The sequence below is a fragment of the Cajanus cajan genome, chromosome 4 (genome assembly GCF_000230855.2).
Source record: "Cajanus cajan strain Asha chromosome 4, NIPB_CcT2T_4, whole genome shotgun sequence".
NCBI lineage: Eukaryota > Viridiplantae > Streptophyta > Magnoliopsida > Fabales > Fabaceae > Cajanus > Cajanus cajan.
This window is the reverse complement of record NC_138520.1, coordinates 1,822,575-1,966,753: the sequence shown is the minus strand read 5'-3', so window position 1 is coordinate 1,966,753 and position 144,179 is coordinate 1,822,575. Positions and strand designations below refer to the sequence as shown.

Here is a 144,179-nt window from a genome sequence, read left to right as displayed (position 1 = left end):
GGTGTGCCAGCGAGGGCGCTGGACTCCCTTGAGGGGGGGTGGATATAGTCCCACATCGGTTAGGAAGGAGAACGAAGCATGCCATATATATGGGTGTGGACACCTTCCTTGTGTAGACGCGTTTAGGGATGCCATGAGGGCATTGCCTAGAACAAAACCCATTGTGGGACAATATCTGGCCATGTGGGGTCGCTGCGCTACTCTGATGGGGTTGGCAGGACTTGCCTTGGTAGACGCGTTTAGGGATGCCATGAGGGCATTGCCTAGAACAAAACCCATTGTGGGACAATATCTGGCCATGTGGGGTCGCTGCGCTACTCTGATGGGGTTGGCAGGACTTGCCTTGGTAGACGCGTTTTGGGGTGGCATGCGTGCCATTGCCAGAAACAAATCCGTGAGGGCTGCGGCCAAAGCGGACAATATCTACATGCGGGTTCTTGGGCTGTTACAGATATAGTCCCACATCGGTTAGGAAGGAGAACGAAGCATGCCATATATATGGGTGTGGATACCTTCCTTGTGAGGAGGCCTTTTGGGGTGGCATGCGTGCCATTGCCAGAAGCAAAACCGTGAGGCCGTGGGCCAAAGCGGACAATATCCACATGCGGGTTGCTTGGGCTGTTCCATTGGTATCAGAGCCGGGGCCCGGATCGGTGTGCCAGCGAGGGCGCTGGACTCCCTTGAGGGGGGGTGGATATAGTCCCACATCGGTTAGGAAGGAGAACGAAGCATGCCATATATATGAGTGTGGATACCTTCCTTGTGAGGAGGCCTTTTGGGGTGGCATGCGTGCCATTGCCAGAAGCAAAACCGTGAGGCCGTGGGCCAAAGCGGACAATATCCACATGCGGGTTGCTTGGGCTGTTCCAAAATGAATCATGGACCTTTTCAAGTCACTGATTGACCATATAAAAATAAAATAAAATTAGTCTATTGGCCTTTTATATTGGAGGCCAGAGAGACTACGCATTCTCCATAATTTTAAACGTTTGTAAAATTGTAATGCACCAATTATTTAGAGATACCAATGTCCCACTATAACGTTAGATATAAAGAGAGACCTAAGAAAGAACAAATAAATTAATTTTTAACTCATTGAATGTTTTGGTGATATAACTCTATCTATTAAAATAACTAAAAAAATATATTATTATCTGTCATTTTAATCTTTAAAAAGAGTAATTTTTGAAACTACATAACTTGAATATAATTTCTAATTAGATATTTTAGCATTATTTTTTAATTAAAATTAAAGTTTTATTTCATTAGTTGGCCTAATAAATATTTGCATTAATGGTTAGTATAGTGTTTTCTTTTCAAATTAAACTCCAATCTTGATTTATAAACATTGTCAAAATACCTAAGAAATTATCGTAACTAATTAATAAGTTTCACCCTTTTAAAAAAAAAAACTGTTTTCAAAACTAATATTTCTTGTTTAATTTTTAAAACTTAAAAATTAGAACATCTTTAATTTATTTTGGGTTTTCTTCTCTCGTAATTTTTTTCTTGGATTTTTATAAGCTTTTTTAAAATGTTTTACTATTAAAAAATTAAAGAAAAATATAATCGAACACTCATCAATATTGTAATTCATTTTTAATAATATTAACCCTTATATATTGAATATCAATATTTATTTATGTGAGAGTTTTTTTATGAGTTTTTTTTTTACGAGAGGATTTTTAGAATATTTTACTTCTTATCTAAAATAACTTTTATTTATCATAATTATTTGTTAATTAAATTTTAATATTTTTTAAATAAATTATCAACAAATAAAAAATAATATTATATTATATAATAAATTATTTATCATAAATCTAAAATATAATTTATATATTTTAAAATATTTATTATTTAATTTTTTAATATAATTTATATAATTAATATAATATTTATTTTTATGCATAATTTATTATAAATTTAATTATATAATAATAAACATGTTTATGTATTGTACAAATTAAAATACTAATATAAATTAAATATAGTATACTTTAAATATTAAAGTGCGGTAATCGCGGGTGAGAAATTTATTGAAGCAAAATGTGATACGTGTTCTTCAATCATGATGTATGTAGAATTGTAGATACTGTAATTTTATATTGTCCTAAACCCTTCATATTTTTCACAACTATCATTATATGTGCTCAGTAATCTTTTGGATTAAAAAAAATGTTTTTTTTTTTTGTGCTTGAATATGGTAGAACGGGAAGGCAAAAAAATGCACTATTTTTGAATATTTAAATTTACTAATATTATAAATTATACTGAATTTTAAATACTATTGCCTATCAATAAATATATTATGCACTCTTGACTTATTCATTTTGAAGAATCAATGTTTCCCATTTAGACATTGTCGTCGTGGGGTTACTAGAAGTAGAAAAAGAACAACATGAAAAATCTTAAACCCTTTGAATTAATAATTACTATCATGCACTATGATCAAGTTTATTAATTAACTGTTGAATACATATAATTATATATCCTATTATCTTATAATTGTTTTTTGAATTATATTAAAATTAAATAATTATAAATATATAATTGTATCATTTTTGTAGATAATATTGTTAATGTCACAAGAGCCACGTACACATTACCTTCGTAATTTAATTACATGAAGGTCCACTTTGATCCGATTATTTTCCCGAATCTTGATTCCAAACATGTGTTTGTTCTTTTTGATCAGTGTATTCAACCTTTTTTGATCGGTGTGTTTGTCCTGTGCGATTCTGATAATAATAAATTATTTTATTCTACTATACATTGAAGACATATAGGCAACTGCTTAAAGCTTGATTGTGTTGTTTTAAATTATATTAGAATTGAATCATACATACGTAGATTTAAATATATTTTTATAATGTATTCATTTTATAAATCCTTTTTTAAAAAATTATCATTTTTAGTCTTTATTATAAGATTTATTTATTTTCTTAATAATGTTTTTTTAGTGCTCATAAATTCATAATAAAGTTTTTGTATAACTCACCATATGTTAAAAGATTTAATCTCTTTTATTAAAAAAATTATTTATTGACTTATACATGGACTAATTAAAACTAAAAATATACAAATTTTATAAAAATTAAATCCGACAAAAGTAATTCTGTATGGACTAAAACCATAATAATAAGTTTATTATAATGTGTTTGACAAGATATTTTATAAAGTTTTAAGCTCGTTCAACTAAATTTATAAGTTAATTTCATGAAAATAATTTTGTTTGGTATAAGATTTTTTTAGCTTATTTTATGACCTAATTGAAATAATTTTTAGTTTATAAGTTTTTAAATTTTTCTTTTTTTTATCTTTATTAATTTTCTTGAAATTTATTTTTGCCCTTTTTAACTATTTTATTTATCTTGTCATCTCTCACTTTTATTATAAAAATTATTTTATGCTAATTTACATTTATCAGTTAGTTTATTAGATAATGTTATCAAATATTTTTAATTCAATTAGCTAACTAACTTATATATAACGATTTGTCATGGCGCCTACATTAACAACACAACTATTAATACCGAATAAATATTAAGAACTTAGAGTTATATGTCTACTAATAACTGAATATGTATTATATGTCATTCATGTAAAAGTGAAACAACTATACAAATATATGCAACATAAATATAGTAATTCAATAAAAGTAAATTGTATAACCTAAGTTGTCTATCAAGCAATTCCTACTACCAACTAACTACTCAAGGTAGCACAAAATATCAACATCGTCGGTCTCTAATTGGACTCCAAAACAGCTATCCCAAAAACCTGTCTTTATTCTTCTCTCATATCAAGTATGGTCATCACAATCCATCTACATGGAAATATACAAGGGTAAGTTAGAATGAAAAAAAAAACAATATATATACACCACAAAACATCAACAATACTAATATATATTAACACATCTTCATTGCACCTTCAACATTATCAACATATGACATCACAACACAACCATATATATATATATATATATATATATATATATATATATATATATATATCAACATGAACAACTTAGGCTATCATAGCATAGTATCAACTTGAACATCTCTACATCAACAACTCAAATTTTTCATAACAACGACATGACATAACAACACAATACTACATGCGTCGTACATTTCAACTAAGAGATCTCCTACAACATAAGGTGAACAGTTTAAATGGTTTGACCTTGTCAAACCAACAACATAAAGTGATCTTTTTTGGATTTGTTAGGTCAATAACAAATTGGATATCAAATCCATAGCACAATTAATAATTTGATTTCTCAAATACCACTACTTAAACAAAGAAGTATAATACTATTGTTAGAGTAGAACTGCTGGGTATACACCTACTATGACATTAGCTAGCTTAATTAAGTCTCTTATGGGATTAGTCCACCAATTATTCCAAATATTACACCCTTCTAGTCCTCAATTAGGAACTAAATTTTTGACTTCGTACTTTACTCAGATGGTCATTTGTAATCATTATAGGTCGACCTTACCCCTATACTGTAGTCATTTTATACTCATATGCCTTGATTTTGCTCACACATGAAGTCCACTAAGGTCCTAAAGGAGACTCAACTGTCATTTTCAAGGGTTAACTTTCCAATAAAGGTTTCAATAAATTAGACTCTTAAAGCACCACAACATACATCTCAACTACATTTTCAATTCTCAACCATCATTCATCTCCATTTATCATCATGTAATGAAATAACAATGTTTAGCAACTTAAACAAGTAACACTATACATATCCATCTCATACTCAATAATGCATCAACCTAATAACACAATTTCATTTAGAAATTAGCGCTCGTTGTCACATGACTAGCACTCAACACCATCTAGGCAAAGAACTTTCTGCCTCACCCACGCCTAATGTTACACAACTCGTGCTCGACCTGGATAAGGTGGAGGCCCTTGGGACCTCACTCCTAGCATGGAGAAGTCCCACGCCTAACCTCATTCCAAACAAGGGGTTTCTATCGGACTGCCCAACGTTACTATACTAGCGTCCGACATCGTCTAGGTAAAGAGTCATGGCTTGGCCATGCTAAGTGCCATTCCATTAAGGTTCGATGTCACAAAGTTAGAGACCTCCTAGTGCTCTCACGTCTGATGTCATTCAAACCACGTCCAACGCTATTCCAACCTAAGACAAGTCTTTCTCTTTACACTCAATGCCACCAATCCTATATTTGGCGTGACAAGATAGAGAGCCTCATGTTGAAACATCACCCAATGTCTCAAAAGCACACTCGATGCAACACAAGTTTTGCACTTTGCAGATCATGAATTTGGCTCATCCCACCTGAAACTTATCAACTTCCAAACATCTAACACTAAAAACCAACTATTTACATCACAACCAACATAAAAATATACTCAAATCCAACATGCAACAATAGGAAATCAATTCACCATTTTCATTTCAACATGCTTCAAAACCCACAACCCCAACTTAGGTCATTCCACTTAAAATCATGCAACTTAATAACAACTTGAATTAAAATCAACCACAACAATGTAACAGCTTCACTATGCCAAAAAATTTCAGCTTCCCTTACCTTGGGCTTCAAACTAGTCGAGGAAGAAGAAGAGAAACTCAAAACTCCACACCTCACCCAATTGACTCAACCACAAAATTCTAGTCACTACTAACCTGAATCCAAAACAACATAACACTAGCAAATAATAATATAAAAAAAAAGGTAAGAAGGTTTTGAGTTGAAGGAAACTCATAAACCTAAATCCTTTTTTTTATAATACTTCTCTCTAAGTTATGAGAATTTGAGTTTATGAGCCTCTATTTTAAATAGACATCATATATACTCCTTTCCTTGGAATTAAATTAAATCTCTGCCTAGAGAAACTTCTTCAACTACTAAAACTTATAAGAAGTCCTTAGATCCTAGAGTTCTCAACACAAAACTACATCTTAACACATAAATCAACATATAAATAATACAATCACTACTCTTTAACACTTATAGTGTTACATTATACAGTTATGAATGTGTTTAATAAATTATTTGATGAGCTTATAATAAGCTATTTGGAATAGTTTATAAATTAATTTGACAAATAAATTTATTTGATACAAAAATTTATACAAGTTTATTTTACAAGCTTATATTTTATTTTCATTAACTAATTAAAGTAAATTATAGCTTATAAACTCTTATTTTTCTTCTTTTTTATCCTCATTAACTTGGAGTCTTTTTTACCATTTTTAATTTAGAAACTATTTTACATATCTTATCATTCACTCACTATCTTTATAAAAAAATATTTTATATCATTTTATATTTATTAACTAATTTTATTAAATACTTTCAATTTAACCAACTAACTTATAAGTTTATATCTTTTCAGCTTCGAGCTTATAGCCTATAATAATGTTTCGATTAACTTATAAGCTTCTAATAAACTTATACACTACTCGTATCAAACACACCTTATAGTTTTTCAGTTCTTAAATTTATAACTTAAAGTTTTAACTAGTTTATAAGTTAACTATATCAAACACTTTCTACGTAGGAACTTTATATATATATATATATATATATATATATAATAAAAATTAATAAAGATAATTAATATATCACCGTGTTACTTTATTTCAGCGTACTATTTAATATATAAGTAAAAATGTCCATAATATCAAAGAATCATGTAAAATTTATTGTACATAATTGAAAAACAATATTAATGATTCCATAATTGAATTGCTTAATTAATTAAAAATTTTACAAAAAGCAACATTAATTAAATGATTTCATAATTGAATTGCTTAATTAATTAAAAATTTTACGAAAAGTTATTAATCAATAAAAATATATAAGTTTAAAACCTAATGTCACTAAATATTTGTCTTATACATATACACGTGTAAGAGAGACAACAAATATTATTTTTCTTTTTAATAGAGGGAAAACGGTGTTTAGTTCTTTCAAAAGCAACTCGATAAAGCTTTTTCTCATTATAAATAACTCTTTGAGTATATTAAATTTACCAATTCATTCGATTTTTGCTATCATGTACTAAATTTTAGACAAATAAGATTTGCAGTTATGTAATTTTTTTCTCTGATATGATGCATTCAGTGTTTCAAAATTAATAATCAATAACTAAATTATATTTGTAAAACATGATTTTCTCTAACCAAATATTGTATATTATAAAATTAACTTATGTAATCTAATAATTAACATTACTTATGTTTTAAAAAATATTATAGTTTATTTAATAAAATATCAAATAATTTTAAAACTTTATTAAAAAAATTGTAAACTTAAAATTTTAACTTGATATTTAAATTAGTAAAATTTAATATATATAAATATATATATATATATATATATAAGATAATTTACCAAGAATTACTAATATATATTTGCGTGTATTTTATATGTAATCGAGTAAAGAAAATTATTAGTGATAAAAAAAATCAGAAAATAATGAAGTTGAAGAAGCGAGCACAAGAAATGGGGATGTATACTGTATGTTCTGCCTCCAAAAATGCTATGCGGATGTGGCTTATTATTATTTTTTCCTTTCTCTCTCAAAAAAAGAATTATGAGGGGAATCTAAACTTATAAAATTAATTTATAAAATGAGAATTTTAATTTTATCATTATTTGATATTATTGGATCTCCAACAATCTTTCATGTTGAGGACTGTTCAAACTTGAAATTTATATGACAAAGTCCAATAACAAGTGATTAAATAAAGTTAACAATCAATAATCGTTAAAATAATTTGATACCATCTTAAACAAATAAATTATAAATCTAACTTAACATCACAATATTATAAATTTATGAAAATTAATTTTTATTTATATATATTATTTTAATTCCATCATCACCTATCAATCTCAATATGATATCTCCAATAATTTCTTCGTCATAAAATGTTTAAACAATGAAATAATAACTTGTTTTTTGCAATTATAATCCACTTTAGAATTGTTTTGTACCCAAAATTCTACTTCACATCACATGCGATCGATTGTATCGGATTAGATCTTTATGCGATTGTATCTCACCAATATATCTTCATATTGGTGAAATATTATCCGCTTTGAAACTAAGTCCTCATGAATTTGTTTTTGAACGTTACTCAAAAAATATCTCAATCAATAAAGACAAGTGTGTATATATAAACCCATAACTATCCTCTTATTTGAACGATGTGAGACTTTGTTTGCATCCCAATATTACTCGTAGTATTTTCTAACTTAGGAAAGTGGAAATTATTACACGTGGCTACATTAATTTTCCCAAACACTGCACATGAATAGACACATAGACTAATTCGCTATCTTTTTCTTGTAGACAACGTTGGGTATCTCTATCTATAAATAGGGATAAGTTATGGAGTTATCCATCAAAGACCAGAGTCAGAAATTAAGAGACCCTTTCATTTCATTCTAAAAATGAGACCTCTTGCTGCTTTGCTTCCTCTTATCTTCCTCATCCTGGTATGTTTCCATACATCCTATTCATCATTTCACCTACTAATACATTATCATTAATTAGGAACAAAACTTAGATACAAAACGATAGTTATTATTAGTGCTGTTTTTCTTAAACCAGAAATACAATTTAAACACGATAATATTTAACGAAATTATTTATTATAAAAATCAAGTGAAACTGAAATTCTAATCGAAAGTTAACATCAATAATATTTATAATACTTTATCTATGTTTTAGTGTTTTATTTTAGCCATCCTAAAAACACTTTGCAAAGAATTTAAATGAATTGAATTTGATAGGTGTCGACATATGCAAATAAGATAAAGATAAAATTTAAACATGAAAAGTTATTTTTTTTTTTTTTGTCTATTATCTGATACACTAATTTAATTTCATGTTGTTAGCGCAAGTGGTTGGGTTGCTTTTCTAATGAAAGGTTGGGTTTCATCGTTATTTTCAACATAAAAGTGTTACTATAGTTTTAACATGGATCAATTCAACAGGAAGGAATTATACTATATACAGATAGAAATGAATGATTTATTTATTTTAAAAATAAGTTTAATTAGATTTATTTCACTCAATAACTTATATTTTATATTAAATTTTAACAATTTAATAGTTAAATTAAAAATTTTAATACATAAATCAAATCTAAATTTTTTTAAAAATTTTGAAAATTATTTTATACTTTATTATATAAATTCTAATTAACATGTAAAATATTTTTATAATTATTTATTAATTTAAATTAAGAAAACAAAGTACTTAATAGTTTTCAAAATTTTTAAAAATTTGTAGACTTAATTGATACATTAAGAACTCTTAATTTATATAAATTCAAATTAACATATAAAATATTTTTTTTTATAATTATCTGTCAATTTGAGTCAATAAAATAGGATACCTCATGAGAAGGGATCCACTTATTACTCTATTTAATAACTCTTATTCTTCATCAAATTTTAATAATTCAACTATTGAATTAAAAAATTTTAATATATAGATCAAATTTGTAAATTTTTTAAAAGATTTTAAAAGTTATTTGATACTTCGTCTCGTTAATTTAAATTAATAGATAATCATAAAAAATATTTTATATGTTAATTTAAATTTATATAATAAAGTATCATATAATTTTTTAATTTTTTAAAAATTTATAGATTTAATCTATACATTAAAAACTTTTAATTTAATGAATCATTAAGGTTTAATTAATACAAGTTAAATTGGATTACCCCTATATATACACACGCATTGAAATTTTACTTGTAGATTCCGATTCTAAAAAATGTCTTAGAATATATATAAATCATAAAATAAAAAAAGGTTAAATTACATTTTTGTCCTCTATTTTTGTCGATTCATAATTTCGATTATACTATTTTAAAATAAAGACATTTAATCCTTTTAATTTTAAAAATATGAAATTTTAATCCCTTGTCAAATTGATATTTATTGATGGTTAAGTTTTAACGATTATTTGAACTTAAATGGTGGTAAATATAATATAACATTTGGTGATAAAAAAATACTATAAAAAAATGTAAATAAAATTTATAAACAAAATAAATAACTATTAGTCATCAAAATAGGTACAAATGAATTTTTTTGTATGTTATTTTTTAATTTTTAATCTCATATGTCACGTATTTAAATATCACACATTACTTAAGTAGTGACAAGTTATCAAAAAATGTCAAAACTTAATGATTAACGAATACCAAATTGATGGTAAGACCAAAATTTCACATTTTAAAAAATAGAGAGATCCAATGTTTGTTTTTATTTTAAAATAAAGAAACTAAAATTGTATATTGATAAAAATAGAAGAACTAAAAGTGTAATTTAGCAAAAAATAATTAGACTAAAAATTGACATTTCTTCTAATCATCGTTATGTATAAAAGAAATTTTGTGCTTCTGAAAATTATTTTTAAAAATAATAAATAATAAAATTTATATAAAAGTGGATAGTTATTTAAAATATAAATGGTTATAAAGGTGAAATTAAAAAAAATATAAATAAATAAAAAATAAATAAAAGGTTCGTAATTTATAAAAGAGTAATTACAAGGATAAAATTATAAAAAATTGTATAGATTAAAAAGTCTAATTCTCTTTATTATAATTATAATTTTTTTTATATAACTAAAAGGTTAAATTAACATAGATTATACTTTATGTAAAGCTAAAGTCAATCACCAACTTCTTAAATATATCTCATCCCACTTTTTAATAAATCCATCTATGATATGATTATTAAAATAAAATTATTATTATTATTACATATAATTAACAAAATCAAAGGGATATATATATAAGGAGGATTCAAATAACACCGGTGTAACTTTTACTAAGTGTTACACCGCTCAATAACTTTATATTAAATGTGAATTTTGAAAATCCAACCGTTAGATTGAAAGTTCATATCTCTTAGATCATATATATCAAATTTTATATTAATCTAAGATGATTTAATACTTTATTCTTATAAAACAAAATTGACGTAATATATACATTTCAAAATATACTAAAATATGAACACTTTGATTACCTTCAAGTTGTTGTTCAACTTTAACAAAGTTTGACATATATGATCTAAGAGATATGAACTTTCAATCTAACGGTTGGATTTACAAAATTCGCATTTAATATAAAGTTATTGAGCGGTGTAACACTTAGTAAAATAGTAATTAAAGTGTTTCAAATTCTTAAAAAATAAGAATAACATGACATGTGTGTAACTATAAAATAATATTATTTAAAATAAGAATAATATGAGGAGGGTTCAAACGACTCGGTGTAACTTTTACTAAGTGTTACACCGCTCAATAACTTTATATTAAATGTAAATTTTGAAAATCCAACCGTTAAATTGAAAATTCATATCACTTAGATCATATTTACAAAATTTTATATTAATCCAAGATGATTTGATACTTCATTCTTATAAAATAAAATTGACGTAATATATTCGTTTCAAAATATACTAAAATATGAATACTTTGATCACCTTTAAATTGTTGTTCAATCTTAACAAAAATTGATATACACATATAAAGTGATATGAATTTTTAATTTAACGGTTAAATTTACAAAATTCACAATTAATATAAAGTTATTGAGTGGTGTAATACTTAGTAAACAGTAAAAAGTGCTTCAAATTCTTAAAAAATAAGAATAACATGACATGTGTGTAACTATAAAATAATATTATTTAAAAAATAATTAGCAACTTACTTAAATTAAATTCTGAAAAAGTCTTTATAAACAATGCATGATGTTGTGAAATAAAATAAAAAAAATATAAAGTTATTGAAAATAATTTCATTGACTATCACATATACAAATTTCCAAACCTCTATGAGTAGTAGTCGAAATTGTGATATACAATTATTAAAAAAAGATAAATTTTAACATGTTTAAAAACTGTTATTGACGTTTATTTATTGTTGTTGCAAATTAAACAAATACAGAAAGTTATCTTATCAAATAAAATTAATGACACACGTACGGTTACATTAATTTTTTTTTCTTAAATATATTATTAATCATGTCAAAATTAGCATAAATTTATTTTTGGTCCCTAAAATTTAAAAATATTTTTACTAGTCTTGTAACTAAAAAAATATATATTTTAGTCGTTATACGCAAATTTTGTTAAAAAATATGTAAAATATTATCATATAAAATATACATATTAGTATTACTATTAGTAAAAACATCACATTAAACTCGACTAATATTATATAACTATCTCAATCTGTCACTTTCAGATATGTTATTGGTGAGTTGAGAAACTAAAATAATATTTTTTAAAATTATAAGAATTAAAAATAATAATTTTAAATTTCAGGGACAAAAACAAGTTTATTCTAAATTTGAGGAAATAATTTTTTTTTTCTTTTGCATTACTTCATGCATAATTTATATCAATCAAGTTTGAAATTTCAAAACTCATTAATTATTTAATTTTATTATGTTCCATAATTTTGAAAGAAATTCAAATTAAAATTAAATAAAATGAAGATAAAGAAGCAACTATAAAAATGACAAAAACATAATATTAATATTAATAATTAACATCTCGTGAGTCATGATAATAACAATAAATAAATAAATCACATAATTAATATTAGCACATGATATAAAAATATTAGCACATGACATACAAATTTTAGAATAATAACTCAGATAAAAAAAATTGCATGTAAATCTGTACAACTATACAAATATATATATAAAAAAATATTAGAGGGACCAAGACACTTCATATCTCTAATAGTTATATACAGATAGAATATTAGAAGATTGTGTATAATTATTCAGAGAGAATATAAGATTATTTTTTTTTTACATTCAAGGAGTATAATGATCCACTAAAAAATGTAATTATATACCCTTAATATCTCTTTTATAATAGGTATAAATATTTAGTCTCTACATTTATTTGATTATTTTACTCTTTAATTAATAAAAAAATAAAAAAAAATGGAATTTTTAATAATTTTCATTCTCTTTTAATAATAACCTCTCTATTGTTTTTTATTTTATTTTTAAATAAATATGAAAAGGCATTAAATGTTTTTTTTTTTGTTTTAATAGTGGATAATAAAAGTGAAGATTTTTTTAATAAAAAAAGTGGAAACACTATAGCACAAAAATACTATACTCAAACAAAATAATAATTATTATAATTTAATTATAAAAGAGATTTAATTATCACATAATTTTTTAAACATTTATCTCGCATCTATTTTATCTTATAAATTATATTGTATATTAGTCTTTTTTCCATATTTTGACTATATTAAATCTATTCCTCCGGGTCTCAACATCAATTTTTTTTATTAAATCTAAAATTTAAATTTGAGATTTTGAGACTTGACAAAATTGACAAATGTTCGTATAGACATTTTTATTATAATGATATAATTAAAATTTATAATTAATTATATATATAAATATGATATTTAAATATATAAATTATATTTAAAAATAAGTATACATAAATATTATTAAATATATAAATTATATTTTAAATTTATGATAAATAATTTATAATAAAAATTAATTTTTATTTATTGATAATTTATTTTATTATATTAATATTTAATAAAAAAATGATTATGATAAATAAAAATTAAATTAAAAAATAGATTAAAATTTTTTCTACAAACTCCTTTGTTGAAAAGAAAAACTCTTAAAAACACTTTTACATAAAATAGAGGCTCATATTTAATATATAGAGATTGATATGAAATAAAATTTTTATTTTTAAAAAATATTATTTTAACTTTTTGATATTGTGATTAATTTCTAATTTATTTTACATATTAGCTTATTTTTTTAATTTTGAATAATTTTTATATAATTTTTTAGCAATTACAATAATATTTAACTATTTCCCCCTTAATTTTTAGTGTCTTTAAATTTTGTTGTTATGCTAATATTGATAATTTATTTTATATTTTATAACATTTATAATATTAATTTTATATTAATTTAATCTTACTTATTATTAATATTTCATTTTAGATATTTTATTATATAATATTACCCTGTTATAATATCATATAATTTATTTTTATGTCTGATCTTGATGTTTTATAATATAATATTTAACAAATATTCTACGTAAAAAAAAATACTCTATTATTATCATTATTATTCAGTATTTTAATTTATTGTTTCACTATTATATAATAATAATATTTTAACATAGTCCTTTTTATTTCACCGTTATATAAGTTAGTCTTCGTATACATTTGATATATATATATATATATATATATATATATATATAATTTTGTATATATGATTTAAGTGATATGAATTTTTAATGTAACAGTTAGATTTACAAAATTCGTATTTAATATAAAGTTATTGAGTGGTGTAACACTTAGTAAAATTTACACCAGTGTCATTTGAACCCTTCTCATATATATATATATATATATATATATATATAAGTAATTATGTAATTATTTATTATACTTTATAAATAATATTATACTAAAATAAATTCTTAAATAATTTTATTGTCCCGTACGTCAAAGGCACTCTTTCTATTATTTATCTAAACCATGATTTAGACTTTGCTAACAAAATTCGAACACGCTAATAATTCTTTTTTTACCTCTATTTATTGATACTGTGATCTAAATTTGTAATATATTGGTTTGAGTTTTGAAATCGTCATGTTATCCGCATCCTTGAATTGAAATTTAAATAATATGTATAGAGTAAAGATAATAGAATGTTTTTATTTATTTATTTTAAGATAATAACACAATAAAATTGCATTTTCACTTAATTTTTTTTTTTTTGGTAAAAAAGTTTGTGGCAACTGCGGAATCAAGAAAAGATGCAGGAGAATATTGGAAAATGGCAACTGAGGAACTGACTGTTGAAGGTTCTAAGCATAAATGTGAAGAATCTCTTATTAGAAACACAAAAGTCACCATGGCAGAAGATTTTAAATCGAAACCAAGTATTTCGAGTTACAAAAATGGTGACATTTATGCTAAGGAAAATAAGAAAGTTGTAAGAGATTTTGGATCGAGACCTAGCGCTTCAGCTTATGGTCATGATGACACCACTACTAAAGCAAAAAATAAATTTATGTTAGACTTTGAACCAAGACCAAGTGCTACAGCTTATGGTGGAGATGACAATATTGATGCTAAAGAACACAATGAGAAATTTACAGAAGACTTTGAACCAAGACCCAATGTTTCAGCTTATGGCCATGATGACACCAATGCTAAAACAAAGAAAAAATTCATGGTGGATTTTGAGCCAAGACCAAGTGCTACAGCTTATGGTGGAGATGACAATGTTGATGCTAATGAGAACAATGAGAAATTTGCAAAAGAGTTTGAACCAAGACCCAATGTTTCAGCTTATGGTGATAATGATGTTGATGTTATGCAAAAAAAGAAATCTGTGCAAGATTTTGAACCAAGACCTAATATTTCAGCTTATGGTGACAATGACATTGATGCAAGGGGAAAAAAGAAAGTTGTGAATGATTTTGAACCAAGACCCAATGTTTCAGCTTACGGTGATAATGAAGTTGATGCAAAGGAAAAGAAGAAAGTTCATGAAGATTTTGAACCAAGACCTAATGTTTCAGCTTATGCTAACAATGACATTGATGCAAGGGGACAAAAGGAAGTTGTGAATGATTTTGAACCAAGACCCAATATTTCAGCTTACGGTGATAATGAAGTTGATGCAAAGGAAAAGAATGAAGTTCATGAAGATTTTGAACCAAGACCTAATGTTTCAGCTTATGGTGACAATGACATTGATGCAAGGGGAAAAAAGAAAGTTGTGAATGATTTTGAACCAAGACCCAATGTTTCAGCTTATGGTGATAATGAAGTTGATGCAAAGGAAAAGAAGAAAGTTCATGAAGATTTTGAACCAAGACCTAATGTTTCAGCTTATGGTGACAATGATATTGATGCAAGGGGACAAAAGAAAGTTGTGAATGATTTTGAACCAAGACCCAATGTTTCAGCTTACGATGATAATGAAGTTGATGCAAATGAAAAAAAGAAAGTTCATGAAGATTTTGAACCAAGACCTAATGTTTCGGCTTATGGTAATGATGACGTTGATGTTAAGGGAAAAAGGGATTTTGAGCCTAGGCCAAATGTCTCTATTTATGATGAATAAATGAGGTGAAGTGCAACTTTAATCAATGATGTAACTTATTAATAAAGTTTGTGTGAAATGTATCCTATAAATAATGAATAATATTATGATATGGTATATTATGCTCTTTTAGAATTATGTATATGACTAGTTGGATTACTCATACTTATTTAGAAAATTTATAAAAAAAATAAAAATAAAATAAGATTTTCAAGTAATAAAATAGAAAAGATAGATGAAAATAATTTAATAATGAAAATAAATGAAAGGTGGAAGGAAAATAAATTAAAATAATTAAAGATCGTTGGAGTAATGACAAAACATTTTTATTTGCATTATAAATATTATATACAGATAAAACTTGTTATGAATTTTAAATGGATAATTAAATAAATACTCGCTTAATAATGAGATGGATATTAATAGTATGGTACTTGTACTTACAAGTATCTGCGCTTTAAAAATATTAAAAATACTCTTTATTATATATAAAGTAATTTGGTTCAATTTATTTTTTCACTAAATATACGCATCATAATTTTTAATTTTAATACAAATATATCATAAAAATATTTTTTAATATAAATATATTTTTAAATTATTTTTCATTTTTATATTATTTTTTGTACCGCCCGGCTTGGATAGATCGAGTCAAACTCATAATAAGTTCAACCTAGCCAAGCAACCTTGTTAGCTTGCCATGGCAAAAACAAAAAAACAACTTAGACAACAATCAAAGAACAATTCTCACATCATATCTTCAAAATCCCAAAATGCATTAAAGAACATGACAAGAATATGCTCCAAGACGTCATACATATCATATCTTCCAAAATCAAGAATCATATTATCAAGAACAATATCTCCACTTATCAATAAGAATATCTCCTTAAATCAAACAACATTATCTTAAGCCCAAGAGATAAGGTCAATCACTTATATATATGTGAAGCATGAAGTACCACTTTAACCTCAATTTCATTTTTAACCTAAACTTTCTTCTAATTTGAGTATCAAAATGTCTTTATAGGTGCTCTCATCGTTACGAATATTGAAGAAACTAGGATGACATCTTGACCATAGGAGCACTTGCAAATTTTCATAAGAACGTTTCTTTCCTTTTTTATTTAAAGTTTTACATTTTATCAAATATCCACGAATATTTGTGAATATTCATAGATATATAAAAAATTCATGAATACTTATTAAATGAATATCCGCACTAAATAGGGTGGGAAATATCTATACCGCTCGCCAGTTGTGAAGTTAAGTTAGGAAGAGTTTTATACAATATTGATCGTACAAATAATAGATATGTTATGATGATTTCGTCAAAATGTCTTTATAGGTGCTCTCATCATTACGAATATTGAAGAAACTAGGATGACATCTTGACCATAGGAGCACTTGCAAATTTTCATAAGAATGTTTCTTGCATTTTTATTTAAAGTTTTACATTTTATCAAATATCCACAAATATTTGTGAATATTCATATATATATATATATATATAATTCATGAATACTTATTAAATGAATATCTGCACTAAATAGGGTGGGAAATATCTATCTGGCTCGCCAGTTATGAAGTTAAGTTAGTAAGAATTTTATATAATATTGATCGTACAAATAATAGATATGTATATGTTATGATGATTCTTTAATAAGTTTTTTAATCATACTGTAATTCTTTTTTAATCCCTTATTGGATGTGACTCTTAACAAAGTGGCGTATAATTGAACATCAGTGAAAATAGGTCATGATAAATACAAATTGATATACGATATATCCATGAAACTTATTAAGTAGCGTGATAATTACAACAATTGTATTTGTTGAAATTAAATAGGAATTGTTTGAGAAAATGAAATATCATCCTTGACATAACAACATTTTCCTCAAATTTACTTTTTAATAAGAGTTTTTCATTCAATAACATGATTTTCTAATCTTCTAATTTGCAATCAAGTTTTATTACACATCATATAATCAATCAATATTCTTATCAACAGGATTTTAACTGAGTTTTAGATTTTGTTCAAATAAACCTTTTCAAAATATACTATAAGAAGAAAAAAAATGGTAAAATAAATTAGCTGTTTTTTATAAGTTAATATTAATTTAAGTAGATAAGTTTTTATTTTAAAAAAAGATAAATGAAAAAATAATTGATAAAAGTTAAAATATATAAGTTGATTTTAAGTCTAGCTAGATCCCCGTCTTCAAAACCTCAGCGTTCAATGTCCGTTTTGTGAGAGTCAAACTGAGAACACTTGGCACTTCTCCATCGGATAACGGTCAAAAATGGTAATGTCCACTGCAAAAGGTATAAGGGACTTGATCTTGGAAATGCTGAACACATGCTCCCTCCAAGAACTAGTAAGTAATATTGACGCTGTTTTTTCCCCCTACAAATGGTAATTCCAGCATTGACTCTATTGGATCCTTCATCCATGCAAGAACACGCAGACTCCAACCACATGGATGCCAGGCGCTCACTTCACTGGACTAAACATCAGGATCTCCCCTCGATATTTGGGTCTAATTGTTATATTTTATTTTTCACAAATGTTTTCTTATTTCAACTCTTGACAAATGAGATTCTTTACGATATTTGTTGAAAATATAAATAAGTTATTTTAACATTTCCATTCCTCAATATTAGTAATTTTATTGGTCACATAAATATATATATATATATATATATATATATATATATATATATATATATATATGAAAAGAGAAGAGAGATTCATTTACTTTACTTTAAGAATATATTTATTTAAACTTATTTCACTTAAAAATTTATGATTTATATCAAATTTCAATGATTCAAATATTGAATGAATTTAAAATTTTTAATATATAAATTAAGTTCGCAAATTTTTTAAAAATTTAAAAATTATTTAATACTTTGTTTCATTAATTTAAATTGACAGATAATTATAAAAATATTTTATACATTAGTTTGAATAATTAATGAAACAAAGTAACAAATAGTTTTCAAATTTTTTTAAAATTTGCAGACTTGACTTATGCATTAAAATCTATTAAATTAACAGTTTAAATAAGTCTATTAACACTTATTCTTGAAATAAGTGGGTACTTCCACACACACACACATATATAGGAAACGTATAAGGTGAGTGAGTATTTTATTGTGAGAAATGAAAAAGGTTAAAATATAACCCTTAGATTAATTTAACGAATCATATTAAAACTTCCTAAAAACCTGTCACATGCCCTTCATCCTTCCCCTCTGTCCAGGTTTTTCCAAATCTAAGTCACATTGATTCACCATCTCAAAGCCCCAACCATCGAACAAAAAGCTCCTACCTGTCATGAGAAAGATGATTCGCATCGTCATTCAGTCGCAACTTGCCGCCGTCATGGAAACTATCTATCATCGTTCAGTCACGGCTCGCCATTGTTGCAGATAGAAGATGGAGAATGAGACATAAGCTTACCTTGCAGGCTTGTGCCAATGATTGATGTTGACTAGAAAGGAGGATATGAGAGAATAAAAAGGAGGAGGCGATGGAGAAAAAAAAAAAGAGTAATAGAGAAAGGAGCATAGAAGTATTGAGTGATTAGGGATTTAATTATTTAATTTAATCTGATTCGTTAAATTAATCTAAGAGTTATATTTTTATCATCTCATCCCTCACAATAAAATACTCTTTCACTTGATACACTCCCATATATATATATATATGAGGAGGGATCTGTTTACTCTACGAGTAAGTTTATCAAGACTTATTCCATTTAATAACTCATATTCTATATCAAATTTTAACAATTTAACTATTAAATTTAAAGTTCTTAATACATAGATCAAATTTGTAATTTTTTTAAAAAAAATGAAAACCATTTGATACTTCGTTTTATTAATTCAAATCAATGTATAAAATGATTTTATAATTATCTATCAATTTGAATTAATAAAATGAAATATCAAATGATTTTCAAATTTTTAAAAAATTTACAGACTTGATCTATGCATTAAGAATTTTAATTTCGACGGTTGGATCGTTAAAATTTGATGTAAAACATGAGTTATTGAACGAAATAAGAGTAGGTAAACTTATTCTTAGAATAAACGGATCCCTCCTCAATAAATATATATATATATATATATATATATATATATATATATATATTAATCTAGTATATTTTATATTCAAAATTAAGATTAAAGTATAAACAATTTAGTTAAAAAAGACATGTATGATTGTTATTTATGTCTCTTAAATTACTTTTGATAGTTGTCAAGTCACATAAAAACACTTACATATTTAGTAAACAATCAACATTAATGATAACTTATTTGGTAATACATGAAGAGTGAGTTTTGCGATCATATGGAGAGTTGGATTATTGATTTATCTAGCCCATGTAAAAATTAAACTAGCATCAATGTTGAATTATTTATTCACTTTCATACTAATGACAAAGTTTTGAAATAAGATTACTATATTATTTTGTATGATACGATTTATCATAGTTATAAAATTAGTTCATTATAGTAATGATCACTTCTTAAAACATGTTGATTTGCAAAATATAGTGACAATCATGATGTTTTCTTTCAGTATTCTATTGTGCACATCAACTAACTTCTTTGTTGAGGCAGTTCTTACTCATAAAAAAAATATACTTTTGAAAGAAATTGATGCAGAGTAATAATTATCTCCTGTGTGCAAGGACATAAATAGCCAGACTGAGTCAACCAATGAGGAAGAAGGGTGCAGCTTAATACGATACACCAGTGCCACACTTTGCACAAAACACTGTTAGTATTATTTTCCTTTCCGTTAACCACTACACTACCCAGAGCGATGAAGCACGAAAAGCGCGACTAAGATATTAGATATGGCGTCTCTGCAAGTCGTTGCAATTGGCGATGAATTAAGGTGACGTGTTTCCGCGGAAACGAAGCGCGTTTGCACTGAGCCATGGAGGAGAAGCGCGTTTTCCCGCCGTCCAACGCCGCCGATTCGCCGGCACCGGAACCGGCTTCCTCGAGGCGCCGCGCCGCAACTCAGAAGCGGAAAGCCAACGCTCTCAGCGCCTCGAATTCTTCGTCCACACCTTCCAAACGCATTTCTCGTGACAAGGCTTTGCCTCCGCACACTCCTCCTTTCCACAACGGTCCCTTGACTAGGGCTCGTCAAATCCCTGCCGCCACCGCGTCCGGTGGCGCTCCCGCTTCTGCCCCCGCCGCTGCGAAACAATCCGACCGCGCGCTGGATTCCGCGGCACTGACCGAGCAACTCAAGAAGCAGAGCGAGTGGGAGGCTCTTGTGGCTGCGGCTGAAGCTCAATTTGAAGCTGTTAGATCTCGTGATTCCAATGCTCACGTGGTTCCCACTCATTGCGGTGAGATTATGTGCCTATTCCGGAACCCTAATTTATTGGTACATGTGCAAATATACACGAGTTAATTGTTTTATTTTCTTATTTTTGTGTGCTATTTGTTCATTTGGTATTCTGCAAAGGTGTGTTTCCGCTGAACTTGTCTGAACTGGTGAATGATGCAGTTTTTTAAATTATGCTCCCTCTAGTAATTTAGAGTAGTATTTGCTAAAGAAAAAGGTTGATGTAGAGAATTCTGTGTTGTCGTTCTTAATTCTAAAATTTGCGGTACAATTGTTGATAATGTAACACCTTGCTGTAGATTTTAGGTTTCGTGATGAATTTCTTTTTTTCATATTGTTTTTCCAGCCTTAATAAAAATACCTGAAAGAACTTTGTGATTACAGACATAGTATTTGTATTTTTATTTGTTTTACCAGAACATTCTTAGCATTAAAAAGAGGACACCACAGTAATCATCATCCTTCAATAAAGTAGGGAATAGTAGGCGTACCAATTGTATTTGCTTTTGGGTTTTAGTTGTAATTTGTTGCAAGTACAGTGCTTCCATTGTCCAACATGTTAAGAATGCCAATATGAAAATGTTTGCAACTTAAGTGTCGAGTTGGATCTCTCTTAAATCTTGAAAGATGATTAAAAATTTGAAGTTGTTGGTTTACCAACTATACAATATTTAATTGTAGTAAGAAGATATGAATTTTAATCTCAAGGTCAATAAAATTATTCTTAAATTAACCATTTTGTATCTGCAATTAATTTCAGGTTGGTTTTCATGGACTAATATCCATCCAGTTGAGAAGCATTCATTGCCTTCTTTCTTTAATGGCAAAACTGTAAATCGGACTCCTGATAAATACATGGAGATAAGGAATTATATTATGAAGAGGTTTCATGCAAATCCGAATGTATTGATTGAATTGAAAGACTTGTCAGAGCTTAATGCTGGAGACTTGGATGCCAGGCAAGAGGTAATGGAGTTTCTGGATTACTGGGGTTTAATTAATTTCCACCCATTCCCTTCTATGGGTTCTGCTGCGGCCAGCACTAATGATGATGGAGTAGCAGAAAAGAATTCCTTGCTGGATAAATTGTATCACTTTGAAAGTCAGCCATTCCCACCTATTGTTCAGAACACTGGCCTAATGACTCCCGCAATGACCTCTGGCTTGTTACCAGACACCACAGTTGTTGGAGAGTTAGTGAAACAGGAGGGACCAGCAGTTGAGTACCACTGCAACTCTTGTTCTGGTGACTGTTCTCGCAAACGATACCATTGCCAGAAACAGGTTCTTGCCTATAATTTGGATGGTTTGTTGAATTGCATAGTCTTGTAGTATGTTGAAGACATCTAAGCTGGCTTAATAGTCAAGTGTTTATTTTTAAGTTTTGATTTAAAGTCTACAACTCAAAATTTGTTTCCCAATCCTGATAATCTTGTAAAAGTTGTAGATTATTTACATCTGTTGGTGTAGTTGTAGGTCCTTCATCATCAAGGGATTGAATTATTATTATATTTTGCTTTCAGGATTTTTATTCAGTAACTTCTGTACTTTTATAATTTCTCCATAATAGATGAACAAGAAACTGAATCAGTTTACAATAATATTTTCTGTATTGAATTAAATCTTACTAGTTTGTAGCATATGCAGAAGTTAGTTTTTTAAAGACTCCATCAATTTTGATAACTCAGAAAATCCACTGGCCTTTCCAAATACCACTTGACTTTCAAAAATAATGCATTAATCAAGAGAGGGTATTTGTCTGGTCATTGAATCTGTTGATTGATTTTGTTGGTTCAGTGGCTGTTTGTTTGTGTTGATTGATTTTGCTGTCTGTGTGTCATTTAGTTGGCAACAAACTGGTCATATATTTAACCATTTGTTAAAATATTGGCCATTGGTCATGTTTTGTTGGAAGGCTAGGGTTGTAATTATTTAATTTTCTACTCAGTTGTATGATGTGTCTGACAGGCAGACTTTGATCTATGTACCAATTGCTTCAGTAATAGAAAATTTGGCTCTAGCATGTCCTCTTTGGATTTTATACTCATGGAGCCAGCAGAAGTTCCAGGGATTAGTGGTGGAAAGTGGACTGATCAGGAGACCCTCTTGCTCCTTGAAGCCCTAGAACTTTATAAAGAAAACTGGAATGAAATTGCAGAACACGTTGCAACAAAATCAAAAGCTCAATGCATATTACACTTTGTTCAAATGCCAATTGAGGATGCCTTTGTTGATTGTGGTGATGATGTTGATGCAAGTTTCAAAGAAAATATAGATCCAGCTACTTCTAACAATGATTCATCTGTCCACAAAGATGCTTTACAATTTTATGAGAATAAGATTAGTGATAGCATTGAAGACCAAGTGCCAACTCTACAAAATGACTCTGCTAATGCCGATAATGTGAATAAAATGAAAGTTAATCATGAGACTACTCCAAAGCCAGGCAATGTTAATGATGTGAAAACTTGTGAACAAACTTCTAAATCAGAAGATGATGCTAAATTAAAATTTGGTCAGGAAGCAGGCAGTGACTCTGCTCTAAATGCTCTTGAGGAAGCATTTACATCTATCGGTTATTCTCCTGGCCCCAAAGGACCATCATCATTTTCTGAAGTGGGTAATCCTGTCATGGCACTGGTAAGTCTACGTGGGTTCTCTACCATCAGTACTTCTATATCTTTTTTTTATTTTTAAACACTCTTGGAGCATGACAACAAGTGTCTAAAGTTTATTTTTGAGTTTTATTTTTTTAAGAAAAATGGATGGTTTGAAATCTATGAAGCTCAAATACTTCAAAAATGCAAAAGTATTGGTGTTTAACTTATATCCAATACTGATACCCTTCCAATGCATCCTAATATGTATACAAAAAAGTATCCATTATTTTTTTAAAAAGAATTGTTTGATATGTCTCCAATACTCCATGGATACAGGTTAAGACACAGTTCTGTAATTAATGAACTTATTAATTGTTAAAAGGAACCTGATAGTGTATATTCTTAAAAAAGGTCATCTCGCTTTCAAATGATGAGTTAGGGCTTGTCATTGTCAGATTCTATCTCCCAAACAACAATGTTGATATTAGGATAGGACTGATAATGTATTTTGTGACATTCTGACTTGGGCAGGAAGATTTCAAATTGTATTCTTTGTGACATGTTTATGTTGGAATGCTGTCTTAATTAGTCACCCCCGCATTAATTGCCACGCTCCAAGTCTACAACCGTAGACATGAGAGGGGGGGGGGGTGTTGGATAGCCACCTTAATTGTGGCCTCTTTGGGCTTTTTACATTTTAGTTTAAGGGGTGTGTTTAGTACAACATCACCCAAAGATATGACCTTAAGTAGTGCTTTAATTATTGATATGTTTATGCATTCATGAGCAATTAGTAATGTGAATGTCTCTACAAATATTGTGCATTTATGGGTTGTTTGTGTGTCGTATTGCGCATTTCTATTGTGTTAATGTATCGTAGCCGAAACTACTCACAAGAGACTGGGGGCAACTGCCCCCACTGACTTCTTATCAATACATACTTATAATTACAATTATTCTTATAATTTAAAATGCCATAATTAATTTAATTATAAATATTGCTCCTGCTAATTTATTTTAGTTCCATTATTTTCATTCTCTCAAATAGATATTCTTGGGTTAGCCTAGTGGTTGGGTGGGAAGGGATTGGGGTAGTTAGAAACATGAGGACTTAGGTTCAATCCTCATTGCGACCATCTTTGTAATCTTTCCTATCTTTACCAAAAAAAAAAAATAGATATTCTTAATATTATAGTTCTCTCTCTCTCTCTCTCTCTTTTTTAATGTGAATTTTACACATTATTTTTGCAACTAAATAAAAAAAATTCTCTCAATTATGTCAAGTTATATTATTTTTATCTTTATGTGTATAAATGAATTTTTTAATTGTCTAGCCTTTCAGTATGCTATATTTTATCTCTATTTTTTAATTTAATTTTAATAGTTTTATTTAAGAAATTATCAATAATTAAAAATAATTTTATATCAAATCTTAAATTATTAATTATAAATTCAAATTTTAGTTTATATATTTAAATATATTTATTTATTATGAATTTTGATTATAATATCATTTAAAAATAAAAAATGTTTTTAAAATTTTAATTATATACAAGTAATTTTTTATCATGTATAATGTATAACAAATACTAATTTGTGTAAATAAATATTGCTTCCACAACTTAAAATTTATGGATCCAGTCATATAGCCGTGTTGCATCTTGAATTTTTAAAAATTTCTCTTATATGTATTTTATTACATAATGTGTTCCAGCTTCCTTGTTTGAAATGAATTTATTCTAAACTGACATTTGAGACACTCTTGTACTTGATGATGGTTTTCTGGTTTTGAAGGTCACGTTCTAGAGAAAATTTCACTATTGATTATGATTAAATGGGGGCATGCTTGTCATCAACCATATTAACGATGGCAATGTTTCTTCAGAAATCTTAAACTATTTATCAAGTTTTGCTGTAACAGCATCGTGCTATTCCCTCCCTGAACAGCTGACCCTCCTATTTGTGTGCTTCATTATGCAGGTTGCTCATAGATGACAAACTTTTCAGTATTGCTAGTTTTTATTATGCTTTTAAATTATCTTGTTCATTACTTAATCATGTAAAATTTGCCCTCCTTTCAATTCTTGTGTCATTTTGTGTAGTCTCCCATTTTTTCCGCCATATGCAATCACTCTAGTGGATTAGCATCACATTTCTTTCTACAGACAGTTTTCCTTGCACGCTTGGTGGGTTCTGATATGGCTGTAGCTTCAGCTCATAGCTCCTTAAAGTCCATGTCTGTTAATTCTCCTGGCACTGTGCTTTCTGCAAGGCATTGCTTTCTTCTGGAAAATCCACTCGATGATAAGGAACCAACTATATCTGAGAGGTATGGAATGATATTATGTTAAGATTTTGCATTTTTGACAATTACATAATTTGTACAATTGTTGATGAACTTTTGATGTTGTGTCTGCATGGATCATAGGGATTCTATGAGAGAGGGAAACGAGGATGACAGAAAACCGGAAAAATTAATGTTAGATGATAATGCTTTATCAAATGATCACAATGACAAGAAACATAAAGATAATGCTTTAGAAGTTAACCGACAGTTGGGTTCTCAAGATGATGGTGTATTGGATAAATCAATTGTTTTAAAGGAGCAAGCAATGATTGATCATGAGGAGGTTGCACATAATAATTGTAAGGATCCTGGCAATTTAAAGTTTCCCAGTGATTTAGCATCAAGTAATGGGCATGATTCAAATGGTTCTACACTCAAGGATAAAGTTTCACCCAGTTCCAATTTAAGAGAGGGAACTTCACTCACAGAGAGTTGCCAGCCAATGGAAGAACTAAAGGATGGACACGTGTCTAATGCTCCTCCTGCAGAAAATAAACTTCAACAGTCAATTAAATCCAATCTATCTGAAACGCATCTACAGCCTGTAGAGACACCAAAAGATGTTGACGCTGTGTCTGATTTTATGCCCTCAGATAAGAGCAAGTCTAAAAAACTGCTATGTACCAATCCAGTTGTCGAGTCTCTTGATCCAACAATTTCAGAAAAGGATGTTGATTTGATTTCTAATTCCTTGCCACTGGAGAAGAACGGATCTCAGTCACAAGTTACATCAATTTCATCCCAACACACTGTGGCAGAAAAGGATGTAGATATGATGTCTTCTTCTATGCCTTTGGATAAGAATGAACTTCCACATCGAGTTAAATCAAATTCTGGGGCTGAAAATGGTTATAGCTCAGGTATTCCCCCCCTCCCCCCCTTCTCTCTCTCTACCACACACGGGCACACACACACAAGAAATGCAATTATTCTTGAAAAGTGTATTAAAGGACATAATGGAGCAATGAATGAAATCCTAATCCAGTAGCAGGTGGAGATCGCACTGAAAATGGCACAAAAGTGAAAGATGATGGTAAGAAGGAAAAACATGATAACAGTTTTGAGAAATTAAAAAAGGCTGCAGTTTCTACACTTGCTGCGGCAGTTGTAAAGGCAAAAATTCTAGCTGAACAGGAAGAAGATCAAATTAGACAACTTGCTTCTTTGTTGATAGAAAAGCAGGTAACTGAATGGCCCGGAAAAGCTGTGTATTGTAGTTGTATATTCTATTCCTTTGTCTTTGTTGGTAAATTCCTTCAACTTGCAGTTGCATAAATTGGAGACCAAGTTGGCTTTTTTCCATGATATGGAGAATGTTGTGATGAGGGTAAGAGAGTATTTGGTCCAGTCAAGGCAGAAGCTTTACCATGAGCGGGCTTTGATAATTGCATCCCGGCTTGGTTTACCTGCTTCCTCATCTAAAGGTGTACCGCCGAACTTACCAATCAATAGAAGTGCTATGAATTTGGCAAATTCAGTCCCAAAACCTCAAATCATCATGAATCCCCAAAGGCCACCAATTTCAGGGCCTGTGGGCACTATAGCTGCTATTCCAAACCATTTAGCATCTGCAGCAACTGTGGGAAATTCAGCTCAGCCATCCAGCCAGGAAAGCCTTTCTTCTGTTGGGATAAAGTAAAGAGTATGTATATATTTATATAAGGTTCACGGATTCTTACTTAATGATAGCCTGCCATCCCCTTGACAACGTGAGTATGCATGTTGATTTTTGTATACTCTGTTACTTGAAGTCATTTTAGTATGTCAGTAAGAGGTCATTAGATAAATAAATAATTATTTTTATTTTTACAATCAGAATTTATTTTTATGATCAAATCGGATGACTTTTTGCTTAAAAATCAAACCAAACCAATGACCAACCCTAATCCTAACATCTATGTTAGTTCTTGTTTTATTAACCTATGGTTATATTTGATTCAGTCTCGAGTTGACAACAAGGGGCATTCAGTTACCTGAATCATGCATTGTGAGGTCATGTTTATCCCAATACAAGGAGGAGCTGCAGATGGGGAAATGAAATATACATATATTAGACTTCGGAGTTGTAGAGCTATTCGATTTCTTAAATTTTGAGGTGTTTAGCTTGAGCAAGCGGATAGTTACGCAATATTTGCGCCTACAATCCTGTACTTCAATGCTATTCACTGCTACATTCTTGCAAGGTGTATACTGACGTTGGAATGAATTTATAAAGAATATAGCTGTCTGGCGATGCTCGAGATAACTTTCTATTGGATGGCTACTGTTTCCCCCTTCCATTTCCATCTTTTTGTGTGTAGTTTTCGCTGCTAATTATTTAACAAGTCTTTAACTATATGGGGTATTCAACAGCTGAGCTCCTTGTCGCCTTTACATCTGATTTCACTTTATAGTACGGATTTTGGTCGACTACCCTCTAAAGTGAGGAAACACACCAATCTCCTTTTGTTAATTTTACCCGATATTTTTGATGGTTTGAAACATAGTAAGATGAGAGTCTTTGTAAACCATGCCATACGATTCACTGATAATGACATTGAAATGGACAGATTCCTACAGTGGTTGGAATTTTAGAAACCCTCTTTTGGCACCCCATTTGGAAAACCTATGGTTGACGGTGAGCGTTAGTCTCAAGCTTAGATTATTTTATATTTTGTAAGTGGTACTTATATTTAATTTTTATTCTATTATATTGTTTCTTTGTTAGGTATGGAGTATGGAACTTTGGTGCTCAATTGTGTCATGATATCTCGTTTTATTAAGGATGGAAAAACTATTAAACTTTTAATAAGAATTCAGGAGGAGCATACCGATTTTTGGGAGAAAACTAATGAATGAAACGAAAATCTGAGGACGATAATTTTCAACCGAAGGCATTGTACGGACAAGCAGTTCCAAAACAGAGAGGTGTTGCGTTTCAAATTGGTCCCAAAGACGAAGCACTCTGAATATTTTTTTTTAGGTTTAATTATTTTTTAGCTCTTATTATTTTATAAACTTTATGATTCGGTCTTTATAGTTGCCATTTTTTTTCTTTCGTCTATTTTTATATAAACTAAAAAAATATAATTATAGTGATTAAAAGAGAAAGTTTAAAAAATTATTAGGACTTAAAGAAAAAATTTATACGACTATAAAAACTAAAGAAAAAAAATGATATATATATATATATATAAAGAATAAGATAAAAATATTTTAATTATAGAAATTAAAAAGAAATTTATAAAATTAGAAAAATAAAAATAACTAAATCATACTTTTATTATTAATAATTAATATTTAAAAATAAAGTATGGGGTACACATGGCTCAACCTAAAATAAACAGAATACAAAAATGAATTAGTATACATTTTTATTTAAATTATTTATTTTATTTTGTAGCAGTAATAACCTATTTTCTTCTCATTTTACCTTTTTAATCATTTTTTAGCTAATCATACACGCAGCTGTAATAACTACTTATTATTTATATAATTTTTATATTTATCTTTTTTTCCTACTAGTTTGACAAAAAATATTAGTTCAAGGATGAACTTCAGCCAGCACGTACGTGCATCATGCCAGACAAGTACGACGTTGAGCCATTGTGAGTTTTGCAACTTGTCATTTTGAATTGGTTGCGAGAAACAGAATCCAGAACATGGACAACGCGCGATTATTTATGAAAAGGTTGTAAAGTTTTTGGTTTAATTGTAAGTCTATAAGTAGATAAGAGCATGAGTAGTTAAAAATAGGAATAAGCAGTGGAAGTATTGCGCTGCATTGTAGGAGGTGACACGAATTCTCGGTTCCCTATTAGCATGCATTGTTCATCATTTTCTTTTGAGAATCCTCCTGTCCTTTGCTCTCAGGTAACATGCTCTTCTCTCCCTTCCAACACGCCATGCCATTGCCATTGCCATTGCCATATACCTTCACAATCATGCATGTATTTGTTTGTTGCAGGTTTGTCACGTATCAGAATTATTCGAGGGAGCGGGTCAGGCTTCTCCGGGTCCTTAACTTTCATTTGTTGGAGAAGGAAAAGAAGACATCCAAATGGCTTCAGATTCCGATAAGGATTCCCCAACACCACCTCCACCCAATTCATCTTCTTCGCATTCCCCTCCTCCACCCCCACCCCCTCCTCCATCGTCGCCTCCGCCGCCCAGCGGTGACAAGAAGTCTCCTCCACCGCCTCCGGAGAAGGAGTCAGGAAGCCACCACCCCCCGCCGCCCCCACACAACCGTGAGTTTTCTTCTCCTCCGCCTCCACACCACCGGTTGTCTCCACCCAAGTCACACACGCATGCATCCGGAGAGAGTGGAGGTGGAGGCCATTCATCGAACTTACCATTTATAATAGGAGTTGTAGCTGGAGTTGGGATTTTGCTCCTCCTCCTTTTCATCATCATCTTTTCGTGTTCAAGAAGGAAGAAGAGACCTCAGACTTCCGTTTACTACGCCAATCAACCCGCCGGTGAGTATGCAATGCAATGCCATATATATACACTTTTATTAACGATTCAAAATATAAAAAATGATTTTTGTACACCTAAAATGTTACATCATATCATATGATATTGATAGCACTACACTTACATGCAGATGATGGGTATTATAAACGTCCTGCAGCAGGAGGAGGTCCAAACCAGTATGGGGGGGTGAATAAGGGTGAGCACGTTCTTAACATTCCTCCGCCACCAGGAGCAGGTTGGGGAGCAGCACGAATCAGTAGTGACGTGAGCAACTCCAGTTACTCAGGTCCTGTGCTGCCACCCCCACACCCCACACTGGCACTTGGATTCAACCAAAGCTCCTTCACTTACGACGAGCTCTCTGCTGCCACCGCTGGCTTCTCCCAACGCAACCTCCTCGGCCAGGGTGGCTTCGGATATGTCCACAAAGGCTTTCTCCCCAATGGCAAGGAAATTGCTGTCAAGAGCCTCAAATCCACCGGAGGCCAAGGAGACAGAGAGTTCCAAGCTGAGGTTGACATTATCAGCCGTGTCCACCATCGCCACCTCGTCTCACTTGTCGGCTATTGCTTGTCTGAAGCCAAAAAGCTTCTCGTCTATGAGTTTGTGCCTAACAAGACCCTTGAATACCACCTTCATGGTTTCTACACTTTATCTCATTTTCCTTTCTTAATTTCTTTTACTACAAGTGATTTTGAAGAAATTTATTTAAACTCACTGTATATATACAAATTAAATTATTTAGTCCTCTTCTTAGTTACTAGAAACTTAATCAGTTACTATTTGTCTTTTCAGGAAAGGGTCGACCTGTCATGGATTGGGGTACCAGGCTCAAAATTGCGATTGGATCCGCCAAAGGACTTGCTTATTTACACGAGGATTGTAAGTCATATAAACAGGCTTATCTTCTCATAAATAATCAGTACGAAAATTTTTTTTCGTTAGTTGATTAGCGATGAAATCAACGTTAATAACTTGTGATCTCGAACATTAACTAGGTCACCCTCGTATCATTCACCGAGACATAAAGGGTGCAAACATTCTACTTGAAAACAACTTCGATGCCAAAGTACGTATATCGGTCGAATTTCAAAATCTAAAATTGTCCCCTGATTCTTCTGGATACTTAATTAACAATATTGTATTCGTTCAGGTGGCAGATTTTGGGTTGGCAAAGTTTAGTCAGGACACCAACACTCATGTTTCTACTCGTGTAATGGGAACATTCGGGTAAGAAATTAAACTGTAAACAAACCTATATATGAATGTTTATTACAATTTTGAAGCAATGAATGTGAATTTGGTGTAATGAGTTTGTTTATTTGAATTAATTCAGGTATATGGCTCCTGAGTATGCATCAAGTGGTAAGCTAACTGACAAATCTGACGTCTTCTCCTTCGGTATTATGCTTTTGGAGCTCATAACAGGTCGTCGGCCGGTGGATCACACCGGGGAAGATGAAGATACTTTGGTTGACTGGGTAAGTATACCAATTCCCCCACAAATTTAGAAAAAGAAAATTCACGTTTCAAACATTAATTCTTTCAGTTTATGAATGTTTCCCCCTCAAATAACTAATTAATGTTTACTTGTTCTATATGCACATGAACAGGCTAGACCACTTTGTACAAAGGCAATGGAAAATGGAAGTTTTGAAGGACTAGTGGATCCACGTTTAGAGGGTAAATATAACAAGTTCCAAATGGCTTCTATGGTGTCTTGTGCTGCTGCTTGCATTAGGCACTCAGCAAAGAGTCGCCCAAGAATGAGTCAGGTAGCACTCTAGCACTAAAAATACCTCAAAACTGCATATAAGTTATGTCCCAAACCGTGCTGAATTAATTTTAAATTGTGTTGTTTAATTTGAATCATGAGTAATTTGTATGGTGATAAATTTGAATACAATGAATGAATAGATTGTACGAGTACTGGAGGGTGATGTGACAGTAGATGTCCTTAATCTAGATGGGGTGAAAGCTGGGCCAAATGCAGTCCGGAGCAGCACAAGCGGCGAGTATGATGGGGACTTATACGGTGCTAACATGATGAAGTACAGGAAGAAACCAGCAGCAGATAGCAGCATGGTTAGCAGTGAGTATGGTGCAACCAGTGAATATGGCCTTAACCCTTCCGTCTCAAGCAGTGACCAATCTACTGAATATGCCAACAAGCCATGGAGAAATTATTAAGTGTTATTAATTCTTTTCTATAAATTACAACACTTATTGAATACGGTTCGGTTGGGACCATGAAAATCTGGTAGCATAGAACTACCTAATAATTTCAGGTAAAGGAGGCTGGATGCACACACCTTGAGAAACCAGAACTTGCATTGCGTTGCATGTGACCAGGGATTAAGAAAGTAACAGCTGATCTCATCTAGCCAGACATTTTTAATCAAGACCATGGCTGTTGCTGCTTGTTATATCATTATAACAATGCAAGAGGGAATAAAGAAATTAAAGATACCATTCTTTTTATGACTTTTTGTGATTAATTCATTCATTAGAATAACTCCCATGATGCACATAGGTTGTGAATATTGATTGGACAGAGGAAGGAGAAAGCACGAGTTGTAACATTCATTTCTAACTAGAGGAAGTTCCTGTGTAAATCTTGTGCATAATAATAAAGATGAAAAGGTTGGAGGTGCGTGCATATATGTTTATATCAACAATCTTTATTGTCTCTATTGGTTCATTATCCAGAAGTATCTTTCATAAGCACGTTTCTTCGTTGAAAGTTACCATAACTAATTTATAAGTAATTGGAAAATCTTGAGGGTCATGCTTCGAGAGAATCGAGCATCTGATATTTTGTCAGGAGTAATACTTATTGTTCATATAGTTAGCATTTTTTTTTTTGAAAATTGAATATGAAATTATAAATACCTCACGCCATTTGTGTCAAAGTCATACATTTCTTTTTCAATCTATAACTTTTCCTTTTACCGACAAAACTCATCTATTCTATCGTGTGACCTTTATCAATACCTATTATAAAGGGGATATAAAAATGTGTAATCACTTTTGGTTTCTACTTTTAATGGATCATTATACCTTTCAAATATAAAAAAAATAAAAAGAAAACTTATATTTTCTTTGAATAAATACAAACAACCTTCTAATATTGTGTCTGTATATAATTATTAGAGGCACGAAGTGCCTCGACGCCTCTAGTATTAATAATTTTATTTCTCTAGTTTACATTACTGGATTATTATATGTATATTGTATCTATTGATTTTCCTTTATACATGTGTAGTATGATACATTTAATTACAAGAAAATGAAGATTTAAAATAATGTTGTTTACTAAAAGAAATTCAATCATTTATAACATAGTTAATGTATATTTATTTTTTTATAATATTTTAAACTTATTCTTAATATTATTATACTATATTTATTGTTTGAGATTTAGTTTATACAATCAATTAAATATAAGACCCTACTTTTGGGAATAAGGAAGTTATTTCATTTTTCACTCTATTAATTTATTTAATTTTGTTTGATATTTTTAATAAATAAAAAAAATTATTTTTATTTTCATTTTATGATATAAGTAATCTTTATTTTTGACATATTTATCTAAACTTCTTATTTTAAAACAATTAACTTTTTATTTTATTAGAAGTAATTTCTACATGTTGTAAAAAAATAATTTCTTTCTATTTCTTAAAAATCACTTTTTTATAATTTTTTTTAAGTTTAAACAAATTAGTCTATTATTAGAGTAGAATTTTTAAATAATATTTCTAAAAAAATTATTTTCAATTTAATTATAAAAAAATAATATAAACATATTAAGCCAATAGGTAACTTGAGATTGGAAGACAATTGGACTTTCTTAGTATTTAGCCAATAGGTAACTTGGTACTGTGTTCTGGATTAGAAGACAAGTGTACTTTTTCAATATCTAAGTCAAAAGGTAAAATGGTAGTCCCTTCACCCACCTACAATCAAGACTAGAGAATAAGTGTATCCTTTAGTATTTAGTCGAGAGGTAACATGATAATTTCGTATACCAATCAAATGAATTGAGACTCGAGACTATTTCTTCTACACTGGGTCGAGCTTATCAACACCTAAATGGAGTTGGTAAAACTTCGATAAACACTCACATCTAGCACAAAATTCAAATATTAATAATAACCATGGTAGAATAACAAAATATGACTTTAATAATATTTTCTATAAAATTCCAAAACATCATAAATGTATAATAGTTAGATATAAATTCCTCATGTTATGACAAACGAGAAATAATACACACTTGAATTATTATTAAGTGCATAAAACAATTAAAATATAATTATTCTAACTTAATTAATAACTTAATCTTAAATAATACTTGGAGGTGGTAAGTTTGTTATTTAATAATAACTATCTTAAAAGTAATATATACAAGTGATTTTTTTTATGGAATGTATAAGTTTTACACTAAATCACTAAACTCTAAAAATATCACTTAATAACTATTATTTAATCTTAAAATAAGTGAATCTCTAAAAAATAAAATAATTAAATAATATTTAATGTGAAATTAAAGAAAAACGTATTCAACAAAAAAAATATATACCTTAGCAATTATATTGTTAACACTTATTACGAAGAAGGTAGGTTATGTACCAATAACATATTTATAAAAATAAAAAATAAAAAAATTGAATGAATATATTGAAGGATCTGCGTACAGAAATTGGAAATAAAAATAAAATAAAAAATAAAAAATATTAATTGGAAGCTGAAAATGTAATGATTGTTGGTAACTGGATCTGCATCCTCGTGCGTTTTAGAGAGGAATTTCATTCGTCTTCTTGGTTAGCACTGCTTCATTCATAAACTCGAGTGGTGCATTCGCAGACACACGGATCTCACACATTCACCGCTCATGGCTCAACCGCTTGTGAAGAAGGACGATGACCGCGACGACGAAGGTGCACTTCTTTTCTTCTCCTTTCGTAATTCGATCCGCTTTCTTTCTTATTCGCGCTTTGCGTTTTCCTTTCTATTCATTGCCACTGCTCGGTCAATCTCTTTCGCTTCCAGATCCGCGTTTCATTTCCATTTCCAAATGCTATAGTAGGGTTCGCCTACTTAGATATCTCAATTCTCAACATCGTTGGATTGAATCTCATGTTTCTCCTTTCTCGTTTCGATTCCTTATCCTTTGTGAATACTTGAATCGATCTCTCCTGACATAATTCGCAATGCAGATCGTGAAATAAGTTTCCTGTCATTAGTTGATAGTTTTAGCTCTTTGATAGGTTTTTCTTTTTTATTTGATGAGTCAGGGTGATGCATTGTGATGATTCCTACTTATTAGTATTGATGTAATTACGAGTTAATTGTACATTGTGATGTGGTTTTGGTTGTTGAGCAGCTGAGTATTCCCCCTTTCTGGGAATTGAAAAGGGGTCTGTGCTTCAGGAGGCCAGGGTTTTTAATGACCCTCAACTAGATGCTAGGAGATGTTCACAGGTTTGTGTCGTAAACTAGAGGATGTTTATGTTTTCATCTAGTTTCAGTGGTTGAATTCTGCTTCTGCTTGTTTTGTTATCTTGTTTCCAGGTTATTACAAAACTCTTATACCTACTGAATCAGGGAGAGACGTTTACAAAGGTATGGAATGATATCCATCACCATGCTTATTTGTGGAATTATGTTAGAGACGCCTCTTAATAATTTTATTTTGTTAGGTTGAAGCCACAGAAGTTTTCTTTGCCGTGACTAAGCTTTTTCAGTCTAAAGATATGGGATTAAGGAGAATGGTCTACCTGATGATAAAGGAGATCTCTCCCTCTGCAGACGAGGTTTTGTGCTCTTATGCAAATGTTTCTTTTTTCATTAGATTCTTGGGTGTGGTCTATGATCTGGGTTACTAACTTAGATTATGAATGTTCTATCTCATTAATTTTTAAATAGGTTATCATCGTCACAAGCTCTCTCATGAAGGACATGAATAGCAAGATTGATATGTATAGGGCAAATGCCATTCGAGTGCTTTGTCGTATAACTGATGGAACCCTCCTTGCACAAATTGAGCGGTATTTGAAACAAGCAATTGTAGATAAAAATCCAGTTGTTGCAAGTGCTGCTCTAATTAGTGGCATTCATCTACTCCAGGTAATACTCATACTAATTTCTTTTTGTAATTCTATATATCCTCATATCCATGCATGCTGCTTGCTTACTCGAGTTCCCATTTACAGACGAATCCTGAAATTGTAAAAAGATGGAGCAATGAGGTTCAGGAAGCTGTTCAATCAAGAGCAGCCCTTGTACAATTTCATGCACTGGCTTTGCTACATCAGGTATGCTTCCAGAATCATTTGGCTCTGTAGAGTATTTTGGTGTATTAAAGCACCTCAGAAATTTGTCATCATTCTTGGGTCCTTTAGTGTATCAAGGTTTGCGTGCTGGCTTGTATCTTTCTACTGCTGGTGCATTTTCTTGAATAGTCACTACACTTCAAGGCTTATCACAGCTGAACATCATGAATAAGCTTCTCTTCATTCTTTCCAAAACAACTTCCAGCAATTAAGTACATTTCTTTCAGATACGTGAGTGTTGAATTTGACTATACGACAAGAAAACAAAACTTCTTAAACTTCACCCGAAGAAGTTAATATTTCTTTGTTTGGTCCCTGGTCCATGTTATGTTACCATACTTTCTTTTATGGCTAATTTTATTTAGCATATCATAGTTATACTTCTAGCTTCAACTTCAGCATCAATTTAGAAGTGGTTGCTTCTTATGGTACAGTGAAAAGTTTTCAAGGTAGAGTATCTGTCTAGATATCTGTTTATATGGTTCTTCAAGTTTTTCAAGTTTTGGATGCTTTGAACCACATGCTGATAAATAAGTAGAAAGTTGCCTGAATTGATCATATACTGCTGTAAAGTTTTGCACTATCTGAACCTTTACATGTCTAATGTAATTATCTTGTATAATTACAGTTCAAGCTGGACCATGATGGAAAATTCTATTAATTATTTTCTATTCCTTTAAAGTCATATAATTTTTTTATGGCACGTCATTTTAATTAATGTTGCCTTCTTGGAAGCCTACTTCCTTATCATACAAAATACAAGTATAAATTCTAAAGAGAGTTAGTGGTACATGGTGACTTGAACCATTGCAGATTCGACAGAATGATCGGCTAGCAGTTAGCAAGCTGGTTACCAGCTTGACAAGGGGAAGTGTTCGCTCACCTTTAGCACAGTGCCTTTTGATCCGTTACACAAGTCAGGTGTGTTTCCTTTCACGTGTAATTTAGTACTGGGATGATATTTATTTTCTTATATTTATCTTCCACCATATATGTAGGTTATTCGTGAATCGGGCAATAATACACAGTCAGGGGAACGCCCCTTTTATGACTATCTCGAGAGTTGCCTTCGCCACAAGTCGGAGATGGTGATTTTTGAAGCGGCCAGGGCAATAACAGAGCTCAATGGTGTAACAAGCCGAGAATTAACTCCAGCAATTACTGTTCTACAGCTATTCTTAAGTTCTTCTAAACCAGTCTTAAGATTTGCTGCTGTCCGCACCTTGAACAAGGTAAGCCTGCTTTAATTACTCAAACATCACAAAAGTAATTTTTATGCTGTCATAGAATTTGAAAAAGGATATTTAACATGGCTCCTGAGCCTCCCTGTCCATGGAACGAGTATTTTGCTTTTTCCCTTTTATGATATGGAAAATCAAGATTTTCAGTGTTCATAACTATTCTGATGAGATTTATCATGGTCCAATTTGGCAGGGTTTTTAACCATTAAGTGTGACTTTGAAACTTTGCAGGTGGCAATGACACACCCAATGGCAGTCACCAACTGCAACATTGATATGGAAAGTTTAATCTCTGACCAGAACAGAAGTATTGCTACGCTTGCTATTACTACACTTCTGAAGACAGGAAATGAATCGAGTGTGGATCGTCTTATGAAGCAGATTACAAATTTCATGTCTGATATTGCTGATGAGTTCAAAATTGTTGTTGTTGAAGCAATAAGATCATTGTGCCTGAAGTTTCCTTTAAAATATCGATCTCTGTACGTGTCCCTGAATAGTGTTTTTGATTCCCCATACGCCTTATTTATGTCCTAAATGAATGTTCTAAGCTAATGGTTTGTATTCTGCTATTATTTTCAGGATGAACTTCCTGAGTAATATTCTTAGGGAAGAAGGTGGTTTTGATTACAAGAAGGCAATTGTAGATTCAATTGTGATTCTCATTAGAGATATCCCTGATGCAAAAGAAGCTGGCTTGCTTCATCTTTGTGAGTTCATTGAAGATTGCGAGTTCACATATTTGTCCACACAGGTGTTACTTTTGGCTCGTACTTCATTATTCACAGTTTGTGCATTTCTTTTTTTTTCTGGAATTCGACTTTTTGTTGTTAACCATTTTGTTCCCTTGTACAGATACTTCACTTCCTGGGAATTGAAGGACCAAAGACATCAGACCCAAGCAAATATATTCGCTATGTTTATAATAGAGTACACCTTGAGAATGCAGTTGTTAGGGCCAGTGCTGTGAGCACACTGGCAAAATTTGGCGCTGCAGTTGATGCATTAAAGGTGTTACTTGATTTTGTTGTTTTGTTGGCAGTGATTTTCTCTAAATATTTCATAATATTTTTTGGGGATATTTGGTGCTGACTTAACTTAAAATCTCATACTTTAATCTTTCAGCCCCGCATATTTGTTCTGCTAAGGCGATGCCTATTTGACAGTGATGATGAGGTGAATTTCTTTACCTTGTTTTATGTGGCATTTCTATAATTACGTGGTTTGAGTTTGAGATACGTTAGTTATATGGGTTTCTTGTACATCGTATTTAGTATTTGTTGCTCATACATGTGAGCATAAAATTTAAATTTTTGAATTGTTTAAATCTTTCAAATATATGCATGTTTGTCCACAAAACTAAAATATTCATATTAGATACTCAAAATTTCAAAATTATGAATGACATCCCCTGTTTGGTACTCAGCCAATTATCAGCATTTACTAAGCTAAAATAGTCTGAATAGGTTGATTACTGTATCAACAGTTAGTAATAGTCAATTAGATTATTAGAACAGACTGGACAGTGGACATAATAAAGAGTAGGTTTTAGACTTCCTTGGGGAGGGAGAGAACCAGGTGTCTCAAATATGTGGGAATCATAAAGACAATTCCATGGTTCTGACAGTTCTGTATCACTTTGATACTGATCAAGGCTGTTTATGCAATAAAATCTAGCTGTTTATCACTTCATTCTATTTCTGGTCCAGATTGACCACCCCACCTCCCAAAAGGGAGCTTTTTAAGTTCTGAATATTTTTAAAATTGTAACTGCTTTGATACATATCTGGCATTTTAATTTCTTTGTAGGTTCGGGATAGGGCAACACTTTACCTGAACACAATTGGAGGTGATGGTTCAGTTGTTGAGACTGATAAAGATGTAAAGGACTTCTTGTTTGGGCCATTTGATATCCCACTCGTCAATCTGGAGACTAGTTTGAAAAATTATGTAAGTCCTCAGCATCATTCTTGCTTATCGATGGCAATAGTATATCATCTCGTGTTTAATATGAATGTAGGACCCTTCAGAAGAAGCTTTTGATATTAAAGCTGTGTCCAAAGAGGTCAAGTCCCAGCCACTTGCAGAAAAGAAAGCCACTGGTAAAAAGCCAACTGGTTTGGGTGCTCCTCCAATTGGTCCCCCATCAACTGTAGATGCCTATGAGAGGATGCTTTCAGCCATTCCAGAGTGTGCAAACTTTGGGAAGCTTTTTAAGGTTCTTTCACTTGATTCTTCTTCCGCAATTCTATATTTTTATGTTTTTCTTTCTATATTTAATGTGGTATGTATTTTGATGTTGCATTTTCACCAGTCCTCAGCACCTGTGGAGCTTACTGAAGCTGAGACAGAATATGCAGTTAATGTCGTTAAACACATTTTTGATAGGCATGTTGTGTTCCAGTACAACTGCACAAACACGATACCGGAGCAATTATTGGAAGATGTATGACTATTATAGAAGCTTCAAAATTTCATTAAATAATCCAATTCCAGGTCTTTGTAATTGTTTTTCCCTATTACAGGTTGTTGTGATTGTGGATGCTTCAGAAGCAGATGAATTCTCAGTTTTGTTCTCCAAGCCTCTCAGGTCTCTTCCTTATGATTCACCTGGACAGACTTTTGTGGCATTTGAGAAGCCTGAGGGAGTGCCAACTTTTGGAAAATTTTCTAACATCCTGAAATTTATTGTTAAAGAGGTATTGTCCTCTTTATTTTGTGAAGATTTCTAGTTTTTTTATTATTAATTTATTATTATTATTATTATTTGACATCATGATTTATGTGTATATTTCAATCATGAAGCTTGTTTTTATTTTTCTCCTTTTAGGGAATTTGTGGAGAATAACCTATTATAATTTTGTACAAATCTCATCTCTACATAAACTGGATCCTCTTCAGGTTGACCCAACCACTGGCGAGGCTGAAGATGATGGTGTTGAAGATGAATACCAGTTGGAGGATCTGGAGGTTGTTGCAGCAGATTATGTGTTGAAAGTGGGGGTGTCTAATTTCAGGAATGCATGGGAAAGCTTGGGCCCTGATTGTGAGCGAGTGGATGAGTATGGGCTTGGTCCTAGAGAGAGCTTGGCTGAAGCTGTATATACTGTTATCAACCTACTTGGCTTGCAGCCCTGTGAGGTGAGTCGATGACGTCAATTACTGCTTTGATAACTCTATTTAGACCACTTTATTTAATTTGTGTATCTTTGCATGTGTGTTGCGTACAGTGGTTGCACGAAGTGTTTTACACAAACGTTTTTAACCTATGACCTCCTGTTAATTTCGTGAAGCCCTTCCCACTATCCCCATTAGTGCCTAATTTTATTAAACTGATTATGAGAAAGCAAGGTGATCATACAATTTTTACTGTAACATAGTGTTACTATAGTTTGATTGTTCTTGTTAGATGCTTTAACATTATACTTGTTGCAAATTCGTTTTCCATGTGGGATTTAGAGGATAAACTGAAAATTGGCATTCTCATATATAAATTGATGTATAAAATTCATAAAAGATGTAAAGACAGTTGGTGATATAAAGACTTAAATGTTCGAACCAAGCCTAGTTCCTTAGAAGGATTTGAAGTTGAACTTCACAGGAAGCCCATTCATGCCCGTAAAATGCCATTTCAGCAGCATGCTTGTCTGCACACAAAGTTAGAAGATATTCTTAGGCGCTTTGTAGTAAGAGACTTTTTACTTCATGGCACATAAAGATTAAGCCATTGTGTGCTTGTTTGATATTCTAACAAAGATGCTAATGCAATTGGTGAGTATAAGTATATAGACTTTATAGTGTCACTCAGCCATGTTCATTTGAAAGATTTGAAAGTTAACTTAGAGACACAGCCAAACTCCCGATATCAAGGTGGTACATGCATGCATGTAGACTTGACGCTATTGTATGCGCAGAGAACCTAAATTAGAAACGATTCATAGGTGCTTCTATTACTCCATGGCACTAGAATCTCACCTCATCTAGACACTTGGCATGTAGATTCACCATGGGAAGGTGACATTTTTATAATTTTGATTTGCTGATCATGTGCAGGGCACAGAGGAGGTTCCACCCAATTCAAGATCACACCAATGCTTATTGTCAGGTGTGTTCATAGGGAATGTAAAGGTGCTTGTACGGTTGTCTTTTGGACTTGATGGTCCAAAGGATGTTGCAATGAAACTGGCAGTCAGATCGGAGGATGAAACTGTGAACGATGCCATTCATGAGATTGTGGCAAGCGGCTAGTCCAGTGAGTCAATAAATATTGACTTAATTCAATTCAACCCCTTTTTTGGTTAATGAGATTGGAGTTAAGCAGGCATATAGATTGACGTTTGTAAAGAATTTCAAAATTGTAATTGTTTGTCCTTCACTCACTGCATTCTTGTTAGACTAGCAACGATCACTTCGGGCCTATTGCAGTACACTTCACCATAATTATACTTCATTTTTTTCCTTGTAGTGAATGTAAGATGAATTTTGAGGATTTACCTTAATCAATGTTTGTGTCCTCAATGAATTGAATATTTGTTGAACAGTAATTGTTTAGTACAGAAGACATGTTTTATGACCCGGTCGAGATTTACGCTTGTGCATGATTATGTTTGATTCAGTTTTGTTTTTTCCTTAAAAGATATTTTAAAATTAAAGTTCAAAATAATAATCCTATAAGTAGAAGTTTGGCAGTGTTAGTTTAAAACTTATTTTAAATTTATTCCTACACTATAAATTAAAATTCTTAATTTAGAGTGAAGTTTTCATTTTCTTTACTCTCTAAATTGACTAGTTAGATTGGGGGTGTTATGAAACTGTATGCTAAAATATATAAGGAAAAATTTTCATGAACGTCATCTTAATTACCAAATGAAGTATCTCACGTCTTTAATCATTTAGAATATATTTTATTCATAATTTTTATAAAATTTTAAGAGCAATACTAGATTTTATAGAAAGATGTATTTTTCGTAATGCAATAATGGTTTAGTTCGTATATTTAAAATAAAGGAGTTTTTTCCACCATTTTTTTATGGAATTACCAGATATTAGAGAAATAGAATATTTCGTTTAATACCCATCAATTAGTTAAATCCATATACTTCCCATTTGTGTTTTCTTCTATTTTAATATCACATTATTACATTTTTATTTATGATGCCAAATCATGTTCAATTCTAATTTGACCGGATTGATCCTCATATCATAAAGTGTCTTTCACCAATTTTAGGGTTTAAACCAATTCAACCACTTCGCTAATAAAACAAAAACATTCAGTTTTAACAAACTAAAGTGGAGAGTTGAAGCATTTTTACCGTAATTGTTGATGACAGACTGGACACGACATGAATGTCAGTACTCGGGATATCGCACTTTGAATTGATTGTTTAGTTAGGGGGAAACTATTTTCTTCATTTCCTTTTTACTCCATTTATTCTATTTCTCAAGTTTTTGAAAGAAACGAAGATGAAACATATTTTAGAGTAACTGTTATTTTCTTAATAACTTAGCAATAGAAAAAAAAAATAGAAAAAAATAATAGATGATATTTTCTCGAAGTTAGGTCTTGGTTTTTCACGTTAGATTCGGCTTCTTCTTATATGTGATAGGGTATTATTTTCGATAGTAAAATATATTGTTTTCAAGATAAAAAAGATTACAAAAATAGTCGTAATAAAAATTAAACCTAGATCTCCATGTTTCTAACTACCTCAATCTCTCTCATCCAACTACTAAACTAACTCTAGTGATTTTTCAATAGTAAAGTATACCTATAACTGTTGTTAAAAAAAATCAATGGTTGATATTCTCTACATATAAATTAAATTAATTACCTTAAACGAGCAATCCTAGAAATTTCTCAACTTCTTATTCTTTTTATTTTTATTTCTAAATTAAATTTCAATAATTTTTAAATGAAATTATCAATTTTTAAAATAATCTTGTAACACAATATAAAATATAATTAAATTTAAAAAATATTTATTAACTCGATAATCTCCATCTGTCTGTGACTCCATTGATTCTTCACCGCTGGTGAAGTATGTCTTACCAAGTTGTAATGTTTTCAAATAAAATTGAGACAGTTTAAGGTACAGGTATGGAAGCGGTGAGTACAATGGAAAAACTACAGATCACACACACGAACCAATGGATACGGGATTAACAAATCGCCGCACTAGTCCCATTCTTAAAACCTTTGCCTTCCAATTTTTCTTCACATTCACCATCGAAAGCATCGCTATTGGGTTGTTTGTTGTGAACCACGATATCACGAAAGCAGAGGCATAGACAAAGGTCAAAATACAAGTCTTTGCTCCTCTTAATGGCTCACATCACTCTCCTATACCCTCCAAATGCCCATATCTGCAAGAAGCAAATAATCAGTCGAGCAAACACCTAGACTTTCTAAGTGAAAACACCATAGCCGATCAAGTCAACCAGTAAGTTCCACATAAATTAGTACCCCTGGATGCAGTTGGTACAATATCCACAGATTATCAATGCTAGTGTCATGACAATCCTAGTGAAAATGTTTTATTAATGTCGCAAATTAAGCAACCATTACTAGTGGATAAATGACAAGGAAAACAAGATGATGAAAAATGTGATTCCAACACAAGATAATGGTCTTGCTCACCGAGGATTTTACCATTGCCTTTGAATAAATCTGAAAGCATGATAGTTTGAACTTCAACTCAATATATGTTTTCTATAAGCTCCTATGTGATATGTCAATTTATTGCATTTTTTGGCTTAAATCCTAATTCTTTCTAAGTTTTAACCTTATAAAAAAATGAATGCTTATAAACCATCAAGCTTCAAGACAAATATAATTATCCTAGTGACTTAAAAGAAAATGAAAAAAAAAAAAAAACCAACATACAAGCTAACTTCCAAAATTATAACCGATAAGATTCTAAATCAGGCCAAAATGCATGCTCACCTTTAAGTTTGTATCCCAACTTCCTGTACACAAGGCACTTCCATCAGCTGACAAACCTAAACAGCTGATCCTGCCCTCATGAGTGTTTTGAAGAGATCCTAAATCCAAGACCACCTGCAGTAAAACGAAGAAGCAGATATAGTTAGTCGTACTGCATGTTTGGATATGATTTGTCACAAAAGTTACACTAGATACAAGTGCAAGAGCAAGTTAAAATGAAGCGACAGCAATGTCAAAAAAGATCAAGTTATGATGAAATGATAACAGAGGGAATTGAAATTTGTTATAGGTCGGTTCTATGTGCATGTATGAAAGATCAAGTTATGATGAAATGATAACAGAGGGAATTGAAAATTGTTTTAGGTCAGTTCTATGTGCATGTATGTATACGCGTGTGAACAAGCACATGTTAATCTAATGCCAGTCTGCACAATTCATGTTAATCTATGTTAGAACTCTCTTTGTCAACTACCCTTGCCTTTTTTCAAAAATAGAAAATCCTCAATCAATCACTTCAAACTCTTTTTACTGGCCCGCAAAGCAAGTCATGTATCATGTAATGTCTTTAGACAAAGTACCCAAACGTCTCAAAACCAGAAGATCATTTGCCTATCATGGTTTTGCAAAGTAGAGTAGACCCACAACCACTCTTATGAACCTAATTTATTGGAATTAATGTAACCAAATAAGAATTTCAGAAAGTTATACGAATACACAAGATAAACAACTTGAGAACCGATCCTGGTTTTACAAAGTAGAGTAGACCCAGAACCACTCTTTCTACACAAAGTCACCACAGCTGAAATACTGAAACATATTGAACAAGAAACAAAGTGAAACCAAAACTCGTCCCAAATCATATGTTTAGTAAAATCAAATTAACCAATTTATAATCCAGAATTAAAGACGGTCTTTGTAAAAAATTTCCCCCATACAAGGCAATTCCTCACTACTACTACTACCCAAAACATATTTCTTTTGTTATGAAAGTGAAATAATTCACACTAAAGATAAGCAATTGTTATGTAGTATATGTTTTGTTAAAAAGCTATGCTGAATTTGATGGTACAGGGCAGTGAGCAGAAAGAAAGCACCCTACAGTTGTTTTGCAACATTACAATAAAGTACCAATTACCTTTGCCAACAAAGTGTCCCAAACATAGCAAGCACCATTTGTATATCCAGCAATAAGAAGTCTTCCAGATATGGAGAATGCAATGGAGGTCACATGTGCAGCTTCATTGTCACCATGTTGCTGATGATATACTTGTAGTTGGTGACCAGTCCTAATGTCAAACAATCTGCAAGTACCATCATCTGAGCCAGTTCCAAATCTATTTCCATCAGGAAAGAATTTGACAGAATTAACATCTCCCTCGTGCCCATGAAATGTCCGCACTGCTCGGCTTGCCACGCGAGTGTCCCACAATCGGGCAGTTGCATCACAAGAACCAGATACAAACATTCTAGAGTTGGATCCATTAATCGAAATGCTGAGGGTGGGCAAAGCAAAAAAAGGGTTTCTTAGAAAATATTTAACACCAAACAAATAACACTCGACTGAATCATGTTTTAGGGAACACTGCAATTAAATCAACTTAAAGTGCACATCATCCAACAGATTATGCTCTAAACTTGACAATACATTTTTTGGCAGAAGCTTGTTCTATATGCTATGGATCAACATTAACCAGCGTGTTAACCGTCATTCAGATTTCATAATCTTATCAGTAAGTGCAGAGATTCTAGTTTACACTTTAATTGGCATTTATGCAGTTGCTTTGCATCTTGAAGTTGAAGGGGCCAATAAGCTGTTCAAGAAACGAAAAACAACAAATATAGAACTTGTTTGGATTTGAGAGATCAGAGATTCTATACTAAAAATAATTCTTTATTTTCAGTAGAGAAGCTCTGATAAGCCTATATCCAAACAGACTAATAGAGTGAAATTAATCCAGTAATCTCCCACATACCTAAGCACATCAGCAGTATGACCAGACTGAAATTCACCACCAAAAACAGACGTTCTAAGGCCAGTAGTAATATCCCATAAAACACAAGTCTGATCACCGGAACCAGTGATCAAGTGAGTGTCTTCATCTGGAACATACTGGCAAGAGGAGACATAGCCTTTGTGTCCACTAAGCATGCGCGAAACGGCGAGATTCCCATCCCTATCAGTGGGGGAATTGAGATTGAAAATGGAGCAAACACTGTCGAGGCCCCCACACGCAACGGATTGACCCGTTGGTGAGAAGGCACAGGTCATGACCCACGCGCAAGGAAGCTTTATAGCGTGAGTTTTCTGGCTTGTTAGAGCATTCCACACTATCAAGCGCCCATCTTGGGATGCACTAACAATTCGATTCTTTTCAGAAGTCCAATCCAAGGAGTAAACCTGCGAAATTGAAATTGAAATTGAAATTGAAATTGAAATTGAAATTGAAATTGAAATGTGAATTAGAATATTATAGAAAGAGAAGAGACGGAAAAGGAATTGAATTGAAAAAGACCTTTCCGGTGTGGCCCTGAAGCGTTCTACAGCAAACGAGATCGGTGGGGCCAAAGGTGACAGGGGTTCTACCTTGAGAGGCGGCGTAGCCAGCAACTGCAAAGAGCGAGGGTTTTGCTTTGTAAGAGTGAATCTAATAATAAGAGAAAACGAAAATTGAAGAAGAGGAAGAACAAGTTACTATCTGTGTCGAGCAGTGAACGACGCCTCTGCTTCAAACGCTCCCTGAGATTGTTGACGGTTTCCGTGGCCGCCAAGTGACGCTCCTTGAGCTCCGTAACGGACATTATAGCTTTAGGTATTGCAAGTTGGATGAGGAATAAATAAGTAATAATCCTAATCCATGCATCGAAACTTAGGGCGAAGAAGAAGAATCCATGGTCATTGGTGATTGATGATTGGTGTGAAAGCCACGCACAGCCACAGCCACAGCCACAGCCACAGCCACAGACCACTGTTATTATTTACTGACGCCGCCGGGCCCGCTTTTTCCGTCTCTTGCTCTTTTATATACTCAAGTCAAGTTATAAATGGAATCTGTTTTTTTATTAGCGTTTACATTCAAATTCTTAATTTACATCACTTTTTAAGCGCAACTCTGTTGCTTACAAGTAATATGTTCTATTACATCACTGCTAAATTAGCTGTTTTATTTTATAGGTTGTGTAAATTTTAGTAGAGTTACTTAAACAACTCTACTAAAATTTAAGCAACTTATAAAATGAGACAGAACTGATTTAGCAGTGATATGACATAAGGAATTACTTATAACCAATTCTATTGCATATGCTCTAAGTCATTGTTATGAAAATAGACAATTTTATTATCTATAGACTATAATAATAATTATGATTCAATCAAAATGGAAAGTTAATTTTTATTAAAAACAATTATTAAGATAAACACTCTTCTTCAATTAAATTGAAGGTTTTTTTTTTTAATATTATAGTTTAATTATTTTTTTTAGTTTGTAAACTTACACCAGATTTTCTTTTTAGTTGAACTTTTATACAAACAATTTTATTTTTATATCATTCTCCTTTTTAACTTTGAACAGACGTTGTTTGTGAATAGTTGACATGTTTACAAAAATGTTGACCTAATTTTATTTGACCATTGACAATGTTGTAAATATGGTGATACTTTTATAGTTAAGGATGAAGCTTCTCAGTGAAGGTTTTGAACTATTTTTCATTTATTTTTTTATTGGTTGGAATCATTTAGTGTTGTTGTTGTTTAATCTTTTAAATATGTTATAAATGACTCAAATGATTACTTGAGATGAAATAATTTTTGTTTATTATTCACAATTGTTTGGGTTAACATTGTGACACTCTCTATCCTATATATTATAACAAATAAATAATATGAAACTAAAATACCTCATCTAACATAAATGAACTTAAAATTCATAAAAGTGGAGAGAATCACATTATTAACATAACTAAATTTAATTAAAATAACAAAATTATAAAAAAATTAAAACCAAATCTTTCAAATTTAATAACATGAAGCAAACTTCTAAATTAATCCTAACTACACATTAATGTCACATGTCTTATCATAACAACCCAACATAAAGTCCAAGACTCATCACCAACATTTTCAATATCCTGTTGATGATTACCAACAGGAAATATAAGAACAACAACAAAATAGTCAAACACAAACAAGACATACATATATACACAACATGGACAAATTGGTGACAATAACATATTTCACTCTTTCATGACATAATAATTAAATAACACATAACATTAAGATGCGTATGCAATGGACACAAGCTATATATTATTATACATGTGATACTAGTAAAAATATCATACATCACACTTATGCATTGTCACTAACAATACATGTAAAATAATATAGGAGTACATGTTGCATCTCACCCTCAATACCAATGTTTTAAAAATTGGATCGGACCGGCCGGTTAGACCAGTTGAACCAGGAACCGGTGGTCCAGCTGGTCCAAATCTTAAGTTGGATTGGTTATGCATTCAACCCGTTTCAAACTGGATTGAACCGGTCAATTTTCTGGTTCAACCAGTGAACTGGTGGGTCAAACCGGTTCAACAACAATTTTTTTAAGGGACCACAAACCACAAAAATAACAATAAGAATTGAATCTATTAATGAAAGAACAAAAAGTCATATTAAACATAAGAATGACTACTTGTTCTAATGTATTTGTTTATATGCAACTTAAATAACTTTTATAATATATTATTAATTTTAAATTATATATTTAATAATATAATATCTATATAAATATTACATATATTATTTTGTGATATCAATTGCAAGCATATTATATATGTACATATTATTTATATTTTTAATTTATATTAATATACGGTTTAACATGTAATTATTTTATTTATTTTTATACAAAATAAAAATAAATATAATTTTAAATAAGATGAAAATTGAAATTTAAAATAGGATATGAATTTATTAAAATTTATAAGTATAAAATATATTTAACATGAATATTTTTTTAAAAAAATTTAATAAAAACCGGGTCATGCGGTTCAATTAGAGACCTATCAGTTCAACCTTTGACTCACTAACCTAGTACCCTAACCGGTTTGATGACCAATCCGATTTTTAAAACTATGCTCAATACACTCTAACTAGAATACAAAGATTTGGTCGGGATAGCTAAGACACACAACATACATCCCATGCATACAATAGACAAGATTAGGACTTTCAAACCAAGTTATTTTCAAAGACTAACCCCCAAGCTTTTACTCAAGGCGTCTCCCTTAACGGTGTATTCCATATCACACACTTAAAAACATTTTTATACAATGATGTATGTTAAATAGACTCTATGCATAACATTTCACATAATCTTATTAATTCATATATCACACGTCGTATTATATTATAGCATGGCTAAGCCTTACTTTGACTTCTCATCTTATTAATTTTATTCTCCATGTCTCACAATACAATTTAAGATTTTTCATACATAGATTAAGGACAATAATAAATATATTATTTTTTGATAGTAGAGTTTTACTAAATATAGTTCATCCTTCTCAAAATGTATTATTTCTAATTGTGGCGGTTAAATAATTTATGAATGAGTAAGTTAAAAATAAATTATTAATATTACATAAAAAAGTGAAAACATAAATCATTTTAGGAAATTTTCAAATATTAAAGGTATACTCATTATTGAACAAAGGGAATAATTCTAATAAAAAAATCTTAAAATGTTCTTTCAATAGTATTACTATTGTTTAATATATTTAAAAGTGTTTTTAGTTACTTAAGTATCGTAATTGCATGATTTTAGTCACAAATTTTAATTAAACAATTTTTGTCCATCAAGCATTTTTGATCCTTTAATTTTTAATTAAGTAATTTTAGTTAGTTAAATATTGCAATTGTGTGATTTTAATTTTTTTCACTAAAAATCTAACAATTTTTTATGATATTATATTAACATAGTGACGATGTATTGGTATGTCTAATTAAATTTCTTCTAATATATTTATAGTTTGTAAATATATATTAATATATACTAATTTATCTTTAATAAAATTATTAATTTATCTATAAATATACTAATAATATTATTATTATTAATTTTCAATAATAATATAATATAAATATTATATATATATATATATTTTATTTATTTAATAATATATATATATATATATATATATATATATATATATATATATCACTAGATATATAAATAAAAGTTATAATATATATAATTTAAATAGATTAAGGATTAAAATTGGTTAATCAAAACCTTGAGAACTAGAATCATATAGTTATACTATTTGAGATAACTAAAACATAATTAAGTATATTTAATATAAAATATATTAAATAATATGATTTTTTTTTATTCTTTAAAATTACAATAATAACACTTAAAATTTGAATTCAAATTTAAAATCTTGCATATAATATTTTAATATCTTGTCATTAGGTCAACTCTATGATTCACACTATAATATGAATCTTACTTATTTTACAAGTTTTACATGAAGCTTTATTCCATAAAGATATATTAAAAGATGTTTGATACTTATACGGGTTGTAAAATCTCATTAGTGAATGTTTTAATATATCAATTGTGAAGTATTTAATATCTTTGTAAAATATTTTTAATCTCTTTAAGAATAAATATAAAATAGTTTTATTCTTTAAAACAAAAAATATTTTCATTACAGAATATTTTTTCTTAATTATAATTATTGGTATGCAATAGTGTCACTAAAATTATAACATAAAACCTATGCATATTATCTAAATTGAGCCTAATTATCCTCAATTATATTTACTAGAGACTAGCTTCTTTTGAAACACGCAGAAATGAGTTTAAATGTTTAGCAGAACTAGTCAGCTCTCCCCTGGATCCAGATTGTTGCATCAAAGCATCAGCAACCTAGCTAGCAGTCCTGTGTTCCTACACTATGTGTACACCACCATAACTAGGCAATTGCTTTCAGAAAATATTTATTATATTTTTCTAATAATAATACTATCAATTATATTTCATATCTAACTTAAAGGCTCGAATAATTCATAATTATATTCTAACTATTTAATAAATTTATTTTTTTTGGAAAAATTATAATAATTGATATGATAATATTTTACTTAAAATAGATATACTAGTCTAAATTACATTTTTGTCTTCTTATAATATTAAATCTGCAATTTAAGTTTCTCAATTTTGTAAAATTCATAATTTCTATCCTCTTATCAAATGTCCATTCATTAATTAGTAAAATGGTAATATTAGTCATAATCTGACATTAGTTGATAACATAATTATTAATATTTTATAATATTTATATTAAATTGTATTTTTAATTATTGTTTTTATTTCATTATTACTTCATTTTTATTATTTTTATAATATAAAAATGATAATTAAAGATAAATTTAAACTAAATATTATTAAATATTGATTGTCATGTTATATTCTTAGTTTGTTTTACATTTTTTTCTTCCATTATAATATTAAATTCGGAATTTAGCTTTCAGTTGCATTTGAAAATAAACCCTTTTTTTATGAATAAAAAAATGTATCATAAAAAACTACTAAATCCCTGCATCTCAAGATGCAACAACCTGCATGCTAGATATAAGATGAATCTCTGCACTGCACATATGATGACAAAATATATAGAACTCGAATCCAAAGCTTTTTCTGCCTGCATTTAATTTCTTATCTTCAAAGAGACAATTAATTGCTGGGCCCATCTCAATCAATAAAACAAGTGCCTCACCTACCTAATTCCACTATGCAAAAACAGTAACAAGTTTTACTTTATTTTGCAGAAGATGCAATTGACATTGTCTGATTTTAAATCTTCCTTTGTGAGGGAAGATGATCTTATTTCATCTTTGGCTGTATTCATAAGTTTCCATTTCCAAATGGACATTGGTTTTTTCCTTACACCGAGCAGAATCTGGATTATACATGATGAGCTTTCTATTGGCAAATTAAGCAAATAATATTTGAACAGATTTTAATGATCCTTTGTTTTCTGGGTCATATTCTTAGCAGTGTCTAAGTTGGTATCATAGAAATCAAGTGTTACAACCTACATTGTCAAGTATATTATTATTTCCTCCATCAGTATATCATTTGAACAAGAATCTTGCTTCTGAAATATACAAAAAAGCCAGATAAGTTTTTAACCCAAAATTGAGACAGAAAGGAAGGAAAACAAAATTTTTGCTTCTGAAATATACAAAAAAGCCAGATAAGTTTTTAACCCAAAATTGAGACAGAAAGGAAGGAAAACAAAATTTTAAAAAAGGTTCCGTTGCCGGGAATCGAACCCGGGTCTCCTGGGTGAAAGCCAGATATCCTAACCGCTGGACGACAACGGATCTTTGTGTGTCCTGTGGACAATAAAATTAATCAATATCATCGATATCCGTTTTCAACCTTTACCTTCCAATTTATTTTCATTACAAAATTCTAAAATCTCATGTCACAATATCACCGAGTTCGTTCCAGTCCTCCAGAATTAAGAAGTATAAATTGTTTAAATCTTAGTAATAGAAACACAATAGTTTATAATCAAAATAATGTTTTTAATTGTTTTTTAATTTTGACTAAAAAAAGAAAATATTTGGAGAAAGAGAAAAATAATTTAAAAAATAATGAATTTAAAAATTATTCTTTAATCAAATTACCGATTAGAAAACTCACAATACACACACACACAACATCTATTAAAAAATAAACAATTTTAGGAGAAAAAACTTGTTATATTCCAAATTAAAGCACTGTTAATCTTTTTAACAATAACTAACTGTAATATTACATAACTTATCACTAATAATAATAATAACCTTTTTGGCATTTCTATTCTTAACTATCCCTAGCTGATGAATTAATTACTTCTCAAAGTCCATACATAGCGTGACATTTAATTATTTAATCCTCTATATTATTTTAAGGGAGCATTTTTTCACATCTCCCATTATCGAGCATATAAGTGAGAATATTCATTCTCATATTTATCTAAAGATTATAAAAAGATATTTTTAAATAATTTTATTTTTAAGAAAGACTCGTTGTCATATTTATTAGTGTGTTTTTATTCCCAGAAAAACAGGTTAAAAAAATAAATTCCTGTAAAGTGGGACTGAAATTTATTATGAAAAGATCATATTCCTAGCTCGTGCCAACATAATATTGCGTATCAGAAAATAATAGGAGCATGTCATTTTCCTGTAGTAAATTAAAGAAACTGTTATACAGCGCATATGCTATGATTATTGAATAGACTTTGATCTAGCGCTGAAATAATCTGCTGAATCATAAAAGTGGGTGGCTTATGGATCATTGCAAAAAGAAATTCAAACCTCCTCCAAATATGCACTCACCACCCAATAATAGCTTTCTTTGATAAAAATCCACATCCAAAATGCAACCGAAATCGTCGTTTGTTTTAATTAAAATCAAGGTTTTAAAATTTTAATTATTAATATAAATGTTAAAAAAAATTAATAATAAATGTAATATAATACATACATTTTTGTGATTATAGCATATATTTATAGGAAAAAAATAACTTGAACTAAATATGTTTTTTATTCCTGAGAATGTAAGGAAAAAAATTAGATAATTAAATCTTAGTTAACCAAACATGTTTTTTTTAATATCTAAAAATGTCATTCTCATTGATACATTTTCGAGAATAGCATTCACCCAACTAAAATTACTTGAAACAAATGCCTCTAAATTATATAATCTATGTGGTTTATTGATCCTTAAATATTCATGTATCTTTTAAGAAATCACTTAGTGGAATTGGAGGTGGAGAAGGCCTTTATTTCAATGGGAATTGGAACAAATGGATCTATTAGTTTTTGAACTTTGTGATTTTCAGGTTCAAGAGTATACTCATAATTCTTGGAGATGGAAAGCTGATTCAAATGGCAAGTATTCTGTCAAGTTAGCTTATCATGTTATTGTCAATGATTCTCTTTTTGCTGAAATACCATTACACAAGTTTATTTGGTGCCGTTTGGTGAGGTCTCTTGTTTTATTTGAAGGGTATTGTTAGACAAATTCCCCTCAAAATTTAATCTTGTTAAGCGACATGTTCTTATTGATTCGGATAGTTCCTGTGTATGGTGTCAATATAGGATGGAGACTTCTTCACACCTATTCTTTGAGTGCTCTTTTGCATATCATGTTTGGATGCTTTCCTTGGAATGGTGTGGCTTCACTTCTGTGCTGTCCAATAGCTTCATTGCTTATTTTGATCAATTTCTTGGGTTGCCTCTTTGTCCATCCAAAATGATGTATAGATGGGTTGTGATCTTGTTGACTATAATTTGGAGTATTTGGCTAGTAAGAAATACTCTTATTTTTTTTTACAAGGTGCTATCTACTTTAGATGTACTTGAAATGGTAAAATTGCGCACTTGAAAATGGTTAAAAGCGAGAGATAATTCTTTTTTATACTCATTTTCTTCTTGGGCTGAGTCACATTTCGTATGCCTTAATTTTTATTAAGTGATTTTGATGGTGATTATTGTTATTTGGGTGTATGATTCGGACTTAACTGCACCAATGCTTTTAACAATGGTGATTGGTTTCACTTTGTAGTTGATAGTCTTTTTTTGGATTGCTAGTTTGGTTGTTCCACCTATTGGTGTAAGGTTTTTTATTGTATGATGATTGCAAACTGATTTTAGGAGGTATGTATTTATTGTGTTGTTTTCATTAAACACCTCTTGATGTCAGAAGTCCACTACTTACTTTAATTATGTTGTGTATATGGGTTGGAGTACCCCTTGTATTCATCTTATTTAATTCAATTTTGCTTATAAAAAAATGGTAAGAAAGGTTGGTATAAGGAGAGTTACTACAAATGGTTAAAGATGTTTAAGATAATTTTCATTTTCTGTGTGGATGTGAATTTGCTTACTTGGTGGAAACTTCCTTAAAGAGATATTTTGGTGTCCACCGGTAAAATTATTTACAGTTTAGACTTGGGCAACGTCATTGACACCTCAAGTATCTCCCCCATTCTATTATTTCTATCCAAAAATAAAAAATAAAAAAAGCAAGATATTTTTCTCATAATATTACAGCCACTGCATGCCCCACGGAACAACCCTCTACAACCCAGAATGAGCATATAATCACATTTGTAACTACGTGCATGTTTAGAATCAAGTTTGAAAACTAGATTCACCATCTCTGTCTCTACGTAAAAACGTGGAAGCTACTTAAAATTACTTTAAGTGGACGTGTAGTTTTTCATATTTGGCAAGAGTTTTCAAAAGCACTGTATACGGGCGAAAGAATGTTTTACCATTGATAAAATGGGAGGGATTAATTGGAATCGTAAATTGTGAATTGTGAATTGCCACACTAAAAAGTGGATATCATACACAAACCGGAATCGGCATGTCTCTAAAATTGAAAGGCTATAACTATAAGAGGGCAACATAGTCGTAGACGCCCTTATTCGATAATTTAATTCTAAATTCTATCCACAAAATTTATTAATTGACATTAATCTGAAGCCTCTTTCTCTTTCTTTCAGGTGCTCCCACCAGTGTAAACGCATGCATTGTAACCTACGAGAACGAGAAAATGGAGTTAGACCACCGACAGAATATATGTATTATACGTGCCATTGGTTAGAAACCAGAAAACAACGTCCATAAAGCACAAAGCTTATACAATTCAATTTCCAATCACGTTCCACCAAACAGACGCCACCTAAAAGATCAAAAGCTGTTGTCTTTTGATAGAGACCTAATATATAAAAGTAACCTTTTGGTAACTTGAGCATCACACGTTGGTGCCAGCTAAGACAATCTTATCTTTTCTCCCGATTCTATTCCTATCAAAGAATAGTGCTCTTTACTATTACGTTTGTTTTGTTTGTAATGGCTAGTTTTCATTTTGGATTAAGCATAAGGGACAGATTATTCTTGGACCTTTTTTATTACTATGATTGCATCATTGAAACAAATATTTACAAAGGGGGAAAACTGAAAAGGTGTGAAGAGAAGTTACTTGGGTTTTGGGATGTGAGCGTTGCTGTTTGAGAGAAATCACAGTTCCACTGATTTCTGCCAAAAGTTTGGTAGTATAGATTCATGGCAAATGCAGCATGGGATGCTACTGTGTTAGGCTCAAAGCACGCGCCTCCTGGTTGAATTGGCCTGCAATCTATGCCTTGGCTACATGCATAGTCAATATTGGACTGCAACTGATTATCAGAAACTCCAGCTTTGGGTACACACCATCCAGCAGTGTTCGGTGCTGGAGTAACCGGAGCTGTTGGACTAGTTGATGGAGTCTGTGGACACAAAAATAAATCTAGATGTTAGTCACACAGCAATGAATTTTTGACACTCAAATAAATAAAACTTCTTGTTAACACCCTTAATTTCTCTATGCCTCTATCTTCTTATTTCTCATCAATTATTTATTTCTCATCTCCTCCGGTGTAGACACCTCTCAGGTGTCCAAATGTCTTTTTACTTGCCAAAAATTATTCAACAGTCTATACCCGTGTCTTAAAGAATAGCAATTTATTGCTCACCTGCTGGCTAGACTTGGCTAAGCCAACATCGTATGACATGCTAAGATCGGTTTTGAACAGTCCAAATGCGCGTTCAGATCCCGGGCCTGGTTTTAGATTTTCATCATAGAGAGCGAAAATGTAAGTTTCCACAGACTTTCCAGGCATCAAAGGGCTTCCAACCAATGATCTAAGATGAGTAATGAGGTTGCCGTTATAAGCTTTTGCATTTTCAACACTAGGTCCTACTTCGTTGCTGTCCCCACGTGAGGGCCATCCTGTCTCAGCAACCACAATCTCCACGTCCTGGAACCCCATAGCACTCAAAGCAGAATGTACAGCATCAACCTGCCCAACATTCAAACCCAAATAAGAAGAAAGTTCAGTAAGGAGAATGCTATTATTTGAGTTCTTAACTCTCTTTTAGTGGTCCCTCATATAAGATTATAAAACATTCACTAATTTTCCCTCCAATATTACCAAGTTCAAACTCAACTTGAGTTCTTATCTTATTTTTATTGCATCCAATTTTATCTCCTTATTAACAAAAAAGAATTCCTATTTTAATTTGAAAAATTATTTTTTAATGTTCACACGACCTTAGTTGCTTATATAAGCAACTTCTATAACATTTAAAATTCATATAATAAACCAGACGAGATCATTAAAGGGTTTCCATTTGGATTTAAATGGCATTATATTTTGTTCACCTACCCAATTTTAAACTGAGAAATTGAGGCCAGCAAAGACTATATTCATATAGGGTAAATTAGATTTACGGATTATGGTAAAATCAAAGGGGCAATTGGACCAAATAGTAGTCTGTTGGGAGAACAAAGGTATTCCAGGCATTGGAATATTTTCTTCCTTTATATTCCATGAGATAAAAAAGAGTAGGGTTTACCTACCATACTCACTGTGACCCATTTTCTTTATGTATGGCAACAATTATTGGAAGTTTGGAGGGACTTGTTTCGTGACCACATTATGAGTAGCCAGCCTGTCTTCAATCAATGTGAGTGAGGGTATACACTATGAACTATGAAGCATCTACCCACAACAACAAACATAGTGATAAGAATAACTACACTTATTTTGCGCTATAACACTCGGGTCAATCCAGAATCCTCATCAAATCTTTCTTTGCTATCAGACCTATCAAGTAATCCATATTCCGTCCTATACTTACGCAAATCTATTATTGACAATTGCACATATATAGTACTACATCTACTTTCCAGTTTAACACGGAAAGTTCAAGTCAAGTCATCTAAACTTAAAAAAAAACATATTGCACGATAAAAAAGACTTTAATTTTTATACGTATTTTCAGTTTAATATTTAAACTTCAAGAATCAATATTCATCATCTGTTTAATAAATTATTTAAAGACATCCATACATTTCAATATTAATTTATGTACGCGCAACGGTTTAAAATTATTATTTTCATTAAAAGAAGCAAATAAGAAGCACTTTTTATATTTTCACCAAAAAAGAAGTAGGCAAAAGTGAAATTAGCATTAATAAGAACTATATATATATATATATTATTATAATGAGAAGGCTGAAAGACAAGATTAGCAATCCATTGGTTAGATTGAAGAGCAAGATTTTTAAATGATAAAAAGTATGTGACGCTATCAACCGCGAACAGTGTGTGGAATGTGGAAATTATAAAAAGAGAGGATGATGGTCTAGTTGACTCACACGTCAACTTTTTCCGTTAAAAAATATTCAAAAAGCGAAAAACAGTGACGACAACAGTGTTGAGAATGAGAACTGACCTGGGCATCGAACATGTTAGTGTAGAGCTTCCCGTTGCCCGAGTCGACCCGGCCCGAGTTGGGCTGGAAGAGGCAAAAGGCGAGCGTTTCGGGTCGCGGGTCGCTCTGGTAAGCGAAGAACGGGTACGGGTTGATGGTGAAGGGCGCTTTGTTATCTTTGAGAAGAGTGAGCAACTGCTTCAGCGTGTCTTGGAGCGCCGGGTTGAACAACCCGGACGACGGAGGATCCGACTGAGTCAACACGGCCATGGAGTGGACGGTGGAGACTCTGATCTTGCCGCCGAGGGAGGCCGCGTTCAGGGCATTTTGGAGATTTCGCATCGCCGGGACAAGCTGCGGGACGAGGCCTTCGTCTGCCAGGGTCAGAATCTCGTTGCCAACGGTGATCAGCGTGATTTTGCTGCCGGGGTAGTACGGCACCACGTTCGCGTTCACCCACTGAGTCGCCGCGTTCGGATCGGCGGCCAGGCTCGGAATGTCGCCGTTGGCCGCGCCGATCACGATTTCGATGCCGGAATTCGCGAGGGCCTTGATGATGGCGGGATCGGCGCCGTACAGGCGGAGTTTCCCGACGGTGGTGGACTTGAGGAGCTTGGCCGTGGCTTCCGGCGGCGGGAGGTTGTCGGCGACCTGGCCGTAGTTTACGCCGACGAAGGATTGTGAGTCTGCAAGAAGGAAGAAAACAAGTTAAAGATTGCTGATTGCTTGTCACGTAACGGAAACAGTTATGGTTGCACTTTTTTCTGGGAAAAGTAGGATTTCTTTTTTGTAGAAAGAAAGAAAGAAAGAAAGAAAAGGTAACAGTAAGAGTAAGAGTAAAAGTTACAGTTGGAAAAAGAGAGGGAAGCAACGAACGAACCAGCGAGGGAGAGGGCGATGGCCAATAGAGAAAGAGAGAGAAGAATTGAAGCCATTGCTTTGTGCTTAGTGAGAATTGCAGTTGGATGCTACGTTCTTAGTTTTTATAAAAGGGGACACCAAAAGCGACAAAAAAAAAAAAAGAAAAAAAAAGAGTGTGTATAAGTAGAGAGATGCGTGTAGTAGAATTGGAATTGGAATTGGAATTGTAACGGTAGAAAGACTTTATAGGTGTTCATAATTTGGGTTGTATGACGCGTTGTCCTTGTCAACAACGCCTCAGTTTCCTCCATTTTACCTTCTGCTTACAACAACACCTTCAAGCCTTCAATCTTCATAGTTATTAAGTTAACCACCCAATTCAAAATTTTGAACCACACATATATGGAAAACCCCGCTTTACAAATTTCTTGGTGCATTTAAGATTCACATTCACAAGCTACAAAGCCAAAATTCCTTCTAATGCTACAAATGACAAAATAAGTATACTTGTGGATCGGAAAAAACATGAATTAAGTTTAACTCAATGCTTTTCCAAACAAACACTTTCTTAATATCGTCCCACTATTTTATTTTATTTTAATTCTCAATATTGTCCAACTATAATATATACATTAAGAGTAGGTCTTTAATTTAATTTCATAATAAAGTTCGTTAATAGTTACTTGAAAGACTTTTTATGATGTTTAGGTTTCTAAATTTTAATTTTATTATATAAGTTGGTTCTACTTTTATATTTAGTTACTTGATTAATCAAAGGTTAAGTGTCAAGTTAATACTTCTTTTTTTTCGGTTAGTTTTTCTCCCTCTTAATCATTTAATATAAACTATAACATAAGGTTTTAATCTTTTTTAATTAATAACAAATATTTTGTCATGTTTAAATATTATGATTATGGATGTTCTAGTTGAAATGAAAAATAATTGTTAAATTTTTGGTAGCATTTCCCATATAACTGAAAGATTAACTTGTACAACTAAATTAAAATTTAATAACTCAAATTTTATAAATAAAAAAAATATTTCAAACACCTATCAGTCACATTTGACATCTCTTAAAAATCAAATAATCGACAATTATATACTGGCATCTCACTTCTTTGCATCTTTTTGACATTTGGAATAAATTTTTTAAAAAAAATTAAATTGGGATAAGTCGTATATTATGAAATTCGACTTTTATTTGAAAGAAGTCGTGTTTGAGAAACACGTCTTTTAGTTTCTTTTTATTTAACAAGAGTTGTGAATACCAAACACAATTTTTTTATATTTTTTATTTTAAAAATAGTAAGTCGTGATTTAAATTGAGATTATTTTTTTTTAGTCAAAATCATTTTTTTAAGAAAATAAGTGAGATTTCAAAAACAGGACTTCCCTTTTGTTTGATTTTTTTTTTTTTTAAAAAGTTAGAAATCGTGTTTGTAAAACACGACTTTTAAAAACTTACTTTAAAAATCGTGTTTCACAAACAGGACGTGCTAATTTGGTGATTTTTTAAAAAGTTATCCATTTTAGAATTTTTTTCGAAAAAATTACACCAAATAGATTAAAAAAAAAATCCACTTCTTTTTTCATCAACTTCTATTCCTTTCCTTCTCCTATTTCAATTTTTCTTCTTTTTTCTAACTAAGATATATAATTATTTTTCATCAAATCAATCTATTTTTAAGATTAAAGTAATAATTTTACTAGAGATTTCGTATTCAAAGTGAAATTAAACACTACATTCCATGATAACGAGTAAAAACAATTTTTTCATTTAAAATTAGAATTTATTTTACGTATACTGTTAGGAGGAGCTTTTTCATGTTTATTTATAAAAATATAAAAGTGAAAATATATATTTTTTAAATTGTTAGAATGTAGTATAAAAATATTTTTGATATTTTTTTTCTCTCGTGAAAGTTAGACTCACATTATTTAGACAAATTTTATGCCCATAATAAGGGCTGAAAAAGTGGGCAAATTCTACTATTCTAGCTTAGGAAACCGGCCTATATGGTCCACAATGGACAACGATTTATAACCCATGGATATATTAATTTTTTTTATTTATATGGCTAAAATATTTTCTCATTTTTTTTTATTTTATTTTCTCTTTCTATTTTTTTTTCTTTCTAATTTACCCTCTTCTTCCTTGTCAAGCAACCCTCTCAGCTTTGTTACTAGCCATGGTTGACAAAGTGATAAAAAAAAAAGTTATTTTTCTATCACAGTTGTAACTTTTATTTTATTTATTTATTATTTTAAACTTTAAATTTTTTTTGTAGTGATATTAGAATGAAATCAAATAGTACATTTTAATTTATTATTTCTGGTCTGGTGGCTAATCAAGTCAAATTAGATTGGATTACTTATTTAATCCATTAAAAACGAAAGTATCGCAAATCATACTTTAAACAGACTAGATTGGCTTGTATAGCCCAAGCCTAATTGGGAACAAAGTGTTATGATATCATATTGATGATGGCTTGCTATTATTAATTTTTAAATAATAGACTAATTTTTATTGTCATTTCATTAAAATTATTTTGAAATACTCATAGGTTCTAGGTAGAGTAAGATAAAAGTTTTTTTATAGGACAAATTAGGATTCTAATTTTGGAGAGCATGAGGTAAAATTAAGGGTGTATTTGATTAAGTTGTTTTTTATTTTTAAAATCATTTTATAAAATAACTAATATTTTAGTTTACATATCGCAAAGAGTAAATATTTATTATAATTAAAATTTATAATAAATTATACATATAAATAAATATTATATTTGAATATATAAATTATATTTAAAATTTATATAAATAGATATTTTTAAATGTATAAAGTATATTTTAGATTTGAGATAAATAATTTATATTGTAGCACAATATTGTTTTTAATTATTTTTACTTTGTTTAAAAAATAAAATTTAACTTATAAATAAATATGATAAATAAAATTAAAATATAATTATTTATTAATTAAATATTAATATTTTGAAATTAAATTATCAATAAATAAATAGTGTTATAATAAAATTATTTATCATAAATCTAAAATATAATTTATATATTTAAAAATATTTATGTATACTAATTTTAAATATAATTTATATTATCAAATATAGTATTTATTTATATATAATTTCTTATAAAATTTTAACTATATATAACAAATATTTAGCATATATATTGTACAGATTAAAATATTAGATAAAAAATTATAGGAATTTCTAAAAAAAATATTATTAAAATAAAATCTCTAAAAATGTTTTCATACAAAATATCCGATTTTATTTTATATGTAAGGATGAATTTTTGAAAACTAATTTTTAGATAAGAAGGGTAAGGACATAATATGAGACAAACCAATAGAGAATATGAGTATCAGAAAATTGAAAAGCAAAAAGATGATATTTTAAATTTTTTTAAAGAGATACAAGTAGTTGTGATTTGCTTATATTCAAGACATTTTTTTTTACTTATAATAGAAAATAAAAGGAGTACGTCTTTATTTTTAAAAGCAAGAAAACATGTCCTAATTTTGAGAAAATATTATTTAAAATCAAAGAATTAAAAAATAATAATTCACCATTGTTTTAAGTACTAATTCATTTAGTGAAATAAATTCAAATAAAATTTATGCGCATTAAATTCCAAACTCAGTATGTAACTTTTAAGTTAACTAAAATCACATCTTTCTATAATAGACTCAAAATAATTTTTTAACATTTAATAAGTCTAGTTTGAGTGGTGTATGACTCAATTCTCTAAATTTAGAATTCAGGTTTTGTGTAAAAAAAATATATTATTGAGAGAAAAGACTCAATTATTTTGTATTAACAACATAGTTACTAAAAATATTAACTTGTATTTTAACATGTTTTTTTTACAACTACTTTCAATGTGTTTTTTACAACTATTCTCACACGTGATGTGTATAAGATAAATCTTCATTTTATATAACTAAAATATCAGTAAATAAATATTTTGTATTATATAAATTATATTATAATTAAAATTTATAATAAATAAATGTTTTTAAACAAATAAAATATTTTAATTTGTAATAAATAATTATATTTTTATACAAGGTATGTTTTTAACTGTTAACAATTTTTTTAATAAAATATTGAAATTTAATTTTGAAATAAAGAAGAAAAAGATAAATTATTATTTTTGAAAAGAAAATTTCTAAAACACTATCATTGAAAAATATATTTTAGAAAAGTCTTATTAAAGATAAATATTTATTTTAAAGAATATTTAATTATGTACGTTTGATTGCTTTTCGTTTTGTAACTTTTAAAACTACTTTATAAAACAATTTCCAGAAATTGTTTTAAGATAGTAGAAGTTGGAGAGAAAAATTTCAAATTGTAAGAGTATGAGTAATAAAAAAATAAAATGATAAATAACAAATATCTTAAAAAATTTACTTTCTTCATTTTAAAAAATAAAATAGGTTTAAAAAGTACTATTAATATTTAAAAAAAAATAAAGAGGCAAATGTAATTAACAATTTTTTTAATAAAATATTGAAATTTAATTTTGAAATAAAGAAGAAAAAGATAAATTATTATTTTTGAAAAGAAAATTTCTAAAACACTATCATTGAAAAATATATTTTAGAAAAGTCTTATTAAAGATAAATATTTTAATTTATTCATAAAGATAATTTTAAAGAAAATTTAATTAAGTTTGATTGCTTTTTGTTTTGTAACTTTTAAAACTACTTTATAAAACAATTTCCAGAAATTGTTTTAAGATAGTAGAAGTTGGAGAGAAAAATTTCAAACTGTAAGAGTATGAGTAATAAAAAAATAAAATATCTTTAAAAAATTTACTTTCTTCATTTTAAAAAATAAAATAGCTTTAAAAAGTACTATTAATATTTAAAAAAAATAAAGAGGCAAATGTAATTAACATCATTCTTCCTATTCACTATATTCATATTTCATTAAAAAAAAATAGTATACACATAGATTATGTTGACATTATTGTAATTAATAAAACATTTCGTGTGTCTCTATATTTTAAAAAATAAAAAAATAGAATAAATATTTTTTAAGAGGCAAGAGAAATTTGAAAAAAGAAATATATTTGAGTGAATTAGAGGTGTCATAACTTATAAAATAATCCAATTGTTTACATGAAAACAAGGAAAATATACGTATAAACAAAAGAAACAAATATCCTAGTTGAGGAGATTGCTAATCTTAACTCCTTCACCATCCCCTTCCTCTTTCTCAATCCCTATCTTCAACTTGCTATGAACACACAACCTCGTAATCAAGTTGGAAAATATTCAAATTTCAGGAGCCTTTCACCTGATTTGGCATGGATTCCAGCGCAATTAACCGACAAGTTATACATGATCTGATCTGAGAGTTTAATAATTGCAGTGTCACCGACACGCTCCTTTCAGTACCAAACGTGAAGCAACCTTTTCTTATTTATGAAGTACATATACCCGAACCAAATATATTATATGAAGCACAAACGAGAATATCCCTGAGTAAATATCAGCAATACAGCAGAAATATAATCTCATGCAAACTGATCAAATTTATATGTTGTGGGAAATTCATATTTACAAGGTCCATTTCTTCACAAGATCATGCCATAAAGCAAAATATGTTGACACCTACAGAGATAGAAGTACCTACGCTGTAATAGGATATATGCACAATGGCTTCTGACTTTCATAACAAATTGAAAATCATTTGAACAAATAGTTTGAACTCCCATGAGCAGCAAAGCGCACAATCATCTCCAGCTTGATTTATCTAGAGGTTCCACATGCCTTGTTGGATATGGAATCTTAATGGAAGCAGCTGCTTTAGAATGAACATGCTCTTTCTCTCGATTTGTTCGATGCTCCTATTCAGTAATCAGTAAGCAAAGAAAGTCATTTAAGTTGAATTTTTACCACAATTCACTGAACATTAATGATAAAACGTCTCAACCATACACAGTAATTAGTGCAGTTGTTGAGCATGGCACATACTTCATCTAGTATCTATTGAAATGCATGTCAAACATGTTTCCATGGTACAAATTTGAAGTTGTTTTTTTTCCTTCTTTCAGTGAGGTAGGGAGTCAGCATCAATTATGACATTGAATAACCAATATTATATATAATGTGACATTTACTGTCAAAACTGCGTTTAACTGTGCATCACATATATCTTATCTTAATAAACCAGAGAGGCTTACAGAGCGAAAGGGAAAATCATCAGCCTCAAGCATGTGAACAATTTGACCCATCTTTGGTCGCTTACTGACATCCAAGTCTATACAGCGCAGACAAACTAGTAAAGCTCTCTTCAAAGATCTTGGAGAGGGCTGAATCTCAATTAAAGGATCAACTAGATCTTCACCACGACGACTTGCTACCATTCCCTTAAACCAATCAACCAAGTTCATCTGAAAACAAAACACACACATAAGCCTAATTGAAGTTTCAGGGTATACAGTGAAGAAATTATGGAAAAATCCTTGAATCACCTCTCCGGGTGGTCTAGAATAATCAATGGGACTTCTTCCTGTAATTAGCTCCATAAGTAGAATCCCGAAACTATACACATCGCTTCCCTCATTAAGCATACCCGTGCTTGCATACTCAGGTGAAACATATCTGAAGAAAATTTGCGGTGTGAAATAGTAATATAGATAAATATTATTCACCTCCGTATAAGAGAAAGAATATGTTTGAATACAAGTTTGTATTGCTAAAAAAACAAATATTTTAACTAAGAAGCTCTTAAACACGTTCAAAATGAAAAATAACTCCGAGGCTTGAGAAGGAACTAACCCAAATGTCCCCATTACACGCGTTGTCACATAGCTTTTCTCAGACCCCAAGAGTTTGGCCAGTCCAAAGTCGGATACTTTAGCATTCCACATTTTGTCCAAAAGAATGTTACTGGATTTTACATCTCGGTGAACAACTTTCGGTTCCAAGCCTTCGTGCAAATATGCTAGCCTGTTTCATAGTGTAGGAAAATTAATTGATACTCCTTGAAGGAATATTTAAGGTAATAGAAATTTCATAAAATGGATCGTGATAATAGTTGACCAAGAAATACTCATTATTGTAAAAGGTAGCTATATATCAATTGACAAGCATTATATTACATTTTAAAGAAGGTGGCATGGATGATACTTTGAGGTATATGTTCAATAAAACGAAACGTGAAATTGAATAAACAAACCCTTTCGCAGTCCCAACAGCAATCTTCATTCGTATATCCCATGTCAAGGGGCTAACAGGTCCTACATCACCATGCAGCCACTGCTCCAGTGTTCCATTGTCAACGTATTCATAAACAAGCATCCTGAATAATCAGCAAAAGTGCCATACACAAAATATAGAGTAAGTTTCTTCATTAGAAAGACCTTACAGTCATGGGTATGCATGTAAACAGAATATTTTTTTTTACCTTTGAGCACCTTCTGCACAATATCCAACTAACCCCACCAAATTCTTATGCCTCACTTTTCCAATTGCTTCAACCTCCACCTTAAACTCTTTCTCTGCCTGACCCCTTAATTACAATTCAACAACACACATGAATTTCAATAAGCCATGGCAAGAAAGAATGTACTAAAAATGTTCCGTTATTTCAGGAAATAGATACATAGCATTCATTGTACAGCAAAGTTGCGGCGGTAAGGTAAAACAGCCTCTACAGTCTACATATTTTCTTCTAGCTCTAGAGTTCTACATTACTTCTTAATTTATTGTCATGCCCAAATTGTAGATTCCATTTTTGTTAGATTTGGATCTCTTCTATATATAGTAACATTATAAAAGAACACATTCCACCAATTATTCTTTTTGCCACTTTCTAACGTGATTATCGCGCGTTACAGAACAACAAGAGAAGATCCAAGTTCATTTTTGTTAAAGATTAATACGAATTATGAAGCCATTAATTAATATCGCCAGTAGTAGTTCTCTTGCTGGCCCACCTAATTCACAGCAGCTGCTGACACAGTGACACACGTTAGTTTGTTTATTTAAACTTTAAACTAAAGTATTCTCGGACTAGGATAAATAAATTAACAAGCCTCGAAAAGAAAAAGCTGAGATACCGAAATCACGAATTATATAATAAATAAAGAAAAGCAAAAGTAGACAAAGAAAAAATAAAGTAAAAATAACATCACCCAGACCATGATCAAAAGAAATTCAAAGAAGAAGAACATATTGATCATTGACCAGTTGATACGTGCTTGGATCACGAAACAAATATTGACGACTAATAAGTGATAATTATAAATAATTCCACCTAGACCAGTTCCATAATTCAAGAGTGTAGGATCCCAAAACAAAAAACAGTTTCTTTCCTTGTATTATACACATACACAAAAAAACACGGCAACGTTAGAAAACATAAACATGCGTAATTAAAAAAAGAAAAACAGAAACAGAAAAGATTGTGTATTACGTACTTGTTGTTGAGAAGATTTTTGACAGCGACGACAGAACCGTCGAGGAGAAGTCCTTTGAAGACAATCCCATAGCCTCCTTCTCCGATGACATTCTCTTCTGCAAAGCCTTGAGTGGCGGTGTGAAGCTCGTCGAGGGTATACCAGCGTCCCCACCCTATGTTGGGCGATTCCACCGACGCACTTTCTTCAATCTCAACGTTCTTCTTCGGATCCTCCTCTTCGATTTTCAGGTCCAGAGTATTCACCTCCACGATCTCCTTGGAGACCAGTGGGATCGCGCCGGAGCTGTGCTTCACACGCATTTTGTGTTTCTTCGAGCTCCGGCTCCGGCGAACGCAGAGGAGGATCAGGACCACCGCGGCGGCCACCATGAGAGCTAGAATGAGGAACAAGACGTAGAGCTTGAGGCCGAGAAAGGGGGTTCGGTTGGCTAGCTCCGGCAGCGCGCCGCCGGAGGAGGTGGCGGATGCTGCCATCGCGAGAATGTAAATGTGAATGTGATGAAATGAAATGAAGTGTTTGCTTTGCTTTGCTTGAGAATTGAAAAATGAGATGAAATAATTAAAGAAGAAAAGAAGCGAGAATATTGGGAAAAGTGAGGCTTCAACTTTCATCAACGGATACAAAAGCGAAAGCCAGAACAGAAGAAGAGAAGAGACACACTCAGGATTTCACTTCTTGCTTTTTGGGTCCATATCCCACTCTTATTTACCTAAATGCCACTCACCACTCACCCTCCTTACTCCTCTACTCAAGGTTTAACTAGTGAAGTAATCATTCATCTCATTTTTCATAGTACTTTCTCTTTTTCTTTCTTTCATATATACCGCAAAATAAATTGGACGTTAAACCCTACTCTCATTTGTAGGGATGCCAATTAGTTGTATGCCATTTTTTTAGAATTGATGCAATGAATGCAAAACATTCACGCTATTACTATTAATTTCTCGCTAGGCATATTAATAGAAATGAATGAAAACATGGACATGGACGTTGGAATTTATTCAAAATACGATGGGTTTGTGTACATGTGAACAAAATACGCCTTCATTTTGTATGATACTATGTTTTGCTTTGAAATGGAGCGAATGAAATACGGTCGTGGAAGTTGGAACATAATTGTCTATGGTGATTTGGTGAAAGGGATGAGACTTGGCTATATATGTACATGACAAATTGACTAGCTCGGTATTCCACGTAAACGTGATTATCAAACGTAACTCACCACCAAACGATTTGTATCAATGTATTGTGCAATATTCATACTTGGCCATTGGTTTCACCAACTAAACTAGCTAGTTAGTTCCTCCTACATATTACAGTAACTTCTAATGGCTACAATTCCATTACTAAAACTTATTAACATCTAAAAAACACAGGCTGGTTGCCGATGGCATTTGCATAAGCTTTAATAAACAAATTTAGAAAGAAAAAAAAAATAGAAGATGCTACTAGAACTGTATTTCTACATGAATAAGTATTAATCACTACAGTGATTATGTAGGAGATTGGAAAAGTTGTTGAGCGCGGCTACAAATAAATAAAGGGCAATCGAAATACGTGATGTATATTGGCTGTTGTCAGCTACCTGCTCTTCCTTATTAATTGCATTCCCACTTCAACCATATTTTCAAAATAATATACTGTTCAAATTATATAAGACACTGTCAAATGTATACAAAAATAGGGTTTTTATTAGCTGTTGTATCAAGAGTAATAGTTAAACAATTCAAAGAAGAAATTACATTACTTCTTATTTTCAGTTTATTCGAGTGTGAATTTGTTTTTCCTCTTTATCATTCAAGTATTTCTTTTTGTTAACCTTTTAGCATTAGAGTATGAGTTCAAAGAACATGTTGTTGGTACGAATGATTATTGACTTAGATTTCTTAAAGAGTATCTCAAAATTCAAATTATTGTCGGTAGAAAAATATTGTAGTTAGGGAGAAAGATTTGGAGCATGATTAAAAAAAGATTAAATATTTTTTACTTTCAACTGTTCTTTTAAGAAAAAATGTTGCTTGCAAAATAAGTTATTATATGTTTTGAAATTGGGATAATAATTAAAATTTATCATATTTTTAAAAAAAATATTTTTTTTACAAAGCTGAAAATTTGAGATTTATTATTTCTCAACACTTTTTTTTCTTTTAAGTTTATTTACTTCAAAAAAAAAAACTTTTCCTCTGTTATATATAAACAAAATTAAACTATATTAAGAAAAAAATATTTATTTTATGTGAATCTACGGTCTCCGACAGAAATTAGTTATTATTTCTAATTATAGATATTTTATACTAATATTAAGATTATAAAAAAATATTTAAATTAAATTAAATTTTTTAAAATTGTTTTTAATAAACTTATATATCCAAATATATATATTTTTATTATTATAATCAATTATTTGTATAATTAATTATTAAAATAATTCAATTTTTATAACTTTCTCAAATATATTATCACTAAAATTAATCAATCAAGTTAGTAATCAAAAATTAATTATTCACAAAATTAGTGGTAGTAATTCATACCAATAACATTATGATGTATATATATATATATATATATATATATATATATATATATATATATATATATATATATATATATATAATAAAACAAATAAAACCAGTTTTGGGCGAGAGTTTTATGCTCGGAATGGCTCTTAATTAGTGGAATATTCAACGTAATGTCTTTTCATTTTCTCCGGAAATATTCAATGCATTAATGTCTGAATGCCAAAGATTAAAAGAGAAATATATGTTCTTGATAGTTCAATGGGGGCTGTCCATTTTTTAAGCCTATTCCATTGTATAACACATGTCCATTATATATGTTATACCAAGAAAAAGTTACTTTGTATTTTCGTGAAAAAATAAAATAAAATAATGTTTTGTAAGAAAAAAAGTGAGTAATTATTATTTTTAAACAAGACAACGAAATAGTATTATTGTGTTTGAAAACAAGTTGAAACTAATAAGAACGCAAGTTTATACCATTTAGCGTGAAAAGCAGTTGACGAAAATTATTTTAAGCTAACTTACAGTTTTAAGTTTGGTTATTGTAACAAGTCCACATCGGGGAGGTCTCCTTATCAAGGAGGTCTTATAAGGCGGGAGGTTCTTCAACCTCTTGGGTCGGCTTTTGAGGGATGGTTCCCCTCCTTAGCCTTATGCTTGTTATTACAAATAGTGTTTTCATTGAGAGCCAGTCAAATCGAGAAGGGCTACCCACAAAAGGTTCTGACCATCGGAGGGTTCTGACCGGCAAGAAGGTCAAGTGAAGTGCCGGTGAGTGAAGTACCGTGGAGTGCGACCATCGAGGTCGGCTTTTGAGGGATGGTTCCCCTCCTTAGCCTTATACTTGTTACAAATGGTGCTCTCATTGAGAGCCAGCCAAATCGAGAATGGCTACCCACGGAAGGTTCTGACCATCGGAGGGTTCTGACCGGCAAGAAGGTCGAGTGAAGTGCCGGTGAGTGAAGTACCGTGGAGTGCAGCCATCGAGGTCGGCTTTTGAGGGATGGTTCCCCTCCTTAGCCTTATGCTTGTTACAAATGGTGCTTTCATTGAGAGCCAGTCAAATCGAGAATGGCTACCCACGGAAGGTTCCCATCGGAGGGTTCTGACCGGCAAGAAGGTCGAGTGAAGTGCCGGTGAGTGAAGTACCGTGGAGTGCAGCCATCGAGGACACTGGCTTTCGAAGGGGGTGGTAATGTAACAAGTCCTACATCGGAGAGGTCTCCTTACCAAGGAGGCCTTATAAGGAACCTCCTGGGCCGGCTTTTGAGGGATGATTCCCCTCCTTAGCCTTATGCTTGTTACAATATGTCGATTCATATGAATAATATCCCAAAAGCAAACCCCAAACCTATCATTTATATATCAGCTTTATCAGATGAAGAACATGTTTCAATTCATAATCAAAATGCTTATAGTCTAAAGCTCATCGCATATGCAATACACAAACCTCATTTCGTAATTCATGGTCAAGTCCACCATAACATACTCTCTTTCTCAAAGTATTTCATCCAAAATACCGGCATCCAAACGCTAAATTATCGCGAATGCGTGACTTCTTCAAACCGAAATCGTCGAATCTGCAAAATATTTGGACTTTTTTTTTATTTGATTATGTAAAATATTATTTAAACTTAGTCACCGAATTATATTCGGTCACTAAATAAAAATTTTAAAAAATAATATAAATTGGTTAAAAATGATTATAATATTGGTGGTAAATATAAATTTTATTTTTTTTTAAAAACAAGACGATAATTTATAATAAAAAATTTATATGCACTCCTATATAACTAATTAATATCAATAGCTATTTCGTACAAAAAAAAATTGGATTTTTCTTTTTTATTATTCAATTTTTAGACTTTTTTTTATTATAGTATATGTTTTTTTTTTAATTTATTATTTATTTCAATCCATATTTATAATATATATTTTTAAATTAATTTAATACTTTTTAAATAAATTATCAAAAATTATAATTTAAGTTTGTGTCGTAATTTAATTTTTGATACTTTGTTTTATTAATTAAAATTGATGGATAATTATTGTGAGACCCTTCTTCTTTTCTTTTTCCCCCTCACTCTTTACTCTAAACTCTCATTCACTTTCTTCATCCCTCTCAAACTCTCTCTTACATTCTTTGCTTGAATTCAAGGTGGTGGTGCTGTGTAGTTGAGTGGGGTGGCCGGTGCTGGATTCCTCTTCTCCTTTCTCTTCCGTTCAAGCTCTCTTTCTCTCTTCTTCTTCGTTCAAGTTCCCGGAAACTCGGAATCTTCACCCGAGGTAAGGGAAGTTAGGATTTGTTGTTGAGTGAGTTAGAAACTCACGGATGGTGTGATTCTTGAGGAATTGATGGCTGTGTTTGAAAGATTTTCATTTTCGGGGTTTCGGGAAAAAGGGTGAAAATTTGGGGTTTTTCTATGATTGATGGTTGCATGTTGAAAAGCTGAAACCTTGTGGTGTTCTTGAAGGTGTTGGGTAAAAATGGGTGATCTCTTGAATTTTGGTGCAAGCATGTTATGATTCTTGATGTTTTTGGGTTGCATGTGGTTGGTAGTGGTGCATTTGAGTTGTAGCATGGTTTGGGTCTCCTGGAATTGCAAGTTCATGGAGGATTTGAGTGAAAACGAAGGTGAAATCCATGAAGTTTTTGAAGTTCAGAAACCCACAGCTATAGCCGTGGAAGAAAAATGCACTTGCAGAAACCCACAGCTATAGCCGTGGATTCGCAGCCATAGCCGTGAGAAGGAAAAACGTGATGGCAGAGACTTGTAGCCATAGCTGTAGTTTTGCAGTCATAGCTGTGGAGAAAAATTGAAGTGGCAGAAACTTGCAGCTATGGCCGTGGATTTGCAGCCATGGCTGTGGAAGGGAAACTGAACTGGCAGAGAGTTCCAGCTAAAGCGCTGGATTGAGCGCTGCAGCGGTGGGTCTTGATGACCGAATTTGGTCTTAAGGTCTTCATGAAAGTTGTAGCCTTGGATGTTAGCTTTCCAATGGAGCTGGAATCACTCAAAAAGGAGTTTTAGAACTCCAGATATGGCCGTTTTAGTAAAGAGGGGTCAAGCTGTCAGCATTAGTTATAGCTGTTTCGGTTTTTAAAAATTTTCACATGGTAGATGAAGGAATTAGGATTTGGAGTCTTCATGAGAGTTGTAGGAAATTTTCTTATCATTAATATGATATAAGGATGAACATGATAGGAGCATTATGACTCCAGATATTCTATAATTAGTAATGGTTTTCGTTTTACTATGAGTGATTACGATAAGTTGAATGTTGTTTTGGATATGTTTTTTTTATGAATATGCTGATTTTTGCCGACCAATATTGATTAATGCTGTTGAGCTAAGTTGAGTTGTATGTTGAGCTAAGTTGAGTTGTATGTTGATAAGTTGAGTTGTATGTTGATAAGTTGAGTTGTATGTTGCTAAGTTGAGTTGTATGTTGATAAGTTGAGTTGTATGTTGCTAAGTTGAGTTGTATGTTGATAAGTTGAGTTGTATGTTGATAAGTTGAGTTGTACGTTGATGCGTTGAGTTGTATAGTTGTGCAAGGTTGATATTGGCTGAGTTGTTGTAGGCCTAAATGGCTGAGTTGTGGTAGGCCTTAAGGGCTGAGTTGTTGTAGTCCTAAATGGTTGAGTTGTGGTAGGCCTTAACGGCTGAGTTGTTGTAGGAGAATCTCCGAGGTGATATGCGTGACGACGCATTTTTATCTGATTGATGGTTGGTTGCATAGGTTGATTGGAAATTAGAATGTTGTCGTGTTGACGGTTGAAGTTGTGCTGATTATTAGAATTTTGCTGTATGTTGTTCTTTTTATACTAGCTTACCCTTGCTGTTTCCTTGTGGTTGGACTGCTATGATCGTACGATGTACGGGAGCAGAACAGGAGTAGGTGTTTTGGTTCGTGGTGAGTCGGCAGCTGGTACGCAGAGTTGGTCGTGTTTGATTGACATTTTGTTGTAACAGCTACTAGGTGTAGCAGTGGCTTATGTATTTTGTTGGTTGGATGTTTTAATACACTCTAATTCTAGTCGGATCGAGGCTTTGTATATTTTTATATTCTAGACCCTATAATTATATACTTGCTCTTTCTGTCTAGTGTTTCCAGTGTCTTGAGGTTGACTTGTAGTGACCAGTCGGGTTGTTACAATTATAAAATTATTTTATATATTAATTTTAATTAACAAAATAAAACATCAAATAATTTTTAAATTTTTAAAAATTATGCATATTTAATCTGTATATTAAGAACTTTTAATATATGATTAGATCATTGAAATTTGATATATAATGAATTATTAAAAATTTTACTCTATAACCATTTATATTTTGTTGTTAAAATAGGTTATTTCAACATCTAAATCATCATAAATTTTATTGATATGAATTTTTAATTTAAATAATTATTATTTTAGGATTAAGGTAAGTTATAAAAAGTAATTTTATATTTAAAACTTTTTACTATTCACTCACAACACATAAGTATGATGATTCTAATATTCTTTTTTACTATAACAAAGAGTCTTCCACCAAATAAACAATCTTCTTTATTAATAATATAGATATGATTAAGGCACTGCATGTTTCTATATTTTATTTGAAAAAATTTTAAAAAAATTGAGATTAATAAATAAAGGTTGTTAATTGATATATAAAAATAATAAAGTAGGTAGTTATTAAACAATAGAGTGGATAGTTATTAAAAAAATGATAGTTATTAAAATAATAATTTTTTTTTATATTTTAATAATAAAATAATATAATAGTGTACCAAGGAAACCAAAAATAATTACTAAAAGAAATATCTCTTTTACCATAATTTTTTTAACTTATTTTATTGACAATAAATTGTTTTTTATATATAACAAAATATGTTGTGTGATGTTTTAACCTCTTCACTTTTTTTTTTCTCCTTTTTTTGTTAGTTAACTATAGTTTATTGCATTTAAATTAATCAACTAAGTCAATGATAAGCATAAAATATTATTTTACTAATAATTAGGGATGGGAATACGGGCTAGTCCGGCCCATTTAAGGCCCAACAAGTCTTGCTCATAAAATAAATGGTCTTTTTTTAAAAGACCTGTATTCGTCCCATGAAGCCCATGGTTAAATGGGTAAGTATGGTTAAATGGGTAAGTCCACAGGCTTAATAAAAAATTTTAAAAATAACTTCCTTATTTTATGCCAAAAATATATAAGGAAAAAATATATATAAAAAATTATATTAAAATATAAACATCAAATAATCTAAAATAAAAAAATTTAAAAAAAAAAAAAAACTTCCTTATTTTCTATCCATGTTTTCCCATTTATGAAACTACACTTTACTTTTAAATTGCATAGCTTCTTTCTAGTTCCCCCCTTTACCAAACAATACCATAATCAGCTATAATTAAAAAAATAAAATAATTTATGCAGTGGAATTTTTTATATTGTTATTTAATTTAAATTAAAACATATTTTTAGAGGTTTTATATATTGACTTACTTTACTTTTTTAGAGGTTTTATATATTTACCTACAATGAACCACCTCAATCTTTAGTGCGCACAATATAGGGAAAATAATATAGGGAAAGAAGCCTCCATGCGCACGCGAATAAACATATTAAGTTAATTAATATTTTATTTAAAATATTAAAATTTAATTTATAAAAATAATATTTTAAAAGAGAAGGATTATAATAACACTGCTGTAATTTTTACTAAATATTATATCACTCAATAATTTTATATTAAATGTGAATTTTATATATTCGACCATTAAATTGAATTTTTTTTACTCTTAGATTATATATACAAAATTTTATATGAATTCAAGATGATTTGATATTTCATTCTTGTAAAACAAAATTGACGTAATATATACATTTCAAAATATACTAAATATATGAACACTTTGATTACCTTCAAGTTGTTCAATTTTAACAAAACTTGATATAAACATATAAAGTGATATGAACTTTCAATCTAACGATTGGATTTACAAAATTCACATTTAATATAAAGTTATTGAACGATGTAATACTTAGTAAAAGTTACACCAGTGTTATTATAACTTTTCTCATTTTAAAATATATAAATTATTATTTAAACCTTTAAATTTATAATATATAATTTAAATTATATCATAATATTAATTTTAAATAGAAATAAGTAGATTGTTAATTATAAAAGTAAATATATATATATATAAATAAAGATTAATTAAATATAATATAATAATAATTATTATATATATTATTATATATTTATAACGGTCTAGACACACCGAAATGAGAGGGATCCAAATATAGTATAAGTATGAGATTGTATAGTTGAGAATGACTTAAATGAATTAATTTGTACTACCTATACTAACAACATACATCTGTTTTTCAATAGCTTATCTCATTAGAACTCTACAGTTAAGTGTGCTTAACTTTGAGTAATATAAAGATGGGTGACTGATTTAGCAACCAATTTAGAGTAAACTAAAAAATCATTTTTTATTTTATTTAAAAATAAAAACATACTTAGCAACCGATTTAACAATGTATTATTCGGTCACCTGTTTGGTCCTCATACACAAAAGTGACCAAAATCATTGCAATCATTTTGTGACTGAAATTTTCGGTCACTAAACAGGGACCAATGATATTTCCGTCGCTATATACCTTTGTGAGGGTTTTTGCTATACTTAAATTTGGTCGCTAAGGTAAATAGCGACCGTCTTTGCCAATTTAACGATCAATTTTGGTAGTCGCTAAATGTCATATTTTTTATAGTGCCTAAACCCTAATCCTATGTTAGTACTAAAAGAGAAATTTTAAACTAAAAGTGCTAAAAAAATAATTTTATTAAAAATATTTTCACACAATAAATAATATATATGGACATTTTAGTCTACCCAAAGCACATAATAATTATTTATTTTATATAACTAAAACTATAATAATAAATATTTTTTTACTATATACTATACTATAATTAAAATTTGCAATAAATAAATAGTTTTGACACAATAAATTATATCTTTAAAATATAATAAATCGTTTATATTGTGATACAAAATTTTAACTATTGATATTTTTTTTGAAAAAATATTGAAATAAATATCAAAATGTTATATTAAAAAATATTAAAAAAATAAATCAAAAATAAACATGAAAATGGTATATTAGTATAGATAAAATATGAACAAAAATATTGAAAGAAATAAAAATGATGTAAAGGAACACTATTTAAATTTTTAATATATATATATATATATATATATATATATATATATATATATATATTATTTCAATACTAAATTCATCAATAATAAATTATTTATTTGATATAAAAAAAATCAAGACAAACTTGCAATAGAAGAGTGAGGTCAACCCCTTCATTATAGGAAAATGATATTCAAATGAGAATAATAATAGTTCAGAACATAAAATTAAGTATTAATTATGTCATATTAACGTGTGTGTAAATTTTGTGAATTTAAAATACAACTTATATATTCAAAGAAAATTATTTATTATAAATTTTAGTCATAGTATGATTTATTTATAAAAAATACTTATTTATTATAATTTTAATTATGTGTAAAATAAAAATTTATTTTTATAATACACAAACTAAAATATTACTAATTATTATAATAGTATTAAAATACAACACAAACTTTTATATTTATGCAATATACTAATTGAAATATTTTTTACTCGAATATTTAAACGCAAGACAAGTTTTCAACTTAAATACTCTGTTATTAATTAAGCACATTAAAACTTACCCTCCCAATGAAACGTATGTGGATCACCTTACACTAGTACTTTTCATGGGCATTTAAAAGTTACTCATTGTAATTAATTTAATATTTAAAAATAATTTGATTAGTAAACTTACTAGTTTTAATTTTCAATTCTGTTCGATAATTTGATTCAATATATGTTAATTCTTTCAAGTTTAAACGTGCTTACAATTCTCAAATATATTGTCAGCAAAGTTAACACATGTAAAAATTCAATAAGACTAAATGGAGAGAAATTAAGACCAATATTCCAATACATATATGAAGTTCTGTGCATAAAAATAAGTTAGTTATTATGTGATTTTAGACAGATCAGCATTCAAAGTTATTAATTACTTTATTTATAAGACTTTTTGAAATTAAAGAATTTAAAGAATGAAGATATAAAGATTGAGTCCTATCTTCTTGTTTATTCTCTTGATTTGTCTTCAAATAGATATAACAAACTCATCTCCTATTATCATTTATATACTCGAAGACTCTTTGTTTTCACTTTCAACCAATCACAGCATTTTACTTTCTTTTTCTTCTTCGCATTATTTTCCCATCAATAACTTCTTGGGTGACCATGAAGAACTCAAGGCACTTAAAAGAAGAGAGTGGTCCAACTTCTAATCTCTCACTATGGTTTAGAAGTCCAAGGAGAGTGATACAGTCACCCCCATCGCTCCTGCGCCTCCTCAAACAAATACTTCCTTTATAGAAGAAATACAAATACAAATACCAAATCCTAACCCTAACCCTAACCCTGTGTTAGTGCCCATTTCCGAGAACATCTCTGGTGTGTGTGAAAACGTTTTCAGTGAAATCATTCCTGCACCTTTTCCTTGGGCCAAGAATCGACGAGCCGTCGTGCAGAGCCGCAACTATTTTGTGCAAAATAATTTTCACATTATCACAGGGAGAGTGAAGTGCAAGAAGTGTCAGCAAGAATTTGAGATGCTGCTTCTAAATTGCGAGAATTTGTTGAGAGGGAAAGAGAAACCTTGCGTGATAAGGCACCACGGGCTTTGTAACGACCCGGCAGGCCGCAACACTCACAATTATAGCACACCGGAAACACTAGACAGAATAGAACGAGTATATAGATATAGTGTCTAGAATATAAATATATACATATGTTCCAAATCCGACTAGAGTTAGAGTATGCAATATATAAGGATTACATCAAAAGTCACTATGCCAAGTGACCAAACCAAAACAAAGCATCCATAGGAGTTAGCTCCATCTATCAGCTGTCGATTCATCACTATCTACCGCCTATCCCTGCTCTGCTCCCATACACAGTACGATCATAGCAGTCCAACCACATGGAAACACAAAGGGTAAGCTAGCATAAAAAGGAACAACATATGGAAAATTTTTAACAATAACGGCAATTACAACCACCAACGAATCGTCAATTAGCATCCAGTCAGTTATTTCCACACAGATTCACCAATACACACAAGATGCGTCGTCACGCATATCACCTCGGAGATCTCCTACAACACCTCAGCCATTCGGCCTACAACTCCTTAGCCTTTCGGCCTACAACACCTCAGCCTTTCGGCCTACAACACCTCAGCCTTTCGGCCTACAACACCTCAACCTTTCGGCCTACAACAAACAATAGCAACACACAGTACAACACAACTATACCGACAACACATCAATTTCACGGTTCAACATATCATCTATAATATAAAACTACTTTTTAGTCCATTCACCAGAACAATTTAACATCAACTTCAACGTTACCTACTAGACGTCATGTCATAACTTTCCAATTCAATTCAACTCAACATAAGCATCATATTCAATAATTTCATCTCCGCGCCCGGCGCACACGTGGTTGCGCCTAGCGCGGCGCAACAAGAGAGCACCAGGGGCCAACGCGCCCCAGCACAGGTGTACCCGCGCCCGGCGGGACTCACCCAGAGAACCCACGGCCCTCTCGCGCTTGGCGCAATTGCCATTGCGCCCAACGCTGGCCAGGCAGAGACTCAAGGAGTCTCATGCGCCCGGCGCACCAGACCACGCGCACAGCGTAGGGGAGGCAGAGACCTCCCTTGGTCTCGCGCCCAGCGCAATTCAAATTGCGCCCAGCGCCCACAAGGCAGAGACTCCTAAGGAGTCTCGCGCCCAGCGAGACAAGGGGCGCGCTCAGCGCCCAAAGGAAGGATCACAAAACCTGCCACAACTGGTATCGCACCCAACGCGGTCCAAGTCACGCTCAGCGCGGGCCAGCCAGAGACCCACAATCTCAAGCGCGCTCAGCGCACTCATCATGGCGCTCAGCGGGCTTGACCAAATAGGTCTCTTGATGGTCGCGCGCCCAGGCACGAAGAACCCCGCTCAGCGCGAAGCTCAGCAGCAGCCAACCATTTTCGAATAAATTCATCAGAGACCTGCGAAAAGACCAGAAACTTCACATGCAATCGGTTCAAAACACTACATTTTCATCAAAGAGTCCAAAAGTACTACCTTTTTCAACATGCAACAACAATCAAGACTATTCCCCAAAATTTCTCAACAATCCCCGAAACCCCAAAAACAACAAGTTTCCTTTATCCAGCCACGAATCAGCCATCGACAAGCATCTAACGAGATCCTAGAATTCGTCCACAACCAGAAATAGCGAAAAAGAACAAAATACTAACTTCCCTTACCTCACTCAAGGAAATCGAGCTTCGGGAAGAAATGGAGAAGAAGAGAGTTGAAAAAGGAGATGAGGAAAAAGGCTCCGCACGATTTCGACCAGAATCCACCCTTCAATCAGCACCTTAAGTTGAAATGGAGCACCAAATTGGTCACAGGGAAAAGCAAGTGAGAAGTGAGTGAATAGAGGGCTAGCAAAGTGATGAAGAAGAAAAATGAGAATGGGTCCGGGGAGAAGGAGAAGAAAGAAAAGAAAGAAAAAATTTAAAAGGGGCCTCACAACCTCCCCAACAACAAGAGTTTTCGTCCCCGAAAACAGACTTACTTGGGAAAAGAAACGGATACTGTTCTCGGCACTGCTGCTCTACCTCCCAAGTAGCCTCACCAGTCGCTGTATCCCACAAAACCTTTACCAGAGAAATGGACTTGCCCCTCAACTCCTTCAGCTTTTGCTCAATCACAGCTACTGGCATCTTCTCAAATGTCAGGTTCTCCTTCACTTGTACATCGTCCAGCTCCACCACATGACTCGGGTCATGAACATACTTTCTCAGCTGAGACACATGGAATACATCGTGTAGGTTGGAAAGGGACGGCGGCAAGGCCAGCCGATAAGCAACCGGACCTACACGTTGTATGATCTGATAGGGGCCCACGAACCTCGGTGTCAACTTCCGTGCCCTCAGTGCTCTGCCCACACCAGAAGTCAGAGTCACCTTCAGAAACACATGTTCCCCCTCCGCAAATTCCAAAGGCTTACGCCTTTTATCAGCATATGATTTCTGCCTACTCTGAGCAGTCTTCATTCTTTCCTGAATCATTTTCACTTTCTCAGTGGTTTGTAGGATTAGCTCCGGACCTACCACCACCGACTCACCATTTTGGTACCAGCACAGAGGGGTCCTACATCTCCTGCCATACAACGCTTCGAATGGCGCCATCCCAATGCTTGCGTGAAAACTGTTGTTGTATGTGAACTCAACCAACGGTAGGACCTCCTCCCAGCTACCCAAGTGGTCTAACACACAAGCCCTAAGCAGATCCTCCAAGGACTGAATTGTCCTTTCTGACTGACCATCCGTCTGTGGATGATAAGCAGAGCTCAACTTCAACTTTGTGCCTAGGGCCTGGTGGAGACTCTGCCAAAACCTTGAAGTGAACCTCGGATCTCTGTCTGAAATAATACTAGAAGGCACTCCGTGCAACCGCACTATCTCCCTCACGTACAACTGTGTCAACTTTTCTAAGGACCACTTGATGTTAACAGGTAAAAAGTGTGCGCACTTGGTCAACCGATCTACAATCACCCAGATAGCATCACTATTCCTATCTGACCTAGGCAACCCAACAATGAAATCCATGGTAATGTTATCCCATTTCCATTCGGGAATCTCAATCTGTTGCATCAACCCACTCGGCTTCTGATGCTCAACCTTTGCCTTCTGACAGGTCAGAAAGGCCGCCACATACTCAGCGATCTCCCTCTTCATACCAGACCACCAGAAATTCTTCCTGAGGTCCTGGTACATCTTAGTCATACCCGGGTGTATGCTAAGTCTACTCTTGTGGCCTTCTTCCAATACAGTTCTCTTCAGTTCCGCATCCCGAGGCAGACAAATCCTGCCTCTAAATCTCAAGATCCCATCTTCTCCTAGTTCAAAACCAGCAGCTTTCTCGGTACCCAGCAAGCCAAGAAGTCTCACCAGCTCCTCATCCTGCAATTGTTTGAGTCCAACCTGCCTCAAGAACTCATTAGTTATGGTAACTGTCCCACAACTAATGCGATCCTGAGCTAACTCCACACAGAGATTCAAATCCCTGAACTTCTCAACCAGCTCCAGCTCTCTTACCATCATACTCGACATGTGGAGGGATTTCCTACTCAACGCATCTGCCACCACATTGGCTTTGCCTGGATGATACATCAACTGAAAATCATAATCCTTCAGAAACTCCATCCACCGCCTCTGTCTCATGTTCAACTCCTTCTGATCAAACAAGTACTTCAGACTCTTGTGATCACTGAAGACGTTAAACCGAGCACCATATAAATAATGTCTCCAGATCTTCAAGGCAAACACCACGGCTGCTAACTCCAAGTCATGAGTGGGATAGTTCTTCTCATGAATCTTCAGTTGCCTTGAAGCATATGCCACCACTCTCCCATTTTGCATGAGCACACAACCCAGGCCCTGATGAGAGGCATCACAGTACACGTCAAAAAACTCATTAGAGTCTGGTAACACCAGCACAGGAGAAGTGGTTAACCTCCTTTTCAGCTCGACGAAGCTCTGCTCACATAAATCAGTCCAAATGAATGGCTGCTCCTTCCTAGTTAGCTGGGTCAGGGGCGCTACTATCTTAGAGAATCCCTCAATGAACCTCCGATAGTAGCCCGCTAAGCCCACAAAGCTCCGAATATCTGTGACAGTCCTCGGGCGCTCCCACTGCAACACCGACTCCACCTTAGCTGGATCGACGGCAATCCCCTCAGCTGAAATCACGTGGCCCAAGAACTTCACCTCATCCAACCAAAACTCACACTTCGAAAGCTTAGCATACAGTTATTTTGCTTTCAAAATCTCTAACACTGTCCGTAAGTGCTCTCCATGCTCCTCCGGGGTCCGGGAGTAGATCAAGATATCATCAATAAATACCACTACGAATTTATCCAAGAACGGCCGGAAGATTCGGTTCATATAGTTCATGAATACTGCAGGGGCGTTGGTCACACCAAATGGCATCACAACATATTCATAGTGACCATACCTAGTCCTGAAAGCAGTCTTAGGTATGTCACCCTCCTTCACCCTAATTTGGTGATATCCTGACCTCAAGTCAATCTTGGAAAACACCGACGCACCCCTCAGTTGATCCATTAAGTCATCTATCCGGGGAAGTGGATACTTGTTCTTAATGGTCAATTTATTCAGCTGTCGATAATCAACACACAGTCTACTACCCCCATCCTTCTTCTTTACCAACAGCACTAGAGCACCCCACGGTGATACACTCGGTCGCACCAATTGTTTCTCCAACAGATCTTCCAACTGAACCTTCAGTTCAACCAGCTCAGCAGGAGCCATTCTATAGGGAGCCACTAACACTGGCCCCGCACCTGGAACCAGGTCTATGCTGAACTCCAGCTCCCTCACAGGAGGTAGTCCTGGCACCTCATCAGGAAATACTTCAGTAAAGTCTCTCACCACCTCAATATCAGCTAAGACCCTCTCGGTTTCTACACTCAAAGCAACAATCAGGAGACAACACTCTGCTCCATTTCTCAGCAATGACTCAACTTGGCCAGCTGAGATCAACAGCTCATCCTCCTTCTGAGGAAAGATCAACCGCCTATTGGCACAATCTATTAGAATGCGATTGGCAGACAACCAATCCATTCCCAAGATTATGTCAATATCCACTAATGGTAAACAAATCAAGTTCACCTTGTACTTTTTCTCATTTACCACAACCGGGCAACCCACACACAACTCAGAAGCAATCACAGAGGCAGAAGCGGGCGTCGACACAAGTAGTCTCAACCCCAAGTCACACACAGGCACACCCAAAATAGCAACACATGCATAAGATATAAAGGAATGCGTAGCACCCGAGTCAAAGAGAATCATCACATCCTTACCAGCAACTTTGCCCTTCCCCTTCACAAGATCAGAAGAAGTCGAAGCTTCAGCACCCGTCAGAGCAAACACCCTACCAGCTGCAGTGGGTCTGTCACCCCTCTGAGTCTCAGTCCTCTGCACACCACTCCTCTGAGTATTAGCTCTCTGCACACCACTCCTCTGAATATCAGCTCTCTGCGCATCTCTCCTCAGTGTACTCTCCTCCGGTCTACTCTTGGTGGGACAGTTGAATGACAAGTGGCCAATCTGGCATCTGTAACATCTACTCTCCGTGTGTGGACAATCCCTGATCAAATGGGATCCACCACACCTGTAACACCTCAGAGTGGCACCTCCACTCTGTCTACCTCCACTAGCAGTACTGGAGGATTGCCTACTGACAGGACCCCCTTGCTGTGACTGGGGCCTATCATAGGGCTTCCTCTGACTTCCACCTCCCCTCCTAGACTCAGCTGATCTCTTGGTAGCTCTGACCACACGGTTACCCCCTTCTAACCTCTCCACAATCTTTGCCTTCTCTACCAAGGCAGGAAACTCGGTGATGGCCATAGGCACCACCACCTTCTTCAATTCATACTTCAATCCCTCAGCAAATTTTCTGGACTTCCAGGCTTCCGAAATAGTCTGTGAGTAAAAACGAGCCAAGTGCTCGAACTTCATCGCATACTCCGATACAGTCAACCCACCCTGGTGTAACCGCAGGAACTCAGCCTCCTTGGCATGCCTTATACTCTCCGGAAAGTACTTCTCCATGAATATCGTCCTGAAACACTCCTAGTCAACTGCAACTCCTCTAGAAGTAAGCATCTGATAGGCGCTTCCCCACCAATGCTCGGCCTCTCCCACAAGCATATATACAGCATAGGCTAACCTCCTCTCTGGAGGACATCCCAGAACAGAAAAGATCTTCTCCAACTCACGGATCCAGCGGTCAGCTACCTCTGGATCCGCCTCACCCGTAAACTGTGGGGGATGACACTTCCGGAACTCAGCCAGGTCCCGGCTCTCCTGTGACCCCGTGGGTCTTGCTGCACCAGCTGCAGCTCTTTCAGCTTCCATCCTAGCAAAATATGCATTTTGCTGCTGCATAGCCATAGCCATCATCTCCATGGCACGGGCTATCTGTTCGTTGGTCCTAGTCATCGTCTACAAAAATAACAGTATATTTAGTACACTACCACTCAACCAAACAACAATTTATAACACAACAGTTCATCACACCAATCAACACAGCAACAATACAACAAGATGGCACAACACAGAGTTAACACAACAAAAGCCCAAAGGGACCACCCCCAAAGGGTGTCCACTAGACTCGACCTGCTCTGATACCACTAAAGTGTAACGACCCGGCAGGCCGCAACACTCACAATTATAGCACACCGGAAACACTAGACAAAATAGAACGAGTATATAGATATAGTGTCTAGAATATAAATATATACATATGTTCCAAATCCGACTAGAGTTAGAGTATGCAATATATAAGGATTACATCAAAAGTCACTATGCCAAGTGACCAAACCAAAACAAAGCATCCATAGGAGTCAGCTCCATCTATCAGCTGCCGATTCATCACTATCTACCGCTTGTCCCTGCTCTGCTCCCATACACAGTACGATCATAGCAGTCCAACCACATGGAAACACAAAGGGTAAGCTAGCATAAAAAGGAACAACATATGGAAAATTTTTAACAATAACGGCAATTACAACCACCAACGAATCGTCAATTAGCATCCAGTCAGTTATTTCCACACAGATTCACCAATACACACAAGATGCGTCGTCACGCATATCACCTCGGAGATCTCCTACAACACCTCAGCCTTTCGGCCTACAACAAACAATAGCAACACACAGTACAACACAACTATACCGACAACACATCAATTTCACGGTTCAACATATCATCTATAATATAAAACTACTTTTTAGTCCATTCACCAGAACAATTTAATATCAACTTCAACGTTACCTACTAGACGTCATGTCATAACTTTCCAATTCAATTCAACTCAACATAAGCATCATATTCAATAATTTCATCTCCGCGCCCGGCGCACACATGGTTGCGCCTAGCGCGGCGCAACCAGAGAGCACCAGGGGCCAACGCGCCCCAGCACAGGTGTACCCGGGCCCGGCGGGACTCACCCAGAGAACCCACGGCCCTCTCGCGCTTGGCGCAATCGCCATTGCGCCCAGCGCTGGCCAGGCAGAGACTCAAGGAGTCTCATGCGCCCGGCGCACCGGACCACGCGCACAGCGCATGGGAGGCAGAGACCTCCCTTGGTCTCGCGCCCAGCGCAATTCAAATTGCGCCCAGCGCCCACAAGGCAGAGACTCCTAAGGAGTCTCGCGCCCAGCGAGACAAGGGGGCGCGCTCAGCGCCCAAAGGAAGGATCACAAAACCTGCCACAACTGGTATCGCACCCAACGCGGTCCAAGTCACGCTCAGCGCGGGCCAGCCAGAGACCCACAATCTCAAGCGCGCTCAGCGCACTCATCATGGCGCTCAGCGGGCTTGACCAAATAGGTCTCTTGATGGCCGCGCGCCCAGACAAGAAGAACCCCGCTCAGCGCGAAGCTCAGCAGCAGCCAACCATTTTCGAATAAATTCATCGGAGACCTGCGAAAAGACCAGAAACTTCACATGCAATCGGTTCAAAACACTACATTTTCATCAAAGAGTCCAAAAGTACTACCTTTTTCAACATGCAACAACAATCAAGACTATTCCCCAAAATTTCTCAACAATCCCCGAAACCCCAAAAACAACAAGTTTCCTTTATCCAGCCACGAATCAGCCATCGACAAGCATCTAACGAGATCCTAGAATTCGTCCACAACCAGAAATAGCGAAAAAGAACAAAATACTAACTTCCCTTACCTCACTCAAGGAAATCGAGCTTCGGGAAGAAATGGAGAAGAAGAGAGTTGAAAAAGGAGATGAGGAAAAAGGCTCCGCACGATTTCGATTAGAATCCACCCTTCAATCAGCACCTTAAGTTGAAATGGAGCACCAAATTGGTCACAGGGAAAAGCAAGTGAGAAGTGAGTGAATAGAGGGCTAGCAAAGTGATGAAGAAGAAAAATGAGAATGGGTCCGGGGAGAAGGAGAAGAAAGAAAAGAAAGAAAAAATTTAAAAGGGGCCTCACAGGCTTGACTAAATCCGAAGTTGCCAAAATTATCACAATCAAACCCATTCTCAAGAACATCAAGAAAAATATCATTAATTGGTTGTTCTTCTTACTCAGCCAATTGCTAAGTTCTTGCACCATTAATCAATTCAAATATTTCTGCAAGTATACCAATAACCATCCAATAGGTACCAAAAATGACTTTCTTTACCTTACTTATTTGAGTCTCTTGAAATAACTTGTTCCTAAATGGTTCACTTATTTCTTGATTTAGCCATACAATTCTTGATTGTTTTGGTAGGCATTTCAATGTGAACGTTAGTGTTATCATCATAAATTTGTTCGAGGATGCCTATTTTTTCTTATTTTTTTTACTTTATGTATGTATGAATATAATAAGACATATTACAGATAATAAGACATATTATCTCAATGGGGATAATATTATTTTTCATATGGGATACACTAATTTGTGACGTTCAAGTCCCATTTAGCCAGAAATAAAATATATAGAACTTTTTAGGTGGAGACATGCTCTATAAAAGGATGACGAAAATTTGAAAAATGTTTACAACAAGAGTTAATTTGTGTATGTATGACAATTCTTTTACCTCTGAACAGAATTATCTCAGAATTTATCTCGAAATTTATTTGAGATAGAGTAGTAAGATCTTTTGACAGAATTATTTCAAAATTTATTCAGAATGATACAATTATATTATATAATTTAAAATTTAAAATATATATTAAATATTAACAATCTATAAATGACGTTTTATTCTAATTTTTAGTGATATAAATTATAATATTATATTTATTTAATAATTATTATTATTATTATTATTATTTTACTAATAATATTTTGATCATAATTTAATTAAAAATAAAACATTAAACCTTGAATTAATACTTAAATCGATTTAATAATATTTTTAAAAATATCGATAAACATAAACTATTAATTATCATGAAAAAAGTTATTAATAATTTGAGAAATAAAATTGATAGTAGGGTTAGAATTTGTGATTCCTTTCAATAAAATCGCAATCCTAGAGTTCATAATCTTTAATCCTAATCAATCTATTTTTTTTACTTTAATTTTCCATTTGCATTATTACTATTGCTGTTTTAACGTACTTTATATGTTACATATATGTAACAATGACAGAGATATAAAGTTTTTACTATTCGAATAGCAAACTAATAAATAATATTGGGAGAATTTTTTTTACTTTGTATGCACAAATTAATCATTATATCCGACGACAAATTCTTCATATTTATCTATATCATGATAAAATAAAATAAAAACTAATAGTGAACTCGTTCTTTCCGTTGCAGGACACATATTTTCCATTGTTTTCATTACTTATGTTACAATCTGCATGTTTTAAAACTTTCTAAGATATTATTTATTTTATTTTTTCTTGTATGTTGTTTTACTATACTTTTATTTTGATATCTCAACATGCAAAAATTATGAGACTCTCCAGTCAAAGTTGATAGTTAGGTAATTTTCTTAAAACGACGATTGTGTTTTTTTTCTTCTTAAAATGATGATGGTATGACTCTACATTTTAAGTTTACTTAAAATTTAGTCTATTTATTATCTAAAATTCATAATAAATTGTTTATAATATATTTCTTATCTACAAACTTCTTCTATTTAATTTTAATACTGTATTATTATAAAAAAAAGAAAAAAAGAAACAATTACCAGCATAAAATATGAATCCAATAACGGTATTACAAACTAATATTTGATTAAATATGTATACTCCCTATAAGCATTAACATTTTTTTTAATGTTCTCCACATATTTATGGTTGGATAAGTCAAAAATATATGAACTCAAAAAAGAGAACTATATACTAACTAGAATAGTTCTAAGATAGAAAAATGTATAAATAGATTGTAACCAGCTGATTAATATATATATTAAGATAAATATGGAATATTATGAGAATGTTATTTTTTTTAATGTGAGGTGAGAATGTCTAATATTTTAATTTTTAAATTATTATTATTATTATTATTAATATTATTATTATTATTATTATTATTATTATTATTATTATTATTAATATTAATATTATTATTATTATTATTATTATGGTAAAAATATTTAATTTTATTTGTAGTCTTTTAATTTATATTGTTTTTTTAATTTAAAGGGATGATTAGTAACAAATTTTTAATTTCTTATATTTATTATTTATTTAAAATATTAAAAACATATAGTTGAAATTCATCTTCTTTAAAAATTTCTCTCTTCCTTTTTTTTATGTGTCAAATCTTGTCTAACTTAATAATACTACTAGTTATATTTAAGATTTATAATAAATAATTTATATTATAATAAAAATTATTTTTATTTATTGATGACTTATTTTAAAAATATTAAAATTTTACTATAAATAAATATGAAAAATAAAACTTGAATTAGATATAAAGTTTATATACTTTATATCTAATTCAAGTTTTATTATAATGAATTATTCTGTCATTGTTACATATATGTAACGACCGCTCGGCGATTCTTGGCCCAAGGAAAAGGTGCAGGAATGATTTCACTGAAAACGTTTTCATCCACACAAGAGATGTTCTCGAAAATGGGCACTAACACAGGGTTAGGGTTAAAGTTGGGATTTGGTATTTGTATTTGTATTTCTTCTATAAAGGAAGTATTTGTTTGAGGAGGCGCAGGAGCGATTAATGGGGGTGACTGTATCACTCTCCTTGGACTTCTAAACCATAGTGAGAGATTAGAAGTTGGACCACTCTCTTCTTTTAAGTGCCTTGAGTTCTTCATGGTCACCCAAGAAGTTATTGATGGGAAAATAATGCGAAGAAGAAAAAGAAAGTAAAATGCTGTGATTGGTTGAAAGTGAAAACAAAGAGTCTTCGAGTATATAAAGGATAATAGGAGATGAGTTTGTTATATCTATTTGAAGACAAATCAAGAGAATAAACAAGAAGATATGACTCAATCTTTATATCTTCATTCTTTAAATTCTTTAATTTCAAAAAGTTTTATAAATAAAGTAATTAATAACTTTGAATGCTGATGTGTCTAAAATCACATAATAACTAACTTATTTTTATGCACAGAACTTCATATATGTATTGGAATATTGGTCTTAATTTCTCTCCATTTAGTCTTATTTAATTTTTTGCATGTGTTAACTTTGCTGACAATATATTTGAGAATTGTAAGCACGTTTAAACTTGAAATAATTAAAATGTATTGAATCAAATTATCGAACAGAATTGAAAATTAAAACTAGTAAGTTCATTAATCAAATTATTTTTAAATATTAAATTAATTACAATTAGTAACTTTTAAATGCCCATGAAAAGTACTAGTGTAAGGTGATCCACATACTAGTCATTGGGAGGGTAAGTTTTAATGTACTTAATTAATAAGCAGAGTATTTGAGTTGAAAACTTATCTTGCGTTACCATCCCTCAAAAGCCAGCCCAAGAGGTTGGAGAACCTCCTGCCTTATAAGGTCTCCTTGGTAAGGAGACCTCCCCGATGTGGGACTTGTTACAGTTATTTAAAAAGAATAAGCAATACATATAAAGATGATAATATAAGTATTTTTTACTAGAAATAATTTTAGATTAATTGAGAGCATTTTTTTTTTATTCGCGGTAGTATATTTCTATTAAACTCATTAAAAAAAATATGGTTTCAATACATATTTAAAAGATGTGTTTTCTTAGGGAGATATCAAATGTGAAATATAGACACCGATGGTTTAAAATAATAAAAAAATTACAAAATTTAAAATAGGTAAAATTATAAGAATTTCTGCAAATACACTTTATTACAAAAATAGATTTTATAATTAGAGTATAAATATAAAAAAGAAATTACACAATCAATTAATCAAATATTATTATTGAAATAACTTTTTTACTTATTTATCATAAAAGTTACATCTCAGTATTAGCAGTGACTTATGATTAGATGATAGTGCAAAGTTAAATTATAAGTGTATCACCTATTTTATTTTATAATTAAAGGTATATTGGATTAAGGATGAAATAAAAGAAAAGAAAATATGTAAAGAGTGAGATGATTTTTAGAGAGAGATGTTTTTTTAAGTTGTTTAATAAGAGAAAAAAGAAAGTGAAAAAATAAAAAAAAATTTCTTTCTTCTTGTCTGTTTATATAAAAAAAATAAAAAAAGAAGAGAATATATATATATATATATATATATAGAGGAGGGTTCAAACGACACCGGTGTAACTATTACTAAGTGTTACACCACTCAATAACTTTATATTAAATGTGAATTTTAAAAATCCAACCGTTAGATTGAAAGTTTATATCTCTTAGATCATATATACAAAATTTTATATTAATCCAAGATGATTTGATACTTCATTCTCATAAAACAAAATTGACGTAATATATTCATTTCAAAATACACTAAAATATGAACGCTTTGATTACCTTCAAGTTTTTGTTCAAATTTAACAAAATTTGATATATATGATCTAAGAGATATGAACTTTCAATCTAACGGTTGGATTTTCAAAATTCAAAATTAATATAAAGTTATTGAGTGATGTAACACTTAGTAAAAGTTATACCGGTGTCGTTATAACCCTCCTCATATATATATATATATATATATATATATATATATATATATATATTAATTAAAAAATATCAGAAATAAGCATATTTAAAATTTTGATATTAAAACCTGTTTTCCTTGCAATCTGGTTCAATTTCAGAGTGATCATATTTTTGTTTAGATGGGCTTTATGCTTTCATTCCACCCTTCACATATAGGGCTTCCAATTCCATTGTTTGCTATTTACAGTTGATAAACCCAACTCACCACAAATTGTCAAAGAAGAAAATTCAAAATAATTGCCAATTGGCATTATCAATCTTCTTAAATGAAAGCCCATTTGTAAATCACTGCCCATTTATAGATGGTTAATTTTCCACGCTACTTAAATTAAAGTATTAAAAAATTGTTATTTCTACAAATAAAAAGGAAGGTGTATAGAATATATAAAAATTGAGAGAACTATTTAACATGACATGGTCCCATGGTCTAGTGGTCAGGACATTGGACTCTGAATCCAGTAACCCGAGTTCAAATCTCGGTGGGACCTTAGATTTTGCCGCAGACCAACTACATTTTTTAAATTAAATACTTGCTTTTATTTACATTACAAGTAAGATTGAGAAAATTATAATAATTGAGGAAATTACATTTCTCTATTTTCTGAGACACATTTAAAATGGTAGACCAACTACATTTTTTAAATGCATCTTGCTTCACATTATAAATATAATGGAGGAAATTGCATTCTCGTTCTCTTTTCTGAAAGAGGTTTAAAATCATACCTGCATTTTTTAAATGCTTGCTTTATATATTATTTAAAAAATTATATTTTTCTTTTTAAATTATTCTTTTTTTCTCTACCAATTTTAAAATGCACGTTTGTTTAAGATGAATGAATAAATGTTATGTTTTAATATATTTAAAATGTTCTCTCTCTTTTTTTTTTCTTTTCAATATGATTGGCAATTAATTTTGAATATTAATTATTAGTTTTATAAATTCAGGAATTACATTTTTTTAATGAGATATTTAAACAAAATTTTCTTTCTTATTTTAAAATACAACATTTTTAGATAATGAATATGTTTCATTTTATTCTTTTTAAATTTTTTATCATTATTTTTAATATTATTTGTAACAACTTGACAAGTCACAACATTTATTATTGAAAATCAATGTTAAAGCGAAAACTAAACATGCATAAAATAAATGTATGGAATATATACAACATATATAAATTTGGTACATAAACTACATACATCGAAGACTAAATTACTACAAAAGATCCTCTAGACGGTCGCGAGGACTCCAAACATGACTCCACCAGAAGAGTTATACAAAACAAGTCACCTCCGGTGTGACTCGCTACCATCAATCCAGCTGATCATTTAACCTTGTCCTACTTATATACCAAATATGGTCATCATAGTCCCAATTACAAGGCGAAAAAAGTTAAGATTACAAAAGAAACAACATACAACAATACAATGAAGGCAACAAAAGCATCTATCGACAATAACACAACTCACAACTTAACAACTTGCTCAATATTTATCAATTTTATTATAATCACATCTCAGTATAAAAATATTAAGAACTAATACGTCATCACACATGTCAACTAAAGAAATTTCTTACAACAAAACATGAGCGGTTTAAGTGACTTAACCCTACCGAACCATAAAGTTAAACTTATCTCAGTCAGGTTAGATATAGGACAACATTAAGCCTCAAAAAGAGCCAAGTATAAACAACTTAGTTTGATTTCTTAGATTTTGTCACTTAAATTAGGAAGTATAATACTATGTCAAGGTAAAACAGTTTGGGTATGAGTCTATCTCGACATTAGCTTGCAGCACTAAGTCTTCTTTGAGATTAGCTCACAGACTACCCTCCAAATACCTCAACCCTCCAATACTAAGGTAGAGACCAAGTCTCCAATTTCATAATTTACTCAGTTAGTCATTTAACTAAGATATGGTTCACCTACCTTCATTTCAAACCACATAGGCCCTAGAAGGAAGATCAACATTAAAACAACATATTTTACCTCTACCATTTATGTATCTTAACCACATGTCTACAACACCACAACTTTACAACTATACAACATGCAACTAATAGCTTAACATCATCAATTCATCTATCATCTTACAACATAAATATTCATCATTGTATATCATCATATATACCTCATAATCAACAATATTATCATAAAACGACACTACTTAAATGGCGCCTGACGCCGTCGAAATAGGGGCTCCCACTTGTCCACACCTAGCATCACATTGCTCGTGCTCGACATGATTGAGACAAAGAGTGCCCCTCTCTTTCTCGACTGTCATGACAAGACCCACATCTGACCCAAATCTAACAATGGTTCTCTACCTACTCACACCCGACACCACATCCATTAGCATCTGATGTAAATCCAAGCAAAGGCAGGTCTCTCTCCTCACACTTGACGTCGTTCAACCCACACCCAATGTAAGTTTTCTTTACCTCTTTGTACGGTTCCGCTTGAGTTCTACTCTACAACACAACCACTCCAATCAACTAAAGAAAGAAAGAAGGAGGAGAAGAAGAAAATCTCAATCAAAGAGGAAAAAGGAAAGAAGAAAGAGACCCCTCACAGAAACTCTCTCTACTAAATATGAGTGTCATGTTATTGGCAATAACTAAGTCTCTTAATTTTATAACCTTAGAAAATAAATTAATCATCTAAGGTAAATTTTCAAATACAATAAAAAAATATTGAAAATTTATTATATCATTTAAAATATTGATGTTTGACGTTATCTAGTATCATAAATGATTTATTCTTAAGAAAATTCATGTAGATAAACAATTTAAGCAATTCATGTAGATAAATAATTTAAACAAATCCAAACAAATTAACTCACTTAATTATATCCTAATTACCACTTTCAATGTTTCATTGTTAAGGATGAAAATATGTTAGGCTAAACTTTAAATATATAGACTGAACTTATTCTATAAAAATAAAGTATAAGTCTAATCTATTATTTATCATAAATTTTTTTCTAGGTCTAGTTTCACCTTTTTAAAAATTTGGTTTTGTTTAGTAGACTATTTAAAAACTTATTTTACATTAGACTAGAAAATTTTAATTTTAAATAAATCAACAAATATATTTTTAAATACACGTGCAAGTCTTTTTTTTTTTTTTTGTGATAACAAAATAATTTACTTTATTATTATTAAAATTTTAAAAAAAATAACATAAGAGAGACAACTCATGCACACTTATATAATTTTATAAAAAAAATTAAATATTTCTATATCTCATTTCAAATATTTTAAATAAATAATCATGAAAATAAAGAAAAGGAACAGACAAAGATGTAACTATTAAATTTTTTATTTCTTATTTCTTGATTTTATTTGAACAAAGAATGTAAAACATTTAATTTAGTAAGAATGTAAAAAATATTAATAAATTGATTTATTGTGTTACAAATTTATCTTTTTAATTATATTGTTAATAATATATATATATATATATATATATATATATTACATATAAATAGGTCAATCTATCAATCTTTAAAAAAAATTAAGTCTAAATTCAATCTATTTAAATAAATGAAAAAGACTAAATATGATTTACTTATTAAATAAATTAGATCAACCAATCAATACCTGTGTTTGTCATTTTTGAAATACTTTTATCATAATTTTTTTTTCAATTTTTAAGTATCAATAAAGTTTAATTACAAATTTTTAAGCCATAATTTTATGTGTCGATATTTCAATCTACAATACATTAATTAGTTCATTTTCTTATCTACTTAACCAATAATGATATTTTATTTAAATTATTTTATAATAGAAAATATAGTATAACCCACTATTTATAAAATATGTGTACATCACCATCGACAAAATAAAATGAGATTGAGGAGATAAATCACATGCATACGAAAAATATTGAACGAAGTTAGGATCACTACCCTTAATTCCAAAGCTAACAAACTCATTCGGGGCGAAAGAATCAGTATAACCTGTTTTCTTTTCATTCTTTCAAATTTTGACGCTGTCCCCATTTTTCTAGAATAAAAACAAATGTGATCTGAATGAAGAAATCTTACACATTAAACTTTACATTCCATTAGAGGAATCGAGACAAAGGGTAAAAAAATCAATTACAGGTGAAAAAAATGGGGCTTGTTTCTGTCCAAAACAAGCAGTCAAAGTATCTCCATATCTACCATAGCACTTGGCCTTGTTGCTCTCTATATCTATCTCTCCACTCCATCATCGGTTTGTGTCCAAAATCACTGAAAAGAAGAAATACAATCACCCCCCCTTTGAAAGGTTTCATCATAGGAATTGAGAGCCACTTGTGTCTACTACTCACATGTACTTTGAACACTTTCCAGTTCCAAATGTCCAACCAATCAAACAAGAGGTGAAGAAGAATAAGAAAGGGGCAGTCTCATTACCAAATGAATTAAATTTATGACTAACTCTATTCCAGCTCCAACTTCTCTACATCATGTACGCCAGATGGTTCTGGGAATATCTCCTTTGAATGCCGTCTCCGCGATGACGAAACATCACCACCATTGTGTAGGCTACCCTGTGACTGCGAGCCGGTAGTTCCCGACAGCTTCAAACTACTAGCTCTTTCTAGTTTTGTACCAGAGGCTGCTGGCACTGCTGTTACATCCGACGAGCTCTGACGCCAACTACCAAACAAAGTAGCATTCCAAGAGCCTCTGGAAGAGGTTGCTCTAAGCCGCGCAGAGCTGGAACTTTCTTCCCTCACAACTTTTAAAGGGTTTTCTAAAGCCTTGAGAATATATCTCATTGGGGGTCTTCTTGAAGGTTTGGGATTTAGGCAAGACCTGGCAACAATGGCTATAGCCCATACTTCCTCTAAGAAATCCTCATCAACAACCATCGATGGATCAACAATCTTTGTCACAGGCTCCTTGTCATACATGCTAATGCAAGGTAGAACCTGTTCGAACCATTCCTTTGCTTCGGCATCGCTGGTTGCACTCATTCCCAGCTTACCAGTCACCAGCTCAAGCAAAACTTTCCCAAAGCAATAAACGTCATAGGCACAATTTGATGTCAATGCACCTGTTTGACATTAAATGAAATTTGTGTCAAAATAATAGATTGAAAGAAATATTTCTCTGCCTAGCTCTATCTATTTCTCGGGATTAATGCACACCTCAAGCCAGTAAAGAGGAAAATGCAATTAACATTAGCACAGAAAATAAACCACAAGATCAACCACCTAACACAAATGATTCAAGAAAGACAAACATAACCACCCAAACTTCTATGACTCTACGAGTTCTTTGCATGAATGTAACATTAGAACTTTTCAAGCCAACATGAACCAGTACATGTACAATCACCCCACATATATCTTGACTCTTAACTACTTCAAAATGAAGTGTATCTTATAATTCTAGATAAACAGAACGACTTCCTACTGCCTTTTATGAAAATGCATTTTGCTAGCACAAAATTACTAGAACGAAGTTGTAAAGACAAAATAGTGTTCCCTTTCCACAATTCCACTCTAGATGATGCCCAGAAGGTTTTCCAAGACTACTAAAATCCCATATTTACGGTCAGATCCACGTCCACGCCTCAGTGATAGGTTGTTAGTCCATAAGAACACCATATATATTAACTAGTAGACAACAAATTCTGCTGCATAAAATTGTGTGCTCCTAGAGTCCCTCACACCATGGCCAAAATAGCTTATTTTGTGTTCAAAACATCTTATAGTCAGAATCAATCCTACAGGGCATTGGGTAGGGGACAGAGCATTTTCCTAGCATGCAGGAAATGTGTAAGAGGCACAGTATGAATGATAACTTGATAAAGACATGCAATCAAGGATAGAACTGACTACAAATCCAAACCAAAACTAAAATTGAGTTTCTACTTACCAGATGTGCCTTGTTCAGAGGACCTGCACATTAAAAAAATAGAAACAAGAAATTAGATAAATTTATGACAACCAATATGCATTTGTAAATAAGGAATGCAAAACTTGTTGAAAACTCATAATGCAACTGAACCACAAATTAATGACAGTGGTAAAACATGTGAAAGAAAAGAAAAACAGGGTAAGAAAGGGATTTCATAGTTGCAGAGAACAAAAATGTCAATTATGCAAGTTTGATGAAGTGATTACCAAAACCAGATGAGTAACATCTATGATTTGAAAACATCCACATAAAAAAGGACAGCATGACAGGCTTAAAATAGATAAATAACTCCAAAAGCATTAGTTTCATGCATAATGATAATGCATTGACCTGTTAAACATAATTTTCATGAGATTCATTGAGTACATTTTTAGCAAAGTACTTACTGAGGCAATCGCAAAAACCGGGTGATTTTACTTTGATGAATATCGCCTTCTTGAGCACAAGCTTCACTTAGACTCCCTAACCGAACTTCATATTTGTCGTCTAGTAGTATACTGCTTGCTTGAACATCTCTACAATAATCAGGAAATAGGCATGTCACTTCTAGTATTTAAGCTTTTAGCTTGAACTTTTGTCATGCAAACTTGTAACTCATTTATCCCATGCAGGGCTGTGATGCCTCAAACGGTTAAAGGGAAAATGCATGACAAGTTTGACTTTTTCCCAACCTTTCACAGCTCCATTATATGGAAAACACTTACTCGCACTTAATAAAACCGATAAACGACAAATTCCAGACACAAGGGAAATTTATATTTAGTCACCTAAAAGATATAGAAACAAAAGGCAATATTTATGACAGTACCATTCACATTTAATGACCTAAAAGGTATGGGAAACGGTATTTTTGGCCGTATTATTTCAAACCGATTGATATAAACTATAATGAGCATCACTCCAGAAGGTTTGTACCCTTCACAAAGATTCATCCAGGGATGAAGTAGGAATGAGCTGTTGGGAGTTAAAAGTTTATAAAATCAGGTACGGCATCAGGTTTCATAATAGTTAATACAATGGCTAGTTAAAGCAATCAAAAGGGAAATAAAAATAATAACCTAGCAAGAGGGAAATCTGGAAGTACCTGTGAACAATGGGCGGAATACATTCATGATGCAGATATGTTAGGGCCTCGGCTGCTCCGGTAGCAATTTTTAACCTAGTTATCCAATCCAGTGATTGCAAAGTACCATCTTCAGATGTAGTGTTTTTGTAGTACAAGCTATTAGACAAGTCCCCATTTGGCATGCGTTTATAAACCAGGAACTTCTCATTCTCATTTTCTAAGCAGTGACCTAACAAGGGAACAAATCTTTGATGAGAAACCTTATTGAAAAAGTCCAATTCCGACAGGTAAGCCTCCTTTTTAGCTGCTCGCATGTCAATCCTTTTGATGACGACAGAAACCCCACCTTCCAAAACACCATTAAAGAAATCCCCGGTGTGGCCATGTTTGATAAGATTTGCCTCATTGAAATCTTCTGTTGCCTGGAGCAACTGATGATATGTAAACGAGTCTCCTACACTTGGAAAGTCAATTGATACGCCAGGATTTGGAGGACTGCTGCCAACAGGAGCAGGACCCACACCATTTCCTCTTTGATTTGAAGTACCCCTCCTCCGAGCACACAGAAGCAACAGTACCAGTAGCAACACCAAAATAGCAATTAAACCCACTCCACCCAAGACTGCAGCCAATATAATCTTAGTTTTATTGCTCATCCCAGAATCTTTTGACGACGCAGACGGTTTTGTTGTATTTGGGCGTCCAAAATTGTCAAAACTGAGCCCCCTCTCCGCATAAAATGATGCACATTCCTCAGTTGACCGCTGATTTGTCGCGTTCTGGAGGCAGTTGCTACTTACAGATACGTTGCCCATAAAATCCAGAACCTTGCCCTCAAAATAATTGTTTGAAAGATCAACAAAACCAAACCTTCTGAGCGCAGGAGTAAGGCCTCCATAGAACTTATTATGAGAAACATTGAGCTCTGCCACGGTAGCATTAGCAGAGGAACTCAAATTAGGAAGCATACCAGTGAAGTTATTTGCAGACACATCAAGGAAGGTCAATCTTGGCAGAGACAACAACTCAGCAGGCAAAGAACCACTAAAGTTGTTTTGCCTCAGCATCACAAACTGCAACTGCAATGAATCATTAAACAATCTTGCCGGCAGAACTCCGGCGAGCATGCTGTTTGCAAGAATCAGCTGGCGCAAGTTCCTCAAACCGGTCAAACCCTGAGGCAGTCTGCTGCCAGAGAAAGAATTCTCACTAAGATCAAGGTCAACCAAGCTAGTGAGACCCCCCAATCTGGCAGGCAAAGAAGCAAGACCATTGTTGGAAAGATTCAAGTAGCGCAACCTGGAAAGAGTCCCTACACCGGTGGGAATCGGCCCCGACAAAGAATTGGCAGACATGTCAAGGGAAGAAAGATTCCCAAGAGAGGCAAAAGCCATTGGTATGAAGCCAGAAAGAGAATTCCTGGAAAGATCAAGAACCAAAAGGGCCGAGAGTTGACCAAAACTCTCAGGAACGTTCCCAGTGAGGTTGTTGTTGGAAAGATAGAGAGCAGTGAGGTTGGTTAAATTGCCAAGAGAGGAAGGAATAGAACTAACAATGGAGCAAGAACGAAGATCAAGCACTCTGAGGGAAACAAGGGAGATACCAAACCAATCAGGAATAGGCCCTGGAAGGAGGAAATTGGAGGCATTGAAGGACTCCAAAAGAGTGAAATTGGCCAAGGCATCCACTGCAAACTCCGGCTTTCTCCTCCCAATTCGTGTTCTTCTAAACCCAGAGATATTGATCCCAACGACTCTACCATTCTGGCATGTGATTCCAAGCCAGATTAAACAAGGGTCTGGCTTTCTTGGCCACTCCTTGCTCCTCAACCCCAGAGAAGCCCTTAGTTGGAGCAACGATTCTCGCTCCTTAGGGGAACTCAGTGGCTCAATCTGCTCCAATGTCACCTGACTCAGCAACAGCAACAAGAACCCAAACCACACTATGCCCATCTCTTACCACCGCTGACCCAAAGATCCATCCATTAGCATCAAATGTCTGCACACACACACCCACACACCCAACACATTTACATTTCTCTCTCTACAAAAAGTCTTCAACTTTCCAACATATAATAACACAACCCCCCAACCCCAAATAAATAAATAACAAAATCGAACCAGTCTTACCAGAATCCGCAAGGGTGGTGTGTGCTGTTTCCTTTCTTCGATGGCAAATCTGTATCGCTTTCCTTTCTTCTGTATCCGAGGCTCTACCTACTCTCTCTCCCTCTCTCTCTCTCTCTCTCTCTCTCTCGGCTTGTTCAACAGAGGGAAAGGGGAAATTTTTAAATTTGGAAAAACAAATAGAAAAAGAGAAAGATAGTATTAATATGATATGACGATGGGGGCTGAAATAAAAAATTAAAAATAAAAAAATAAAAAAAATAAAAATTGGAGAGAGAATGGTTAAACAAAGGTATTATGTGGAGTGAGGAAGAGCATGACAACACAGACACAAGAGGAGTAGTAGTAGGTAGCTCTGGGTGTTGTTGGCTTCTTCTTTCTTTGTGAATAACAAACAAAGGTAAGGTTTCTAGAGAGAGCGAGAGAGAGAGAGAGAGTTGCAGTAAACAGTGAGCAGTGAGTGAGTGAGTGAGAAATGGGAGCCGACACTGAATCCGGCAGCGGCAATCCCGGCAAAGGGCAGTAAATATTATTGATTGATATCCATCTCCCTTAACATGCAAGCTTCTCTCTTCTCATCCCTTCTTCTCTTTGCTTTGCACCTTTCTCACTGTTATTATGTTTATGTTTTGTACCCTCTGCTTCAGGAATCAGGACAACACTTTCTTCTAACCCCTCTCCCTCTCCTCTTTAATTACCTTCTCCACTTTTGGTATAAATTAAATTACTTTAGGGAATTTCAATTTACCAATTCAACGCTACACCACTAATTTACCATGTTTAATTCATTATTCACCATAAAAATTACAAGAGTGTTGTCAATTTAATTGAGCTTTTAAATATGCATTCTTTTTATTCTTCTTTTACCTATTATATACAAATTTTTAGTATTAAATTTATTTATTTTTTACAAAAAATTATAGTATATAGTATTTAACTAATTGAATTACACCTCTTTAGTAAATATGTATTTGATCACCGGAAGGAATGACTCATCTAGGTAATGATACATGAGAAAATGGTAAGATAATGAAGTGTTAAATTGTATACCTAAGAGATGAGTAATATTTTATAACATTAGCTTGTGATGTCAAATTTGAGATGAATATCTATTTAGGTAATGTGATCTCTTGTGTAATGTGTAGTTATTTATCAATTAACACATGTTTTTTTTATATATCTTAACGTCAATTCATTTCTCTTGCATCATTGACTTTAATAGTTATTTGATTCTTTTAAACGTTAAAATAAATATAATTATATATAAGTTAATTTTATAATGAAAAAATAAATACTTTATATATAAATGTGACTTTTAAGTAAAATTAACAAAAAAATGCATCAAATCTCTTTTACTGGTAGCTAAATGTGAATGTGACAAATAATTTGAGATATTACTCAGCAAGATATAATAATCACTAACTTATAAGTGAAGGGTATAATAATTAAATTCAAATATGTGAGTAACTATTTGATTTTGACCTAACTTTGAAAAAAAAAAAAACTTCTTTGATTATATTAGGATTTGAGTTTTCTTCCATTTGTAAAAGTGAACTCATAACTCTAGAGCAAACATGATATACATGACAAGCTGATATTCAATTTTTTATCTTTATTATTTTGTTGTTGATGCAACTTTGGTCTCTTCAAAATTTTTATTGCAAATTTGGTTTCATAATTTTTAAAATTAAGGAATATTAGTTCACTCATTATCATGTCATTTATAATTAAGCAAAAAATATTAGCATATGTGTGGATAATACTATCAGTTAATTAGACACAGAAAAATAATAGTATGGAAAATTTAAGAAAACTATTTTCATATCTTATAAATTTCAATTGAAATAAAAAGAGATGTAATATATACATACGTTGTAAAAAGAAATGTTGTTCTTTAGTTTACGAAGCCAAATAACTATTAGACAATGTTATACACAAGCACATTAGTATTTTTTATTTATTTTAGATGATATGTTAACAAGTAGACTAATAATGCTAAATTTTGAAAAATTAAAGAGACATTTGCAATAAGAAATTTTTGGTTCAAAATTGTATAGTCACAAAATTATAAAGACCAAAAGAAAATTTAAGTTTATATAATATCAGTGTTGAGATTATTTTACATATTTATATTTTTATAATTCTTAAAATATAAATTAACTATTTTAATAATTAAATAATCTAAATTATAGTAATAATTTAATGATAAAGGTAGAGTGTGAATAAAAAATAATCTAAAAAAATAAAGTTAAAATTATACATTTGACTTAAGTATGATTTAAATTTATAAGATTTTGCTTTTAAGATATTTACTAATTATTAATTTCATTATATTATTTTAATTAAAACATCATTAATGATATAATAATGATTTGTTTTAAATATATAATGAAATTAATTCTTAAAAGAGTGAGATTTACCATTTTTATAATCTTTCTTATTTTTTTTCTAAAAAAAAGGGTGAGGTAAAATTTCTGCAAGTTTCTCCCAATTTTGATAAAATCTGGTAAAAATGGAAAGAAAAAAATAATAATAATGTCATTGCTCCTAAACTCGGTCTACAATCCATCATACATTTTTTTTTTCTTTTTTTGGAAGCAGAGACAACAAAAATAAATAAGAAATTTTTTTTTTTTTTTTCAAATGTGATCAAGATCCATGTACTTTCATGTTAATAAACGTGTTCATCAAATATTTAAAAAAAATGTCTATTTGGTTACAAATAATTTGTTTCGTTACATAATTACTCATAATTTAAGAAGAAGAAAAATACGATAGATTCTTAAAAATGAGAAATCAATTAATATATTTTTTAAAATTTAAACATCAAATTCATCCAAATAAAAATATAAAGACTTTAACCACATTTAAGTGAAAGTATTTAGACACAAAACACATTTTCTCAAAAATTACATACATATCCAACCACTTTATTTTTATGTTTTTTGTTATTGTTACATTTCATGGAATCTTCAACTAGTAGCGAAATTATTATTACTTAAAGTCATACAATCATAAATATTTGGATATGTACTTGTTAAGTCAAAAAATAATCCTAAATTTCTATAGTTTAAAGTTTTGTTGTTAAATAAACAAAGAGGTTTTTGATCAATAGAATAAGTTTTCGAATATGACTAAAAAGAATTTTCTAAGGCACAATTTTTTCATAAGACAAATTTTTGTATAAAACAAAAATTATACTAAGATAAAAGTTGTAGTAAGACAAAATTTTATTTCTAAAAAGATATATGCATTTAATATTTATCATTTATGATCTTTAAAAAGGAAGTGATTATGTCTAAATGTTTTTGTAACAAATCAAATTCAAAAATATTTCATTGGTACCTACACTTTACAAAAAGGAAAGAAAGACATGTTTTACATCAGAAAATGACAAACAGATATTTGCAAACACAAGAAAATTGTAGTTAAACATTGTTTTAAAACTATGTCAACCTAACACACACATGATTCTACCCATTTGATACCTGAAAAGCCATAAGTAGTTTATTTGATTAGATGAAAAGTGTCAATTTGATAAAAATATTTAATGTAATCATTTATTACACCAACAAACACTTTTATCCTCGAGAAGCAAAACAAAAAGATAGATAAAGCAAGTCATGAGAGAAAAACTCAAGGATTTGCAATGGACATCCTCACTTAAGTCATATAAAAGGAAGTTTGAAACTCAGAGAGAGAGAGATCATTGATTGTAAAAAGCTATATATATTTTTTTTATGTAAAAAGTCTTTGTACATAATTTGTTGTATCATGTCTTAAAGGAAAGATGAAACAACTTTGTAAACCTTTGCAACTTTGAGTTATTGGATTTGAGCTTAGAAAGACTTGTCTGTAAAAGAATATTTGGTGTTAAACCTGAAGAGGCTTGTCTGTAAAAGAATATTTGGTGTTAAGCCCAAATAGGTTTTTCTATAAAAGAATACTTGATGTTGAAGCTTGAAGAGGCTTTGTGTGAAAAGAATACTTGGTGTTGAAGCTTGAAGAGGCTTTGTGTGAAACGAACACTTGGATTGTTACTTAAAGAGGTTAGTCAAAAAATACTTGGGATTGAACTAAAAATGACTTGGTAAAGAATACTTGTATCTTGGATAAGATAGTGAAACTTGATTTGATTGGATCAAAACTGAACGAAGTCTTGATGGTTAAAACAAATCAGTATAAAAATATCTTGTCTTCTTACTATTTAACTTTTCATCTAAACCCTTTATTGTAACGTTGTTACTTCACTATTTTATGAAAAGTGTGAGTTTTCACATTAAGCATGGAAACTCACGCCGAATGCAAACCTTTCAAAGGCATCCCCCAATCTCCACGAAAAGTGTGTGGCTCACATTTAGTGTCACAAACCCAAAAAGTCCTACCTACATGAAAAACAAACCTAACAACTATGAACACCATCAAATCTCCAAAATTTTCTCATTTTACTAGTAGTTCATGCATGCAATTCAATATTTGTCACCTATTAGCAACATAAAACTAAAATTTTGAAGAAAATCAAAATGTAACAACAACACACCAATTAGATCGTCAAATTTTCCTTTTTCACCAAGGACACCAAGTTCTTCAAAATCCAACATGCACTCCAAATTAAGCATATCAACAAGCATTCAACCAAATTCTACTAACAATCAAGTTCTAATTTTCTTTACCTCGATTTTGAGCCTACCAAGAACGGAGAAGAGGTAGAAGGAAGAATTAGCTCCAAGCTTTCGAATTCATAGAGCTCTACACCATAATGCCTCGAATCTTTAGCTACAAGCTTTGAATCCACCACCCAATCACACTCCTCATGCACTAGAGGAATCTAGGAGGGAGAGGAGAAAAGAAGGAAATCATGAACTTGAATCCACTCCTCTAGAATTTCTTCTCTTTAAGATTTTGAAAGATATGAACTTATGAAGCTCAATTCTAATAAAAATAATTTATATACTTTCCTTCTTTTGGGTCAATTGGACATCTAACTCGAGACCTCCAAAACTAACTAGATTCTCGAGAATTCTTCAATTCTCATAATCCTGCAACACACCTCAACTCCATATAGATAAATAACTATCACTAAAAAAAATAATTAAAACATAATGTTACAATAAACACTTCCTCTTACTTTTATTTCTTCTAATTGTTTGGTAACTATAAACATACTTCGCACCCTTTTATAACTTATTTCACTTTCTTTTTTATTTTTATTTTTTACATCTTTTATCATATCACATATTATATGTATTTTATTTTATTTTTTACTTCTCTTACTCCTCTTTTACCCCCCATTCACGAAACAAAAGGGTCTATACCATTTTAATCATTGTTGGAAAGAGACTATTAAGATAATCGAGAAAATTAGGTTCTGTACTTTAACCAAAGTTCAAACTTAAGCAGGATTTTCATTTATGAAAAAGAAGATGGAGTCAACGTGGTTAACTTTTGCGTCAAAAGAATCCTAATTAGTGGGATCGGGCTTCTAATATATTATCCTTGAATCTAACATATAAGCATATATGGTAAAATAAAATAATATTGGATACAGTTGTGCCAAATACTTTATTTTCCCACCACAAATATCTTTATTATTATCATCTAAATTTACATACTTATTTTAAATGAGACTAAGCTAGTTTCTATTATGGTTTCAAAATAAAGCTAGTTTTTATTATCAATTATTCGTTATAAGATTTTTTCTATTACTGATATTACTACCCATGTTGTGCATATATATTATTTAAAATTTTGAACATTTAATTTTTATCTGTTTAATTTAAATAAAAATTAATATTTGAAAATTAAATAGAAAATATTAATAATATGTTTTAGAAGTTAAATATATTTGTCTCTATACTTTTTTGTTTGTTTGTTTTTATTTTAGCATTTAATTTAAATATGGTTTTTAAGTTTCTCCGCCTAATTGAAAGAATATTTGTTTTTATCGTTTTTATATTTTCTTAAATTATAATATTTTAATATATATATATATATATATATATATATATATATATATATATATATATTTTAAGCAGTGTTAAAAGGTTAAATCAAATTAAAGAAATTTATCTTTATATTTCTTTTTATTTTTTCATTCTTATAACCTAATATAGAGAAAATATTTTATAACATTTTTCTTTATTCTTTTATTATATTAAGTTTGTCTAAAAACTTATAATAAATATAAAGGATTGTTTTACCATTTTTTTCTTATCTATTTTGTCATTTTAAAATATTTCCAAAAGGAAAATCCAATTAATAAATAAAACAAAACAACAGGAAAAAAATCATAATTCAAGATATATGTATTATCTTTAAACTCAGGAGTCCTCTCAATTGTGTGTAGGTCCATCATTGTCAACTAGTATTTTTGTTAAAGAAAATTACATATCAAATTAATTCATACTACATAATTATCTTAATTTATCATTATCAATTATATTATTAACGATTAATTAATTATAAGGAACTAAAATAATATTTTTTAAAAATTACAGAGATTAAAAAGATAATTTTTTAAATTAAGGGACAAAAAAATTTTATTCTAAATTTAAGAGATCAAAATAATAATTTTTTTTTTATTTTAGAGACAGAAAATAAAAATTTTAAATTTAGAGGACAAAGAAAAATATGTCTCAAATGTAAAAAACTAAAGACATAATTAAGTCACACTTTTAAGATTAGGCTAGCGGTTGAAGCCTTAGAAGAAATGAGTTAGGATAATAGGAATACGAAGGTCTAAATTTGATTTTCATTACGATTATTTTTTTAATTTTTTTATCTTTATAATGAACACCATAATTAAGTCATTTTTTTATATCTCAAAACAATAAGCGATGAAGTAAAAAAATAAAAAGAAAAATATTAAAATTACAGCAAAATATGTCAATAACAATTTTTTATAGAAAACCCGTTTTAATTTTTTAACAGCACATTAATAGCATTAGCATTTCAGGGCTGAAACATAATCCAATTGTTTACGATAGTGTCTATACAATATACATGGGGATTGATGCTATAGTCTATAATCGTATTAAGAAATAACTAATCAGATCTTCCCTCTTCGACCCACGTTTTCATGAAAACTAAGGGGAAAATGTTTGTTCATCACAATTCAATATCGATAAGTCTTGTACTAAAATCTCAATTACCCTAATCTTAAATCAGCGTTATCATACGCTTACAAAACTAGTAAAAGGAAAAGGGCAGGGGAATTATATGAGACAATAATTATTATTTTTTTTTTCTCACTAAAAAAATGATTTTGAACTTTTGGCTCAGTATACAGTATACACAACAAAGATTGGTTAAATTTCATAATGAATGGGCAGCGTATGGATCAACTTGATAATAATGGAGAAACGCGTATAAATAAATGATCGAGCTGTTGAATTCTTTGCATATATTGCTGTATCGTTCGTAATTTTAGCTACTATTTTAAAGACTATAACTTATATAGGTACACATTTATTTTGTTTTTTAAATGATAGAGAATACATGCTGAGGAAACAAAAGTTATGCAAAAATGTTTTTATACTAATTATAAAGTGTCTTTTCTTTTTTTCTTAATATAAAATTACATATCATTTTAAATATTTCACATGTTATAATTTATTTAATTTAAAAAATATATTAAAAATCTTATATTGACTAGTGATGAAGTCAAAATGGGATTGTGAATCTTATAAGTTGGAATTGTAAAAATGAACTAGTCTTATAATTATTTTTTTAAAATAATATCAAAGTTAATCCTATTAATTAATATTATTGTTGATGTTATCAAACTACATATGTCCAATCTTTTTCATGAAGAATATGTTTTGAAACTCCACATTCACTAGTAATAAGGCTAGAATAGTGATACAGTAATTGTTAGATTGAATTAGACTCAACAATTTTTTATTAAAAAAAACTTCCTCAAATTTCATCCCAATTTAGGGATAATTTATTTGCTAACAAGTCTCATAAGATTTTCTTTTCCTTATTTTCATTCTCAAACAAATAGTAAAATTTTAATATTCTTATTTCGTCTTTCAATTATATTTTCCTACATTTTAGTTATCTTTATTTTTCCTTCATTTTTATTTATTTTCTAATCTTATTTTATTGTTCTATTTCATTTTATTAGCAACAAATCATTGATTAAAGTGGAACTACATTCAATACTATTAAGTAAAGTTTCTCATTTGAGTACTGTGAATAATAAAAATACAGTTGAGAGAGGCTTTATTAAAGATAATCAGTCAAAAAAATTTTAATGAATATTAATTATTAACAAAATGGATAGACACTCTATATAAATAAAATACTCAAAATAAAAGATAAAAATGTGAGAGTTGACATACATGAAAGGAAGAAGCAATTTAAATGTATTTCTTTTAAATGTTTTTAGAGCTCTTCAAACAAATTTTTTGTTGGAGTGTTATTCTCAATTTATTAGTCCCATATCAACCGACACTGCAATTGCATTGCATATATATTTAATTTTATTTATTTAATAATTTCACATTACATATGAGATACTTCTAATGATGCGTTAACCCAATTGCAGATTTAGAAGTCATTACAATACTCTTAGATATTGTAAATCTCTTGATAATAAATTCAATTATTATATGGATATAAAAAATATGAATGACTTAATAGGTTGAAGAAATAATTTGCAGTCAAAAAGAAAAGTTGAAGAATTTTTTTATTTAATATATTTTCAGAGGCCAACATATATAGTTAGCTGCACATTAAATTTTGGTCATCTTCTTAAGAAATGGTCAAACAATAGTTGGCTTTTGAAACACGAAAGCAATATTGATAGCGTTATATATATGACCATACAAAGATTGATATATACAAGTCAATAAAAAGGAAAATGTAATAATGATCATTACAATCATGAAGTTATGACTCGTGAGTAGAAGAGTCAACCAGCATTAAAAAGTCAAACCAGTTTTTGTGGTTGATCTGTCATTTTATCTTCCATGTCCAAAACTGAAACAGATAATAACATTCCTTCCTTCTTCTTCTTCATTTTTATTTTTTTTATAGGACATAAATAGATAACATTCCTAAGTACAATTGAACCCAAAAGAGTAATGTTATTTTCTTATTCCATCGTCATATAATCCTTCATTACCTTGTGACAAAAATATATTTAATGTCATAAAAGTTATAAATATATTAAATATTTGTCAACAAAACAAAGAGAATAAATAATAGAAGATTAAGAATTAATTTTATATGTATAAAGAGAGAGAGTACTTGTTTTTATTCAAAATTTGAATCTGTTATGAACTGTTCTAAATAAAAGCCTAGTTTACACCTGAATCACACGGAGCGTCGACCTATTTTGTTTTTTTTTTTTTTTTTTTTGAGTCAACGCAGGATATTTTCGTTTGGAAATCAAAGATTAATATTAAAATTCATTCAAAGGTTCACTTTTCTCATGCATATTTTTACATACATGCAAGTTTGAAAATTCAACTTCGGAGGACCATAATAATTAAAGGATAAAGTTATTACTTCCTTCCTTTTTCATAAAAGATTCTGTGGTTTCCTATTATATCTCCTTTTATTTTTCTCCCTCATAAATGTTTATTAGTTTTTGTTTTTTTTTTAGGCAAAGAAAAAATATATTAAAAAAAAGTACAAAGGGGTACTCTAACCCATAATACACAAGGTTAACTTCAAAAACCTTAGACATAGATATATGAAACTAAACAAAAATACCAGATACCCAGTGAGTATAATCAAGTGTTTGGACAACTGTTGCTATACATTTGTAACTCTCGAAACCAAGTAATGAGCTCAATGACAGTAGCATCTCAACGATAAATTATGACAGCAACGATAAGAAATAAAATACCATCAACAGATTGATCTTCAAACGGCAGTTATAAGACAACAGCAGTCAACACTTAGAAAGTAAGACAGGAAGAACCATATCAAGAGAAATTTAAGCAAGAAAATGGGTTATTAGACCAAAGAGCAAAAGGGTATTGAAAAGCTAAATCTTTAGCCCTTAACCAATTCCAAGATCTCAACTTAATTAAATCCACCACCTCCTCAGGATCCATAATTTTTTGAGAGAAAACTGCCTCATTTCTTGCAAGCCAAATTGACCATAATGTTACCAACCAAATAGAAGACCATCGCACCCGGTTAACAACATTACAATTTGGGACTCCCACAAATTGCTCGAAATTAGCCAAACCAGTATTATTCTGAACTGAGGAGAATCCAAACCATTGAAGACAAGACATCCATATTTTAAAAGTATAGAAACATTCAAAAAAGAGATGGGATGAGGTTTCCTCACATAGACCACACCAAACACAGGATGCTACATTAGAAGGTAGAACCTTTCGTTTAATTAGGTTCTTTTTTGTTGGAATTCTGTCTAGAATAACCCTCCAACCAAAACAAGAGACCTTGGAGGGTATCAACTTGGACCACAAATATCTATACATAGGAAAATCAGCATATATAGACTGGTTTATTATAACTTGATAGGCAGATTTGACAGAATAAGATCCTCCCGAATCATGTTTCCACCTCCAGCGATCAAATTTTTCTTTAGATAACTTTACGCTTTGTAATTCCAAATACAAGAGTTGCAATTGATCTTCCTCCCACTCAAAGAGATCCCTTCTCTAAGACCAATTCCAGACCACACTCCCTTAACGCCTTAGACACATGTCTGCTAAAGTTGTCGACTTATTATTGGATATTGAATAGAGTCGCGCATACCGAGTGCTCAAAGCACCACTACCATTCCAAGCATCATCCCAGAACATAGTGTTTTCCCCATTACCCACCTCTTTAACGCAACCCTTAGAAAACCAATCAGCCGTAACATGTATGCCACTCTCAATACCCCAAATATCATACCACCACCTAGATCCCCTGACTTTCTCACCACCCAACCCAGTAACAGTCCTCTCTCCATAAATGGAAGTTAACACCGTATGCCACAATCCTTCCTTTTCAACAAGAAAACACCATCTCCACTTGCCTAATAGAGCTAAGTATAATTAATTAAAAATTATAAAAAATGTAAGAGTATAATTGACAAAAAAGATAATTAATATTTTTTTAAAACTTTTAAAATGACAACTACATAAAAATAATTTTTTACTAAAAATAAAAAATTTAAAAGGAACAACGCAAGCAATTGTTAATTATGTTCTTTTTATGAATTAGAGTTTTGTTGATAAATGTTAAATATTAATCACTCAATATATTGAAATATTTATGGATTAACCCTTGTTAACGTTTATACATGCAAACTTCTTAACCATATCACCAAAAATAGTCTTAACCATATACTTGAGAGATATAATTAATTATTTATTATAAATTTGTTTAACTAAACTTTTCTATATATGATTACTTTTAATATATATATATATATATAAGTAAAAATGGAATAATTTTTTTAATAAATTAAATTAATTTATGTATAATTTAATTTGTAAAAAAATTTCATATAACCTTTTTTCAAAATATTACAAATTAGCTTAAAAAATTAATGTTATTTAAAAATATTTTTGAATGAGTTTATATATCCAGAAATATATGATTGTGATTACGATAGTCGGGTTAGTTTTTGACTTTTGTCTCATGGGAAGGTATTGTTAGTTTTTGTGATGAAGACTGTACAACGGTACTTTGCTACAGAACACGTAGCCGTGTTTGATTTAGCTTCAGTTGCCTTGCGAGTGGAGAAGACTAGAACTACAATTATTATTATTATTCTCAAATTTTAGTTTTAAAGACTTACAAGTTGCAACCTAAGATATCTATTTCTTAATAATATCCTGTTGCCAGAAAATACACGGCAAACACAAGAACTACATGGGTGAGTTTTGGGTAAATCAATTAGTTTAACGATGTTCATTCACTAGTTATGTAAACTAGTTCTACACTATAATCTGATATTATTATATGATTTTTACTTATTTATTAAAAAAGCAATAATTGATCATAAATGATGAGATTCGGATGAATATGTAAAATTACTTTATTAATTCATCACCTATTTTCTTAATAAATATAAAGAGAGAAAAAATTATACACAAAAATAAATAATTATTATCAGATAAAGTTATATAAGATTTATATTTTTTTTTAAGGGATTACTCATTTCTTAAACCTTACATTATTGCAAAAGGTCTAAATATAGCCTATCCGCCTGCCCCAAAAAAATTGAGAAATAACTTCTACAATTTAAGAAAAATCCGACAATCTATCTATAATTCTATACCAGTAATTCACAGAAGATAACTATCACCATTAGTAAGTAACTAAATCATTGAAGATAAATAATTAATAATAAAATAAAAATGTTTATGATCTTATACCACACTAATCTTCTAACGATCGAGTAACCGGGTCACTTATGACTTATTTGATAAAAGAAAAATGGATAATAAGAAAATGTCTAAAAGTATAGGGAAGTTAAAAAAGTGATTGTGTTTGGTGTAGAAGAATTAGAGGAAAATGAGAAGAAAAGTTAAAAAAGTGATTGTGTTTGGTATAGAAGAATTAGAGGGAAATGAGAAGAAATTTTGGTGAGTCTCATAATAGAAAATTTTCTCTTTAAAATAAGGAGAAGTGTGTGGAGGTTGTGTTATATATATATATATATATATATATATATATATATATATATATAAAATTTAAAAAATAAAAAATAAAGTTTTAATTTTTATAATAATAATAAATAATTTTTATTTGATATTTTTAATTGAAAATTTATATTTATTTTTTTGTTTTAAAATAATAATTTCCAATAATATTGTAATAGATTATTTATTATTTATAAATAAAATTTATTTTAAGAAAACCAAACTTTCAATAATAATAAACAAATAAATATTATAATAATAATAATAGTCTTTTTACTTATTATTTTCAAATAAAATTATTTATAAAAAAATTAAACTTCTATTTTATTTCTCCTTTACCAAATATTTTTATTTCTACTCTATTTCTTATCTATTTTCTTACACTTCTCTTCTTTTCTTTTCTCTTATTTCCCCTTTGTTTTTTTTTTCTCTTTACCAAATATAAGCTTAGATTCTTCACACTTTTGGCACTCAAGTTTAGAGGACTATGTATTGTGTCACTCTATTTCCAACCAAGCAAACTGAGCAGGTCCTTCAATTGACATGTAACTGACTTTGTCAAATATGTTACATGACTAAACTTAGTCGACTTCTAAAATGCTCCCCCTCCCCATCCTCCTAATTAAGTAGAGATAAGACACTATGATTTATAAAATAGGCACGATAACATTCATATATAAATGTTAATATTTATGGGTCTATTAATATTATTGCAAAATTATAGCAAGAAGTAGGGATTCATGTCCAGGATATTGCCCGAGTTTATATATAGGGAGTCTTAAGTCTAAAAAATAATCAGTTTTTATATCCACCAAATATTATGAACTCAGACAACCGTTAGGTCTTTCAATAAGAGGTTTCATACCAAAACAAATCTTAAAAATCAAATAAGGACGGATTAGACTTGAAAAGTAAAACTTAGCTAAATAAATTAGATAAAACATAAAAGAGTCTTATACTCTGATAAAATGCAAATATTATCACATTTGTTTATATAAAATTGTACAATATTAATAAATAAAATATTTATATATAATTTTAATCTATTAAGTATTGTAGTTATGTAACACTATGTGATTTTAAATTTTATTGATTAATTGTATGTTATATATTATTCAGTTGTTGTGTTATTGTTGCTTTAGAGTTTTGAGGGTCAAGGGATCCTTGAGAGTAAAGTTGCTATTTAGGTGGTTTTAGTTAGGATTAGTTGACCAAGTTTAAAAAATAGTATTTAAGATTTTCTTTAAGATGTAAACTTCATAAGTTTATATTTTAAAAAAAGTTAGAGAGATAGGTTCTGGAGTCAAGAAGATCCTTTTGCTACTTCTGATTTCAGAAAGACATTATAGATTCTCCCTTTAGTTGAGTAGTGGTGTTGGATTTATGATTATTCAAGGCTAGTAGGTTGAGAACCCAAAGTTGAAGTTGTTGCACGACGAACTCTCGAGGAGCTTCATTCTTCATCGTTCCTTCTTCTCTTTCTTGTTTTTGAGCTATTCAAAGTAAAGGAAGTTAGTTGTTTGATTTAAGTTGTGTATGGTGTTTTGTTGAGTTGATTCATGTTTTGGTAAGCATTGAAGTTGAATTTTGAATGTGGAACCTAGTGTTCTTGTTCTTGGTTGTGAAAAAGGAATGATTTGATGATCTTATTAATGTATTATTGCTACAAATTGATTTTTTCACAAGTCTACCATTTCTTTTTCCTTGTAATTGGACTGTAATGGTCATACTTAGTATGAGAACAAAATAAAATTAGACTGAATGGCTTGCTTGGTAGAGGGTCATGCTAAAGATGATCTATTTTTAATTCAGTACTTTCTTATAGCATGGTTGTATATAAACATTTGACCGACGATATATTATGTTTTCAATATTAGTATATTTTGATGTAGATTATATATGTACAAGATATATATATATATATATATATATATATATATATACACATATATACATGTATATATATATAATCTCTTAAAGGGCTTTATGTTTTTAGTTATATTTGACAAGAATTGTTTTAAGTTTTCTGTTCATATACATATATTTATTTTAATAGTGTGTTTTATGATTGTCGTCATATAAGATACTATTATAATTAATTTAATGATAGAACTAATTTTTAATATAGTATTAGCTAATCATTAATAATCAATAATAGTATTTTTTAAGTCAAGTAAATACATGATTTAGACCTTATTTTAAAATGTTTATGAATAACTTGTTTACATTTATTTTATTTTATAAGTGTTTATAAAAGTGTTTTGACAAAACTTATAAAATATCTTATGAGTAAGTCATAAGATATTTTAAACTTGTTTAGATAAACTATTTAATACAACTTATTATTTAATTTATGTAGAAAATAACCCAAAAATACTTAAGTTTGAATTATGACATAAATAGTTTTATTTTTTTTCATTCTTTCACTAAAAGTTATTTTTATTTTTATTTTTTATCACTCTTTTCAAAAGTTTTCATTTCTCTTTATTTTTTTTATTCCCCTCCATTTTTTTATCTCTTTCCTCCAAATTCACATTCTCTCATTATATATATATATAAAATAACTCGTAACAATTTTCTTTCTAAAATAACACATTTGAAATAATTTTTTTTAATATTTATATAATTATTTTTTAATCACGATTAATAAGATATATAAAATTTATTTTAAATTTTTGAATTTTATAATTCTTAATTTGTAATCATATATATATATATATATAATTGATATATAATATTTTATTAATAATTTTATTTTTCTATAAACTAAAATTAGGTAACTAGTGACTAATAATTTTTTTTATTATTTTAAGTATTTTGATTTATATTGTCATTTACAAAAAAAATATTTAGTTATTTTTTATATTTTTATTTGATTTAAATATATTTTTAGTTTTGTAAAATTAGTGAGTTTTGATTTTGACTTCTATAAATTTTTCTTTATTTTTCATCATTTTAAAATTTGTAAATATTTTTTTGGTTATTGTAAAAAAGATTGGTTTGATCCCTGTAAAATAATTTTCATTGATTTTCACCCCTTCAAAATTTAAAATTACCATTTTTAGTCCTTAACAATTATTTTAAGGTAGATGAATAACACTTATTTTAAGAATCTAAATGAATTTTTAGAAGTATTAAACACTCAATATCACTAATAATCATATGTAACATCTAATATGTCCACTTAAACTTTTAATAAATAACAAGTGGTTAAAAATAGGGACTATACAAAAATGATCACACAATAATTACATTTTGGTTTGATCCTTGTAAAAAAATTTCTTTGATTTTCACTTCTAAAATTTAAAGTGACTATTTTTGCTCTTAACAATTATATTAAGGTAGATGAATAATAGTTGTAGCAACCCAGTAGGTCACTTCATTTAGTATAATACAATTATCACACAACAAAAAACATAAAGTAATCAACTACTCTAGCTAGGTTTCTCATGCAACATGTCGCAACCCGAAAATTTCCGATCTCGCGACGTATGGTTTAGACATCCCTTTAAAAGTCTCATTAATTAAGGAATGCCCGGACACCAGACTAATCTTTAATCAATGATTTTGAAAATAGGTTCTATGGAGTCGCCACCAATGTTTTACTCAAAATATTGGAAAAAGAAAAGATTTTTAAAAGATCTAATAATGGCCTTGATAACCAGAATTGGGTTCGGGGGTCGGTTACGTGTAAGGAAGGTATTAAGCACCCTTACAACGCCCTAAATCGGTACCCTATGATGAAGTTAATGCGATAAGAAATAATAAATTAAATATTATATCCCCTTTTATTGATGATTATTTACATGATTTAAAATTTAAATTAACAATTGACTCTAAAATATCTACATGATTGCTCTTATTATAAACAATATTTATCAAATGTAAGAAATAAAATAGAGAGAAGAAAATTGATTTGAATACCTCTTGAACGAGCTCTATTAATCTTCAAAGATGGAGATTTGGGTGCTTTTTGGCAACCCTTCACACTACAATGCCTCACAAAAATCTCAAGAAATACAAAAAGAGAGGGGAAGAGAGAAAAATAGAGAAATTTCGAGCTATAGGAAGTCTGGACGAAATTTCGGAGTCCGGAGAAATGAGCCACAGCCGTCTATTTATAAACTTCAGAAGGGGGGTCCAGAACGGCCTGTTCCAAAATCGGAACGACCGTTCTGGATATGGTCGTTGTGCCTTAATTTGGACCCTGGAACGGCCCGTTCCGGGGAACCAGAACGGTCCGTTTTGATTTCAGAACAGCCCGTTCTGGGGTCCAAATTCAGCACACATGATTGGTCTGGAACGGCCCGTTCCGGACCTTGGAATGACCCGTTACGATTTTGGAACGGCCCATTACGATTTTGGAACGGCCCGTTCCGGGCCCATAAAAATATTTAATCTGTGCTTTTGGGCCCTCTGAAATCCTGTCTTCTCGTTGACATGCTTCGGGAGCTCCTTCCCTTCGTAACAAAGATCCATGTGTAACACCCCAATTTCTTTAAAAGGATATTTTTATTAGTAATGGCATTTCTGTAATTACTGAGGACATTTTCGTAATTTTATAAAGGTATTAGGGGTATTTGAGTAACTCAAAACGGGCTGTTCCGAAAGTGGAACGGGCCGTTCTGAGCATTAAAAATAAGCTAAAATTTTAGGTTGGGAACGGGCCTAGAACAGGCCGTTCCAACAAGGAGAACGGGCCGTACCGGAGGGAGAACAGACCGTTCTGCTGAGATTGAGAACGGACCGTTCTAATTTTAGAACGGGCCGTTCTGCTTTTTGAAAACGGGCCGTTTCGATATTAGAACGGGTCGTTCCAGTTGAGAATTTTACGCATATTTGAACGTTCCAGAACAGGCCGTTCCGAAATCAGTACGGGTCGTTCCGGGTGCGTCAGATTGCCTATAAATAGGAGGCAGGGGGCTGTGAAAAATCATACAGCCAGAAGTGGAAATTTAGAGAGAGAAAGAGAAAGAGAGAGAGAGAGAGAGAGAGAGAGAGAGAGAGAGAGAGAGAGAAAGAGAAAGAGAAAGAAAGAGGGAAAGAGAGGGAAAGAAAGAGGGAATCCAGAGGGGGGAGGTTCTGCTCAAGTTTTAGCTCCTACTTATCCAGGTAAGGGGGAGGAGAACCTTATCTCTTTAAAATTTTATCTACTCCTATTTTTATTTATTTATGTTATTTTTTATGTATATTTATTTAGTGGGGTGTCCCTAACCTCATTTATTTGCTTAACCTTTGATTATTTTTGTCTATAATAATTATTAAGGTGTTCATATTTTATATTGTTTCATTATTTTATAATGATGGTCATTTTTATTTATATCATTGGTATTCTTAATATATTCTTTTTACATAGATATATTTATTGTAAATATATTTATAATCAACTATGTTATAGTTGTGATATCTTGGTCTCGTTTTGTTGTTATTTCTTCACGTATTTATGAAGATAAATATTGTTCTATGGCCATAGAAGATAAAGTTTGAATTATTTGTAGCTGGAGGTTTGACCTTGGGGATTTAAATGAGTAAGAAATGAAGGTGAAATATCCTATTGTTGATTAAGGTGAAATATCCTTTTATTGGTTGATATTATGATGATGCTCATTTATCCTGACTAGTCACTACAAGTATAATTCAAATTTTATTGCATCATGAAAATCTAATATATGATTTGTATATATATTATATATATATATATGTTTAATATTGATTATAAATAATTTTTTATATTCTTTTGAATTATTGTATTTATTGGATATTGTTCTTACTCCTCTCTTTTCTTTGTTTTTATAAATTAAATATATTACAAAATAGATGGATCTACTTTGGATTCCAGATCATTTTGCAGTTGATATAGCTGTGGTCTTCCTCGGAAGGAATTAGAATGTGGAGGCTATTTGATGAATCTATTACAATTTTTGTAAATTTATTTTCACTATCAATGTAAATATTGTAATAAAAGTGAAAGAAAAATATATTGTGTAAAATAATACATTATTGTAAATATTTTAGAACGATATATCATGTATTAAATTCACAAAATATGGTTGTTCTTTACCTTTATCTTTATTAAAAAAAATATTGTTAACGATATAATTGTGAAAATATTATATAAGAAAATATATAATTATTATTATATAAATTGGGCGTTAGAATCGAGCGTTACACCATGTCCTTATTTGTGTGCCCCCGGACGAAATTGGGTGTCTACAGCTGCCCTTCTTTACTTGTCCTTTGGAATAGTAATGTGTTGCTTTTCCAAAGGCAAGGAAAGACGTAGACATTTCGTCCAGGTCTTCTCTTCGTCTCTTTGTTGATGCTTCTACATTGCTTCCCTTGGATAGGTGTATTCGCTTGTATCATTACCTTTTAGAGTAGCTGAGTGTTGAGTTGCATACTCTATGGGGTAACAAGGGTGACAAACTATACAATTGATCTTCAGTCTTCGAGTAGAAGCTCCATTGTTTCTCTTGTGATAGTGAGGTGGAAATTCGGATCTTCACTCTTGTTTTGACAATAGATACATTCACGTTGTTTCCTCCAGGTAGACGGTGTTCCCTATATCCTTGCCCCTTGGAGCAACTGAGTGTTGGATTGTATGCTCTATTAGGTGTCAAGGATGGTGAACCGAAACATCTAGGCTTCAAGATCCATGTGAATGCCCCACGTCGCTTCCTGTGTCCTGGATCTTCTCCTTTAATTCAGCAGTGTAGATGCCCCCACACCATTTCTTTCAGGTAGATGGTGTTTGCCCGTATCCTTGTCCCTAAGAGCAACTAAGTGTTGGTTTATATGCTCCGTCGGGTGATAAGGATGGTAAACCGAAACATCTAGGCTTCTGGTCTTGATGTAGATGCTTCCTACTACTTCTGCTTGTCTCATGGTAGTGTGTTTCTTTATTTGTGGCTTGTTAAAGAGGGAGTATATTATGAGCTCAGCCTCTCCAGGCTGGACTGATATTTAGGGCTTCATCCGGCCCACTACTAGTTTTGGGGTCTAGCAACCCTTACCGATCTTGTACTAGTTTTAGGGATCTAGCAACCCTTACTGATCTTGTACTAGTTTTGGGGATCTAGCAACCCTTACTGATCTTGTACTAGTTTTGAGGATCTAGCAACCTTTTCCGATCTTGTACTAGTCTTGGGGATCTAGCAACCCTTACTGATCTTGTACTAGTTTTGGGGATCTAGCAACCCTTACCGATCTTGTACTAGTTTTAGGGATCTAGCAACCCTTACTGATCTTGTACTAGTTTTGAGGATCTAGCAACCTTTTTCCGATCTTGTATTAGTTTTGGGGATCTAGCAACCCTTTCCGATCTTGTACTAGTTTTGGGGATCTAGCAACCCTTACCGATCTTGTACTAGTTTTAGGGATCTAGCAACCCTTTCCGTGTTTGTACTTGATGTCTTATTGTTGGTGTTGTGAGATGAAAGTCTGCCCCTAGGTGGATGGGCAAGAAATGTTTGATGTGCCCCTATGTTGGTGGGCAAAAGATAGATGGATGACAAGGATTCTAGTGTTGCCCCTGCCATGTGAGTATTATGATGCCTCTCCAGGCGTCTTCATTGTGGGATGGTTGGTTGGAGTTTGGTTTTGTTCTTGTCAAGGTGAGTATTGTAATGCCTCTCCAAGCATCTTCTTGTTGTAGGTTTTTTTCTTTTCATTTCTTTGTTTAGCTTCGGCTTTTTCACATTTGAAGCTTGCCTTTTTCTGCTATTTTTAGATGCTTCAGCTTTTTCTACATGTACGAAGCTTGCCTTTTTTTCTGTTTTATTTTGTGTTGTCATCATTGGTGGAGGGATCACATCCCATGATGATGTTATTTGCTGAATCTTTATTAATGAGTATTATTTCGGAAGCCACTCCTGGCTTTGGTGAGGAAATCATTCCTAGTCTGGCATTCTCTTGGATCATCTTTCATTTGCTGAAGAAGTAAGGCGTGGTGGCCTCTTCATGCTTATAGTTGCTTGCTTGGTCGATTCCATTCTATTCCACTATTGATGTGTCTTTGCTTAGTGGGCACATAGAATCACTTGGGGTTTTTGTTTGTCACCGTTTCGACTCATGCTTGGCTGTTGAGCTTTTACGAGTGTTTTGTCCTGATGACTCTTCTTGACCCATAGAAAGTAGAATGCATGGATGCATGGATGCAAAGAAAATGCAAGACAAGAATGATTTTTATTTTTTTTGTGTAACGCCCTTCCATATGCCCCTAACTCATATGCATGCGATACAGTTTATGCTTGTGTTTGTTCCTAAAGATGCAATTCATTTTTTTTATATCGGGAAATTAACTTGTACATGTTAAGGTTAATGATGACGATTCATTTTCATTCATGTCGTTTATGATCATTGTTGGGATATGTTCTTTTGAACACGAGGTTCCAGTGGCTCCTCAATTATCAATGTGCAGTCAAGCGTCTCCCAACTCCGTTTGGGGACGTCTCGATCTTTTCTCTGTGAGTATTCACTGTGCATTCTCTGTGTATATTTTTGGTACCATTTTAATGCCATAAGGGTCAAGCGAAAAGAAAGAAGGGATGTTTGTATTTTTTCAAAAGATTGTCAGAAGGGATTTTTTTTTCAAAAGGGGTTTTTAGATGAATGGCTGGCCAAGGTGGGCTTTAGTGTTTATGGCTATTAAACAAGGCATATTTGTTGCAAAGAAGCTATCATTGTGTTTTAGCCTTTTTGGAAAGTGGAGTGATGACTCGGGGTTGCGTTTTGTTTAGATGATCCCCCTGAGCTGCCTTTCGGTTTTCAACTCAGGTTGCTGCTTTAACGTCCTAACTTTTGCCTAGGTCACTTGAGATGTGTTTCCTAGTGGACATTTTTCTTTTGATCTTTTCTTTTGCCTAGGTTACCCAATTTTGCTTGTGGGTTGCCTAGCAGATCTTGCCCTAACTTTTGCGCAGCCCCCTTAGTGGGTTTCCTGTCGGGCCTTCTTTTTCGCAGCATTTGTGTGGGACGACTTTATTTTTATTGAACCCTAGTCATGTTTGGTTTTCTGATTGTTCTTTTGTTATCCTTTCCATGCTATTATCGAGTAACATCTTTGTCGCAAATATATTTTGTTTATTAAGGGTTGATGGATGAGGCCTAGAGTGAATATTTTAAAGGGAGAAGAGAAATGAAAAAATGTTATGGCATTTAAAACAGTACTTCCAATTTACACGTGCCCCTTTAGCAAAGCTCGGAGGCCCGGGCATGCCCCGAGTTCGTGATTCATACACAGAGAGATTAACCGAGGTTGCCCCCTAGAGAGGCATGGTTGACGATTGGTTGAACTACATTATGAATGCATTCCCACTTGCTTGAATGTGGGTGTTTCGACTTCGGAGTGAAACCTTTATGAATTCTTTCTTTCTAAAGGGAATACTCAAGCCGCCTTTCGGTTTTCAACTCAAGTAGGCATTACTTTTTTTTAATTTTTTTTTATTTTTATGTATCCCTAACTTTTGCATAGGACGTATCCTATCGGGATTTTGATTCTTTTTCTTTACCCTAATTTTTGCCTAGGACACCCTTTACAGGTTTTCATCCTAGCGGGTTTTTGTCATGCAATGCCTTTATTCTTCAATTGAGTTTTGCTGTAATTCCCTAGAAGCAAGGATTCATTCATTCTTAATTGTTCCTCCTATCCCAACAGTTGTCATTTCCGCATGGGGAACTCTTGGTGTTTGAATCGTCAATTTGGGCGTGTTATGCCCCCCAGTCTTCTTGCACAATTACTGGTTTTTAAGTGCTTTCAATTTGATGTATCGAGTTTGCACTTGGCTACCAGTGATCTCATTATTTGATTAACACGCACAGGTTAGGTTTCCCTTTTTATTCTTATTTATTATTTACAAGGAAGACATATTATCTATATGAAGTGCAAAATAGGATGCAAAGATGATTGAGAAATTCAACAAATATCATTCTCATTGATTTATTTGTTTAGAGAACATTCTTTGTACAAATCTTTTGGTGCACTTTGATGATGTTGTTGACGCTACAGAAGCTCATGCTTGAATGATGTCCCTATGGACATGCTTGCTCGTTCGTTGATTTGCAATTAGTTCTTGTTTCTTCTCAGATTCTCTTCTTGCTATTCCCATCAGAAGTAACCATCAATAGGATCTTCAAGTTCACCACTATTTTGGTGATTGCCACAATTTTCATCTTTATTGACGAGGTTGATGAGTTAGAAAAGAAAGATGCAATTTGGAGTGATTTGATAACAAATTGGAGGATTAAGGGAGCTTATCATCAAATTTTTTTTCGCTTCAATTTCTTTTTTTTTTTTGTGTGCCTCCTTTTCGAAATTTCAAATAATCTCTTATTTGAGTTGAGGAATGACATCTTTTTAAATCGGAAGAAGTCTAAGAAGATGTAGACTTTGCCTTCTATTGAAAGGATGACGAGAGTCCAAAGCCTAGTAGGCCTCTTTAGTGTGTGCACACGATTCTTGTACTTTAGAATGTTCTCCTTTCTCAAAAATCTTTACATACTATGTGTCTTCCATTTTCTAATGAATGTATATGTTAAACTAAAAGATGCATGATATTTGTTTTCTGCCTAAACTTTATCATTCATTTTTTTTTACTAAAAGGAAATGATGCATGACTTTTGCTATATATTTATCTCTTTTTTTTTTAAAATAAACTATCCTATATGATGCTTTGAAGTTTGGGTATATAGAAGGGAGTTAAAATTTTATCATATTTTTTTATTAATATTTATTTGTTTGTAATTCTTATCTATTTGAAATAAATAAACACAAACAAATGCAACACACATATTGTCAAACAAATGTACACCCGCGAACAATCACGTTTAAATTCTTTGTCTGTGGTCCCTGCAAGAAAAGTGCATTGTATAGGATAGTTCTAATCTCGCTGGTCTTAAGGCCCCCAAGGTGCCCCCATTATAGGGACCCAGTATCTCTGTCGCCGTTACCTGGCAAACTCTAAGGTTTGTCGCAGTATTTCGGGCTAGAGTAACCGGTTATCACCTTGAGTGTGATTTCCGACAAGGCTCGCAGGCTCCAAGGCCAAACTTGGGCCGGTCGTACGTCAACCACTCCCTATGTTTATTACCCTCATGCCCCAGGGTGTAGGGGGAACTGTTGTGTGCAAAGGATTGTGTATAATTTTTATTTCAAACAAATGCTGAATTTAAACAGGCAAACAAATATTAAAGCCAAACAAATAAAGCAAACAAAGTAAAGGAGAAAATATTTAAATTATTATTTTTATTTTATTAACTTCATCAATTAAATGGGCCTGACCCTCTTTAAATGTCCCCAGTGGAGTCGCCATCTGTCGCAACCCAAAAATTTCTGATCTCGCGACGTATGGTTTAGACATCCCTTTAAAAGTCTCATTAATTAAGGAATGCCCGGACACCAGACTAATCCTTAATCAATGGTTTTGAAAATAGGTTCTATGGAGTCGTCACCAATGTTTTACTCAAAACATTGGAAAAAGAAAAGATTTTTAAAAGATCCAATAATGGCCTTGATAACCAGAATTGGGTTCGGGGGTCGGTTACGTGTAAGGAAGGTATTAAGCACCCTTACAACGCCCTAAATCGGTACCCTATGATGAAGTTAATGCGATAAGAAATAATAAATTAAATATTATATCCCCTTTTATTGATGATTATTTACATGATTTAAAATTTAAATTAACAATTGATTCTAAAATATCTACATGATTGCTCTTATTATAAACAATATTTATCAAATGTAAGAAATAAAATAGAGAGAAGAAAATTGATTTGAATACCTCTTGAACGAGCTCTATTAATCTTCAAAGATGGAAATTTGGGTGCTTTTTGGCAACCCTTCACACTACAATGCCTCACAAAAATCTCAAGAAATACAAAAAGAGAGGGGAAGAGAGAAAAAGAGAGAAATTTTGAGCTATAGGAAGTCTGGACGAAATTTCGGAGTCCGGAGAAATGAGCCCCAGCTGTCTATTTATAGACTTCAGAAGGGGGGTCCAGAACGGCCCGTTCCAAAATCGGAACGGCCGTTCTGGATATGGCTGTTGTGCCTTAATTTGGACCCTGGAACGTCCCGTTCTGAAACCGGAACGGCCCGTTCCGGGGAACCAGAACGGCCCGTTCTGATTTCAGAACAACCCGTTCTGGGGTCCAAATTCAGCACACATGATTGGTCTGGAACGGCCTGTTCCGGACCTTAGAACGGCCCGTTCCGATTTTGGAACGGCCTGTTCCAGGCCCATAAAAATATTTAATCTGTGCTTTTGGGCCCTCTAAAGTCCTGTCTTCTCGTTGGCATGCTTCGGGAGCTCCTTCCCTTCATAACAGAGATCCATGTCCTTATTTGTGTGCCCCCGGACAAAATTGGGTGTCTACACAACAAAATGTAAATATTCATGCAATCAATATATGTATAGCTAGGTTTCTGGCAATATAATCGAAAAACATAAAGTCCCTTATGAGGTTACATATGAAAATTATTCATATATGCAATATACATCAAAATATACAATGCTTAACACATAAAATTCTATTGCCGGTCAAATGTCTCTGTACAAGCATTATATTAGAATAACACAACTCCATATAGGATATCTCCATCGTGACTCTCCACCAAGAAAATCATTCAACTTAATTATGCCTTACTCTTATGCCAAGTATGACCATAACAATTCAACAACAAAAAGAACAAAAGGTAAGCTTGTACGAGAAACATTATAACAACAAGTATTGAAATCATAACTTATAGCAACATAAAGAACTTATATCAACAAGCTAGCTCAAAGCATAACGTCAACTTCAAACATCGTTCAAACTTACAACTTTTTCAACATAGACAACTTCATACACAACTTAACAACTTTAAATAGCTAATATCATCACACACATCAACTAAACCTGATGTTACCAACTCAGAGAGCTCCTCAAGCAATCACGTCTAATACCTCTTTCTTCACGTTCGACGTGACCAATTTAAATAGCTATAAAGTAACTCACATTCGATGTTACCAATTATGCACCCAATGTTAGTGAGGTAGAGAATTCTTGCTTGCATCACGTTTGACACCATGAAGTTGTGCTCGGCATGATAGCGATTTCTACACTTGGTAAAATCACAATTTTGGCTCAAAACCTACAAATTTTCAAATAACTAGCATCATGCAATCACAATTTTAACATTTATACAACATATACAACTCAATTCCAACAAAAGGAACAATATGCAACCATTAGAGAACAAGAGTCATCAATTCTTTTTAAAACACCTTCAAACACAACTCTCACTTAGAACAACAAAACTCTTAACTCATGATTCAATCAAGTTCATCCATCAAAATGAATAACCCTAGGCATAATTCAACCGTTAAACATCAACAATATCAATCAACAAACTTTCCTTGTCTCGAATCACTAACACAGAAAAATCTCAAACTCTCTACATGGTAACTCAACCTTAGATTCTTGGCTTCCAAGTTTTGAATCCATCAATCCACTACTACTACTCAGCTCAGGGATGGATTTAGAAGGGGTTTGCACAATCAAAAGGAGTAAGAATTTTTCTAGCTCCATAGTTCATCTCTCTAACTTCTCTTTAATTGTCCTTGAGATACGAACTTATGAAGTTCACGTTTTATGAAAATACTTAAATACCCTCCCATAAACTTGGTCAACTTGACTCTAACTAAGGACAACCTCAGAACAATTTAACTTTCAATGATCCCTTGACCCTTAGAGTTCTAAAATAATTAAAAACATTTCATATCAACAAATAAACAACATGCCACAAAATAATTAATTAATGCATATAAATAATGTAATGTTACAACTTTTATTTTGAAGATCTATACAAATTTTTAGAAGTACCACACACTGACACAATATCACTGACAATCATATGTAACTCATAATATGTTCACTTAATATTTTAATAAACAACAAGCAGTTAAAAATAATCACACAAAAAATAGAGACAAAAAATAATTTCAAGTTTAGAGGATAAGAGAATTTTTTTACAAGAACTAAAATCAAAATCAACTAATATTGTAGGAACTAAAAACATTTTAAAACCTTTTTATTTTATTTTTCAATCAAACATTAATTTGTATTTATTTTTAATTTTTTAAAATGAAATAACATTTTATAAGTGCTTAAATAATGATACATCGAAACACTTTAAATTGTATAAATATTTGTTAACTTATATCCAAATACAACAACTTATTGAATTTTAAGCATTTTTAACATTACTTTTTATTACATGAGAGATTATTAAATAAGATCTTAAATAAATTATTTGTCCAAATGAGTCCTTACTATAAATGGGAAAGAAAGCCTTTTGACTAGAGTTGTAAAAGTGAGTTAAGGCTCACCACAAATGACAAGTTGGTGCCTTAAGAATCTAATACAACTCAGCTCACTTGATGAGTCAAACAAGTTTTAACCCAGTTCAACTCATAATGAATTGGTGGGTTGACTCACTAGTTTTTTAAATTAAAAAATATATATTCCTTTTTTTAATAAATAAAATAAAATTGAAATTTTTTTATCAAGAAATCGCATTTATCAGTAATTCAAATACAAAAATAAAAAAATCAATTAAAATTTTAAACAATAAATACATAAAATATAAATATATTTTTTTTATTTTTTTAATTATAGTAAATTAAATAAATTAACTTGATTCATTTAAACTCAAATTCGTTTGAGTCATAAATTCAGTCAATTAAATTAAAATTTAATCAAAATTTGATATAATTTTTTTTTTAATTCAATCTAATCTGAATCAATAATGAATCATATCGACCCACCATATTAAACATGCTTTTAACACCCCCTATTTTGATTGACTTAATGACAATAACACTATTCCGACCAAGCTATGAGCATTTTATTAATTTAACAACCAACTAATTTCCGACAAAGCTACGACTTTTTTAAAGTCATTGATATACGATAGTTTGCTAGATTTGATTTTTCTTTTAATACCTCAACAGTGATAGCACGTGTAAAAAGTCAAGTCTAATTTCGGCATGGCATTTTTAGTGGGTCAATAGGAGAATCAACTCAATCAAGTAATCACATGCTACTCTCATCTTTTCTTTACTTTTTAAAATTTATATATTACAAGTATATCAAGTACCTAAGAACCTTTATTTACTTAAATAAAATATTTATTGACTTTTAAAGTATATGAAATATTTATTTCTATAATTTTTTTTATCATATTATTGGTAGAATATCTATCGATTATTTCTCGAGACCATGACTACATAAAGATTGATTTTTTCTTTTTTATCAAATTCTAGATTGAAAACTTGATTTTTTTTATGATGTTATTGTAGAATATTTATCGATTTCATTGAGAATTTAATTGCATTAAATTTATCTTTCTTTTTTATTTTTTTTTATTAAATTCAAATTTCAAACTTAAGACTTAAGACTTGGGACTTGAAAACTATCTATATCATACTAATAAATAATTTATTTCTAGTTATATATAAATATATACACATAGAAGTTACTTAGTTAAAAAAGATTACTAATTTAAAAAAATAGACAAATACATCAAAAAAAGTAACAAAGTGTATTTTATAAAAGAAATTATAATTTTTTTTATAAAAAAAAAAACCAATAACTTATTCAGATTCATTACTTCATTGGATAAAAAAAATTCATTACTTCATCATTAAATAATTGGCACTAAATTTAATATCTTAGGCAATTAAAATTAAAAAAGAGGATAAATTTTTTCTAATTTTATTATAAAAACACTTTCCTACTTTATTCTTTAACGATCCAAGTAAACCTATAATTTAATATTAGTTAATTTATTTTAAGTGCTGACATCCTACCACAGCAATGGTGAGGTGTACCACTAACATTGTCTCTTCTTGAAAGTTGGCTGCCAGGGTATTATGTTTCAAAAACCAAAATTTTTAAACATTTTTTTACCACTCTTTTATTTATTTTATTAGTTTATCTTCTTATTATATTATTCAATAATTTTTTTGGACTCTTTTTATTTAATTTAATCCTTTATAATTTTAAAAATAAATTTATTGCTTATTTTCTATTTTTATTCTAATAAAACTAACTATGTTATTATATATATATATATATATATATATATATATATATATATATATATATATATATATATATATATATATATATTATTAAAGCATGTATGTGGGTGACCACTTTCCTCTCCCAACCCAAAAACTATTGAGGGAAATCTTCCGTCTGAATCAATCACAAGTGGCATGGTAAGTGTGTAATGATTCCTTACTAAAAACGTTAAAGCGTAGTATGTGTAATTTGGAATACATAAACTCCAAAAGTGTGGTTGAGCGGCAGGGGTTGATCCACGTTTAAGCAAGATCAGGAATTCAAATCCTGCATTGTGTATGCAATCACGTTAAATCTCGGGGTCAGTTATCCCACCCTTTGAGGTGCCTCCAATCTAGCGAGGAGATTAGAGCAACTCCAATGAGAGTTGCTTGTCCTATAAAGCAATTCAAGTCCCGATTTCTTACCATTGGAAGACTCTGACATGGCAACATGAGTTGCTTGAAGAAGAGAGAGTTGCTTCCTCAAGCAACCGTTCCTTACCAGATTTTAAGCAGATCTTATTGAACATATTTAGAAGCGTTTCGGAAATAATAATGATGAAAATTAATTTCGTATAATATTTATGTATTTATTATTGCTTTATTTTATTTTTAATATCTACTTATTGTGTATTTTTTCTCGTAATTTATTTTCTCATTGTAGCGCAATTATCCTTTTTAATAAAAAATTAAATTTGGCTCATAAATGATTAGAAAAAAAAATTCTAAAAGTTGAATTTCTTAAAGTTTTTTACCATTGAAATAAATTTGTGTTTGAGTCACTTAATGCTGATATGACACACTAGGGACCATTTTTTTCATTTTTCAATGCATGAAGCAACTCAAATAAGTTGCTTCCATTGAAGATGTCCTTAATAAAAAAAATTGAAATACATATAGAACTCCGATAAGCCAAGCTCCCAGAAACCCTAAATAAACGAAACTCCGCTACACAGGCTCTTAGGTAATTAGTAATCTTTAAAAAATTGATAAATATTTTGTAATAGTTACATAATTATTTAAAAGAGACTCACAAAAATATTACAAAATAGAATAAGCCTGCTGTAGATTAAAATAATGCCATTAATTTTCATCGTCTCCTTTCTTTTTGTACATTTTTTAATTATTAATTATATAACTTATTGTAGTAATAATGAAATTATAATCAGATAGCGTATATTATACTTATTATAGTCTACTCTCAACACTGCTGAAAGAAAAAGAATAAATATTTAACTGTTGTAGGATTAATATATACATTGATATATATATATAGGAAATAAAAAATATAATATGTATACATATACAATTTACATATATAATATATTAGAGTATATGAATAATCCTACTTGTTGGTCAAATGATTATATAAAATCTATTTACAATAAAATATTTTTAACAAAATGAGTTACTATCAACATGAATTATTACTTTCCCAACCAAATTATCTAGTTAATTATGATTTACTCTCATATCAAATATAATTATTGTAGTTTCAACCATAAAGAAAAAAAGGTAATCTTGTGAAAATAATCAACATATAATATAACATTGAGTAACAACTTGAACCAACTAAATAACAATATTCAAGTTAACAAATAATTTCAACTTACCATCAAGTATTGCACAACCAACTTACAACTTATTACAACATATAGTAACTTCAACATATTTCATTCTCAATCATTAATATCAATATATATTTAACTAATGTGTTGTCACACATATTAACTAAAGAGATCTCCTATAATAAGGATAAATAGTTTAAGTAGTTAGACCCTATCAAATCACAACGTTTGACCTATCACAGTTACGTTAGATATAAACAACTTCAGGTTTCATAGAGAATCTATTTAACAACTTAATTTGATTTCTCAAATTTTATCACTTAAATTAAGAAGTCTAGTATATTATTGTCAAGATAAAACAATTTAGGTATAAGTTTATCATGATATTAACTTGCAACACCGAGTCACCTATGGGATTAACCCATTGAATACCCTCCAAATACTATACCTTTCCAATACTCGATTAGGGACTAAGTCCCTAACTTTGTATTTTACTCAATTGGTTGCTTTATACACATATGTCTCAACCTTGCCCACATATGAAAATCACATAAAATTTAGAGAAGACAACATAAATCAATTACCCATCCGAAAGCCAATGTACTTATTGAAGGGTTTCAACTCGGCTCTCAAAGCACTGCAACGTATATCTACATAATGAGATATTTTAATTTCTAAAACATCTTCTACTCTCCTCTAATTTTTATGTATTTCAACAAAAACATGTATCAATACCACAAGCTTATCAACTTAACAACTTAATCAACTTGCATCATACAACTTTACAACTTAAACATCTATCAACTTACAACTTTACAACACAAGCATCATTATACAACATATCAACTTATATCATAATAATTCATCATCATATCATCTTCATCATACGACTTAATCAACATCTTTTAATTAACAACTTAAAGACATCATATTCAACAACATGTAATTAGCGCCCAACGTTGTGCCTTGGACGCCTAATGCCATTAATAAGGCAAGAGGTTCCTTATCTCATCCACACCTGATGTCAAATCACTTACGCTCAACGTGACTAAGGTAGAGAACCTCCCACTTTCTCAAGCCCAACGTGACAAAACTCATGCCCAACTCCACTTAGGTAGAGGGCCTCTACGTAACTCATGCCCGATGTCACTCCACTAACACCCAACGTGGATCCATGTAGAGACTATTCTCTTCTTTTGTTTGATGCCATTCAAACCATGCTCAATGTGATTTCAACTCGATACGATTTTCTTTCCTCACGTCCAACACTATTCAAATCATATATGATTTGATTTCAATCGAGACAATTCTCTTTCCTCGTATTCAACACCACTAATCTTATGTCCAACATGAGTAAGATGAACCCCTTTGGTTGAATCCACACCCAACGCCATGAAGGCATGTTCGACACGATAACATTTTTGCAAATTCGCATAAATTGATTTTTTCCCAATCCACCTAAATTCCAACAACATGCATTACAAAATATAACATATAAACAACATGCTCAACACAATTCCACCATATAAAACAACATGCATCTATCAAAAACCAAAAACCATTATATTCAACTCATGAGCAACTTCAAAAGAGTAAGCATAATTCATCAATCATTACCTCATGGATTTAATATGTTTTCAACTACAATTAGAGTGACTCTAACACCAACAAACAACATGCATCAATAATGATTCATCATAAAGCTTCCTTTACCTTTTGTCGATTTGAAATGAGAAGAGAAAAAGAGAAGGAAGAAACTTCTCACAACCTTTGACTCAGGGTTTTAGTAGAAAAGGAGAAGAGGATTCACTCAAGTTCTAGAGGACTTCTCATTAACTCATTTGCAAGGTTTCTTAAAATATGCGTTTTTTAGGTTTATGTTTTGAGATAAATCTTATATACCTTCCCTTGAGTTGAACCAACTTAATTTTGAATCCACTACTTCAAAGACAACTTAATTATCAGAATCTCTTGACTCCAAATTTTAAAACAACAGTACTAACAACAATCAACAATTAATCATATAATTAAATCAAAGCATCTTAAAATCTTCGGTATTACAGAAATGAGTTCTTAACAAAAATACTTTCATTAAGATAAATATTTTTGAATATATAGATTATATTTTATATTTGTAAAAATTCATACTGTAAAATAATATTATTTTTAATTATTTATAATTTATTTAAATATTAAATTAATTTATATATATATATATATAAATTGATATCGAGTTAAAGAAATTTTAAAAAATTTATAAGAATTAAAAAATATATTTTAAAAATTATAAGATTAAAAAATTATAAATTTATCTTAAATTTAATTAAAAACATTTAAATCAATGTTTATTTATACCAAGTGTACCGTATGAGGCCGAACGGTCCGAACACCCGACCACGTAACCGAGTGGTCCGAACACATTCACCCAAACCCGAATGAGCCGAAGCCCGAGCATGCCGACTACCCATAAAAGGGAACAAGTCGGTATGTTCGGCTCAGACACCAATCTTCGCTAGGATGATTATGGAGAGATTAATTTGCATAATATATCGATTTAACCCCCTAATTATCCGGGGCCCAGTCCCTAATCACGGCCCAACAAGAAACACTATAAATAGACCCCCTGTGAGGTACGTATCCAACTTTGAACTACCGCATTTATTACGCCGAGCACTTACTTGAGCGTTGGAGTGTCTTTGCAGGCACACCCCCCTCACATCGGACTACCCGGATAGGAACGAGAAGACCGAGACCCAGGATCAGACCCGCTACAACAAGGATAAGTGAAGTGTGTATCCTAACACAGGAACATTTGGCGCCCACCGTGGGGCCGAAGAGACGTTTCAGCCCCTTTTAAACTCTACGACTGAGACCGAGATATGGTAGTTACGCGCAAGGGACAATCAACAACGACTCAACCGATCCCTAACCCCAAAAGTAACCCCGTCATGACCAACCAAGAACGTTACCCGTACGGGATGCCCCAGACCCAACCGGAGCCGGTGGTACGACAGGTCCGGCCGGATACCGGTCAAGCCAAACCCGACCTCCAAGACGACCTGCGCGCATTGCGCGAGGAAATGGCGGCCATTCGAAGGCAAAGGGAGGCTGATGCCCGGGAACTAGCCGAACTACGACGACAAAACGCCGAGCTCCGAAACCTGAATCAAACTTATGTGTCGTCTACTCCCACACTCGCGGAAGAGTCAGCCTATCATGCCCCAACCGACCAGGTCACCCGAACACCGGTTACTTCCCTGATAGGCAACAAGCCCGACACCACCGTCCATTCCCTGAGGCATCCTTTTTCCAGGAGAATAATGGAGGCGACCTTACTGGACCATTGGAAGAGCCTACCAATAGAGAAGTACGATGGGTCTACCGACCCCGAAGAGCACTTGAATGTTTTTCTAACACAAGCAACTCTCTCTACTCAGGACGACTCCGCACTATGCCGAATATTCCCCACGTCTCTGAAAGGAAAAGCCTTGAGCTGGTTCACGAGGTTACCGAGCGCGTCCATCGACTCGTTCAACGAATTGTCATCCCAATTCTGTCTCCAATTTGCGACGAGCAAGCCGTATAGAACGACCTCGTTGGCCCTGGCGGGAGTTCGTCAGGAGAAAAAAGAAAGTCTGAGAAGTTTCATGGACCGATTCAACAAGATAGCCATGGAGATCAGCGATCTAAACCCCGCAGTGGCGTTGGACCGGCTGAGCACTGCCCTCAGGCCGGGGCCTTTCGTGAATAGCTTGTGCAAAAAACCACCGGTTGATATGAACGACCTTAGACGACGAGCCGAGAAGTACATGCAAATGGAGGAACTAGCGGAAACCCGAAATCAGGCTAGAGCCGAAGAAGGTTTTGGCCGAAAGGAATCCGGCCAAGAGCCGATGAAAAAGACCCATACCGAACAAGTTAATGTTCGCCCCCCCGAGAGGACCACATTACACTGCGTACACTCCACTGAATGCAAGTAGGGCCAAGGTAATGGAACAAGCCCTCGCCTCCGAAATCTCGGTAATGCCGAAAAGGGAGAACACCCCCCCGAGGGCCGACAAAGCTAAGACATGTAGGTTCCACTGAAACAGAGGGCACTCGACAGAAGAGTGCTCGGCCCTAAAGGACAAGATTGAAGACCTAGTGAAGCAAGGTCATCTCACAAGCTTTGTCACCCCTCAAAGCCATCAGTCGAGAGGGAGAGACTACCATGCTCAAGAAGTGGCACCCCCAAAGGACCGACGCCGCCGATCCCGGTCTGACGAAAGGAGAGACTATTCTAGGCATTCCCGAGAAGACAATGACCGGCTAAAGAAAGTTATCAACACAATAGCTGGAGGCTTCGCCGGGGGAGGTTCTACATCTTCCGCACGAAGGAGACACCTCCGAGCTGTACGATCGGTGAACAATGTAAATCAGCCGAGAACACCAAAGATGCCGCTGATCACGTTCTCGGATCGAGACTTCCGTGGCGTCGACCCCATTCAGGACGATCGCATGGTGATTTCTGTTGAGGTTCATAATTGCATTGTGAAGAAGACCCTGATCGACCAGGGAAGCTCCGCCGATATCTTGTACTGGAACACCTTCATGCAACTGGGGATCCCAGAGGAGAGCTTAGAACCGTACCACGAGCCACTGGTACGATTCTCGGGCGATAGAGTCATGACGAGAGGGTGCATTGATCTGTACACACGCTTCGGCTTCGACCAAAAGTCTGCCCGAGAGATCAAAATTCGCTACATTGTGGTACACGCGAGCACGTCCTACAACATCCTACTAGGCCAATCCTCGATCAACGCACTGGGGGCCATTATCTCAACCCCTCACATGTGCATGAAGTTTCCATCAAGGGATGGTCAAGTAATTACTGTTCATGCCGATCAGAAGACGGCGAGAGAGTGCTACCTCTCGAGCCTGAAGGTGAAACCTATTGCCGACCCCCCGACGTCCGCGAGAGGTGTACATGTCATCAGGCAGGCATTGACGGAGGACATAGACCTCGATCCCCGGCTAGGTGAAGAGGAGCGGATTGAGCCTGCTGAAGACCTCGTTCCTTTTCAATTAGGCCGAATGCCGGAACAGACCACCAACATTGGATCTCAACTGAGCGAGGCCGACGTAAACCGAGTCAAGTGTGTAGTCCGGGATAACCGAGACCTCTTTGCATGGACGGCGTCAGACATGCCGGGTATAGATCCAAAGTTTTTATGTCATCGACTGGCCGTATGCCGAGATGCCCGACCTGTCGCTCAAAAGAAGCGAAAAATGGGTGATGAGAAGAAGAGAGTCACCAATGCCGAGGTACAAAAACTCCTACAAGCAGGGTTCATCCGAGAAGTCACCTACACCACCTGGCTAGCCAACGTGGTGTTGGTCAAAAAATCGAATGGCAAGTGGAGAATGTGCACCGACTACACCGACCTCAATAAAGCCTGCCCGAAGGATGCTTACCCACTCCCTTACATCGACCGGCTCGTCGACGGCGCATCTGGGCATGTTGTGTTTAGTCTCCTGGACGCTTACTCTGGCTACAACCAAATAAAGATGCACCCTGCCGATGAAGAAAAAACGGCGTTCATCACCGAGAGCACCAATTTTTGCTACCGAGTCATGCCGTTTAGACTGAAAAATGCTGGGGCAACATACCAAAGGCTGATGGACAAAGTGTTCCGGGATCAGATCGGCCGAAACATCGAAATTTATGTGGATGACATGGTAGTCAAGTCCAACTCTCTCACCGACCACATAGCGGACTTAGCCGAAATCTTCGGGGAACTCCGAAAGCACAACATGAGGCTCAACCCCGAGAAATGTACCTTCGGGGTCAAGGGAGGCAAATTTCTGGGGTTCATGTTATCGGCGAGAGGCATAGAAGCAAACCGAGACAAGTGCCAGGCCGTATTAGACATGCGAAGTCCGAGTAACCTCAAGGAATTACAACGACTTTCAGGAAGATTGGTAGCCCTGTCCCGATTCCTCCCCTGCCTGGCCGACAAAATCAGCCCCATGACGAAGCTCCTGCGAAAGGTTTTGGCCTTTTCATGGGACGAGGCCTGCGAAGAAGCCTTCGCAGCCCTGAGAACAACATTTGCGGCCAATCCTAACGAGGCCTAATCCATCAAACATGCTCCTGGTATACTTGGCGGTGTCTGACGAAGCGATCAGCTCGGTCCTGGTGCAAGAAAAAGAAGGAACCCAAACCCCAATATACTTTGTCAGCCGACTCTTGCAAGATGCCGAGACCCGGTACCAGCTGATTGAAAAAGTTGCACTCTGCCTGGTACACGCCTCTAGGCGGCTAAGGCATTATTTCCAAAGCCACCGGGTAGTTGTGTACACCGATTGCCCGATCTCGAAGGTCCTACGCAAGCCCGAACTCGCTGGGAGGATGATGGCTTGGTCAGTGGAGCTGTCACAGTTTGACATCACCTTCAAGCCGAGAGGGCCGATCAAAGCCCAATGCCTGGCAGACTTCGTTAATGAACTCCACCCGCACGGCCACTTCGAAGAGCATTGGTGGACCCTCCACGTAGACGGTTCCTCGAACGGCCAGGGGAGTGGGGCCGGTGTGATCTTAGAAGGACCAAAAGGGATGACCTTAGAACAATCTTTGCGCTTCAAGTTCAAAGCTTCGAACAATCAGGCAGAGTATGAAGCTCTACTGGCCGGTTTAAGTTTGGCCGAGGATATGGGCGCATCAAGAATCAGATGCCGGATGGACTCCAAAGTGGTGGCAGAGCAAGTGGGTGGTAACTTCCAAGTGAAAGACCACAACATGATGAAATACTACCATGCCTATCAAAGATTGAAGGCAAACTTCCAGGAGGTGTCGGTCGAACACATCCCACGCGAGAATAACACCCGAGCCGACCAGTTGGCTAGGCTAGCCGCAACCAAAAAGCCAGGTCATTTGAGAACCATCATCCAACAGGAGATCGACCACCCTAGTGTCGAGACAGAAATGATAGCAAGTGTCAATGCCGGCCGCATCGATCCCAACGACCTCCCAGACTGGCGAACCGAAATCACAACGTTCCTCATTAACGGAATCACAACGGACGACCCGGCCGAGGCCAAACAGTTGAGAACTCAAGCCAGTAGATATGTCATCATAGCCGGGCAACTGTACAAACGTGGCTTCTCTACCCCTCTGCTAAAGTGCCTTGACCCCCATGAGGCCGATTATGTGATGAGGGAGGTGCACGAGGGGATCTGCGGCATGCACTCAGGGGCAAGGACGACTGTCTCCAAACTCTTACGGGCCGGATACTATTGGCTGACCATGAGCACCGACTGCGCAGCATTTGTGAAGAAGTGTCTACCGTGTCAGAAGCATGGGAACCTAATCCACCAGCCGGCCAAGCAATTACATTGCATCCCCCCCGCGTGGCCGTTCGCTACCTGGGGAGCCGACATACTCGGACCTTTTCCGATCGCCAAGGGGCAATGCAAGTTACTCATTGTCGCTGTGGATTTGTTTACTAAGTGGATTGAAGCCGAGCCCTTGGCATGCATCTCTGCTCTCCAGGTCCAAAAGTTCTTATGGAGAAACGTCATCACTCGTTTTGGCGTCCCGCATACACTGGTAACCGACAATGGCCTTCAATTCACCGATCGAAAACTCAACGAGTTCTTAGCCGGCCTAGGAGTACAGCACAAGTTTACCTCGGTAGAGCACCCACAAACAAACGGGCAGGCCGAGTTGGCCAACAAGGTCATCTTGGTAGAATTAAAGAAACGGCTAGGGGAAGCAAAGGGAGCATGGGCCGAGCAACTACCCGAGGTACTCTGGGCATACCGATGCACTCCTCAATCGACTACACAAGAAACCCCCTTTCGCCTGGCTTATGGGTCCGATGCGATGATCCTAGTGGAAATCGGGGAACCATCATTCCGCCGAGCCCACTTCGATGAAGCAAACAACGGAGCCGAGCTCCGAACAAATCTGGACGCGGTAGAAGAAGTTCGAGACCGAGCGTTGGTAGTGGCCGAGGCCACCAAACAACGATACAAGAGAAGGTTCGACAGCAAGGTAAAGCCTAGAGAATTTCGAGAAGGAGATCTCGTTTGGAGAGCCATAGGCGAAGCGAGAAAAGACCCGAGACAAGGGAAGCTCGCCCCAAACTGGGACGGGCCCTTCCGAGTCCGACACAACCTGAACAACGGAGCATTCAAGCTGGAGCACCTGTCCGGAGAACCTATCCCTAGGACTTGGAATTCCACTAACCTAAAGATGTATTACAGCTAATGTACTAGTGCACTCTTTTCCTTGACCGACTCTTTTTTCCCTAAGGAGGGTTTTGGGTCGGCAAGGTTTTTAACGAGGCACTTCATTAATGCAAAAACTTGAAAATCATTTCTCTCCTTATTTAATATTATGCATATGTATAGGTCACGATTATGCAGGTTTGATCTCGGTTAACTCGTATTGGCGCCGAGCAACCCTCGGCTGACCACTCCAAAGTGCACTCGAGTTCAACAGGTTTCCCTCCCGAGTACCCTCCTCGGCTAAGGATGTACCTAGGCCGAGTACTACTCCCGTGTACCCTCGCCGAGCAACCCTCAGCCGACCACTCAAACGTGCACTCGCGCCGAATAGGTTTGCCTCCCGAGTATCCTCCTCGGCTAAGGACGCACCTGGGCCGAGTACTCTGCACAAACGCCTCCGTCGCCGAGCTACACCAGGCCGACCACTCGTTTATACACCCGCGCCTAACAGGTCCCCTCCCGAGGACTCCCCTCGGCTAAGGATGTACCTAGGCCGAACACTACGTGTTCCCACGACGAAGTCACAAACGGTGCAATCGTGCCCAACAGTTTTCCCTACCAACTACCCACTCGGCCGAACACTTCGACGCGCACGCAGGCCCGACAGGTTTTACTCCCGAAACCGACTAGTCCAAATTACAAAATAAATTTCAAACCATGTCAAGACCAAAATATTGTAACCCGAATACTCATAAGTGAAACATTAACGGCTTACGTTTAAACACACAACTCGTCCGCATCGGTCATAGTGAAGTCAGTTTATATTAGTGGTAACTTGGTAAAATTAAAGAAGGGAAATGTTAAGCAAGACAAACTTCAAAGTTTCATTAATCACGGCCGGTCAAAATGGCTACTTACAAAAATAGTCAATCTATACACCGACACTAGAGGCCGGGCTTACAAAAGGCGCCAACGGCCCAGGTACAGAATGAAAAGGCAAAAAAGATCAACCCTAGCCTACCTTATACAACTGCCGACCCTGGCGGGTCCTCGCCACCCACCACATCTATAACCGGGTCCTCTTCCTCGGTCTGTTGCACCGGAGCCCGGCCAAACTCAGCTTGCCGAGGAGCTTCGACATCAGGTTGAGCCCCTTGGGGGAACTCGGCAAAGCTGATAAACTTGCCATTCAAGAAATCCCGGCTAACGTCAAATTGAAAATCAGCCGGGACGTCACAGAACTGATAAGCTTGCCGGATAGCATGGTTGAAACCGGCGTCGTGCTGGGAGAGGATCTGCTCGGTGGCTTCGGCCTCGAACTTGGCGGCTTCCTCCTTTAGCCGATTGATCTCACCAGCAGCGGCGGCAGACTCGGCCTTCATCTTCTGCATAGCCAACTTTAGGTTGTCGGCTTCCCTACGATAGGCATCGGCCGCTTTCTTCAGCTCCTCAGCCGACTCTTTGGCCTTGGCGTTGGCACTCAGAGCATCCTTCACTGTATTCTCGGCATCCTTCAAGCGTGCTTGAAGCCTCTCGGCCGAGACCGCCGATCTCATCATGACATGCTTTGCCACAAGAGAAGTCCGAGCATCAAGCTCACAGAAGAGCTTGTATTTGGCCTCAGCGGACATTCCCTCCAAATATTGAAGTCCTCCGCCAGTGGTAAGGTCGAGACTGACCAAATTCTTGACCTGAACTCCCGATGCCAAGAAGTTAGACCCGGCCACAACGGCCGGAATGGCAAAGGCACCGCACCCTGCTTGCTCCAAAGATAATTGTTTGGGGTGCTTGGAGGAGGAGCTCGGCCTTTCCGACTCAATATTCTGTTCCGTAGCCTGCGCTCGAGACATGTTCCCGTTGCACTTTAAGGGCCGACCGTGCCGGTGACACCTTCCCGCTCTCCTTGGTCTCCTTCGCCCTCTTGGCGAGCATTGCGGTCACATCTAGTTTACCCCCAGCCATTAACCCTACAACAACACATCTTAACATCAATTCAAAACTGCTAAACAACCGAAACTTGAAAACACATACCTAGCAAAGCCATCTCGAAATGAGATGTTTCAAAAATATCCAAAAGGCCTCGGACAGGCAGGCCCTTCGGTAACTGATCCAGTAGGTCCACGATCTCCTTGTCCTCGTCGGGAAGTCCGGACACGGAAAATGCCTCGTAACGAGTCGGACGCTTCGTCCAATAGAAGGGAAACAATGGGTTGCCCTCACGGTCATAAAAACAATTTTTTAACTCCGGCCCCCAACGAACCTTGAAAAACCCACTCTTAAACCCTTTGTACGAAGAAGTGAAGGCCCGAAGAAACCCTCGCTTCGGCACCCGAGACAGAGACACCCACTTCACCGGCTTGCTCGGTCGACAAGTATAATAATATAGAAAGGTGAGGGGTCGGGGAGTGAAACCCAAGCATAAACAGAGATTCCAAAACGCCTGCATCGCGGCCCAGGCATTCGGATGCAACTGAGTCGGGGCAACATTGAGTACTCGGAGAACCCCCATCTGAAAATCATCAAAGGGCAGCTCGACACCGAGATCAGTAAACCAACACATGTAGGCGTAAAAGTAGTCGTCATCATTCTCCCCTCGTTCCAAAAACACAAAGTCGGCCTCCGACCCATCGTCCACGCAGGCCTCGGCTAGTAGGGGAAACTGGTCTTCCCCACTCCCAAAACAATTTTCCAAAGACACAAACGTGTTCAGCAACCCTTGGTCCGACAGCTGAGAAAAATAAACGCCGACCTCACCGTCAACCCATTCATAGCCAGGCATCTCCAAAGTCCCGTAGTCGATCCGCGCCTTAGCCCGAGTAGTCGAACCAATAGCGCCTTTACCTCGCACGTCCCCGACTACTTCTACTTCATCCCCGCTAGAACCGACTCGCAACGCAACCTGCGATGTTGGCTGACCGACGCGACCCACACCCCGTTCGTCCACTTCGACTGCCCGAGCCAAAGCCACGACCAACGTGGTCGGAGGCAACACCTCGACCACATCATCCCCACTATCCTCTGGTCCGGGGTGGTCGGAAGGAAAGACCACC

The 144,179-nt window shown here is 32.6% G+C and overlaps 8 protein-coding genes and 2 non-coding genes across 15 annotated transcripts; 5 read left to right on the top strand and 5 right to left on the bottom strand.

The window, feature by feature from the left end:
* The first annotated feature begins 8,368 nt into the window (after positions 1 to 8,368).
* On the top strand, positions 8,369 to 16,280 carry LOC109813184 (uncharacterized). Its single transcript, XM_020377323.3, has 2 exons — positions 8,369 to 8,498; positions 14,838 to 16,280. The coding sequence occupies exons 1-2, from the start codon at positions 8,454 to 8,456 to the stop codon at positions 16,182 to 16,184; spliced, it is 1,392 nt and encodes a 463-aa protein (XP_020232912.2). The 5' UTR covers positions 8,369 to 8,453; the 3' UTR covers positions 16,185 to 16,280.
* Positions 16,281 to 20,941: 4,661 nt separating this feature from the next.
* Positions 20,942 to 28,740, top strand: LOC109806560 (SWI/SNF complex subunit SWI3D). Of its 5 annotated transcripts, none has more exons than XM_020369023.3 (8): positions 20,942 to 21,542; positions 22,302 to 22,825; positions 23,510 to 24,181; positions 26,244 to 26,470; positions 26,570 to 27,348; positions 27,477 to 27,670; positions 27,756 to 28,197; positions 28,430 to 28,740. In XM_020369023.3, the coding sequence occupies exons 1-7, from the start codon at positions 21,119 to 21,121 to the stop codon at positions 28,125 to 28,127; spliced, it is 3,192 nt and encodes a 1,063-aa protein (XP_020224612.1). In that variant the 5' UTR covers positions 20,942 to 21,118; the 3' UTR covers positions 28,128 to 28,197; positions 28,430 to 28,740. The 5 variants fall into 5 exon arrangements, with proteins under 5 accessions (XP_020224612.1, XP_020224605.1, XP_020224620.1 ...); XM_020369016.3 differs by having other exon boundaries at positions 27,474 to 27,670; positions 27,756 to 28,130; XM_020369031.3 differs by having other exon boundaries at positions 20,944 to 21,542; positions 26,307 to 26,470; positions 27,474 to 27,670.
* A 1,252-nt stretch (positions 28,741 to 29,992) lies between these two features.
* On the top strand, positions 29,993 to 33,607 carry LOC109814553 (proline-rich receptor-like protein kinase PERK5). The gene is made up of 9 exons (XM_020379011.3): positions 29,993 to 30,340; positions 30,435 to 30,948; positions 31,077 to 31,586; positions 31,742 to 31,828; positions 31,945 to 32,015; positions 32,100 to 32,176; positions 32,283 to 32,427; positions 32,560 to 32,721; positions 32,864 to 33,607. The coding sequence occupies exons 2-9, from the start codon at positions 30,528 to 30,530 to the stop codon at positions 33,134 to 33,136; spliced, it is 1,746 nt and encodes a 581-aa protein (XP_020234600.1). The 5' UTR covers positions 29,993 to 30,340; positions 30,435 to 30,527; the 3' UTR covers positions 33,137 to 33,607.
* A 2,090-nt stretch (positions 33,608 to 35,697) lies between these two features.
* Positions 35,698 to 43,097, top strand: LOC109814543 (coatomer subunit gamma-2). The gene is made up of 18 exons (XM_020379002.3): positions 35,698 to 35,886; positions 36,333 to 36,430; positions 36,521 to 36,571; positions 36,649 to 36,762; positions 36,875 to 37,075; positions 37,162 to 37,263; positions 38,095 to 38,202; positions 38,280 to 38,513; positions 38,754 to 39,004; positions 39,105 to 39,276; positions 39,378 to 39,533; positions 39,648 to 39,698; positions 40,332 to 40,472; positions 40,543 to 40,740; positions 40,837 to 40,968; positions 41,048 to 41,221; positions 41,424 to 41,663; positions 42,576 to 43,097. Exons 1-18 carry the CDS (start codon positions 35,841 to 35,843, stop codon positions 42,768 to 42,770), a joined length of 2,664 nt encoding a protein of 887 aa, XP_020234591.1. The 5' UTR covers positions 35,698 to 35,840; the 3' UTR covers positions 42,771 to 43,097.
* Positions 43,098 to 44,479: 1,382 nt separating this feature from the next.
* LOC109792737 (guanine nucleotide-binding protein subunit beta-1) lies at positions 44,480 to 48,510 on the bottom strand. The gene is made up of 6 exons (XM_020352172.3): positions 48,159 to 48,510; positions 47,979 to 48,073; positions 47,439 to 47,863; positions 46,601 to 46,958; positions 45,466 to 45,579; positions 44,480 to 44,885 (listed from the first exon to the last, which is right to left on the bottom strand). Exons 1-6 carry the CDS (start codon positions 48,262 to 48,264, stop codon positions 44,850 to 44,852), a joined length of 1,134 nt encoding a protein of 377 aa, XP_020207761.1. The 5' UTR covers positions 48,265 to 48,510; the 3' UTR covers positions 44,480 to 44,849.
* Positions 48,511 to 53,788: 5,278 nt separating this feature from the next.
* Positions 53,789 to 53,860, bottom strand: TRNAE-UUC (transfer RNA glutamic acid (anticodon UUC)). Its single transcript has one exon. It is a non-coding gene; the product is annotated as a tRNA-Glu (tRNA).
* Positions 53,861 to 56,828: 2,968 nt separating this feature from the next.
* On the bottom strand, positions 56,829 to 60,948 carry LOC109808420 (glucan endo-1,3-beta-glucosidase 7). Of its 2 annotated transcripts, none has more exons than XM_020371425.3 (5): positions 60,645 to 60,948; positions 59,819 to 60,483; positions 58,054 to 58,380; positions 57,522 to 57,807; positions 56,829 to 57,076 (listed from the first exon to the last, which is right to left on the bottom strand). In XM_020371425.3, exons 1-5 carry the CDS (start codon positions 60,730 to 60,732, stop codon positions 57,039 to 57,041), a joined length of 1,404 nt encoding a protein of 467 aa, XP_020227014.1. In that variant the 5' UTR covers positions 60,733 to 60,948; the 3' UTR covers positions 56,829 to 57,038. The 2 variants fall into 2 exon arrangements, with proteins under 2 accessions (XP_020227014.1, XP_020227022.1); XM_020371433.3 differs by having other exon boundaries at positions 60,678 to 60,938.
* Positions 60,949 to 66,197: 5,249 nt separating this feature from the next.
* Positions 66,198 to 69,990, bottom strand: LOC109808412 (putative receptor-like serine/threonine-protein kinase At4g34500). Its single transcript, XM_020371411.3, has 7 exons — positions 69,113 to 69,990; positions 68,098 to 68,202; positions 67,870 to 67,992; positions 67,470 to 67,640; positions 67,163 to 67,292; positions 66,872 to 67,081; positions 66,198 to 66,535 (listed from the first exon to the last, which is right to left on the bottom strand). Exons 1-7 carry the CDS (start codon positions 69,724 to 69,726, stop codon positions 66,422 to 66,424), a joined length of 1,467 nt encoding a protein of 488 aa, XP_020227000.1. The 5' UTR covers positions 69,727 to 69,990; the 3' UTR covers positions 66,198 to 66,421.
* A 23,933-nt stretch (positions 69,991 to 93,923) lies between these two features.
* On the top strand, positions 93,924 to 93,995 carry TRNAQ-CUG (transfer RNA glutamine (anticodon CUG)). The gene has a single exon. It is a non-coding gene; the product is annotated as a tRNA-Gln (tRNA).
* A 3,468-nt stretch (positions 93,996 to 97,463) lies between these two features.
* LOC109808403 (Leucine-rich repeat protein kinase family protein) lies at positions 97,464 to 103,286 on the bottom strand. Its single transcript, XM_020371402.3, has 5 exons — positions 102,625 to 103,286; positions 100,514 to 102,493; positions 99,816 to 99,944; positions 99,388 to 99,410; positions 97,464 to 98,560 (listed from the first exon to the last, which is right to left on the bottom strand). Exons 2-5 carry the CDS (start codon positions 102,445 to 102,447, stop codon positions 97,941 to 97,943), a joined length of 2,706 nt encoding a protein of 901 aa, XP_020226991.1. The 5' UTR covers positions 102,448 to 102,493; positions 102,625 to 103,286; the 3' UTR covers positions 97,464 to 97,940.
* Between the last annotated feature and the right edge of the window lie 40,893 nt (positions 103,287 to 144,179).

Coding starts and splice junctions, on each gene's coding strand:
- LOC109808420 (XM_020371425.3), bottom strand. CDS start 60,732: ATGGCTTCAATTCTTCTCTCTCTTTCTCTATTGGCCATCGCCCTCTCC. Junction 58,381..59,818: donor CTAACATGTTCGATGCCCAG/GTCAGTTCTCAT, acceptor AATGTTGGGCAG/GTTGATGCTGTACATTCTGC. Junction 57,808..58,053: donor TAGCCAAGTCTAGCCAGCAG/GTGAGCAATAAA, acceptor TTGTGTCCACAG/ACTCCATCAACTAGTCCAAC.
- LOC109808403 (XM_020371402.3), bottom strand. CDS start 102,447: ATGGGCATAGTGTGGTTTGGGTTCTTGTTGCTGTTGCTGAGTCAGGTG. Junction 99,945..100,513: donor ATTCCGCCCATTGTTCACAG/GTACTTCCAGAT, acceptor TGATTATTGTAG/AGATGTTCAAGCAAGCAGTA. Junction 98,561..99,387: donor CTCTGAACAAGGCACATCTG/GTAAGTAGAAAC, acceptor AATGTCAAACAG/GTGCATTGACATCAAATTGT.
- LOC109814543 (XM_020379002.3), top strand. CDS start 35,841: ATGGCTCAACCGCTTGTGAAGAAGGACGATGACCGCGACGACGAAG. Junction 38,203..38,279: donor TGATCCGTTACACAAGTCAG/GTGTGTTTCCTT, acceptor CCATATATGTAG/GTTATTCGTGAATCGGGCAA. Junction 39,005..39,104: donor CCTTTAAAATATCGATCTCT/GTACGTGTCCCT, acceptor TATTATTTTCAG/GATGAACTTCCTGAGTAATA.
- LOC109808412 (XM_020371411.3), bottom strand. CDS start 69,726: ATGAAAGTTGAAGCCTCACTTTTCCCAATATTCTCGCTTCTTTTCTTC. Junction 67,641..67,869: donor GCTGTTGGGACTGCGAAAGG/GTTTGTTTATTC, acceptor ACTATGAAACAG/GCTAGCATATTTGCACGAAG. Junction 67,082..67,162: donor ATTCTAGACCACCCGGAGAG/GTGATTCAAGGA, acceptor TTTTGTTTTCAG/ATGAACTTGGTTGATTGGTT.
- LOC109806560 (XM_020369016.3), top strand. CDS start 21,119: ATGGAGGAGAAGCGCGTTTTCCCGCCGTCCAACGCCGCCGATTCGCCG. Junction 24,182..26,243: donor GTAATCCTGTCATGGCACTG/GTAAGTCTACGT, acceptor CATTTTGTGTAG/TCTCCCATTTTTTCCGCCAT. Junction 27,349..27,473: donor TGAAAATGGTTATAGCTCAG/GTATTCCCCCCC, acceptor ATCCTAATCCAG/TAGCAGGTGGAGATCGCACT.
- LOC109813184 (XM_020377323.3), top strand. CDS start 8,454: ATGAGACCTCTTGCTGCTTTGCTTCCTCTTATCTTCCTCATCCTG. Junction 8,499..14,837: donor CTCTTATCTTCCTCATCCTG/GTATGTTTCCAT, acceptor TTGGTAAAAAAG/TTTGTGGCAACTGCGGAATC.
- LOC109792737 (XM_020352172.3), bottom strand. CDS start 48,264: ATGTCCGTTACGGAGCTCAAGGAGCGTCACTTGGCGGCCACGGAAACC. Junction 47,864..47,978: donor TTCAGGGCCACACCGGAAAG/GTCTTTTTCAAT, acceptor TCAATTTCGCAG/GTTTACTCCTTGGATTGGAC. Junction 44,886..45,465: donor GTTGGGATACAAACTTAAAG/GTGAGCATGCAT, acceptor TGCTTCTTGCAG/ATATGGGCATTTGGAGGGTA.
- LOC109814553 (XM_020379011.3), top strand. CDS start 30,528: ATGGCTTCAGATTCCGATAAGGATTCCCCAACACCACCTCCACCCAAT. Junction 31,829..31,944: donor TGCTTATTTACACGAGGATT/GTAAGTCATATA, acceptor AACATTAACTAG/GTCACCCTCGTATCATTCAC. Junction 32,177..32,282: donor CGTGTAATGGGAACATTCGG/GTAAGAAATTAA, acceptor GAATTAATTCAG/GTATATGGCTCCTGAGTATG.